Consider the following 144179-nt stretch of genomic DNA (forward strand, 5'->3'; position numbering starts at 1 on the left):
AGTATAGATATGATAATGAAAGCTTTGTGTATGAGCCAGGAGGTGTTAGCCATTGCCTGCAGGTGCCTGGGATGTCAAGTCTGTTTCACAAATGTCGAATGCACTGAGTCTGAGTATGACAAACCTGTATGCCTGCTTAACTCTTTCTCAATATTTTTTATACTATCTCTGATAGGTTAATTACTGTGACAACTGCCATTTAAAAAAAAAAAAAAAGTATTTTTCTGTTTCTATTGTAGAATGAAGTCTGTAGGATCTGTGCAGATTAAGGGGAAAATAACACCTGTGTGTATCCTAAAAAAAGCTCCTAGCATTAACATTCCTCATGGCATAAACTTTTTATAGCAAAGCCAGTGTTTTCATACATCTGCAAGTTGGAGAAAGCAGGAGAAAAGCTGAAAGCTTATTTTAATGGAGGTAAGCAACTAAAACTCTACCAGAAGAACCTGAGAGGGGATACAGGAAAGAAACAGGGTGACTGAATTTGACCTTGTGGTGTGCATTCACAGGATACAGGGAGAAAAGAGAAATCACTACACCTTGGGCTGGAAAAAGAGTCCAGCAGGGCTGTGATGGGAGGTCGTGCTCTGACTCCAGCAGTCACAGCAGGACAGTGCAGCTCTTTGAAATCGTGGGGGTGTGTGAGTCCTAAATGATAAACCTAATGAGCCAGCAAGGGCAGCAGGCCAGCTGAGGACTGGTGATGCTACTTAGAACCTTAATGATGCATCAGAAGGGGGATACTGATCCATTAGTGTAAATCCATATTGATAAGCAAATGTATTTTTTTCATCTTTACATCCTGGTTAATGGTAAAACATACTTTAATATACCCTGGAAGATCCCTTATTCCAGGACAGACTGACAAAATTCTGGAGTAATGGATTTCATTCTGTGACAGTTACCTAAGAGTCAATGCAATTTTATTAATTTATCCACAAACAGCAACTAAGAAAGCAAGTTTACTGCCAGCATACTTAAATTCTCTCCACAGGAGTCTACAGCTGTGCTAGAAAACATCCAGGGGCTTGCAGCAGAGTGCGAAAAACACAGCTGTTGAGGGTCGACAACCTCAGGTTGTAGGGTCCCCGGGAGTGTGGCCAGCAACCTGCCACAGACATCTCCATGGGAGCCTGACTCATGCAGGTAACACAGGTTGATATTCTCTGGAGCTACTTTGATCTTGGCAAGAATTATCTGGAGCTGTTTTAGAGAGGAGTGAAAATATGGAGTCTGTAAGGCAGATGTCACCATGAGCTCCTGTAAATTTCACCTTTCATAAAGAGTTTCCAATTAACAATATGATGTAGATAGTAAATAGCTATATTTTGTGGAATTTTCACCCAATACCATGCTCCTCCTGCACCCCTGTGGAGTAGACTTTTGCTGTCACTGTGAAGCTTTCTAGCAATACTTTTATGTAGTTCCACTCACCAGAGGACTATCTGCAAAAGACAGGTTAGTAAATGTGCAAACTATTATGATTTTGAACATTCCTTTTTTGAGAGGTATTGCTAATACTTGAAAAATGCTTACTGGTTTTTTTTTTCTTTCTTTTCTGAAACCATCACAAATATGATAGTGTAAGGGAGCAGTTCTCTGTGGGGGGAGACCACAGGGAGTTTCTTTCTTCCACTTCTAAATTCTAAGTCCTAAAACACCAGAATCTGATAAATGTATTTAACCACAGGTCAAAGTGTTAGGTGCCTTCCAGGGGAGTGGAGTACAGGCTATGATCTCTCCGAAACTGCTCTGAAATTATGCTGGGGCAGGCATGGATCTCAACACAGAGCACCAAAGGTATTTTAAAGGAAATGTAGTTCTCCATATTCACAGTCCCTTCTACTACAGGTGGAATACATGCTTCAGTGACAGCAACTAATAGAGCAGAATCCTGGCATTTTTTGTTATTAATCTATTTCTACTTTAAATAAACACTCTTTACCATGGATCACTAGTTTAACTGTTTAATTATACTCCTAGGATCACAAGACCATACTGTCCAAGTATTTCTCAAGTGGCATCCCCTCAGTAAGGAGACCATTCATTTCCAGCCCTGAAAAGCAGAGGAAGAAAGTAGAGGAGCAACATCACTGGGTGTGCACTGGTCTAGCTGAGATAATTAGTTAAGGTGGAGTGATCCTTGGAGGCAAGGTGAGGCTGAGCCAAGGCAACCATTGTTTCAGTGAGATTTAGTACCAATTAATTCTATGTAACACATAAACAGAGAAGGTGAAAGCAAGAGAAGGCAGCTAAGGTAGGATGAGAGAGAAAGTGATCGTAGTCTCAAATCGATCTACCTTCCCACTTTCAGAAAATCATTTGAAATACTGGTTGATGTGTGTGACATGTGGATGAGCTGTGGCAGGCAAACCTTTTGGCACAGAGGTGCTGAATTCAACACAATATTTGCTTTCTAGTCAAGGGCAGTTCTACTTTGTTGAAATAAGGGATGGATCTCTTACAATAGTAATGAACAAAGAGATCCATTTATGCTGCTGCAAAAGCCTTCTATTTGAGGTATTGCTTTTCTTTACATGTATATTTGGAAGACCAGACAGCAAAATAAAAGGTGATGTAACTTACACGACCAGTGTAAATATGAAGATGTTATATTTATATTGTCTTGTGTATCTTTTATTCAACTACAGAATTAGTAAAAAATGCTTTCAAGCAAAATTGTCCCTCTACTTCCATCACTGCTACCTTTTCATGCCTTGTGTATTCTGAATATACAGGCATATCTTTCATCATATGAGGAACAAGGCATTGAGATTGCACTCTTGAAATGAAATGTTGACATACTGGATGAGTAGATATGTAGCCCATTCCTATGGAATACGTATTGCAAGATTGTTGCATGATTCAATTAGGTACTGGAGATGTTTTGATTGAAATAAAATTTATATTGGCTAGCAATCCAATGTTCACATATATAACAACAAAGATTACCCTTGAGGTTGATAAAAATGTAACTTTCCAAGATCAAAAATAATATCCTGATCCCAGGAAGTAGGAAGAGTTTTTCAAAGGGAATAAGTATTAGATTTTTCTTCATCTATTTATTCTGGATCTTGTCCATTTTAAGCTTCTGCTGTCAGCAGCTCTGCTGGAGATGGAACACTAACTTTTATAGCCTCATCTGATCCAGTATATGAACACCTTTATGAAGCAGCAGTATCAAACCTAGTAAGGAAAGGGACCCCTTTTAGATGAATAGCAGAGCCTTAGGCATCAAGGTTACAGTTAAAATACAGAAGGAAAAGAAAAAAAAAGAGAAAAAAACCAGAAAAACAGGCAGGTTCGCTGTCTGTGATGCCCAAGCCCTGGAAATTTCTCTGTATTCCAAAGGTTTGAGAAGGAGCAGAGGCTCAAGACCTCCTATTGTGAGTCCCCTGATATGGTCTTCCCTCCTGTTAGTTACACCAGCATCCCTAATTGACAGCAAGAAAAGTCACTCTGGAGCTCATAGTCCTCAATGACATGTAGTGCACACACCACTTAAGATGCCTCATTGAATTCATGCCCAGTTACTGTAGTCCCCATTGGCTCTTATTATAGCTCAAGAAGTGCAGGGATAATGGTTTTCTTTTTCCCACATTCTTGTAAGGTTCGCCTGTGTTTCTGTTAACTTTCCAAGTCCTTCTCTACCTTCTCCTAACCCTGGTAAAAGCAATGTCCTCTGTCCAGCTCATATACAGCTATGTATTTCTTTAGAAGGTTAGATTTTGTCTGGAAGTGATAAAGGCTGTATATTCTGCAGGATAGCTAAGGGATGCTCATGCTTTCACTCCATTATTTAAAATCCCTGATGTGGACAGGCATCTGATCTAACTTCCATTTTAGTACATTGCTTCTTTCACCTAATATGGAAACACAAACTTCATATCCTGATACAGTCTGAAACTCTCTTCATGCTTTGGTAGGTATGGATCAAACAGCAATTACAAGAAGCATAGCCTATCCCAGCTTCACCAGTTACCTCAGAATTTCATACAGACATCCTCAAGACCTTGATAGTTATCCAGATCGCTAGACCATGTGGTGCTCCAGCTTGCCATGGTTGCTTTGTCGCTGCTTCCCAAGCTACAATCATAATCCTGGCTGCAGAGTAGACACAGGACCCCAGCAAAGGTTTCAGGAAAAAAATCAAAGAATGCTGCTGTCTATATTGTGGTTGTATATAAATATTAAAGGTTTCTTCCACAACAGAAGTGACATTAACTTAAATTAATTCAACTGATTGGCTGTAGAGGGTAGATAATTACTTCATCCCAGCATGAATATGCTTGTGCCTATGGAACCCCAACTTTGGCTCTGGCCCCTCTGAAAAGCAAGGCTTTGTGGGGTATCCAGTAAACTCCACAGCTAATCTGGCTACAAATCACCCAAAGAACCTGCCACTGAGCACGTATTTTCCAGACAAAGAACATACAGTCTGCTACTTTAAAGCAGGGAAGTGGCTTGGAGAAGCAGTTGCTTTCTAGAATTTTGTTGTCATTGTTGTTCATTCCCATTTTAGAAAGTAATCAAAGAAAATCTTATTTTTTGATGCATTATTCACTTGGCCTGCCATGTGGACAAAATTGCATTTCTATGGGTCTGGAATTTCCTCCTGGAAAAGATGTGCTCTGTTGATTTGACTATATTATTGGAATATTTTTAAAGGTTTTTTGTTTGCTTGTTTTTGTTTTATTTTGGGTTTTTTTTGTTGTTTGTTTGTTTGTTTTTAAATATATTGGTGAACAGTCAGCAAATGAAGGGGTTCTTGGCCCCACAACATGAAAATGGACGTAATAAGACCTTTGCACGAGAAGATAAGTAGACTTTGGACTGAGCTTTTTTCTTCAAGATTCATATTAATTTGAAGAAAATAACTTCTCAGCAATTATGCAAAGTTTTGAATCATCTGAGCAATGGAGAAGTGAATTTGAAGATTTACTGCTCATGAAGTTTCTTAAGGAGGAGTATATTTGGGCTGTTCAGGCAAGAATCTGGAATATGGTATGTAGAGAAGAAAAGCAGGTACTGTTCATATTCCAGAAAAGACAGCTGGAAATCATTTCAAATTTAGAACTACTGGCATGCACAGTGCATCCATTAGGTATTGCTATTAGTCAGCACATTCTGACAATCATCTCTATACAGCGAATTTGGAAAAATAAATGATCAAGACATACTGAAAGGGAAAAATAAGAGAGTACAATTGTCTGCATATATGTCTGATAGCTTGTGATTCCAATAGTGTCTTTTCAAATACCTGGGGAGGCTTAAGAAAACTAAGTTAGAAAATTGTTACTTTGTCGCTCCAAAAAAAAGGTGTTTTGGAATGGAAAAAAAAATCAACACATTTAAGTGTATAGCTCAGTCTGGTGTCAGTTCCAAGAAAGCTGGAAGGGAATAAAAAGAGGTAAGTGAAAACTAAAGTGGATTTATTTTTTTTATTTATTCTTTTAATCTGAGGAAATTAAGACAATGAATGATCAAAGCAATATAAGGCTCAAAAGGGGCTCCTGATTTCTGTGATTGTCCAGTGGTTCCTCTCCCTCAGTGAGGATTTTGGTGGCTTTCTTTCATGGGTCATTTTTTTACCATTTTTGTCCTCCTCTCCAAAACTAGTCTGAGCAGTGCAGGCTGGTGCAACCATGTTCATATACCTGTTTCTGCACAGTTTGGACAGCACTTCCACGGGACTAGATCACAGCCCTTCTCAGCAGGGGCAGGAGGGGCAGCAAAAGGGACATTGAACCTCTTCTTCCTCTCCCTAGGTCAGCCAGCACCATGTGTGCTCCTGTGCCAAATGCCCAGGGACACGCAGCACCTCCATTTCAGACAGAGCTTTGTCCTCTATTTCCGTGCTCTGAGATCCACAGTGTGACAAAATGCAGAGAAACTCTCAGTCTTTCTCTGCAAGTGCCAGTCTTCTGATGGGATAAGATGAGGGATGGGAACTGCTTTGGGGAGCAGTCGGACTGCTCTGCTGACTTCCAGGAGGTGAAGGCAGGTCTTTAGCTCCAGTGCAAGGTGCACAAGAGACTCTCCTGTCAGTTGCACCAAAGCATCTCTCAGAGAGAAAACTAAGAAACAATCAATGGAGATTTGTCTTTTGGTTGATTATTTAAGAAAATTAAAGGAAAAATTCAGGCAGGAGTTAAGTCTTGGCAACTCATCTAGTTTATGTTTTATAGTGTATTGGAAGACTCTTCAAATGCCTTTGCCTTTGATACTTGCATTCCTGCACTTCTACTATTGAGGAAGCCTCATGAATAACAAGTGGAAAAGGTGTTGCTGCCTGTGTAATGTTTCATCATGGTAATTAAAGTTCATGGCAGCAGAGGGAAGTGGGGAATTGTTCATGGGTGCCACAGCCAAAATATGCAAGAGCTCAGGGTAGCTGGGACTTCCATCGCTGCTTCATTTGCTCACCCTCCTACTAGTAGTTCATAAAAGCCAAAACACAGATCTTCACTGCTGCAGAAGAATGCTGCAGCAGAGCATTTGTAATTGTCACTTTGCACAGGTCCTCCGAGCAAAGGGCCGAGTGATTCTCACTCCCTCCCCAGTGACTGTGTGATGATTTTAGCCCTTACTCACCCCAATGGCCAAGGCAGCCCCTTCTCCTGGATACCTCTGACACAGTAAAATGTACAGTGACACAAAGCCAAAAGATCATTTAATGTGTCAAAGCCTAAGCAAGTCAGCCTGACCTTGAGATGGATCCAGAGCTCCAGTCACCCACAGCTAGTCAGTTGTCCATCACCATGGTTCCAGGATGGGACAGAGTTTCATAGCATATGATGCTGGAAAATGTAAGTAGCCATATCGGACTGAAGTGACTTGGTTACAGAATACTTGCTTCTGAAGACTGCATACCACAAGAATATACAGGTGATCAAAATATTAAAAGAGTAATTCTACATTGAATAGAACATATGATAGACTGAAAAAAATATTTAAGATATTTAGATGTCATAAACCGCAGCAAATTTCAAAATGCAGTGTTATGTCTGCATGAAATAGAATATTATTGATTTTTAAACAATCTAATTGATACATTTATAGTTTTCCTCATTTTTTATTTAAAACAGTCATTTGAAATTGAGTTAGGCATTTAAATGTTTCAGTTCAGCCAAATTTGCAATTTTTATTGGAAAAAAAAAGTCAGATACAATGTCTTGTTGATCTCAGCCTATGTCTGTCTCTTCACAAAATGTTGACTGAATGAATAATAAAGCATTCAGCTTAAATACATAGTGAGCCTTCACATCTGAGGCTTCAAAAATTCAGCTGGAAAGTTAGTTGGTATCATATTTGTAGGCTTTTTTTTTCTTATTTCTTTCTTGAAACGGGATAACCTGGAACAGATACATGCCTTTTTTTCCCTCTTTTTTTTTTTTTTCCTTTTAAAATTACCTCATCTTTTCAGACTTCAAACTGAGACTTTTAAGGATCTTTCTTGGAAGGCTTTGACCAGCTTTTATTTTTATTCAAACCAAACAAATAAAATTTTGAGAAATTTAATACAAATAAAGCCATCCTGGCATCGACTAAACAGAATTCATAACATTAATGGAATGTGGTAACAGTTTAAGAGATTTGAATCTCATGTGAACAGCCTCTAGCCATTCAGGTGTGTATACAGTATCCCCATTTTAATCACTTACACATAGAAAATATCTCACAGGAAAGGAACAGGTCATAGGTCAGACATAACTAGCAGTTAATTAAGATACAATCAAATGTTTGTGCCGTGGCCTGCTGCAGCCACCTGAGACTCTCGAATATCCATTTGCATCTATCTGTGCTAAGCTGTAACCACTCAAACACTGAAACCTCACAAGCATTTTCTCCTTCGAGCCTCTGGCAGAACACCTTGGTCTTATATTTTAATATCAGAGACTAGCAGCTTCTGAGAGTCACAGTCTAACTACTATTTTTAAAGTTTCTTAATTTACTTCAAAATTCAACACCCACTGAAGTCACTGAGAATCTTCCCATTACTCAGGTCCTTCCCGACAGGCAAATGAAACACACTCATGTCTACATTCAGTCTCACAAAAAAGGTATCCAAAGAGGGTATAGAGGCACCAGCAAACAAGATGTGTCATAGAATTAGCTGTGCTGGCCCATACATATTAATTAGCAGTAGCACCCTTGAACGAGAAATGAGATAGATCTGCTAGACCTGCACATGCACACACACCAAGGAGAGGTTTTGCAGCTCCTCAAATCCTGTTCATTTCTGGTATGTGAGCTCTGTTAGCCACAAGGCTCTCCCAGAAGGAAAGAGTCAAATTGTAATAATTCATCAAGTAAGGCCAGACTTGAAGAATAATTTAATACAAATAGGTCTATTAACTCTCTCCTTATGAAAATATACTGTATATTAGCTTATACACAATGGATTTTTTTTCCATAGTTTTTTTTTAATTAAGTAAAACAAAGCAAGTTTCCCACAAGTGATATGTACAAAAGTTGTTCCAAAATTTTAATTAAGAACAAATAAACAAAAACATCCAGTCAAACAAATCCAGCTCTACTTTTTAAGTAGAATATTTTGATCTATTCTGTTTCTGTTGAGTGCGAGACTGGGAGAGTGAGTAAACTACTGTATCCAAAAATCTTAATGATATTGTACAAAGATGGGAAATCACTTATTAGCAGAGGCATTAGCAATAGCAGAGATAGGAACCAGAGATTTGAATGTGAATGTTTCTGTACCTAACAGTAATATACTTAAGTCAATGAAAATATTTTATTTGCTTTATCACTTCCATCTCTAAGTACTGTACTTAGCCATAGCAGATCATTGCAGCAGATCAGAATTTCATTACCTAATCTAAATACAAATTGTCTTTAAAGCAATGCCGCAGTTCTTTCCTTAACCTTCCACACCTAAAAATTGCACAGGACATTTGCTACTAAAAAATCATGAACTCGTAATGAGAGTCTGTGGGTAGTAGCTGCATTTATTGTAAGGTTAACTGTGTTTATACTTCAGATAAGCTTCATGTATAGATGGTGTATTAGTGGGCAACAGAAAACTTCATGTATTTTCTGCAAAATGACAAGACATTCTGTGGACCTTTTTATTTCCATTGTGCTAGCCCTTACCAGACAGAATTATTGAAAGGCATTGGGTGGTATGGGCCATTCCACATCATATTTATTTTATTACTTTTACCTTACTTTGCTGCAGGTGAAGCAGTTTATAGGAAATCCACAATCACGTAATAGCCCACAAACCTTACCAAAGAAGTCCAGCCCCTCTCAACTACTGGCAGTAGTTGAGTAGTAGTACTACTTTTCTCCTAATATTTTAACAGATTACTAAAATGTTCCAGTAATAAAAGGAATACTTGATAACTTGCTATATTTGATTATTGACATTCGGAAACTTCCTTTTAATTATTTTTTGTGCAGTCTGTTGGCCTTGCTAGACATGATCCCCTGCTGCTGCTGGCTGGAATGGCAGCTTTGCTTCTCCAACACTTTTGGTTTCTTATGATTTTGCCATCAAAGCTCTGAACAGATTAAAAATACAAAGCTCTTACTTTGTGCCATCTGCAGTTTGCAAGTAGAGAAGAAAAACTGCATAACACGGAATCGTATTTCCTAAAGAACTTTCTTCTCAAGAGGAGTCAGAAACTCATTCTTGCAGATATCAGGAGATCTGCAGAAAAAGGCAGCTGAGGAGCTAAAAAAATCCTCACTGTGAATGCACAGGTGCTAACTGGAAGCTTCTTTGCATTTCTGCTACACATCTAAGTAGGCTGAGAGACATCCTATTTCCATACATCTACATGGAGAAAACAGCCTCCATTCAGCTGCTTCTTTAACTCCCTGCTGAGGATTCATTTGTCAACAGAAGAAAGGATCAAATTAGTGACGTTTCCATCTCCAAGGTGTTTAACACTGATATCACAGCACTTGTAAGAGGAAAAAACATACAGGTAATGAAGTCTGCCATTGCAGGAAGACTCCTCTGTCTCTACATCTTTTAAAACTTCAGTCTCTGTGATATTTCAGTGTTTGAAGAGTGGTAGGATTTCTTCCCTCCTCCTGCTCCCAGATACTTGACAAAGTAAAATTTAATTTGATGTCTTTTCAGCATTTGTCAGGAATCTAATTCCTAAAACCAGAAAACATACTTTCTTTAAATTGTCTTAAGCCAGGTACTAACTGTATAAAATTCTCAACTTATTGACTGCCAGTATCTCTCAGGTGTACCGATCCACTTAACCCATAGTGTTGGCCTCCCAAAGTGAGTTATCATCAGATGAAAGTCAAATTAGAATTACGCAGGGAGAACATTTTGATCAGCCCTGGTAATTTTTACATATTATTTCACATGTCTAGACAAATCCCGTAAAGCCTAGTAACCAAAATATAAAGTACTTCATAAATATCAAATATACATGAAACCTTGTGGCTAACTGAAAGCAATCACCTGTATCAACTACCACGAGTTAGACCTAGTTAGAATAGTTCTTAACATAAACCCATGAACTTTAACTGAATTTCTGCTGTAGAAGATAAAATGTGATCAACCACCTGCCCCAAACAACAGAGCAGTCTTTGGTGTTCTCAGGGAAATAGAGAGTGAAACTATGTAAAAAAAAAAAAAAATCTTCAAGGAGTACAGAAGTGTGGAGGATGTGTCTGGAACAAACTGATTGTGGATGCCAGCAATTGTGGGGACAGCAAATCAGGAAACAAAAGCTCAAGCTGATCAGACAAATCACCAATGGGGTATTTCTCTACCCAATTCTATAACTGAAGAAACCTAGGAATGAATACTGGGGTTTTCTCAGGAGTTCCTGATGATTTTGATGAGGGACCCACACCTCTGCACCCAGATCTAGGGCCACCTCTCCAGCCTTTGTGGGGGGCAGGGAGGAGAGAAAGAGCCCAGGAAACCCCATGTTCCTATGCTAGGATGAAGTACAGCATGGCAGGAGCCACCACATTGACCTGTCCACCCTCCCTCCAGGACTGTGTCATCTCACATGCAGAACAAGGAGCTTATGGAAGAAACTGCTGTATTAAACTGCTCAGTTTATCTCCCTCACTACACCATCTCCCCCCAAAATGAACCTTTATATACATAAAATGGTCTGTGTTCATTCTCTTAGCTAAGACTGGCTTAACTTTGACTCAGTTTAACCTGTGACTAAATGATTTAAAGTAAATCCAAATAAATATTGCCATTCTTCTGAAATAAGGAGTGAAAAAGGATGAAGCTTTCTGCATTGCTTTAATCCCACTATATAAATTTACACCTAAAGTTATATTGGTGTCATGTTCTCAAGCAGCAAAGCCTTTTGGGACTTCCTGTCTCTCTTGCTCTGCCTTCTGTTTTCTTATTCTTTTCAAGGTTAATGGTATGATTACTCAAACACAGTGATTTATTCAACCCTTATTATTCCAAGGAAGTTGTTAACAAGTCATGGATTGGGTGTTAGGTTATTTAAGGCTATTAACAAGACATGCAAATACTCAGGCATGTACTTGTGACTGACACAGAACTGTGCAAGTAAAACACATACATTTTAAAGCTTCCCCTGGCTCAAACTGTGTGGGTAGCATGGCTTAGAGTAGTTGTCCTTCATAGGCCTTCATAGCACATAAATACTGCTAACTCTTTCTGACTTTTTAATTGCTCTTCGAAGGGTCCTGGCAGCATGCTGGGCACACAAGGCAGACTCAGCATGAACCGGAGCAAGAGACCAGTTATCAAGCAAGTAACATTATTCCTCAGGAGAAATCTAATGTCCTGACTAAAGAGGTCATGAAGGGTGGTTGTTTTATTTGGAAACCAGTAAGCTTTTTGGCAAAAAGGAGAGAAGACTCCAAAATAAATTCCCTGAGTCAGAAGCTGTGGAATTAAGAAGGAGGTGGCAGCATTTGCACAGGAGAGCTAAGAACAGGAGTGTTTCAGAAATAGGTTTTTCTTCACTTTCCTTTTTGCTCTACGAAAGATAGAGCATAACAACAGAAAGCCATACTATGAAACTGATAGAGACAAGGAGAGGTCTAAATCTTCTTATCACAGTGACCAAAAAGCTTCATCTACCAAGGGGATCAAGGCTAGAAGAGAACCTGCCTGTCCCCTCCACGAGTGAAGAGACCTGAACACAGGAAGAAGACTTACAAAAGCTGTTGCAAAAAAATAAAACTTTCTTAAATTAGTCAGCTACACTGAGGTGTTTGCCTTGTGCTTCCCTTTTTGGGGGAAGAGACACCAGTCAACTAAATTTGGACTGACTATTTCAGAAGCCAGCGCCCAGGCAGAGGCATTAGATGAGACCAAAGGAAGAGAAGACAGTATTAATCTGGAGGAACAGTAGGGGATCCGTGCTACTGGAAGCAACTTGGGTAGTGCTTGCTTGGCTTGTAGCTCCTGCAGTAGCCAGGCAGAGCTCGTACCTGGTGCTGGCAGCCTGGTACCCAACAGCACTATCAATGTAGTGCCTAGGTGAGCATGGACACCAGGAGGCTTTCTCAGGAGATAGAGCAAAGTGTGTCTTTTTAATAACCTTCTCCTTTCAAATGTACCGGTTACTTCCAGGCAGTATTTCAGTGTAACCGTCACGCCTGAGTCACTAGCCGAGGGTCAGATCATGAAACTAAACATATTAAACATGTAAATTCGGTCTGTCCAGACCTTACTTTCAGATCCCAGCTGTACTACTTTCTTCTGCTTTTCCCCAGAAAGAAGCAAACAGTGATGCAAATGAAATACACAAGACCATTTAATTTAGCATAAGAATTTTCTTCAGCCTTAGCTGAACACTGAGTGCTAGTTTTAGGAGCAGCAGACAAAGGTTTGTTTGCAGTGAGTATGATAGAACGTGAATTGTGTAACTGCCTGTTGATTTGGTGTAAATCTCAAAATTAATAATCCTCAATTAATGAATTAAAAATGCATCATTCTGCTTCAATTTTGAACTCCTCCAACAAGGAAGAGGAATACCCTATGGCACGCCTTGCTAGAGCCAGGCCAGATGCCCCTAACAGAAATCAGCATAAGGCCACTGATGCCACTGCATAGGACTGTACCATTTGAGAACTGGGCCATAGGAACTGTCATAACACATTAATTTCTAAAATGGGAGCAGGGTGGAAGGCATCAAGAGATCATTTATTTTACCTAGTGGCCCCAAGCCAGTATGAGACATACCTAAATAGCTGACAGTTTTTTGTCTGAAACATCTGCTCTCTAGCTGGCATAAGGTATGCTGCAGACCTCTGGTCTCAAAGGAAGCTGAACATGAAAAAATGGATTTTCAAATGAAAGTCACTACTAACAGGTTAGATGTCTGTTAAAGGGGATAGCTATTGCATAGAAGAAATGTCCACAGAGTACCACAAATGCATGTAGATATATAACGTTGCATATATGTTCATTTTGTAATTTATGAGGGAATGCTATGAAACCCAGAGCTCTGATTCAACAACACTTTCTGCATTGTATTCTTCTGAAAAAAAAAAAAAAAAAAAAATTGCTGAACTTTCAGCTGATCTAATCCATTGTTAACTGTATCCCCTTTCCCTGTGAAAATAGCCTGCTCCGCATGAATAATTAGCACACTGGTCCGAGGCCAGGGAGCTGAGCAACCCCGCTCACCTCAGCAAGACTGCCCGTCCAGTGGCGGCTCTGACAGCTGTCACACGGGACGTCTGCTTCTTACATCACCGCGGCAGCAAGTGCACATTCAGCCATTCCATACATTACTGCAGATACGGGTCAACTGCTTTGCTGTGCCCTGCAAAGCAGTCTAATTCCTCTCCTCTGACTTCATAAGCTCTGTTTGGAAAGGTCCCGATAGAGGCAAACCCAAAGCAGCTATTAGACAAACGGCATAGCGAGACAAGTTATTTTTAAACACCAAGTATGACAAATATTTTGGAATACATTCAACCCTGTAAAACTCTTCAGATTTTGGCAATATCCCTTGAAACTTGCATCACAAATGCTCTTCACACAAGCATCTTGATTTTCACAAGGGCTACAAATGTCCATTCACGGCAACAACTTTTAGTCTCTGGCTCTTTATGACTTCTGTAAAGCACTTGCCTCCATATTTAAAACTGATCATGTACAGGAGTGCTTCTCAGACTTGGCCTTAAAGCTGACACTGCTGGATATGTGCCGCCCTTGAGGACTTGACTTTAATCTTGATGTTTTTTTCATGTGTAGCCTGAAGAGACAGTCCGAAGTCTGATCAATACACTATGAACATGTGAGAAAATAGATGTCAAGGATCTAGGGAAAGCAAAATAACATTTTCTTTATAAAAATATTGCAACACTGCATACTAATTTTACAGCCCACAACAACTCATTCTTGATCACAGCTGGAAGAATAACTGATTAAAGATGTCACATTCTCCTGAATTATTATTTTATCATTACCTGTCAGAATACTGATTCGCAAATTTCTGAATATATACTGGTGTTCAGAACATTCATTAATAGAAAGCTTTGCAAATAACCTGCCCAACTCTAAACTTGCAATAATGAAATATTTGAAGAGTGCTGCTTTTTCATTATTATTTTGAATATTTGTGAATTTTGAAATCTGGAGAAAAACAAAACCAGTTCAAAATCCCATACTAATTCTAATATTCCCTTTCAGTCACTTCCAGTAAATGGTCTAAGCGGCTCTACAAATAGACAATGTGCACATTTCATTTTATTCATTTTCCTAGTAACTAGGAAGAACATTTTCAAGCCTGATCTTTTTTTTTTTAATGGGATTCCTACTCAGATAGTTTTGCACAGTATGAAATTTACTCCTTGCCAAGTAGGAGAATCCACAAATGAGTTTTTCTACTGTATATGAAGACTGGCTTCTCACTCACCAAGAACATTTCTTCACCGAGGGCAAGAGCACAAACCAGGGCTCTGCAGTAGAGACATGACCACTGGAAGCACCAACACAATCAGCCACTGCAACTCAGCTAGAGCTTTTATTTGAGGGACAATAAAAAGCCAGTGTTTAAACTACCTTTCAAACGATGGTGTGCGTGCTCCTAATCCCTTTCAGGACAAAGCCACACAGTTGAGCTAAAGTTACCTTTGATATCAGTTTTAAGCTAAGCTGTCTGGCTTTGCTCAGGAAGAAGAAATTGCAGTGCTCAGTTGGACCAGTTATAGCTAAGCAGCAATTTAAAACTACTGCCCCTCATCTGCTTGCTAGCATATCTCATCTGCAAGACTCTATCGACAGCATCAGTGTAGAAGGACTAATACATCACATGAGAATGAAATTTTGCTAAGTCGGTAAATCACTGGGTCCATATTTTACAAGAATAGCGTGCTTCATGTGTTAACTGAGCAGGCCTGCCATTGCTAGACACGGAGAGGCCTTTCTGCCTGTACTAAACTACATCTTTCACATGGCCATGTTTTCACAAAGGTCTGTATCATGTTACCTACCATTTTTTTTTCCCATTGTGAGGCTTGTGATTTAATGAGGTCCTCCTGAGTCTGAGGTATGTAAACTGGTTGCATTCTAATATGCTGCACTCTGAATCAAAGGCATCGGAGCTTTTAAATTGCATTTGCTTTTGACTGTGACGCAAATCCTTTTCTAACAGCAAGTCACAAAGTAACATGGAGTGAACTTCTAGCACTGCTTAAGTCACAGGGATTTTGTTATTTTTGTTAATGAGGGCAGAATTTAGCCTACATATTGTGTAAATCACTAGCAGTCTCTATTCGCAGCTCTTGGAGTTCTAAACCATCCTGTGTTTCAATTAACAGTGATATATATAATACATCTGTAACTGTTTTTATTTCAAGTCGTATCTTGAAGGCAATAGTCTAAGCACACAGATAAGTTGTATTTCCCTCTAAACAAACCATCCACATCTGGAGAATGAAAGTTCAAAGCAAATGCCAGGTGGAGTCTGGTGGATTCCTCCCAGTCACCATGATGAAATGTTTTCAGTGTGAGCATTCTATGCCTTTTGAAAATAATCGAACAAACAGTACTCAAAATTTGAAGAGTTCCTGCTCTGCAAGCTTTTATCTCTCACTAATCCCCTCCATTGTTTACAGGTCTTGCCCAGTCTTTGCTGTGCCTTATAGACATGGCTAAAATCCAAAGCTGCAATTCTCAGCATGCTACCTACTACATCTTTGTCTTTTCATGTGTGCAAAGCAGGGGGAAAAGGGAAATTTTGAAAGTCTGATTTTCTGTCTTTCCTCAGAGTTACTTGCAGTCTGAATCTCAGGTAGACATATAGTCATTTTTTGTATAGGTTAATTTGCAGAAATTTAATGGTCAGACTTAGACAAAAAAACCACCAAAGCCAAAACCAACCAATCAAGCAAAACAAACAAAACAAAACCAAAACACAAACCCAATACCTCAAAATGTAGAGCAGCTACCTCTACTCCATAGCACAGTGGTCCTCTCCTTCAGGGAGGCTGATTACTCAGCTTTTGGTGCAGCTACTCATCTAAACCAGGGATGAGGCTCATTTTCCCCAGCCTCCGAGTCTGGGATCCCATGCATAAAATTCATGTGATAAGGTGTGGGTATTTATAATGTTGGTGTCTACATCTCAGAGTTAGTTGTCTAAATTTTCTTTACAATAACTAGAGAGAAATAAGCATGAGTCATCTCATCCTACTGCAGAATGTCTAAAATATGTCATAATAATCATGCCTTAGAAGTGCCTATTTCTCCTCAGTGATTATAAAGGAAATATTGAGAGGCTAGCTCAGATGTAGGCATCTGTATGGTTTAAACTTGCTGAGACAAATCTTTCCATTTCAGTTCATGACAAGGCATGCCTATGGTTGTGGAATGGGCAAAGTACCACACCAAAACCTGCAGGAAGCACATCTATCAGGAATCTTTGCTCCATTGGCCATGTTTGTTTCCAGATGCAGCATGGGGCCATGGCACCGAGATCCCGAAAAACAAAACAACAGCTGAGCAGCAGATTGTGGCTCAGGCTGGGAACCACATGCAACAAGCATAAGGGGAAAGGTGTTGATGCTTCATCATGAATGCAAAAGCTGCAGGCACAGTGCTGCGGAGTGGACATGGGAGTCAAAGGAAGCATTATTTTCATCAGTGCGTGAGACATGATTATCAGGGCACACGACATTGTTAGTTGTACAAGATGGAAAATATGGAGTTGGCAAGATAACTAACGGAGGGAAAGGCATAGACAGCAAACATAATTTTGTGAATCTCTACAGAGTCTGGGTTAGAGCAAAAGTTGCTATTATGAACAAGTAAACAAAAAGGGTCTTAAACTTTGGGAAGAATAAAAAAATTCTAAATTGGTAAGAAAATGTAGAAACTGTAGAATGACTAAGCAAACCAAACTATTTTGAGTGTAAGAAAAAGATGAACGAAGATTACTTCTCAGTGGAACTATGAAGATCAATGCTACCTGAAGAAGAGCAAACAAATGCTAAGTAAAAATCAGATTTGACAAGTATATAAGTGAGTGATGAAAGGGAGAATTTCACCACTGCTACTTCAAGCATTTTATTGAGGAATGATGAGAAGCTTGCCTATTAATGAGGAGACTAGGAAGATAGTAGTAATTTTTTTAGCACAGAGGTGGGAATATTAAAAAAAAATGGAGAAAAAATATGCTAAAGTGTTAAAAATGGGATTTAAAATAGGAAGATAATACTTTAGACAGTATGGGGACAAGAGGTATTTAACAAATTATAATAAAATGAGAACAACACTGAAGACAGAAACTGAAGTGAATCCCTTGAAGCCAAATATTGAGATCTTGTCTGGGAGAAGTATGCTGTGTTTGCAAGAAACACTATCACCTTCCCTCCAGCATTTTGATATTTCTGATGTCAGCAGGTGACAGACAAGTCAGATGAAAATCTCCAGTATGTTTCCTGTTGTTCTTGATATATGTCTCCCTATTTACTCCTTGAACTTGACTTGCAACTCTTCACTCCAACTGTTCAGCATATTCTAAGCACTTGTAGTAGAAAGTAAGAGGGAGGCTTTATGAAGTGTGACAATAAAGTGGAAATATTCAGAATGGTTTTTAACATAAAACAAATTATTTCAAATTAAAACACCAATTTCCTCAAAATGTCTTTTGAATTGGTTTGTTGTCTCTTGGCTCCTTGCCCTTGGAAATTTGCTTAGGAACAATTTCCTCCTTGTATTGTTTTCTATAAACATAAAGCACAAACATTTAAGTAGTAAATTTCTTTGCTATATACTGTACAAGGATAAAACAATAGGAGAGTTAGAATACACTATTTTGTGTGGGAGAAAGACTAGTCACTGCCATGAGATAAAATTAAATTAGTTCTTACATAAGTTCACCATAAACTTCACCTTTTAATCATTGAAGCTGATGACTCAGTATTTGTTTATGAAGAGTGTTCATTATCATATAGTATCTGGCAGTCACCAAAGATGTCTTATATCTACTTATTTCTACTTTTTATAGATCTCTAATAAGATTACTGTATTTCCTTCATGACCAGGTATATATGATGGTACCATCTGTGAATCTGTCTTTGAGCCATCACTCTTTACAGCTTGTGATGAGAAATTAATATTTTCTTCTAAATTCTTTAACAAATATCTCACAGTTTCTGAAGCAGAAATAAGGGGAATAATATGCAAACTGAGCTGTCTAACAAGAATGTAGATCTATATTTTTCTTCCAAGAATTAGAAATAATGGATCAGAAACACTTCTTTTCCATAGCTATGAGTCCATGTAAGAAGTCAAACAATTACATGTGAATTACTGAAGTTTTGATCAAGAATTCTAGTAGGAGATTAGTTTGATTTATTGTGGATAGATTGTTCCCAATAAATTAACACATTTGCCGTGTTACTTAGTCTCGAAGCGGTTTTATCATAAGGAAGTTACTTTGGAAGTCAGTAAATGCAGAGTTCAGCTCCCTCCTCCTGCTCAAAACGTAGAACTTTCTGAAGTGTGTTGGATGGTGCCTTGAGTTTCCACTTCCACAGAAACTCTGGCCAAATCATCAGTACTGCAAAAACTTAAAGGCTGACCCCAACTGAAACCTACAAAATTACTTCTCCAGAAAGAAAGACCAATGTCCAACTGAGGTGGGTTTTTTTTGGTTCCTTGGGTTTGTTTGTTTGTTTGTTTGTTTTGTTTTGTTTTTGTTTTGTTTTTGTTTGTTTGTTTGTTTTTATTCGTAGGGCTGTTCTCAGATTCTGCCTACCTCCTGGTGCACGACAATTCTTGCTAGCAAGCCACTGACACCTGCTTACTCTTACCTCCCACCCTCTACACTGAGCCTCTGAGGTCTCCATTTACACTTTGCTCCACTCCACTTTACACAGTGCTTTACTCTTCTTTAAGCTCCCAAATTCCTTGTTATTGCAAGAACCAACATGCACTACAGAAGACAGCCAGCCTGACAGCTGCGAGTGTTCACTTGAAGTACAGATTTTTGTCATGTTTTGTTATTTGACTGTTCACAGTGATCAAAAGAGAGAAAGCCCATGGAGTATAAAAGAAAAAGCACAATAAATGTCCAGTAAGAATACATTAAGAGACCTCCTGAGACTCTCCTCCTTAGACTGGTTGATCAGCATAACCGTAGCTGACTAACAAGTGAGGAGGAAAAAAGTATATAATGATTTTTTATTTTATTTTTTTTTCCCCAAAAATGGAATGTATCTACACATAGCTATTGAGGAGTAGTAACAGTCCTATATGTATGCCAGGACAGCTGCTCCATGTAGGTTGGGCCCCTTGTGTTTCTTCTTTTTTCTGGACTATGCAAAACTGTCACTATTTTCTGTAAGCACCATGGAAGGAAAAGTGTATTCGGGAGGAATGTGAGGATTGGTCCAAAGCCCACTAAAGTCAATGAAAGTATTTCCATTGACTTAAATGGGATTTGAATCAGATCCTAAATGAAGAAAGAAGGACCTTAAACTTCCGGACTAAGGAAATAATTCCATTGGGAGTGGCATGGAAAAACATGGGAAGGTGAGAGCACTTGAAGAAAACAAAAGGAGATGAAAACTTGGCTTTAGCAACTGCTTCAGTATTTTTGGAGGTCATGAAAAAGATGGGCTTTCTCTGATGCAAACTCAGCCCCCTCAAAGCAGGCTGATTTATTCTTGTGTCAGAAACATATTAAACACATATGAGATTAATGTCCTGGTTTTCTTCTTTCATTTGTCCTTCATTTCAGAACGGACTGTCACAATGGAAATGACACAATGTTGTCAACTCCTCCCAGAATGTCACCTAATTTATCATAGGCAATTTCAAAGAAATGGTTATCTAACTTTTCCATTTCTTTCAATTCCATAAGAAGTAAAATTTCCCCAGTTCCTCTAGTGTCCCCATATGGCCTCTTTGGACTGATCATTTTCCAAAACTGACTGTTTTATTAGCTGCTGAGTTTTCAGATCCCATAAGTGCCTCAGAAATGCAAGTGGTTCTTCTTCATAAGTGTGCATGAAAAACAGCTGCCAGGTGAACTGAAGAAATACATATTACAAAGAATCAACATTTTGGGGAAAGGTAGGTATTTAAAAAACAACCACTAATACAGTTTTGAAGTAGAAAATAAATCAAAAACATCCGTTGAACATAATTAAAGCAGAGGAAAAAAAACCCTTTTCACTGAGATTAATGCAGAACAGCTGCCTATTAAAAAACAAAACCAAAAACAAACGAAAAACAAACAAAAAAGTGCAGAAAAAAAATGAATCAAAAAGAATTCAAAATAAAAACAGACAAGGGCTGAATGCAGAGGTGCAAACTTAAGCCAGATCAAGAAAACTCATCAAATCAGAGGTGAAGCTTTTGAAAAATAGATGCAGTCATGTGCACTCTCCTCTTGGAGAGGTAAATACCAAGGAGCAGCCAATGTTATTGGCTCCTACAGGAACCCTGCAAAATCTTGCAACTGGTCTCTTAAGACAGTTTTACTTTTCCAATAACATTGCTGTAGCTCTATGCTGTGGAAGAGATTTGGATACAGGAGCATTCACTGGACTGCAAATTTTCTATGCTGGTATAGATTAAGTGTGCTGCAAAGACAGAGTAGGCATGCCAACCAGAACTCCTTTACAGTGTGCTTCATCTTTTAATTTAAGGAAGACTTGCTGCCTCAAAAGATTTAACTGTGAGGCAGGAGCAAGTGAAAAATTACTCCCTTCTGCCATCAGTACTGAGTAGTATGGAAACATTGCCTCTGCAGATTGGCTTTATTTTATTTTTGTATTTTGAAATATTCCAATTTAATATGTTAAATATTTTCAAAGGGAGGGGAGCAGAAGGAAAATATCTAAATTAGGTTGAAAAATGTATAGTTTTATCTTCTGTTAATAAAATGAGAGTAATATTCCTTGAAGTGCTTATCCAGAAAAACAGCACAGGTTGGGTGACTGTGCTATCCTTCCCATGATGTCTCTTTGACATGCAGTATCTTTGAATGTCATCATCTACACCAAAAATGCAAGGACCATCCTTGCTTGTTTGGGGACCAATCTGCCTCTTGCTGGGTATTCTGAAGGAAAGGTAATGCATGGTTTTACTTCCCCTATGCAATACAAACTGCATGCCTCCCTCAATGTAGAAAGGAGACTCACTGCCAAGCAGGAAAGTTTCTGCTGTCTCTTTCTGCCATGGACTGCCCTTGCTCTGCGCTAATCCCAGTCCAAAAACCATAAAAGTCAAAAAAGACTGAAAGGCTCAGTTCAGTGCTAGACCTTACATTTGTTCTCAACACAGCAGATGGGTTTCTATGCTAGTTTCAGGGTGTCTCTTTTATGGTGTCTCCCTTAAAAGCTGTATCACTTCGGAAAGCTCAAAAACTCACCTGAAAATCATTTCTGTTCCTTGACCATAGAATTTCGAGTTTCTAAAATTCTTCAGTTACCTGCCTCCATATGCAACTGAGAAAGAAAAATTAGCTTTTCAGCATCCATATATCCTGTCACACATGTTCCTTTAGATGTGGGAGCTAAACTGGAGTGAGGGACTCTCACTGTAACAGTACTAGTGAAAGGAGAGCATTACTGAACAGATAAATATCCTTGTGTGGTGAGTCCAGGCTTTAATCTTTCTCCCAGTTCAACTCCTCCTATTCCTTGCCCCAGTTGATCTTCCAGGGCATGGGAAGACTGGTTACTTGTGCACAGACAAAACCCTGTCTCTTGGATAGGTAAGCTGGGCTGCTCCCAGATGAATTCTCAATGGACATTTCGATGCTTCATTGGCTGCCCTGGAAAGAGATTTGCAATCATAATGACCAGTAAGTCTCCTGGGATAATTTATCTAAATGTAGAAGTCTTCAGAGTGAAGCCTCATTGTTTAGACTTCCTGGAGAAGAGATACTACCTCCTGGAGTACAATTACCTCTTCTTAAGGACATCACTGAGACAGATCTGAACAGTCATGTGTTACTTCTCTTTACTGCCTATAAAAGAAGCCTACATGGCTACACCAGAGATGCCTCAAGATGTGTGAGAAGAGTTCTGCCATAGATGTCTACTAGGATGAGAGTCATAGCTAGATCACTAGTCATTTAGGGCGTAATTTTGACCGTAATCCCTTGCTACTGTCTGCTGGATTTGTAAGTGCAGCACAAGGATGAAAGGCTGCAGGCTCTCTGAGGTGCCTTTAGTAATTTTTCTTCCTCACCTTCATATTTCTTATTGCATTTTACCATAATTAAATATAACAGTTCAATCTTTGTGTAGTATGACAAACATTTACAGCAAACTTTGGTTTAATAGATCATTAGAAATAACCATGTCCAAGAAGAAACTTTCATTTTTTACACAAAACAGGATTTCAAGCCTCTATGACTTAAATCTAGCTACATAGCAATTGACTGCCATCCTAGATGATGTGGGTGTGCGTGCATATTTGTTTATTTATTTATTAGTCAGAGCCAAGTATTGACATTCTAAGATCTTGGCTGGTGAGATAAAAATCTCCTTCTTTGTAAAGATTGGCCATTTCTCAAGCCGCAGGAACCTTAAACAGTTTCCTGGCAGATAGAGAGCAAGCAGGTTGAAATGAGCAGTGTGATGAAAGGGGAGACCAGCCCTTTAATCCTACAGGTTGCTGAAATCTACAGTAGTTTTTTTGTTTTTATAATTACTTGTTTGTTTATTTTATTTTGTTTTTCCAATATGGTTAAACACATTACAGAATCTGCAAAGAAAATGTCTCAAAAGCACTGTGTGCCATATATTAATTTTTACTTTTTTTTTTTTTTTTAGAGAAAGCATTGCATTTTCCTTATTCTGGAGGAATACAATGTCTGCATTCACACCTGCTCCATGGTTACACCAGCCTCCAAGTGAAAACTGGTTCAGCCAGTAGACTGTTACTGGACTTACATGGAGATCTGCCTGTATAATGTTTGCAGTCTTGGGCTCAGATCAGACCTGTAAAATCCTAGGCTTATGTGAAACTAGCCCTAAGGAGACATACATCTGTAGGGAAGAAAACAGAAAGCTACTTTGCACCTCTATAATGCAAGGGCACCTTGATGCTTGTGCCAGCAATAGCAGAAGCTGCTGAGAAGAGAGTTGGTGAGGACAGGGACAATGCATCCTTTCAAAGCAAGGCCCAGTGCTCTGGCCAGGCTCCTTCCTGCATCTGTAGGTGCTGGGTCTGCTTGCCTTCTTTCATGATATATTAAAAGGCACAGCATTAAGCTCCCGTCACCAAAAGGGCACATGCCTCAGAGAACCTGATGCACGATAGCATCTGTGAAATCTGGATGTGTCTTCTGAGTTTTACCCAGGCCATGAACAGGATTTGCCTATGGGTTTAGAAGGCTTCTTTTTTTTCCATATTGCTGAAGGGCCATGATGGCAGGGCTCGAGGTGCAGTGAGGCGGAGATGACCAAGAGGGAGGTGGACAAGAGGTTTGGCTACCCACCTCGAAATAGTGTTGTGCAGAGGACCCAGACTGGGTCAGAGCCCTGCAGAGCTGCAGTAGCAGAGCTGCCTCTAACCTAAATAATCCTGTTTTGCTGCATTTTTACTGGTAAAAATGAAAACTTGGAAAAAAATTCTGCTGAAGGTAACTAATTTCCTCCTCATTAATTTCTACTTAGACATAGGTTTTTCTAAAACAGGATCACTTTCCTGTTAGTCTCATCTGGCAAATCTGAGGACTCCAAATGCACAGAAGACAAGAAGGCTGTTGTTAGAGGATGTAGGGAGACAACTAGGAAAGCTAAGGCCTCCTTAGAGTTAAACCTGGCAAGAGGGGTCAAGGACAACAGAAAGAGTTTCTTCAAATACATGACAGATGAAACTAACACCAGACGGAATGTAGGCCCACTGACGAATGAGGTGGGTGCCCTGGTGACAGAAGATACAGAGAAGGCAGAGTTACTGAATGCCTTCTTTGTCTCTGTCTACTCTGCCAGAGGCTGTCCTGAGGAGCCCCGTAACTCTGAGGCCCCAGAGGAAGGCTGTACAATGGAGAAGTTTGCCTTAGTTGATGAGGACTGGGTTAGGGAGCAATTAAGCAATCTGGACATCCATAAATCCTTGGGTCCAGATGGGATGCACCCACGGGTGCTGAGGGAGCTGGCTGAAGTCATTGCTGGACCACTCTCCATCATCTTTGCCAAGTCTTGGGAAATGGGAGAAGTGCCTGAGGACTGGGAGAAGTGCCTGAGGACTGGAAGAAAGCAAATGTCACTCTGGTCTTCAAAAAGGGCAAGAAGGAGGACCCGGATAACTATAGATCGGTCAACCTCACCTCCATGCCTGGGAAAGTGATGGAACACCTTATCCTTGGTGCTGTCTTAGGGCATATCAAGGATAAGAGGGTCATCAGGGGCAGTCAACACGGCTTCACCAAGGGGAAGTCGTGCTTGACCAACCTCATAGCCTTTTATGAAGACGTAACAAGGTGGATTGATGATGGCGGAGCGGTGGATGTGGTCTACCTTGACTTCAGCAAAGCATTTGACACCGTCTCCCACAGCATCCTCACAGCTGAACTGAGGAAGTGTGGATTGGACGATCAGGTAGTGAGGTGGACCGCAAACTGGCTGAAGGAAGGAAGCCAGAGAGTCGTGGTCAATGGGGCGGAGTCTGGTTGGAGGCCTGTATCTAGTGGAGTGCCTCAAGGGTCAGTTGTGGGGCCAGTATTATTTAATATATTCATCAATGACTTGGATGAGGGAATTGAGTGTACTATCAGTAAGTTTGCTGATGACACCAAGCTGGGAGGAGTGGCTGACATGCCAGAAAGTTGTGCTGCCATCCAGCGAGACCTGGACAGGCTGGAGAGTTGGGCAGGGAGAAATTTAATGAAATATAACAAGGGGAAGTGCAGAGTCTTACATCTGGGCAGGAACAACCCCAGGTTCCAGTATAGGTTGGGGAATGACCTATTAGAGAGCAGTGTGGGGAAAGGGACCTGGGGGTCCTGGTGAGCAGCAGGATGACCATGAGCCAGCACTGTGCCCTTGTGGCCAAGAAGGCCAATGGCATCCTGGGGTGTATTAGAAGGGAGGTGGTTAGTAGGTCAAGAGAGGTTCTCCTTCCCCTCTACTCTGCCCTGGTGAGACCTCATCTGGAATATTGTGTCCAGTTCTGGGCCCCTCAGTTCAAGAAGGACAGGGAACTGCTGGAGAGAGTCCAGCGCAGGGCCACAAAGATGATGGAGTGGAGCATCTCCCTTGTGAGGAAAGGCTGAGGGAGCTGGGGCTCTTTAGTTTGGAGAAGAGGAGACTGAGGGGCGACGTCATTAATGTTCATAAATATGTAAAGGGTGAGTGTCACGAGGATGGAGCCAGGCTCTTCTCGGTGACAACCAACAGTAAGACAAGGGGTAATGGGTTCAAGCTGGAACACAAGAGGTTCCACTTAAATTTGAGAAGAAACTTCTTCTCAGTGAGGGTGACGGAACACTGGAACAGGCTGCCCAGGGAGTTTGTGGAGTCTCCTTCTCTGGAGACATTCAAAACCCGCCTGGACGCCTTCCTGTGTAACCTCATCTAGATGAACCTGTTCTGGCAGGGGGATTGGACTGGATGATCTTTTGAGGCCCCTTCCAATCCTTAACATTCTGTGATTCTGTGATTCTGTGATTCTGTGAACTGGGAGGAGGAGAAATCTGCAATTAATCAAAATTAATGGCCACTTTTTTCTTCTTCTTCTCCTGAATTGTGCTTTATTCACTTTTTGTTTGGCTTTCTTTTCCCTCCGGAATGTTGTTTTCTCTCTGTGATCAAGAACGCAATAGCAGGGTCACATCATCTATCAAAGAGGTCCCAGAACTGACTGTCACTAATTTTGTGATTATCAAAAGTATTGTCCTTAGGACAAAATCTCCCCTTGCTTGCTTCCTTTGAGAGCAGATCTGTTCAGATCCTGCAGGAGAGTTCCTTGCCCAAAGACACAATCCTCCGAATAGGCAATATATTGGAGGAAGCATAAGGACAGAAAAGCTTTGCCAGTCACAAATACCCTAAAGAACAAGAGTAACTCACTCTCGTGAATGATGTCTCAGGCTTCTGTTGTGCTGCCTGGTATTACTCTTCACTCTGGGAGAGGCTGTGGTGCACATTGGACTGGGTCCCCGGTGTTGTACATAATTCTGCAGCCCATGTCCCCCTAGAGCCGGAGAAACTCATTGTGACATGAGAGCTGTGGCTGTGCTGTGTGTGAACCACACTGATATCAAGCACCATAGGCCAGATGACACTATAAAAGGGATAGCAGTTTGTGTACAATGCCTAACGTACATACTTAATATATATTCCCACAGAAAGAGAGATTTGTGTTTTAATTGCCTGGGGATAAAGATACAGCCAGGTTCAGGTTCTTGTTAGCTGATGGGTTGCTAGCCAGCTTTTCATATTAAAATACATTTTGCTAGAAGCATACTAAAATTCTGATTAAAAGAAGAAAAAGCTGACTCCAATTGATGTACTCCAACACACTGAGAAGTGCGTTTTTGATCTGCTTGGACTTAAAAATGGCATTGAGGGTGAAAATTTACTTGTGGATTTAAATGTTAAATCATTATACTCAACACTAATTTTATTAAATTTATTAATCGCAGCCCTGTACTGCAAATAATGAGTACTTTTTCCCAGAAACATGCTCCACATGTACAAGGCTTGTGCAAAGCTTCTTCCATAGCAGCCAAATCCTTGACTTTTTTGTGGCTCAAAAAAGAGTTTCTGTTTCCATGTCTCTGTGCTATTCAGTCCCATGAAACATAAACAAACGTAATCTCAGACAAAGATAAATGGAAATGGAGAGTATTTCAGATACAGTAAATAGTGAGAGAATAAAGACTAATAAACAAGTACTGAGGTGCATGACTGCTCCGTCTGTGCTCAGTGAGGACTTGAGGTGAAAACTCGGCTATGATGAAATCATTGAGAATTTCGTCATTGAAAGAATGAAGTTTTCACCCAGTCTCCAATGCTGGTGCCCAGAGGATGAGGTGCAAACAGTTTTTGGCATTCCTGTGCTTCATCTGTTGTCACAGTGAAAATATTCTTCATGAACCTTCCTCCTGGAAACTGGTTTTGCTACAAAAGTAGTTGAGAACTGTTAAACCAGTAACTTGAGCAATGCAATTTCTCTATTTTTTTTTTTTATTATTATTGCATCATACTTATTCTTCATGCCATGCAGGTGCTTCACATACTCTCCAAAGTTCTCAGATCAATTTTAAAAATTCCTTTATATACACCAACAAAATTTCTCATATGACTGAAATTAGCAGAATGTTTATATAACCTGACAAAGATGGGTTAAAAGTCCACTTCAGTTATGACAATATCATGAACTCTAGTTACCCTGAATAATCTTGCCAATAAAGATACACCTAGAATATGTCAAAACTAGCTACCAGTAGGAAAATACTGGAAGGGATTTTTGTAGGTATACAAATGGCCCCTGTTTTCACATGACCCTTCAAAAGTCAACAGAAATTCATGCTTCTAAATCACTGAGATGCTTTAGAAAAATCCACCCTTAATGGCACTAACAGCTTAAGATGGGTAATGGTTTGAAGGATCTGCCATCATCAGACAAATTTCTCCCCAGCCAGATAAGTTTCTCCACAGCCAACCTGCAGAAATAAAAGACAGAGTAAATCAGTGCACATCATAACAGAGGAACAGGTAGTGGTGCTGACCTCAACGGTCCCACACAGGCAGGGAACAGGAGAGCTCTTAAGTGGATCCACAGTCTGCAGGGAATGCTTCACCACATTTCTGACTTGCAAAAATAAATGGAATAATTCCAGGGACCCTCTTTCTTAACAGAGCAAGATGTTTTTACAGTATTATATGGCTGACTATATTTTCCAAGCATAATTCCCTCTCTTCTTCACTTCACTGGCTCACAGATATACTGGAGTTGCTTATAAAAAAAGGAGATGCAGGGAATTATGCCTGAAATATTTGGGGTTATTAAATTAAATGGTTTGCTTCTGCCAGATACCAAAATTCAAAGGAAGAAGAGGGAAGTATTTTCAATGTATCCTAGAAAAAAAGGAAAATACTAGAGGTAAAAAGTAATTAGTGCTTAGAGATAGTATATCATTAAATGTGTCATCTCATAATTAGAACAAAAAATAAATCTTTTCAAATAAATAAACAACACTCAGCTCTCCTCAAGTCATATCTATAACAGCCTTGAGTCCAGCAGGTATACAGATATACAGAGTGATGGCAGCATATAACAGACTGATGATATATAGGTATATACATTCTGCTCATACATCTCTACAAACATTTATATTAACATCTAATTGCAGGTTTCTTGAAGAATTATATTAGAGATAACAAACTGGTGTAAATATCAATTTGGTGTTCTTTGAGATAAAATATATCTCAATGTTCTGACAATTCTTTTTCAAGATTTTCAGTGAAGCATTTTTATTTTTTAAAATTTTTGGATGCTTTTGTTTTGAGACATATTGCTGTTGTTCTTGAAAATTAAAATTTGTGATTGCCAGGCTAATATTACAACAAAATATTTCCTTTGACATTTTCTCCCTTATTTGCTCACAGAGATGTTTAAAAAAATTTGGTTATTTGATTTAATTCCAAATAGACCAGATTTCCAAAATCCACTTTTTCATGGAATTTCTGATCTGTATATGGATTCAGCATGCCTGTATGTATATAAAAGCAAATGCAAAGGCAAATCAATGAGTACACCATTAATCACCCTTTTCATAGAAATACAAATTTACTGAATATTGAATATTAATGTTACACTTGACTCTTCCTGCTATTCTACGCTGTTGTAGTAGTGCTCCTGTGAATTTTATTGCATGTCTGTTAGGCCTTTCAAACCAAGGAATAAATTCTCCATAACTGTCTCAAACTGTCTGACATTTTAAAGTGCTAACATATTTGAAATAGTTTCCTATATCCTGTGCCCCTCTGTGTTTTATTTCATGTCTATGTCTGCTGCTAATTAGGACCATCTTTTTTCTTGCATTTTTCATTTGCATTTGGAGATTTTACATTTCAACTTCACATACAGCTTTTCTCCAAGACCCTTTTGTTCTACAATTTTTGGTTTTATAGCTGTTCAAGTTAACTTGGCTATATATTTTTTTTTCCCCTCTAGCAGAAGTTTGGGGTTTTTCTGACTGAAACTATGAACGAAAGCTGGTTTAAATTTAGAGCAAGGTAACAGACATTCATTTTATTTGCTTGTCCCGAAAATGCTGCTTTAAGATTTATTTCAATTATAGTTTTCCTTTCAGAGCATGTATTTTATTAACAATGTGCACAGAATTTTGTTTAAGAAACAAATATCTTTCAAAGATTTTTTTATGACTGGCATTTTAAAAGTAAAATCCTTGATATATTATGCCAGTGCATCCCTGATGTAATATGCTAGTGAAAATTCATCTAAAAAGGTTCTTGTTGAAACAAGATACTAATAGTGAAAAATGAATAAAACAGCCTATGCAAATACATACAAATTCAAAGAAAAAGAAAATAAAAGAAAAGTTCTTAGGTTCAATGGCATGTTTTAATTCAGAAAAAAAAATTCTTCTTTTCTGGACTTGCAGATCTGTATGAATATTTATTTTGGTTCAGTTGCCTCTTTACACTCTCTGGTACAGATTGGCGCTCTCAGTGGCTATAGCTCTGCCCTTTACAACAGCTGCACTATTTAGCTGGAGCAGTGGAAAGATGCTTAAGAATATTTTTGGTTTGAAAGCATCATTGAGTCCTTCTCTCAGTCTGCTTATGTAACTTAAATATTTTTAGTGCCTGGGAGTTCAAAGCTGCTAATGTGTTGTGATCCTGAATGACAAATAGAACACACTAAAAACAGCATTACACTGTTTTTCTAAGAAGGTTTCAGGGAAATTCATGCAGCTCTAAGTGAAACTCTACCCCGCCTTTAGCCATCCAAGTATTTCCTTCCTTGTATAGACGACTGAATGATTCATTGTACCCAGGTTCTCTGTTCACTGGTAGGTATGAAGCTGACGTGACTACATAACGCAGCCAGAGAACAGAAGCTCTTCTCAGGCTGAGAATCTGAGACACCCTGCAGCAGCCACAGAAAGGAAACTTTCCTCCTCAGGATTTATTCATGATATAAGTTCTTGACAGCTGACAGAAACGATACCCGCTTTTCTTAGCACAGTGTCTGAATTGCATTGTTCCTATTTGTGGCAACAGCCAAGGAATTTTTCACAAGGAGATATGCAATGAAACTAGACCTGCAGACTGATTGAATGAGCAAATAATTTCATAAAACTGAAGTATTGAAATGACCTATTTTAAAAGAGATGTGTCTGCTGAAAATTAAGAGAAAAAATAGAAAAGATCATATTTTCTCGCTCGATAACTTTACTTAAGCCAATGAAAATCACATATTCAGCTAATTCCTCAGGCTGAATTAATCCAAGGGCACAAATAAAGAATTGACTGACACTTGTGAGTCATGACCCCACATCTCACTGAACTTAGACAACCCAATTACTAAGCCCCACCCTCCTAGACCCACTTCCAAGACCTCTTCCTTTGTGTGAGAAGGATCACCTTCTGGAGATGATTCTCTCTCTTCCATGACTATAGAGGAAGACTAGATGGCCAAGAAAGACGAACTTTTTAATTTTCAATGACCATAGTTACACGAAACGAATCCTTTTCTAGTGAGAGTTTGGAGGAAGAAAAAAAAAAAATATATAGCTAGGTAAGGAGGGGTGCAGAAATAGGGAGGTGTGCGTATAGAAATCAGAGTTGTGTCAAAATTAGGGAAATAGGAAGAACCATAAACTCAAGCAAAATAAATATAAAATCAGAATATGACATGTCAAAGAAATGTCTGAGGAAAAACTTGCAAAAGGCATAAGAATTCATAATACATCTTCCACAAACATATCAGGAATAGAAAGAGTGCAAAAGAAACTGTAGAGCCAAAAGAAGCGTTCACGGAATATAAGACTATAGCAGAAAAAACTGTTTTAATATAAGTTCATTGTACAGGAGCTGGAGAGGAGCTTAATGGAGGTCACATCGCAAGTCCTGCCTGAAATTGAAATTCCATCAGAAGAGGTTATAGAACTCAGAAAGTTAATAAAAGATGTCAACGTGCTTCTCTGATCATTGTTAATTGTAACATACCATCTGACTAGTCCAAAAAAAAATTTATCTATCTGTCTGAGATATATATGATCAAGTAACAAAACATAGGACATCTGTGTCAAAAGGGAAATTAACTTTGGATTTACTGGAAAAGAAAATGCAAGCAATTAGACTGCGGAAACAAAGCTGTTGTTTTGCATGATAGACTGGCCATAGGACCTAGTGCTCATATGGTGTCCATGCAATGTTTGTACACCAGAACACAAAAGGACATTCTTTGTGTTATGCCGCCAATTTACATGGCAAACAAATAAAGCCATCTGGTGACCATATACTTTCACTATATAATTGACTTTCACAATAGCTCTGAAGAATTTGGAGAGTATGGTATTCTCAACTGTTTGAGATCTATAATCATGATAAAGGATTCAATTCTTGAGTTTAAAACAACATCTGACTTACAATTTGTATCTCTGATTTTAAATTTTCATCCATTGCTAACTGCCTAAACAATTTTTTTAAAACGTTATTGAGTAATTAATGCTAAGTGCATTTACAGATGTTTTATAAGAAATTGCAATATGAGGCTTATTCTCCTAGTTATTGTCATAATATACCATGAACTTACACTACAGAAAAATATATTGAGCTGAAAGGTTGCAGTGCAAAATGAACAGAGACCTCGCTTTAGATTCAGTGGTATCTTTCCATCTTTTTATGAATTTATGAGAAAATAAAAAAATTAGAACCAAGTCTCTATGGATGAGGTGACCTGACTTTGTTGATAGATTCAGCTCTATTTTTTATGCATGTCTACACTGATAAAACTCATTTATAAATGTGTTGCACATAGGTACATATTTAAAAGTCATCCTCTTAGCATGGAAAAGGGGAATTTAATTGAAAGGTATCTACACTGATGACATTAAAGACAAAATTGTTCCATGAACAGCAGAACAGATAAAACTCGATTTCCTATATGTATTTCTTGACGTATGTGCTGTCATATACGACTACAGTAATCCACCACCCATCTGTATCTGGTTTCTCTACCCAACTCCTTAAAAAATCCCTCCACAAGGCATCACTTCTCTCTTGTATCTTCGACCAGAATATACCAGTTTCCTCTCCTGACTTCTAACTGTTTGGCTAAGCAAGAGCAATCTGTGTTTTCACTACTCATGTTGATGTTTTTCTTTAAAATCACAGCATCTGAATTTCTCTGAAACTTTTTTCCCTCACCTGATTTGAATGAAATTCGGTGATGCACCAGCAAAAAACTGATAAATGGATAGATTAACAGTGCATTCTCATCAGCTTCATTTTCTTAGGAGACTAATTAAAATTTTCTATGAGCTCCAAAATGTCATTTTTAAAGGGATGTGGACAGCTTAAAGAAAAGGGGAGAAAGATTTCTCACACCCAAGTTGCAGTCAGCTTAGAATTTGATACCAGGACCCTGGGAGGACAAGGGATAAGTGTCCATCAAAACCAGGTTGGTTTTTTTTTTTACACCTTTCATGGGAATTACTAAGCTTCCAGGAATCTAAAGCATCCATATGATTTTGGAATACAGGAACAGTGGAACTATGTGTGACACTGGATCTCTACCTCTCTCTCGAGTGAAAGCAAGCTTTACGGCTCAAAATACAGGAGCCATATCTCTTGAGTCTTATCTCTTCAAAGCTTACCATTTCCTAGAAGTTGTGCTGCATCTGGCCTTCAGAGACATTTACAGGAACTCAGGTCAGTGTCAGCTGAGGATACTACTCCCAGCTGGGAGAACACTTGCAGCCTGAACCCACACAGACACCAGATCTCCATACACATCCATTCATCCATGTGTACACACACATTCTGGAAAAAGGAAAAATGCCCGTAGCCTAACTGGATGCCTGACCAAAAAAAAAAAAAAAGACCAGAGACCAGCATCAAATACAATACAACTGAATTAGAAAAAGTACAGCCAAGGATAATTTAAGAGCTTAAAAGTTTTTAGCTGAATTCAGACTAGGAGTATTTCTGGCTTGCATAACAGCAAAAATGGGAAGAATAAGAGTCCATTAAAATATAGCAACAAGAAATTATCTTCATCTCTTTGAACAAGCACTACAAACTCTAGATGAAGTCTTCACTAACTTTGGCTGACAGAAGTCTAATATTAACAGCACACATTTGCTCTCACTCTTCTTTCCACTGTGAATAGTTCACAAGTGTTTCTATTGCTGCTCTCTTAGAAGTAAAAGGGCTTAAATATTGATGAGGAAATAAACCAAAATAAACAGTCCTTACAAAAACAAAAACAAACAAACAGAACAATCAAACAAAAAAATGAGCTGTAAACTATAGATTTTCTTGGGGTGAAATAATGTAAACTTCCAGAAGTTTTACTCACTGCCTGTGTGAGTTTCACAAGAAGTCACGGGGGGAAAAAAGCTATTTACATGTCCTACATCAGGCTAAAATTCTATGGGGCAGGTAAATTCAAGCTGCTTAATTTTCTGTGTTTGAAAAACAAAATGAATAAGTATCTGCCTGATTCACTGACACATGAACAAGACTGTTTCAGAAGATGCCCTTGGTTATATCTGAGCTGCGAGTATCAATGAAGAGTACTGCAAGTACTCACTGAAGAGGCTCAATTCTGATTTCAAGTGTTTATCTGGTGTTTTCTTAGAGCTTCGGTTCAAGCAAGATAATAATTTCTATATGTGAACACAAGGTTTTTAACACACTTCTTTTTGTTTAGAAGTTCTTTTGGCATAGCTAAACCAAAGTGAATATAAAGGGATAGTAAAGGGTATAGAGATATTAAAAAAAAATTTAAAAAAATTTTAAAAGATTTAAAAAGCACCACCTCCTCCCCCAGCAAACAAATAGGAAAGCCAAAAGGACCTGAGAATTCACTGCCACAATATTTCACCTTAAAATTAGAAGAAAGTGTCAAACAGGAAGAAAAGCAACAAACTAAAGAGAATAAAAACAATAGCCATGCAGTCATTTTTTTCAGACAGTTATTCAGGATTTCTGTTAGGCCCATGACAATATTACATATGTATGGCCATTTTGCTCTGCTCCTAGTTATGTGTAGTTCACTTCATATCAAATTTCCCAGCACATCAGGCTGCCCCTGCCTGAAGACCTACTGAAATTTTTGTTGGAAATGCAGAAAACCTAAAACTTATTATCTTGATAATCAAATAAGGGCCAAAGAAATAGAGGAGATTTGAAGAGAGTGTCTTAGTCAACTTCTGTGATACACAAATGAGATTGTGTATCAGTTGTGTGAAGGAATAGAAAAGCCTATTCTAGGCACTAGAGAGAAGGTTTTATGTGGTATTTGTTTTTTTGCTTTGCGCCAAAGGTTTCCAGATGTAACATTGCAGAGAGAGGTTACAGATATCTATTTTGTTTTGCTTCTAGATGGAATTACATATAATATCTCTTCTATTAAAAATAGGACAATCGTTTTACCAAATGTTAAGAAGCAACCTAATGTTTAAAAAGGCTGTTAACAGTTGCAAATAGGCATTTATTTTTGTCATCAAGTTACACATCTTGGGAAGATTCATATATTTTAGGGCCAAAATGGTCCTTCTGAATGTATTATATGACATATACAGGCCAATAGTGACTGAAGCAGTGCCTGTGTTTTGGGGTTCATCCTGTGTCTTACCATGACATCTGAGTCCATTTTTTCTCCCTCTGAAGGGAGAAATCTTTGCTACAGGTGTTTTTGCGGGGAGAGGAGGATGGTTCATTCTGCCATCTTCTTCTTCAGAATTTTCAGGTTTTCTCATGTCTTAGGACACATAGAGCTTCACCCACTTCAGTAGCATTTGGTAGTTTTGGACTGTTCTCAACATAATTTCCCATCATTTCCTGAATTCTCTTTCGATTTCTTTAGAAAGCCATCTTCCATTTTTTTATTTTACTTTTCCTTTTAATCCCCTCTTGTTCTGTTCTTATTTTTCCATTTGCTATAGAGTTTGTGGCATGCATAACACCTTGCAGCTGTTTGTCCACACTCATGTCCCTTAAGTTTTACCATTTGCAGTTTCTCTCTCCTGCTGGCTGCCCCGTTTATATATGTACCCTTTCTCTTCAAAATCTATATCACTTAAAATTTTCATTTGGAAAGCATTTTTCTTGAAAGTTTTAATCAGTTCTCTATGTCTTCTCTCTCATTTTTGAGCTGGAATGACCCTAACAGATCTTGGTAGTTTTTTGCTCAGATCCTGGCTGTCCATGGCGAGGTGCTGGCAGTGAGGGCTGCAGATCATCTTTGTGAGGAGAAGCTGGGGCTGCCCTATGCCGGACACAGTTCCAGTCAGCTCCATTCAGCCCACCACAGAGCACAGATGAGCCTCCCAGCCAAGGTGGTGGTGCCTCTGCGACAGCATGTGTAAGAAAGAGCAAAATGCTGCACAGCAGTGAGGAAAAGAAGTACAGGAAGCAACCCTGTGGACACCAAGGTCGGAGGAGAAGGAAGGGACAAGGTGCTCCAGGCTCTGGAGCAAAGATTCCCCTGCAGCCCATGGAGAGGACTCTGTGCTGGAGTAGGGGAAAAGCATGAGGAAGAAGTGGCAGAGAGGAGCTGTTATGGACTGACCACAATCCCCATTCCTCATCCCCTTGCATCCTTCAGGGCAGGAGTAAAGTGAGAAGTAAAGGACTGAAGTTGAACCTGGGGAAAGAGGAAGCAGGGAAAAAGTGTTTAAATTCTTGTCAGTTTTTCTCACATTAATTTCCCCTCAGTTAATTCTGTTTTGTCGGTGATGGTAACTGGTAAGTGATCATTATCCCTGTCCTTATCCTGACCCATGAGCTTTTTCATCTTATTTTCTCCCCCTGTCCTGTTGAGAAAGGGGAGTGAGAGAGCAGCTGGGTGGGCACCTGGCAGCCAGCCAGTGTAAACCCACGACAGTAAAACAGACAGACTTCCACACCACAGAGAGAAACTTAGGAAGGCTTATAAAATACTGCTAATTTGATCATAAAAAATTCCCAACCCTTCAGTGAAAGCTTCAGTTGGAGGGGGGGTGGGGTGGTGGAAATATGACATTGCCATTTGCCACAGGCAGGTGTGATTTCTTAATGCAACTTTTTAAAAGGAGAAAATAAATCAAAATACAACAAAGAGAGCATAAGAGGTTTCCTGTGAGAAATACTGCCAATTTTTCAGTTTGTTTTTCCCTAATTGAACTCTGTTTGAAGTATTTAGACATTTTTAGTGATGCAAAAATAGCATTATTTTGTAATATATACTTTCACTGGCAAGCTCTATCGAGACTACAAAAGTTACTAAGAGAAGCATTAATCAACATGGCTAGGTAAAGAAATTCCCTTTTGACAGAAAATGTAGGGTTTTTATCTTTCTTTGTATCTTATCTGCATGCAGTGAAAAATAACTTTTACTACCCTCCTTCCCTGGATAGTCTCTTAAGACCAAATATTTTTCCCTTATGAAATAAGTAATTCCTTGAAAAATCAAGCAACATTGATTCAAAATATTACAATACTGCAGAAATTATTATTATCGTTTTTAATAAGCTTACTTCATCCTACAAATTAAATGCATACTTGTGTATAGATTTTTAAGTTATAAATGCTTTTTAATTCACTTGAATTACAGGTTCAGCTAACATTTGAGGTGATATTTCCACTCGTATCATAAAGCCTGTGAAAGATATTTAGTTATAAGTGACAAATTGTCTAATCAAATGGAACATGTTGGAGTTTCTCACATTTCTGCTTATTGAAGTATGACTGATTAAAGGGCTGTCTGCATCTAAAATGGAGGCTGAAACTACAGAAAGTATACAAACTACTGCAGTGTGAAAGCAGAGACTCCTCTGAGGACTACTGTCTAATTAAAAATCAATTAAACCAGCATTAAAATCTGAGCTGTGAAGGAGTCTGAACCACTGTTTGGATTAGATTTGGGGTTTATATAAAGTACCTCTTACACGGCTTTGTAAAATGAACCTTCACTTGAAGCAAATCACATATTAGCAGGGAAAAAATACTATAAAAGCAGAACTATTATTTTAAAGCCCCACTTCTTTAGCAATATCAGCTGGGAGAATAACTCTGTTAAGTTCTTCTAGTGTGAGAGGGAACTATGACATATATCCAAAGCTAAATATTAGCCTTTTTAGATTTGAGGAATTCATTCATACCATTCAGTGTTGGCTGTTCTCAACAAGCTGGTGTATTCTTTGGGGCAACATAAGCAGATTGCTAAAAATAAGTTTTTTTCTTAAACACAACTAAAACTATTTTTGTTTTTTGTTTGTTTGTTTGTTTGCTGTTTTGTTTTTGTTGGGTTTTTTAAACGATATTGATATTAATCAAATAACTGGCTATCAGGTTACCAGCACACTACTGCTGTTTCACCAGGATGCAGAACTTAGCCAAAAGCAACAAAAATAATTGCCAAATTTAGGTTCAAACAAGGCCCAACTTCAAAGAGATTATTGACAAATTAACTAACTGGTCAGTCTGCAAATAGTTTATATGTTGCCCCAGTGGAAATTTCAGCTTTATATGTTAAGTGCAGGATAATCATAGGACAATTTCATTATCCTATGAGAAAGACATAATATTTGGGGATGAAAAATTCAAAATTCTTATAAAGAAACTTGAGGTTGATTCCCAAATATTACTCTGATTCTGACTAAATACAGTACAGAAAATAAGATCCTTCCAAATCCTAAACAATACCAGGATTAAGAACATAATGAGCAATGAGTACTGACAATGCACAAGAACAGGAACCAGCCCAGACACCCATTGCACTTTTGCTCATGCAAGGGCTGAGGAGAAGTTGTAAGCTTTTGTAATGAAAGACAGGTAACCATTTTCAAGTCTTCTGCTTACTTCTCTTTCCTTTCAGGTGGCCACTATGGATATACTTAACATAAGTATATGATGTAGTTATAGTGGGCAAGCATCTGTGCAATCTACAGGAGTAATTCACCAGGTTCCATGGTCAAATACATCAGGGCTGTTGAAGCTAAGACAATGGATTAGCTTCAGGTTTAGCAGAACATGTGCCAAGTTTTGTATCTTAGATGCAATTCTGGATCAGATCCCAGGATCATTACACTCCTATAGTGGATAGTTCCGTCTTCAGTTTCATTGGTTAAGAAATTGATTTTATATGGAAAGTTACACCCACACCTCTTATCTGTAAACAGATTTGGCTGCCAACAATAGCCAAACATTAGTTTCTACAGAAAGCTTCAGCTTTTCCAGATGTTTCTTCTTAACAAGACGTTTAGACATAGTCAGTAAACACAATCAATGGCTCTTCATCTATTCATAAAGAGACAGAAGGCAAAAGGAAACAAAGTCAACTTGATCCAAATTAGGCTGCTTTCAGAGCAAAGCTAATCTGCTGACTGAAAAATAAATATTGACCAAAAAGGAACTAAAAAGACTTAAAATACCCTAATGATGGAATGCCATATAATCCTGGAGCAATGTAAAGCTTTGTCATCCCTTCAAAGGCCATATTTTTTCTTAAATTGTACAACGTAGAAGAAAAATGTAATACATTTTTCCCATCGTTGAAGCAATACAACATTTTGCAGCATAGATTAAAATAAGACATTCATTATACTAGACCTTCATTCATTTTTAATTGTCCATTTTAGTGCTGAGACGGTTTTTGCTAATTCTTCCCCTTGGAGCTGGTAGTAGAGAACTTCATTGACAAGAAGTCGTGTTCATAACAATGTACTACTGGTTACAGAGAAGAAAGCTGGAGAAGTATTCTGAGTTTCCCCTGTTTTTCAAGTGCTTGACTCTCATGGGGTGGAAGGTTGTGTTCAGGTATAATTTCAGTATAAAGTTTACCTAAGGTACCCTCTCCTACTCATGCTGAGATGCGGTGCTGAGATATACCCAACTTCTGAGGTTACATTAAACCTTTCTCTTCTCTTACATGATATCCATGTGTACACACTAGGGTGCATGAACTATGTACCTCCTATCTCCATCGAACAGGCAGGAGTGACTGATTTATGGGATCAACAAGCTTCTGCTTTATGTTTGATGTTTCACGAAACTCCACAGACTTCCTGCAAAAGTACTGGGAAAAAAATGTTCTCCATTTACCCAGCCACAGCCCTAACATGGTGCTTCAAATTTGAGAATTCTTGTAAGTGAAATGTATTTCAGTAGTGATTCCTTTATCTGCACAAAACATAAAAGCCACTATAGCAGGTGAAGCTGCCTGTGATCCTACAAGCAGAGGGAGCAAGGGATGTAAATTAACTGTTGAACAGTCACATATTTCACATTTCGGAGGTGGTCAAAGGACTGGTTTGAGATTTATTTTGGCAGAAGCTGCTCGCCCATGTCCAATGTCTCACTCTTAGGCAGCATACAACAAGTTAGGAAGTCAAATTCTTTCAGCCTGCAGCAGAAATGAGCCTCATTTTGCTATGGAAAACCTGACAAAAGAGAATAACAGGTCTCTCACCAGCCCATCCTTCACCAAGCAACATTTTCCACCCATGGTGCAATCTAATTCCTACTATAGTTTTCATCATCTATGTTCAAAATGCTTGTCGGTTGACTGTAAGGGCAAATGAGTTGCTACAGTTATTGTGATGCCTGCTGAACACACTGATGAAGCAGATGTTTACCCATTTCCTTTCAAAGAAGGCATACTTCATTGAGAGCAGCCTGCTCTGACATTCAGTGACTACGTTATGGTTAACTTACTATAAAATAGTAGCTTTAGGAGACTTCTTGCCCAGAATTATAAATGTTTTTTGCTAATATTTACAACACATAAGAGTGTGAGCTGCTCCTTTTCTGATCTTTTAGTCGGCTCCAAGATCCTTCTCATATTTCTTTCAATGTAAATTTTCTTGACAAAAATGAATCCACGAATGTGTGGAGAGAAAATGGAATCTGAATGACTTTTCCTGGGGCTTTGTGTGGGTCTGAAGACATGAATCAGAGGGATTCCTATCATCACAATTTGTCATTGCACTTGGCTTACCATTTTCCATCTGAGCTTTTTTCTTTCATACCTCCAGGACACAGGCGCATCACATTGTGCTGCAATGAATTCCAGGGTCAAAGCACTGTAGCATGACTTGCAGCAAGCAAGACACTTTTTTACTTGCTCTTCCTGAATAATTACCTTTAAGCATCTGCTCTGCAGAATAATGTTAACTGAAGTGATCTGAAAATGAAAAAAAGATACCCAGATTTCCTTAAAGTTTACAGCCATATCTGAAAATTGCACACATGGGGTACAATCTCAAAACACATATAGGTCTCCATAAACATATGTATTAATAAGTAGTTCACAGGGCTGACATCTTTTTCTGAATGCAGAAAATTATTGTGATGCATGTGAGAAATGAAAGTAAGCTAAATAATACCAGCAAATCCTTTCAGTAGGAAATAAATGATTGAATGCAAGAGGAATTACTTCTATTTTGACTATGTCTGTACTGAATTACATGCAAAATGTAGTTCTTTCTACTTATGGATAAAGCTGACTCACAATTTGGGTTTGTACTGTTTGCCATGATCAATTTTGTTAATTTTATTTGCAATGTGAAAAGGTGAGAGGATCAATTAACAAAAGCGTAGTAAGTAACTTGCACAAATTTACTACACTTCCTGTGAAACTGCCATTCTTACTTTATTAACTGACACATTGTTATTACGCTGGTAGCATGCAGCCTCCAAATTAACTTGCTCAGCTCTGTTATCTACTATGAGGAATATTTTGGTTGGCACTAGGAATCACTGATGATTGTCTAAGGTAGGCAGCACTGATTTGCAGAGGTGACCTATTGTTAGGAACACCCACGAAACACCAGACAAAACAATGCACTTTGCTGCTCTGTTCTGTAAATCAACATAGATTGCAGCAGCGAAATATTCTTTAGTTCTTGGTGTTCCTAGGTGTCCTTGTCATTTTTAGAGTTCCAGCTGTCTGAAAGATGAGGTACATTTAGCATAGCATCAGCATCCTCATTTACTGGAGGAGTTGCTGCACAGCAGCTCGTGGTTCACAGCTACCGTCCCATTTCTGGACACATGCCTGCCACCTATGGGAAATATGGCTCCCACCTAAGACTCCTCAATAATTTTCTGGGAAATCCTAACAAAAGTTTTGAGTATGTGAGGTACAAAGATAGTGAGCTAGTGAGCAGTGCATCCAGTACATTCTAAACACAACCAACAAGTTATGTTTAAGTATCAGGCAACCTACCTGGAAATAGTGTTTCATACAAGACACTGCAGATGTGGTACAACTCTCTGCAAATAAACATATTTGTGGTTTTCATCACCGTCAGGTTGAAGAGAGCTATGGAAGTCTTCAACCTAGAAGAGTTAAAGCTACTCTGGATATTTTTTTCCCCCAGAATTCCCCTTCCTGACACCTTTCAGTGGCTTTATTCTTGGCTAGGGGAAAAGAACAATCTCTTAAAAAAAAACCTTAGAAATGACCCAGTGAAGTTCTGAACCTCCACATTAAACTATTTTGAGGGACAAAATGGGTACAAAATGCAATTCAGAAGGTTATAGAGAGTACGACAGAATTTGTTTATAACTGGTCCAAAGAGGAGAACGAGCGAGGAAAAATGATGGGTTAACTGGTTCATATTCTTCTCACACTTCTACTGTAGTTCAAAATGAACATGGTTCAGTCAGCAACTTGCATTGCAAGATTGTACGTACCAATCACAGAGGAATCGGACCAAGTATCTCTGCACTTCTAAATAGTTTTTTATTTTTCTCTTTTTCATAAAATAACTATTGTTCTTACTATAACTGACACAGCTGGAAGCATGGTGGCAATAGTATGCATTCATTAAATTCTATTTTGATTGGTTGTTCTATTACTACCAGAGGACTGATTTCATTAACTATATACCTTATCAATTCCCTCCATACTTCATGGAAAAGACACCACTACTGTTTTATCTTATAATATTTGCATTCAGAATATGTAAGTCCAGTGTTACTTAGTCTAAATTGAGTCCTTACTTTTCTACAGTGTCTACATGAACACTAAAGCAGTACAAGACCTTATATACCTGGGAACTTTTTAACAGATGCCTAACAATGGGGATGAGCACCTAGCATTGTTTTTCAGAGCTCTTTGATTTCAGGCCCCAGGCGCAAGGACGGGATGTGTTGTGTCTGGCTGGAGCTCTTGTAGGAATTGAGCAGTAACAGTTTTTAACCAGCCACAGGAATCAACCGGGTGGAGATGTTCAGATCTCTGCCAGCCAGAGCATCACATCATCTTGTTCTGGGATTGAACTCATGCCTGCCTTATGCTTATGGGGAACAATACCGGGAAGTTAATCAAGCCATTCAAAACATCTGGTTTGGCATTTCGATATTTTTATGATAAACTAGGTAGGGGTGGGGGGGAACAGAATTTGGCAAATATTAAATCTTTTCTGTTGTTACTTTCAGAGCAATTATCTCCTCTTGTTTTAATCAAACTATAACTCTGTATTTATAGAATATTCTCATGAGTGATTATCTTATAATGTCAAAGTAAAAATGCTAATTGTGTTTCTCACAAAAGCTAGAATTGTTATGTCTACATCAGATAAATATGATATTTTTTTCCATGTGCAAAACCACCAGAAATACTTCAAAGTTGAATTCTATTAGGACTGAACAATATAGTAAGTGCTGTTGTAAATTCTTCAGTTTCTTTGTTAACTATTTTAATCTATGAGTTTAGGAGGAAGATGTGGTGCTTTTTTTTTTTTTTTTTACATCTAGTAGCTTCGGATTCTCATTTGTTTTATTGTAGGTCTATCTCTGACTGGTTTTTTTTTACATAAAAGATAAAATGTGAATTCCAGGCATTAGGAAGCCTGCCATATCTAGCAACAAATGAAAGACTGCAGTGAAAAAACTGCAGAGCTTATTACATTGCAACTGATGTAGAATAGACTACAGTGACATTGTGGATTTAAGTATTCAACTGTCAAATTTAGCAATTAAAATAGTGTCTACCACTACTATTTTTTATTACTTTGAATGGGAAATTTTCTGCAAAAGATTTGCTACTTCCTGAATGTCACTGTTCACTCCACATGGAATTAATAAAACAGAGTTGGGAAATTAAACTCAATATTGAAAACAAAAGACAACATTGATGGTCTCAGTACAGTTCATAACATGAACATTTAAAAAGAAAAACATTCTTCATTCTTTTCCTTAGAGAAGGAAAAACTAATTCCCAGGTTTACATCCACATTTCCTCTAAGGAGATTTCATTTCAAGCCATAGGTGTAAATTCAACATAGGATTACACAATGGTGACAAGCATGCACCTTGCTGATGAAGCTGTACAAGGAATTTGTAAAACCTGCCAGCTGACAGCACTTGCAGCCAAGCCCCTTTGTTTTTTGAGGCTCTGGGAGAAAAGACATGATACCGATTCGGTAATAAACTTGCCTTCCAACAAAAAGGTGTTTACCCAAATTGGAACAAAATTCATAAATTTGAGCTTTTCCATGGAATGGAAATTTTCAGAATATTTTCTTTTGGGAGAAAGAAATGGAATATTTAAAAATTCCAATCCACAGAGCCAGCTGGCTAAATATCTTAGACAGAAATCACACCAGACCATAGATTCAGCTGCTCCTAGGAGTAGGAAGCCCCATAAACCAGCAGGGAGGCCCAGTTTGCCTGGCTGGCAGACTCGAGTCTGTCAGGGATTTCAACAAAATTAATGTGTTCCTGCAAAATGATTTAAGTTCTCTGAATTAGAATTTTCCAGGGAAAACCAATCCATCAGAACATTTGTCTAATTCTACTGTCCATGCTCTATGTAGGGATAAGTTATTGTTTGTCTTCCAATGGCTTCCATAGTCTTCTGCAGAATTTATGGCCATACTACAGTGGGTGCTTGCATTGCTATTAGGTAACACAACAGATAGAGCATCCACAGATCCTAAAATGCAATTCCTCTCATAGAAGTACCTCTAGAAAAGAGGAAGGAGGTAAATTCCATATGTCCCCTATCTCCTGAGGGTTATTCTTGCCTTGCCTGTGGCTGAGTATGAGAAAGGAACATGTACCTCTTTACAGAAGGAGGATGCCGAGTCCCATGTTTAGTGCAGGATAAAAAACATGTATTTGAGTTGAACAAAGAAAAATGAATGAAAAAATGGCTCTGCCAGTTCTATTACAGCTTTAGAAAATCTTCAGTGTACTTTCTTTTTCTCCCCCCTCCATAAAATTATATTTTTATCACGTTTTCTTGTAAGAAAAAAACCCCTGTCATTTGTAGTAATGCTGTTTAATTTATATAAAATACATACGGGCCTAAACATGAGCTCTGAGACTCAAAAAATCAGAAGGCAGAATAAGTTGCAGGAGGTACTATGGAAAGCTGGGAAAAAACATCAAGTATTGCATTAGTAATCAATGTTAGAAAGTCAAAGATGAGCAAGATACATTTTTGCAGATCCTCACTATCAGCAAGGTGTTAGAGATATCAAGTCGTGCTTTAAATGGCATCCTTAAAGCTTCCGTGAAAAAATTTCAAAGTCAAGCAATAAATGTTGTGGCAGAAGTCAAAAGGTGGAAAGGTGATTCCCTGATTTCAATAATTAAACTTCAGTTATATATTAAAAAGGCCTGGAAAAGTGAAATTTTGTTGCATGTTTTTGAAAAGCAGAACACTGATAAAAGTTATTTGATCAGGAAGGTTTGCAATCATTCCATATTATTTTGTTTGAAAAGATAGTAGCAATTGCAGTGATCTAGTGATATATTATTTTTTAAAAATCCTGTGCTGAAGAGTTTTGACACAGCAACCATTTTTTCTGCTGCACATATAGAAATGGAGTGGAAAATCTTTATCATTAAACCTATGCACTACTTTTTCTTGACCTTTTCTTTGAAAAGTGATAGGTGACAAACTAAATTCTTGGATATTGTACCATCTGGTGAATATGACAAACACATCAGTTTCTACAAAAATTTAAACTTTTCTTCTTCATTGGAAAAGATTCCAAAAAATTAACTTCAACTGTGGAATCCAAATGTGTGCCTTACCAATATGGAGGAGGTGGTCCTCTTTTCATCTTGAAGTTTAAAAAGTGGTATACACTGAACGTTTGTCAAAATGAGATAAACGTCTGAGAATGTGCATTAAGCTGATGGAGAAATAAATTTAAATGAGAAAACCTCCAGACTGTAGGTAGCTAAAATGCCAATTTGGGGAAGGAGATATATGTTAACAGAGCTTAGAACTTTTTAAAGAAACGTAGCTTATGTTTCAGTGACCATATCCTCCTTTGCCTTAAATATTCATATTGTTCTAATTGTATCACATACAGAGATCCCCAGATGTTAAGTCTGTCTTTCATTATGTATAGAGTTTGTGTAGCAGAAGCCATCACAAACAGCTAAATAGCTTGTAGGTACTATGGAGTACTCAAAGAGTCACTGTAAGAAATTAAATTTTGGACAAACTAGCACAAACTCCATTTTACATGGAGTGTACCCAAGATGGACAAAATACCACTGAAAAATCTATGAAGTCCTTAGAACATGCACTTCATATTAGCACTATTAATAGCAGGGTTTCAGTGCTAATGGTGTTTCAGACTTTCTCATGATTCAATAGTTTCAACAGATACCATGTACTATGATGCTCAGGAATGAAGGAAGACACAAAACAGATTATTCTATGTATTTTCCATGCTGCAAAACATAAAACAAACACTGACTATTCTGAGTGTTTCAGCAGGTTGTTTGTGGGCAAGATTTTGTGCTACCTTTGTGCCTTCCAAATGAAAGGTCTCTTCGAAATACTTAACAAAAGAAACAGAGAACTGGAAGGACTCTGCTTTTCACAGACAAAGTAGAACATTATTTTTATATATTTATATTTATATTTATATTTATATTTATATTTATATTTATATTTATATTTGTATTTGTATTTGTATTTGTATTTGTATTTAAAGTGCCTATCACCATCTTGATAAACATTATTTGGAATCACTCTGACGGTGGAGGTAAGATCAGGAGTCAGTCTGTTAGTACCTCAGCACTTGTTTCCAAACAATTTTAAAAAAATTTTTAAAAAGCCACAAGACTCTGCTGCCAGCCTGCCTGGCTGGTGTTTAATACTGCTATTCCATCAGGGTTGGAGGGAGACCTATCGTGAATGGCAACAGTTTGCACTGTTTGCAACACAGAAAACTGCAATTGTTCAGTGGTCTGAACCTTGTAAATAATTTCAAACAAACTGAAGAAAGTGAGATTTTTCAAGAAGGATGTATATTTTACCTGTGGGATTTTAATATCCTAAACCAAATAAAAATGAATTAGTATAGAATAGGATATTATAGTTAGATCCACAAAGTTTTATGTGTATCCATGAAAACTAGTCAGTGTTTGTACAAACTCAAGCTGCTGGAAATGGTGTATGTTGCAGTTTATGGTATATTGAGGGATATAGATTATCTCAACCTGTAAGACTGAAGTCAAATAGGTGTCTTTCTCTTTGCCAGTGTTTATATTTACATCAAATATTGTATTCTCAATATCTGACAAACCTCTTGTAAAACAACACCTTTGCAAAACGTACTGAATATATCACTCCAGAATTTGTTGAACTTCCTGAAAAGGTATTTAAAAATATCGGTTTTCCTTTTTAAAGTGTGAAGATTCCCAGGTACATCCTATCCAGTCATCTGTACAGTAATATTTTCATATAATACAATTTGTTAGCGAAAATTACTCTAAGCACATACTTGAGAAGAAGGGTGTAGGTGAAGATCTAGAGTTCAGTCAGGTTTTTGGTTAGTAGTTTGAACAGTGCAGGAAAATCCCAGTCTCTGTGGAGTCAAAAAGTCAAAGGACTTGCAGACTTAACAGCAGCTAGAATTTCACCCTAACAGCTTTAAAATCGCACTCCCTTTAACCCAAATTTATCTTGGATTTTGAAGTCCAGTCTTGGGATCAGTGAAGTGTATCTCTTGGGCCAGATGACGCTGATGTAGACAAGCCCACTGTGCACCCCATGGACCTGAGAGCAGCACCAAGGCAGACCTGCAGCCAACTGCTTGAGAACAACTTTGCTTACTTTTGTTCTAAACTTGCATCATCAGTGGAGCACCTTTTCACTGGTACTCATTTCAGCTGGGTTTAACTAAAATAAATGGTTGATAAGTCAAGAAACAGTACTGAGTCACCGCTGCCAAAGTGCAGCTGGAACCCAGTAACCCCAGAAAACCAGACTGCTCTTGGAGTGATGAGATCAAAGTGTAAAAAAATGGTGAAAAGTACAGACAGACTGGTTATGAAATATGCAGATAACACGTTGTTTGACCACAGAGCAGCTTTCAGAGAGAGGTGAAAATCAGTTCAGGACCAAACTCACTTTACAGGGTTCAGCTCCATTCTGTAAAAACCTGTCTCATCAGATATTTCTTCCAAGTAATATTTTGCTTAAAACCAAGAATCTGAATAAATTCCATCACTTTCTTCTCATCAAAGTCTTCTGACTTGTGCACAGTTTGTTAACCAACTACTGTTCCTTTATAGGAGATATATGTCACAATAGAAGCAGAGGCAGATGGAAAAAGCACCGTATCAATGTCAAAAGTAAAATACTTAATACTCAACATAATGCTGTCTCATTTTAAGTGGTCTATACTTCAAAGCTGACAATCAAGTATGATTTGACATTAAACTGTACAATAGTGTGTTTCCAGAAGCATTCATTTTTTTCACATTGAAATATCCCTTCATTGTCTCATACATTAAAAAGTATATTGAAGTATCCTGCAGATTTTAATTAATGTTTGGTTGTGGGTTTGTTTTTTTGTTTAAATACAGTATGTATTATATAGCATACTTCCATGCCATTCCTAGGCTCAGTGTCAACAAGTGGTACTCATAATTGTAATGACTAAGAATTACAGAAAGGTTTACCAGTAGGCCAAAACTCTAACCTTGTCTTGGGCAGCTTCAGAAGAATGAAACAGAGCCCAAAGCAGGGTTTAGAGATAGGAAACATGGGAAACCCTAGTGTATATTTCTCTTCACGTGGAAGTCAGAAAACTCATTGTGAGAAGAGAGTCTATATATGATGGAATCTCTATGAGTTCCCCACAGATTTCAAAATTTACAGCACATTTTATCTGAAGCACAAGGCAAGTTAGAGATTGAAGCAATACAAATATTTAGAGGTAAGGCTTGATTGAAGTAAAGCTCACCAGGCATTAATATATTTTTAACCTTCTATGAATTAGGGAAATAATATTTTTTATCACTCATATTATAAGGGTGCAGTCTAGAGACTGGTGAAACATATCTAGCAGTCTGGGGTCAGACATCTTTCCTTTCAATTCATTTCAAGTATCTGAACCACAAGAACAATGCTCACATAGTAACAAAGTGAGACAAGTGAAAGAAAATACCTGGAGAGGCTAGGAAACGGTATGGATTGTGAACAGTTTTGGTAAGTCATGGGGGAAGAAAAGTGAAGGAAAATAAAGAGACAGTTCATTTGGCCCATGGTCAACAGAACAAGACCTAATTATTTAAATTTACAAATTGTAAATTATTTTATGAAACCGAAGGTCCTCTGTACAATATGGTGCATTCTTTTGCAAGGGTCTGTCTTATTTCATAAAGATACATTGAGCATTTTTATCGATAGTCTTAGGACTATTGCTTCTAAGCAAAATCAGAAGCACACTTTTTTCATCCAGGAATCTGATCTAGAAGCCAAAGCCTATGGTCATATTAACAGTGATCATGGCTGGGACTTTGACCATGTGCTTTGTGCATGCTCAAAGAACAGAGAATATCTGGACTCCAGAAAACATGAACTTGTAAAGAGAATTGTACCTCCCACTCTGAAGATGATAGAAATCTAGTCATAATTCCAAGTGTGAGCAAGGAACATAGCATTCTGAAATGCATGAAGGCAGACTCTGACTTTTAATCAATGTAAACAAAAAGCATAAAACATGTTTTCCCATATTTGTGCAAAGGGACTTAGCTACAAATCATTGGCTGTAGCAAAAGTACACTCTCTTATGTACTTTGAAAAGTACATTTGTCTGTTTACCTGCTTCCTACAAAGATGATTATGAGTACATTCACTTAACTGCTCCCTCTTCCTCCAGTGTCTTCCTAAGCAGTAAATCATACTGCACCCATAGTCCTCTAAAGTGTAAGTCAGCTTCCGCATGATAAAATTCATGAGCAGTGTTGCTAAGAGCCAGGTGTGCCGACCTAAATGAAATGTCTCATGGAAGCTTGGACTTTGAACCATTAACCATGGCTAATTGGCATGGTTATTTTACATACAGAAATAGGTGTCCCTCTAGCACTGACTTCATTTTTTAGTGTGCAGGTACCGGGAATTACTTTAACTTTATACATCACTCTGAAGGCTGTCAGGCAACAAGAGTGGCAATATTTATTATTTCATCTTCTATTCCAATTTTATTCATTAATATTGCTACTTACTATAGTGGCTGAAGAAAAGAGAGAATATTCTTTTGTTGCAACAAGATAAATTTACAAGAGCTTCCCATACACATGTGCCAAGGAACTTTTTTTTTTTTCCCCAAAAAACAAAATGCAGCCTTTTTTAAGTGTTCTGGGGAAAGAAAATAAAGATGACAAATGCTAAGTGCTCATTACTTAGCAAACATGCTGAACAAATATCACAAACCTGTGAAGCCATTAGGTACAGGAACTCATTCCACTGAAGCCCAGAGCAGGAGGACAAATAATTAGCACTACATTCCTGATAGTACAGCTAAAGGCAACCAAGTTATACCTGAATTGAATGGGAAGACACATTTATTTTGGTGAACCTGTATTGTTACACATCGCTTTTATATTACACTGAAGTATTTCATTTTAGGAACATGAAAGGAGTCATGACAGTAATGGCACCAAATTATGAAAAGGAAAATGACATAACAAAATAAACCCTTATGTAAAACTTTCATCTGTTATTTTTACTTCCCTCTCTGCAGCGAAGGAATGGACCACGCATTCAAGTAGAGTTAATTAATTATCATTCGATTGTTTTACTAATATATAACATCTTTAATACTTGAACCATCAGACACTTTACAATGTTACACTGCAAGCTGACTAATGTGCACCATATACTTTACCATCGCTTACATTCAGTGTTACCGCATATGAAAGTAAAATAGAAGGTGAGAGAGTTGTCACAAAGATGTGTGGAAGGCTATAGGTAAGGAGAAGATGTGCGTGTCTGGCTCTCTGCCAAAGGCAAACTACGTAGAAAATAAGGAGCCTGTCAAGTTCATTGAAGCAACAGAGTCTGTCATAATAAAGAATTCAGGTAAAAGCCAAGGGCATCTGTCTGAAAGCAGAAACTATTTACTTTTCCATCAGCAAAACATTCTCAGTTTCTCAATAGAGAGGGATTTACCTAGAAGAGCATACCTCAGTTACAGGTATAGAAAATTTGTTGTAGCAGTTCCATCTGTGTATTACCTTGATAAAGAGAACTTACGTTTTTATAAAGTTGATCTATAGCTCTGTTATTAACCAACAGAAGATGATTTGCAAAAGATAAACTAGTTTACCTAGGCAATCCAAAATTTGAATCTAAGCGTAAAATCCTTTGGACACATACTTTATCAGTTCCTGAAATGTCATTTACTACATTTCAGAGAAAGTTCTATGAGATCTTAAGAGCTTGATAATGCAATATTCTGGCTCTCTATTTTTTTATGAAAGAAAAAAATGTTAATGAATTGTAGAAAAATCTTCAGGGAATGACTCAGGTGAAAAAAGTGCTTGTAAAACACTAACTCCTAATTTAAGTAAATTTTTGTTAGTGAAGGCAAAAAACTACATCTGGAATTGGGACAGAAGGTTTTCCTTCAGAATAAGGACCTGCCAGAGAATGTCCCTATGCAGAAAATAAAAGTAAATAAGAATAATAATATAGCATTCAAATCAGTTAAGGATATGATTTATTTGAGGAATGGGTATTGAGCTTCTCATATCTCAGAAGGACAAACGTGGATCATGACACAAGATTCCACATGTTTCTCCCACCTTAAGAAAGATGCAAGTGAAAGATGAGAATACCAAATCAGTGCAAAGCAGCTCTATCCATATTTAGAGATGGGAATTATAATAGAGTCTAAGAAAAATAGTCAGGAGATTATACCTGTGCTGTGAGAGACCACAATCTACATATGAGAATGCAAAGACATTCTCCAATAGATTTATGTGCTAAGAAATTTAAGAAGGGTAGAAATAAGACCAGAATTGTATAGGCTGGAGAGAGTAGCTGGGGCTGAACACGAGAAACATCAACGTTTGAGGAGGCTATGAGCACACTTCTAGAGAGTATCACCAGCAAGTTACTTGGACAATCTTCAGGGCTACAACCCAACCATATGGGTTTTTTGTGAAGCAGAGGCTCTAGGACAGTGACTTGTTGGTTGAAGGGGACTCAGAACCAGTGTGCAGTGACCTTCAGAGGAAATAATCAAGCAGATGCACAGGCAGCATTGCCTGCACAACGAGGTGCTTTTCACTGCCTATGGGACTCTGTCACTCTGTCCACAGTCAGAACCAGTGCACAGCCCATGGTCAGTGAGAACACACACTGTGTCCAGAAGCCCCACTGAGGGCAAGGTGGTGGTGAGCATTCGGATTGTCCTCTCTGATCTGTTTCTCCCTTTGGACCTCTCTTCAGAGACCTGCACACCAGTTGCCCATGGCCATGGAGCACTGTTTATCTGGAGGCTCTTGCACATCATTCTTCTCTCCACATGCATGGTATTGCACCAGAGGAAAGCCTCCTTGAGGGGTTGCTGCTTACTGCAATTAATTTTTTTTCTGTTTTAGCTGCCTTTGAGGGGCTTTGTTTAAATGTCTGAGTCCAGGCCAGAACAGTCTTTATTCTACATTTCCATAGGTGAAGAATCTAGCGGAAAACACCCAGTTCCTAATGCCTAGGTCACTATGACCTCTTTGCTCCCAGCATATCATAACCAAAGGACATTCTGGGTCACCTGGAGGTCTGCAAGTCAGAGCTAGAATTGTAGTGCAATGCTATCTAAACCGTGTCCCTCTTCTCTGACTGCTACTGCTGCCAGTGGGCCCAAATATAGTGCGAGATTAGGAGCCAGCAGCTAAAGCAGATTTTGGATCCTGCTTGTGAAAAAAAAAAAATACAAAAAAGGAGATGAAAAAATGAGTATTTCGTCTCTATAGCTCTCTGGCAGAGTTAAATACAAAACCGCCTGTTGTGGTCAGTGGTCAAGTAAGGCTCAGAAAATCAGCACAGATTCCTCCTGCAGAGATAAATGACAAGATATGGATATGCTCCCCTCACACCCACATGATTTTTGCCAAGAGTTCTGGAAAGTGGTGTACTCAAGCATTCAGATGAAGGCCAGTGTTTACTGGAATTTACTGCGAATTGCAAGAGGATACGTATATTATTAGGCCTCAGAACATTTGTTGGCTCCATCTAGGGAAATAGTTTCCATACTCCCAGTTCAGGCTGTAGACCCCGAAGGAAATGCTGCGAAGAAAACCATTGAAATGAATAGGAGCAACACTGAGCACAAAGCAAGCCAATAAAGTCACAAATTTGACAATAAAATTACAGAAAGCAGGCTGCTAACCCAGAGTAGTTCCAGAAAAGAGTTGCTGTCAGATAATTTCCTGAGGCAGATTTTGTCCCAAAGTCACTGTTAGAAGTGGTAGTAGATTTAACTTCTCCTCCCACCGCTTCACCCCCCCCCAAAAAAAGAAAAAAATAGAACAGGGTTGTAAATCCACATTCTTTCCTAGTGCTTTTGTTTCAGTCTGTATAATAAGTTCTTGTTCAAATAAGGTGGTAACACTGGCTGATGCACAGGTAGCCCCTTTCTGATCTTCAGCCGAATAAAGTTGTGAGTCAGGCAGGGGTTCTCAACAGCCTGTTCTGGTAAATGACACTGGAACATCTGACAACAACTGGTGGCCTGAACCTTGCCTGGAAAATTAGTTTTTTCCTCACTTCGATGTATCCTGTCATCATGTGATGAATTGTGGACTATTCTGACATTGAAAGTTTTCAGAATTAACTAGCCTTTATTCAATCTGAGAAACAGCAAACCTGTTCAGGCAAAGCTGTAAATAATAATAATAAAACTGTAGCATAAGTTTTCCAAAGTTTTCAAGTTTATGATAGATCTGAACCCACAGCCTCTGATAAACTTCCATTGCTTTTCAGAGCAAGTCCATTTGATGTTCAGTTCAGATATTAAGCATGTGAAAAAGATAAATGATATGGCCATGTGTGAATATGAGTATTTGCTATCAGTGAGCTTGGGTAGGACAAAAAGATTTTCAATATTTAAAGAAAAAGGGCAATACAGAGCCTTAACTAATTTCCTTTTCCAGTTATTTATATATCTGGACATCAAAATTTTTTCCTGTTATGGACAGAACCTATGCTTCCCCCTTCTCATTAAATATGAGAATTCAGATTTTTATACAGTATCCCTGATGTTACTGAGGAAAAAATATTTTTAATTCTGCATAAGTATCATTCTCTGTGTAACTCAAGTATCTTAAAAGCACATATACAACCAACATTAACAATTTGGAACTTGAATATGCAGGTGGTCTGCAAAGCTTATGTATTTGAGTGTAAAATGTTATAAAAAAATCAGCAAAAGCCTGATTGCAAAAACCTCAGGAGAAAGGTTGGGTCTTGCTTTTTTAAATTATATTTATTTTTCCTTTTAGTTTGTGTTAGTTATTAGACATTCTTAAATGAAGGAAGTTGCACACACACACAAAAATCACTTTGACATATTACATAACAAAAGACCAGACAGTGACAACATTTTTCTCTTATATATATATATAAAGCAATTTCTGCAGTTTTTTTGTTTTCTTTAACTTAGCACCCTTGGTGTACTTCTCATGCTTCTTGGATCTGAGTTCTTTCTTTTTCCCTAGTTCAGTGAAATCAAGACAAATATCCATTAGAAAGCTAGATTGCTCAGTTAACAAGGCCATTCAATTATAGGTTCCAAGTACAGGAGGAATTTGCCTGTGAATAATGCCTTACTGTTGAGTTAACATTAGGATGTTGAGGAAAAAGAGGCACCCCTATCGTTGTTTACACTGGAAAAGGCAGGTATATTAACATTTCTAGCAAGCCACAGTATAATACTGAGCCTATTTGAATATACAGAGAATAGAGAAGTAGCTAAGCACATTTTATGGAAAATAAGTGTCAACATGGGCATATCAGCCAAGAAATTCTTATATTCTTTCCTTCTGCTCCCTCCCTCTCTTCCCTCATCCTAAACTTTCTCTTGTCTTAGGAGTTTTTATTTGTTTATTTAATTTTGTTTCTTAGGACACAAATAAGTTTTCTAAATAAATCCAGCTGTTCCATAATTGTTGTTTATTCTCACACAAAAATGTATATGGGCTGTGTCCAGAGCTGATTCTCAGCATTAGCATAGGACATGGGATGAGAAAATGGACTAGAAAAAGAACAAGAAATTAGAAAGCCTGAGCTTTTCCAATCCATTACTTATTCCCCTCACTGAATACATTAGATAATGATTGGTAATGATATAATTTGGCCTGGGTTCTCATGTCATATGTATGTGCCAAATATCAGTGGCCTGATTTTCAGAAGAAACTCTCTCCAAGACAGACAGACAGATTCAATGAATATGTAACATTTTTAGCAACGGGCAAAAGTTGCAATGTGCAGATCTGCATTTAGACCCCACCAAAGCTAGAATTCAGTTTGGATCATACCCAAATTTTGGCAGCTAGTTGGAAATAAGCTCCGATCAGATAAGAAAATAACATGGTCAGAAAAAAAAACCAACAAACCAACAAAATAAAACCAAAACAAAAACAAACAAACAAACAAACCTCAAAACATCCCCCCTACACACAAAAAAAAAAAACACAAAAAAAACCACCCAGCCAACCAACCAACCAACCAACCAAAAAAACACAAATCAAACAAAAACAAAGCTAAATTAAACTAAACAAGCCACACCCTACTGTTAAAAACTTCATGTGTTTGCCCTGTCGAGACTCTCCCTGAGTCAAGCAGCTCTTCAACATCTTTAATGTGTAGAATGTTTTTTTACAGTTTATGAATTTCTGGAGGGGACTCTCTGAATCTCAGATTGCAAACTTTGAGGGTGGAGCTTGTCTTCTTTCTCTGTCATCTCAGCGGCAGGTGACAGGACAAACTCTTACAACTGTCAAGGAACAACCAGAAAAAGTTGAAAAAATGCTGATGAAATTAAAAATATCGTGCTGAAATATGAAGTAGTTAATATGTTAAATTTATCAGTGTGCCTATATCATGAAACACTCTTAATATTGACCTGTGTCAGTGGAAACCAATCTGCCCCAAATTCCCAATGACCCACTTCACAGTCACTTGTCAAGCTCCCTTAAGCAGAACAACTGCCTTTAACCAGGCCCAATTAGAGGAGGCTCACAGAAACGGAGAAAACCTCAGGTTATCTCTGTTTCAGACAAAAAGATTTCTCGTGACCCTTTACAAGCCTAGAAATCAGGCCTGGTCCTACCAATGAAAAATGCAGAAAGATAGTGGTCCAAGTATCTTTCAATTTATACAATATTTGAAAGAACTATATGTATCTGTATAAAACTCCTGTTTCCCCTTTCTACACGTTTATGTACATTATAGATATAGAAAGACAGCATGAGGTGCTCTCACAGAATAGCAATACTTTTTCAAACCATTGTTTAACTACATGGAATACACGACAATGGAGAATAAGGTTGACATTATTTGAATTACAACCTTTTTGAAGCAGAGGGTGTAATTTTCTCTATATTTAGATATGACACAAGATGGGCATGGTGCTATTGGAGCAAGCCCAGAGGAGGGCCACAAAGATGATTAGAGAGTTGGAGCACCTCTTCTATGAAGGCAGGCTGAGAGAGCTGGGCTCCAGGGAGACCTTATAGCAGCCACCCAGGATGTAAATGAGATGTGCAAAAAAGCTGGAGAGGGACTTTTTACAAGGGCATGTAGTGATAGGACTAGAGGTAATGGCTTTAAAGTGAAAAAAGTTTAGACTGAGAATAGATATAAGGAAGAAATTCTTCACCATGAGGGTGGTGAGGCACTGGAACAGGCTGCTGAGAGAAGCTATGGATGCCCCATCCCTGGAAGTGCTCAAGGCCAGGTTGAATGGGGCTTTGAGCAACTTCGACTAGTGGAACATGTCCCTGCCCATGGCAGGGGGGGTGGAACTAGGTGATCTTTAAGGTCTCTTCCAACTTAAACCATTCTATGACTCTATAATTCTGTGATACTTATTAGCAAAATAGGCACTGTTTTCTTTACCATTTCCAGGCATCATAATTACAGCTATAGTTATATGTATCATAATTACAAACCATTGTATTTTTTCATAGTATTTTTTACCCGAGTATTTCCAAGTCATTTTCAAAAGTATATTATTAAAATAATAATTTAAAAAATAATGTCTTGATATTTCTATTTGTTCATAATAAAGCTAAATGCATATTTGGAGAAATTTATCTATGACAGTATAGTAACTCCTCCACCCTCAGATTTATACAACTTAACAGTCAGGCCGCATATCATCTACTTTGCACAATTTAGTCATGTCCAGAAATGGTTGAGCAATATCCTGCATAAAAATATTCTTTATAGTGTATCTTGAAGTATTTTTTAATAGAATTAGAGGGTCTTTTCCATCAAACTGTTTGGTACAGAACTTGTTGGTCCATCCAGTCTGTATTAACAAGGGCAAGTATGAGGAAAAGGATATCTGGCAGTTGCACAGAGTTTTTCATAGGTTGTGAAAAAACTCTCTCTACATACGTGTTTTTAAGATTAACATGAGCTGAGGTCTGCATTGCCACAACTGTACAGTGATTATTCCCCAGACTAGAGAGTTTAAACTGCATAAACTCTGTAGCTGAACATTTGGCTGCAGTGCAAACATGTCCTTAGGGGCAAGTTCTCACCATATGGATGCACAAAAGTAAACAGAAATGTATCAGTAATGCTAAAATATGGATCAGATTTGACATAAAGATTTTGGCCTTAACAGAATGCAGAAAAAAGTACATTATAAGTCTAATTATTTCATGGTGTTTATATTTTGTTTTGAAAACACCAAATGTATGAGACCATATGGACTTAGTAAATATTCTTTCAATTTGGACTAAATTTTAGTTATTCAAGAGTGAGAAAGCATCTTAAACAATAAAATTGAATTCTGTATCTTGCACGTGAAGGCTATTCCAGCACCAGGAAGCTTTTCCATTAACAAATCCACTCCTGAGATTCCTTTTCTAATTCTAAGGTTTAGAAAGATTCTAATTTGCTATTATTATTTAGAAACACTCTGTTCAAGAGTTAATTTATATGACAAAGTACATACACATAAAAAATACACTTCATAATGGAAACACTGACTCAACCCTAACTGTAACATAGCCAGGGGCACCATTATAATCATGAAAACCTCACTCGAGATGTGCTGTCTATATACACACATTGATTTTTAAATACCAGTTCACAATCAACAAAATGACAGGTTCAAACAGCTTATACCACAAATTCCTAGCAACCTACAGAATTAATTCACTTAACAAGAAGAATTTAATCCTTCTTCCAGTGCTTATGAGTAATTGTAAAATCCATGATTTTTGAGATGAACTGTATAATTCCTGGTATAGCTTCTATACTAGAAAAATAAAACTGTAGGGTTGAACACAACATGGTTTGACTCATTCAGTTTAATCAAGCTATAAATCTCTGGGACTCTACAGAGCCAGCTGCAGCTCAGAGATCTTTGAGGACTTTTAGCTTAAAGACTCAAGGTAGAGGCCACATTTATTTCCAATCTAGATTGATTTCTTCTAACACTATATGCCTTCAAAATGGAAAAAATCCTACTTTGCCAAACTGAGAAATGTCTATGATTAACACTGCACTCTTTTACATGCTAGCTTTAGGAAAAGTTTACATGTTGCTCCGAGTCCTGCTCCTCTGTGTGTCGGTTCCTCTCTGGAACACACCTTAAGGCATTTCTGCAGGCTCAGGTTTTGTGAGATAAGAGAAAAATTAACTAAAGTCTTAGATCTCTGTGGGTAAAGGGGCAAAGAGGTTTGTTGTTGTTGTTTGGGTTTTTGTTTTGTTTTGTTTTGTTTTCTGCAATGGGAATGCAAAATGCAAAACATTCCAACTTTTGCTTAGATAAAAAATGCTCAGTATTTAAGCAAATGGTGGAAAAAAAAAGGCTGAATTCACTGTCTTCAGTAATATGGCTTTGGTTAGAGTGTGAAGAAATCTGGTGTAGAACTGAAATACCTGAAGAATGTATCCCTTCTTTTTTTCTAAAGTAGGACTATAACACCGACAAACAGACGCTGAAAAGTGATTGTTTATAGCATGTCTTTGAAAAACATACTTTCAGCAGCCAGATTTGCAAGAGGAGCAGGATGTGATCCTCCATTATCACAGTCTGCAGCAGTCAGTGTCGTGTAGCAGGGAGAAATCTGACCCACAACACACCGACCTCCACTGGATCGCGGCTGCAGCCACCCTCACTGGAGATCCTTTTCTTCTGGTCATTGTGAAAGGAAATCTTGTACTGTTTGGCTATAGCCTGCTCACTGCTGGCAAGGTAATCCTCCCATGGCAGACTGCATCTCCCCCGAAAAAACATGCTCAGGCTGTGTTTGCTATCAGCTGGACAAACCCTGCAGAGCTCGCACATACTGAACTTTGAACTCTGGTATTAAAAATGATCTGATGATTGTCTTCACTTGGGCTCTGGTGGAGCTGAGGTGATGCCAGTATCTTTTTATTATTATGCTCCTAACAATCTCCACAAACTCCAGAGCCCTTTTTTTAATTAAAAATTGAATGCAGAAAAAACAGATTTATACAATCCTCAAAACATCAAATGAGGAAATTATATTGCCACAATACCCTACATTCTGGTGGAAAAACCTAATCTTAAGGGCAGTCCGAGACAGTCCCTGGCTTGCCCACAAGTGCATGAGTTGAATAACATCACTTATAATGCTCTGCTTTCCCCCGCACAGTCTGGCTGTGGGCTTCTTCCATCACAGTGCAAAGCCCCCTCGGGGAAGCAGCAGGTTGTCAAGCTCCTTTCTAGTTGCACTAATCACTTCTGACTCACATCATATGAAAACAGAGGAGCCCTGCACAGACGTGCCGTGGCAATGCCGATGATGGAACAATGAGTAGATACTTAGGTTCCCTGAAAATGACAGATTAAAGGAGGATTGCAGGCAGAGGAATGTTGATTGGAAGAATAAATAAATTAATACAAATAAAAAAATAGATCAAGTAGCTGACAATATTTAGCACAATTATTTCCTACCAGCATCTTTGGCTCAAGTCTTTGTCAAATGTGGATTGCTTCTTGCTCCTATCAGACCATTTGAGTGAGGGGAAAAGTTTTGTCTTTTTGCTGAAGTTTGCCTTCTATTCAAAGACACTAAGATATTTGCAGGTCAGAATATAAAAAATTATTACTCTGAAAAGCAGTCAACCTGGGCAACAATAAGAACTGGTGCCTCATCATTATTCATTAAATCCAGATTTTGCCATGGGACTTTTTACCTCTAATAGGGAACCTGTCACTTTGAAGAAGGAAGGCTTGAGCATGCAGGGAAAAAAAAAAAAAAAAAATTGGTGGTTCTTTATCAGTAATTACGTTTTTCACAGGTCCGAAGTTTGAGCTGTCAGAGTAGGACATGAAATAGTCTACCTCTTATTCACTTGGGATGTCAGCTGTTTATTATGGCTCAGTATTTCCTCCAACAGGAAATCTAACATTTAATTGAGTGATTTAGTTGACAGTGAATGACAAGTCCTTGTCAGTGTCCCTATCATGTTCCCCAGGCAGGGTTAGCATTCACCTCCCATATTGATTTCTAAAAAGTAGGTGTGAATGAACCAGTAGAGTAGGTTGTTGATTTTTTCTTGTAGAACAGGGTGTTCATGTAAAAAAAAAAAAAAATCTTAAATTTACTGATCTAAACTACCTGCTAAGTTTGAGTTACATATAAAGAAATCTCTTCATGACAAACTTTAAGGCAGACATTTTCAATCTGAGAGTGTACTAATACACATACCATATACAATGTTCTTAAATGTGGTCAAATAAGCTTCAAAACACTCTTAAAAAAAAAAAAAAAAAAGAGAGCAACAACCTTGGCTAACACGGCACTTGATTTTCATATTTTTCCATAACTTTCCACTGTTTTAACTTAGAGACAGTAAATTTCCCTTTCTAACAATTGCACCTTGTCATGTTTGAGTATACATTATATCTCTCTGGGGAAAAGAGTTTCTTAGGTACAGGATTTGTAGGGGAGCAATAATAGCAGCTTACAAAACGCAGTGAACCACTGATGTAAAATCCTCTTATTCTGTAATAAATGGTGAAAAGACTTAGAAAACTACATTCACAGTCAGCTTTAGTGATTTGTCAGCTTTATTTATGGTTTTCTCACTGCACAGACTCAGACTAGGAATAATCTCCTGCCTGATGAATGTGAATGGTCTCGATTAAGGGTTCTGGGGCAGGAAGGACAAGAGGAAATAGTGAATTACTGGCATATGCAGAGGTTTGGGCTGCTACCAAGTGCTGTGCAGGTTTGGGGTTACAATACAGTTCCCTGTTTTTCAGCAAGCCCTTTTGCCCTTGGTTGTATTTGATCATGTTGTGCAGGTTAGCTCCCTCAGGGGGTCAGCTACATCCCTGGGCAAAACATTTCCCTTTCAGTTTTCAAACACGCTTTGGGAAATGGAGGCATTTTATATAAATCTTCTCCCATTGCTTAACAAAACAGTGGATTCCCAGACGTTTTCACAGCACCGGATGTTTTATATATGCTACCTATGTCACTAGGTCTTTGAAAGTGAAGTGTTCTGACATTTCCAGCATGTAAACCTAGATATTCTTAAGGCAATAGGTTTAGAGTTAATTAATTAGTGTCTTGGAGATACTTTTGTTAGCACTATATTTTATATCTCAGACTAGACATTACTTGAACAAGGGTTTTATATGTGTTTCATTCAATTTTATATTATTTTAACCATGATTAAAATTGTCAGTCTCGATCTTATATCAAAAAGTTTATGAATTTTAATTGAGAACACAATGTCTACTATTACATTGATCAAGGACAGATGTAAAAGAGATGTGGGAATTTCAAGAGTCTACCCCACATCAATGCAAGATGCATAAACACTTCTACTAGACAATCAAAAAAATCAATAATAAGAAAATAAATCAGCTAAACCGTTAAAGTTACTGCATAAATTTTGCCATCAATTTTATCATGCATCTTGCATAGTTCACATTATCCAAATATTTTATTTGTTGTCAAAAAAGTTATGAATACCTTCATTAGTGCAAAATTTTTAAAAGCATTTATTACATACCGAAGCATAGCTAGCATTTAGGTCAGCCAAACATGTAACATTCACATGCTAAACTTGATCACCATTTTGGATTTGCTCTTCCAGCAACACAAAGTGTACACTTAGCAGTAATCAAACCCACTGGCTGAACAGGCAAGAGCTTTTGAGGACTGAAAAGCATGTTATGACAATGCCCATCTTTCACACATTCAATACATTTTTTTTGAGAACAAGTTTTTCATAATGGATGCTGCAAGTCTGGCTCATGGATTCATGTATCTTTCATAAATCAGAAGGACCTGATCCAGTGTCTTACCCATGAATTAAACCACAGCACAAAACCTCAGTCATTGCAGACTTGGACCTCTCTATTGCAACAGCTCTGCCACTGTATCTGTACCTACTATTGCAAGCACAAAGTTGTACAAGCATTAATGCCTTAGTTCAAAACTCAGGTTGAAATCAAGCCTTTCTAGATATTAAAAACTCTTGGAGTAAAGATAATACTTTCAGGACCAGAAAAGTAATTTGAATCCCGTTTTCAAAAACTATTCAGATCCAGGTCTGAAATGGGGTCAGGTGTTGAAATGTTCAGGTTCACATTTGCAAAATGTAGCTAACTGTCAGCAATTACCTGTTCTGAAAGAGGCATGGAAATTCCCTGTACAGTGATTAAAGAGCTAACATCTAACAGCTATGAAAGAAATGCACAATACCCAGCACACTGGAGAGAGAAATACACAAACTACTATTGAAGAGAAGGGACTACTGAAAAGCAAATTCCCCATGACTTTTTTTTGAGGATTATTTCATTTGTTTGTAGCAAACCAGGAGTCTTTTTGACACTATTCTTGATGAACACCAGGTCACAGTACCCAGCTTTTTGAGCACAATGTACAGATATACACTGTGTAGTTTAAGTTCTGTAATGTTTTTATAAGAATTAAATTCCACAAACATTGCATTATTTGCAGAAAATATTATGAAGATGATATATGGGCAAATTGTATGTTGGCATTAACATGAATACACAAGGTAGAGAAAGAGATCTTGGAAAACAAAGGGATCACCCACATAAAACAATGAGGTTCAAAAAACAAAGCTTTCAGAAAATTATTTAAGCCCAAACTGCATATAAAATATAGATCTATCATGAGACAAATGGTTGATTTACCTAAATGATTAAATATGTGCCTGATTTCAAGCAAGTAACTTTCAAACGGTAGGGATGCCCTTAATTGTCTTACTGATCTTCCACAGTCAAGCAAGAACATTTGGGATGGAAGAAACACTGCTGTTTCCACTCTGAGACTTGGGGGAAAAGACTGATGAATGCCTTCATCAGCCAAGCTGACAAAACCAAAGAGTTTGTTGATTATCGTCACACTTAACTCAGTAGAGACCTGACATGAACTGATCAGCACCAAACACCGCTCATTTTCTGACTTACCAACAGTTTCTAGGGGTCATAATGGCACTTTAGAGAAATGATGTCTCTTTTCCCAGTTAGACATGACCTTAGAAAGTCCATTGAAACATGGAATGGAAATTCAAACACTTAAAACCAATTAGTTAAAGCAAATTAGTAATGTTCAGACAATCTCAGGAGCAGTTCCTCCTAAGGTGTGAATACCTTGGGCATGCAAAGTTAGTAGCTTTGGTCATGCCATGCTCAGGGGTCAGCCAGCTCATCCTTGTCTTTTTGTGGCTTCTCAAAGAACATTTAGACAAAATCACCAAATTCAAAACTTTCTTCTGCTTTTCCCTGCTGGTCACCCTCCCTTTCTCTCCTACCATGTAGGTTTTGTAGGAGGTACCATATGCCCTTCTTCAGTTTCCCTTGCTGGGGGCAATCACACTCATCAATGCACCATTGGACTTACGTGGCCTGTCACTTTGAAAGCTCTGCTTCACATTATGGCAGTTCTCTGTATACCAAGTCACATGTTTTTTTCTTTTGCACAAGTCAATTTTTTTGCTTTGCTTTATACACATCCTTATCTATAAAGACCTACCAACATGGCAATAAACTTCTAAACAGAGCAGACTCTCCATTGAACCAGATTTCATTAGGCAAGGTTTCATTTACCATGTGCTAAATACAGACTGGTCTGAATCTGCATTCTTTATGGTTGATGCTTCACTATTTTTGTTGCATTTTTCAACAGCTCATTGCATCAGGGATATTAACAAATTGTAAGGGCACCTCTAAATCTAAATTTGACTGCACAATCATGCTCACTATGCTCCTTGGAGATACGCACGATTGCCTTTTTGTTTGTGGTACCCTATAATAAGACTAACTTGGAGAAGTTAGAAAAATAGCCTAGGCAAGTACGTAGGTGTTTTTTGGAGTTTCCTCAGCCAGTATAAACAAATCTTTTCCTGTGTTGCTTGAGATATGGGAAACTTTTCCTGCACCATCACAACAGACACTTTCTTCTTTCGACTTACTTTTCTTTTTAATAAATATTATAATACTGTGAATTTCCATATTGTTAAAAGCATTCATATGTCTGATCCTCTGTTACATTTTTCAGTCCCAGACAGAACTTCTTATACACTGTATAATTACCCAGAACACATTAGAAGTCTGTACAGGATTTTAAAATCAGATTGGAATGTACATAATCTACTTCTATGTTTTGTTACATTCCAGTCCATCAAAGACATTAGAAAGCATGTCTGAGGCCACAGAAATTTACTCTGTGTTCATGTTTAACAAAATTTCGATTTTGGAGGGGGCAATATTTGTCAGACCTTTCCAATTCTGGCAACATGAATGCTGACTTTGACTTTCTGTAAAGATGTGAAACTCCAATTGTTTAATAACTAAGAGCAAGGTTTTGTAGAAGATATTCTGACACTCATTTCTGGATGCAGAAAACCTAGATTCAATTTTTAATTTAATGTTCAAAGAGGCCAGAATCAACACTGTCTTTGGAGACATCCATGGACAATTCAGCTTTTGCAGAAATTGTCATAATACTTTAGGACTGTAACTTTGTTCCACACAGGAGTGTTGAAAATCTGTGGGTTTGTTTTTGTTTTTTCTTTTTGTTGCTTGGTTGGTTGGTTGGTAGGGTTTTTTAATGTCTGCATCCTAAATCCGTTGGATCTTATTTGTGTAGCAAGATTCTCAGACTGTTCGGGAAGAGACATGTTTGCTTTGTTTGTTTGAAATCTCCTGACTTGAGAAGTGATCAAGTGATGGTCAGTCAGGGATGATCTGGGCATCCTGAGTTGATTTTTGGTGCAAAAGATAGGGCTGGATCACAAACCAGCAATGCTGCCAAAGCAACATCCAACATCCCCTTCCCAGATGAGCAGCTCCTGCCCAGACTCTGTAGAAGTCAGGAGATGCTGCCTCCCACAGGGACAAGATGCTGCTGACTTTAGCTGTCTGGATGGGAGAAGGAGACACCAGATTGTTCTCATCTTTGAATTTTTTGCCTCCCACAAATGCCTTCCAAACTGCCATGTGCTTAATACCTGTTCGTATGCCATTTTTGGCTCAAAACCATAGCTTATGTGATCTTTTGCGAACCTTTCTGCTCTACAGGCAGGTGATGCAACCATTTTATAATCGCTGTGATCTACCTGTCCTGTCTTGTTACCTAACTATACCAACATTTCTTCTAAATACTAGATATGAAGCTCAGAATTTACTATTGATTAGAGGCTGTTCAACAGCTCTGACTCTTTCAAAAACTAACTCAAAAATCTCTGGTCATGCCCTTTAGAAGAGTTGGTTTTGGTTTATGGGGGTTTTTTTGGTAGTTGTTGTTTGTTTTTATAAATTATTATTATTTTATTCTCCCCCAAATCTAAACATGTTACAAAGTCTTTCCCTCCTCTTTTTGCACTGAATATGTACTACACATTTGTGTGAGGCCCTTTCATTACCAAACACAAAAGCTAACTGGAGGAAGTAACATTTTCCATAATGAGTGTGAGATGAGAACACCTTTCAGAACCCTCCTGATGTTATACTCCACATGAAATATGAAAAATACTTGGAGTTAGCTAATCCACTCCCAGTTCATCTATTTTCTCAATGATTTATTTAATTCCTTCTGAGTGTACATAATTAAAGGATCCAGATTCTTCTTTTAGCAGGACTGGCAGAGGCATCCCTTATTTTATATGTACTAACTGTACACTATTTCCATTCCTACCTTCTCTTATTGAAATACCCTGTTTGTTTTCACAAAGAGCCAGAAGTGTCCTCAGGTGACAATGAAGCATCCCTTCCCATTGATTTCTGTGGGAGCTGTGAATAAACCAGACCACCCAGAATCAGAATTTTAAAGAAAAAGATCTCTTCACTTGAATAGAAGCTTATTACAGGCTCCCTTCCAAGTAGGAAGTGACCTTTAAAAGTATTCTTTAGCAAACCACTCACACATTGCTAACTTAAACAAACACTATAGATTTAGCTAAACCAGAGAGTATATTTCCTTCCTGCTGATGTGTTCTCAATTATGTGTTGTAACAGAGGGGAAGTGGAAGATCCTCAAAGGAAGTAAGCAACAGATGCAAGATATTTGGAAAGTTATTAAAGTTATTATAATTTGTATAAACATTATCCGAGAATAAACCAAGCATTAGCCAAATTAGGGGCATCAATCGTGTTCATAACCAACCTTTTTGTCCAGCAAAACTGATCCATGTCACAACATGGATGCTTTTTCAAAACAAAACATAGCATTCTATAAAATCCTGAAATCCCTTTGCTCCCACATGAGAAATGCCCTGAGAATTTTGCAATTTGGCATCCAGCAATGGCCTCTCCAAGCTGTTCGGAGTGAGAGATTCACACTTATAAACACACATTCATTTACACTGGAGACCACAGTTCTTTTTCTGTCCAGTAATATGTGATCTTTTTACAAACAATGGACAATTATAAGAACTAGGCAAAAATTATGAACCTTGTCCAAAGACTTAAAATTAGTTGGAAATTTGTGGAAGCAAATGGAAACATGCCGAAACATTACTCTTCGCTTTTGGTACCTAGGAAATATTTCTAAGGGATGCATGAAAAGTGACTAGGAAAGGCTTTTTGACAGCAGGCTGAAGTTCACTATGAGTTCTTCAGATCTCCCCTGGCATGTTTTTTTCCCCAGAGCTTTATGTCAAAAAGGGTGGAGCTGGTGCTCTAAGGGCACAGGTAAATCCATGCTGCACACAGAACAGCAGCTCAGTCTATTTCAAATGAACGAGCTTGTCTACTAAAAGTCACCTGTTTGTAACAGGTTGAACTAAGACTGCTTCATACTTGTGCATGAAGAAGGTAGCTCAGGATCTTGGCAGCACCCTGGAAGAGGGTTCAAGAGAAGCAGAAATCCTGGCATGTTCTGTCTCTACCTGCTTGTGTTTCATCCCATTTGCAGAGAGTCTCCCAGGAGCCTCCCCAGGGTGCTGGGAAGCCACCAGCCACATGCTGACCTCCAGCACATCAGATTGTTTGTGCTTTGAAACACAGGTTCTAGAAATGCCTGCAGCTACCCTTGTGGTCTGATAGTCTTCACAGTAGACAAGCCTGGTTTTGTGAGCTTTCCAGGGCATATAGAGTGCAGGTCTGATAATCAAGGCATGCAAATGTTACTCATAGGAAGACATTACTCTTTCCAGTAACACTGCAAATCCCTATGTAGTAAAATAGAACAAAACTAGCAATAACCTTGTTTTTCTTATAGTGTTACCTACCATGGATATTTCCACATTGACCCATGGATTTCTCCGAGGGTCTAGACAAGTAATAGAAAGCTGAAGATTGACCTGCTAGATTCTGATTACCTTTTTAGCAGCACTGCAACTAAGATTTTGTATTTACTACAGAGCTAAATCAGTCTTAACTCAAATACAAGCTCTACACCAAGCCACATCCATGCATGGAAAATTTTAATGCACGTGTTAAAAATAATATATAGCTATACTAATAAATCAAACAGGACTAGACCCATTTTCTAATCAACAGGCATAGAACAACCACATCAAAGCTATTAAATTCCCTTCCACTGCAAAAGCAGAATAAATGGAAAAGACCTGTAAGGTTGGCCCCAACAGCTGCTTGGGAAGATACTGGTAATGTGCCAGGAGGCATGGGCAGACCTCGCAGCTGAGCAGAGAACAATCACGTTACAGGGCCCAGGTGTATTCCCAGACACTGTTTGATTTATAAGGCTAAAGCTTATATATCTTTTCTATCTGCGTATCTATATTTATTTTTAATCCAAACTCCCTTTTGCTTAATGTCAGTTTTAAATCTTAAGTGTATCCATCAAACATTATGTAATTAATAAACATACAGGGCCTGTTTCTTTTGTTAGATACGGTGACAGAGTTTTGCTCTGAGTGTAGTACTGAACCAGGTTTCTTCCTTGTCATTCCCTATCTGTTTCTCATTTGATTGATTTGGTTGGGTTGGGTTTTTTAAAGATGATCAGGAGTTTGGGTTTTTTTTTGTCTCCTTTCCAAAATGGGTATAAACTGGAACACAGGAGGTTCCACTTAAAGTTGAGAAGAAACTTCTTCATGGTGAGGGTGATGGAACACTGGAACAGGCTGCCCAGGGAGGTTGTGGAGTCTCCTTCTCTGGAGACATTCAAAACCCACCTGGACGCCTTCCTGTGTAACCTCATCTGGGTGTTCCTGCTCTGGCAGGGGGATTGGACTGGATGATCTTTTGAGGTCCCTTCCAACCCCTAACATTCTGTGAAAAAAAAAAACAATCATAATCCGTGTGTGTGTGCCTGTATATGACAGAACACTCATATGTGTTTTACAAACATTAATTTCTTGCTAATGTAATAGAAACAGGCAGCTGGGGAAAACAAGGCAGTCCTGTGAGTCTACTTAGTTCTGCCTAATAAAAGGCTGCTTCAGGCACTTCTATTTTATTAGATGACAATTGATGCAAAAGGGGAATTTGCCCTTCTCATTCCCAGATGACTGGAAAGCCTGGAGCTCCAATAAAGAGAAAATCATAGGAAACTGTGAACTGTTAGTTTGAGTACTAGTGGGGTACTTGATTTGGCTATCAACTCATGTTTTACAGTTCTGCTGTAAGAGGTGTCCAATGGTGGTACCATGGCGTTGTATGTCTGTGTTGACCACTGCACATACGGACACTGCAATTTCTCACTGGACTGAAGATGTGTTTATCATGGTCCAAGAGACTGGTATCAATTCTCTATAAGTCACAGGCTTAAAAGATTGTGGATCATGTGTAACCAAACACCACAAATCCATAAAGTCATAACAACTTGCAGCTGCTGGGAGCACTTGCAAAATAGCAAAGAGGTCCCAGTCTGGCACGTTAGATTTTCACATCAAGACAACTGCCACCACTATTATCACCTTTGGGAAAATTGTTCATGAAACAAATGGTTGGAAACTTCACAACCTTTTCTAACTTGTCTAAGTTAGACAACACACAGAATGCAGAAAACACGGGAGAACTAAGGGAGAGTCAATGTAGCAAAAAAATTGAGTGTTGCTCTCCCTCTTGTTTACCACCTATTTAGGACTTCAAATTTTGGCATTCCGGGTCTGAAACTGCCCCCAAATGCAAATGATTATCTCCTTTGTTGAATAAAATCTTTAGAACTGAAATAAGGTCATAATTATACATTGTTTATTTCCTTTTAATCAGTCTGAAGAAGTTTGCATATGACATAGACATTTGTTCTCACCTCTAAATTAAAATCCCTGATGTGAAATGTACATATATTTTTTTTCTGAAGCTGTTGTTGTTGCTAATTCTCCTCTTGCTCAGGTGAGATGAATGACTTCCCTCTACAGCTATCCAAAACAGAGATAACCACAGGTCATTTGACAAAACTGGCTATAATGAAATTTCAAATTTCTATACATATAAAATAAATTAAAAAAAGAAAAAAAAAAAGAAAAATACCTTGAGAAATGGCCCTTTCCTTGATAAAAGGCCATGACTGACCTCTCCAAACCACTCAGCTGTTGCACCTGTACTAACCAAGCCAGCTGCTGAGTTTCTATGCAGGAGCTGAGCAACCCCATTAACAAACTGCCAACAACGGTAGTTTTCACTTGCCAGAATCCTGCTGCTTTTTTATTTGGCTCTGTCAGATCCACAGCTTATGAAACAGGATGAACCACCATCTGAAATCTCCCACAACTTTTGGCACAGCTGCCTCCCATCTTCAGCACTTCTTTATTGGAGATGCCTTGAACTGAATGGTTCTATGAAGTTCCATTTACTTATCCATGGTATTCAGTATATTTGCAAAAGTCTTGATTAAACTGTTAAGGTGACAGAAAATCCCTGCTTTTGGTTCTACAAACACATTGGAAGTGGCACAAGAAATATCCCGAAAACCTGACTTTTCTTTATTTAAAATGTAAGTATCACCAATGCTTTCCAGTTATTGTCACCCTGTGAAAGGCGTGTGGCTGTTGTGGTTATCCCTAGGAAACCCTGACACAAGGCGAGAAGAAATGGGAAGTCAATTGAAGACTTTTTATTCCCATACAATATCTGTTACTGTCAAGAGTAGCTCAAATCAGATAATTAAGAAGGTCCACAGCTTTAGGATATTCTTTAACTACCCATCATTACTAGATATCTATACACCAGCTACAGAAGTTCCTAATGGCTTCTAGATTACATCTTTTCTTATCCAATTCTTTCCTTCATTCAAGCAAATATGAACTTGTGATTTAAGTAACCTACATGTAAATTTTGCAAAGAGATCAGATATCCTGAAAGACCTTCAGCTGGTAATGGAAACAATAGCACATCTTGTTGACTATAATTGGAATGGAATTGTGAATAGACTTCTGCACAGGCTCTGCATTGTTTGTTTAGCATGGGTAAAAACCTGTGTGCCGACAAAGTGCTCTCTTTACTTTTTTACACACGTTAATATTTTTTTAATCCTATTTTATCCTTTTTTCAATTAGAACTTTTTTTTTCCTCTAGACATTTTAATAGGCTAATTCTTAAATAACAGAAAAAACAATCTAGATTATGCCATTCAATATATTTTAGGAGGCCGAAATATTGTTTCCATCAGCAATTTCTCTTAAGATATTTCTCTTCCTTTATCATTAGAAACCTATGGAATATTAGGACAGAAATTGTCCAGATATAGGAGAGATTTATTATGAGAACTAGATTGTGATTAAGGAACTCTTGATGTAATTACTTAATATAAAATGTACTTAGTATAAAAACCAGTGAAAATACGACAGACATTCTCACAATCAGAAGTTATTAATCTTGATTTGTTCTTCCTTCGTTGCTTCTATAAATAAATAAATAAATAACAATGTGGAAGTTTAGGAACAATTATTCTTATTTTAAATGCTTTAGTAACAGTTACTTTAGTAACAGTTATTCTTATTTTAAATACTTTTGCTTTTTCAAAATAGTGCAATATAAAATTGCACTATGTATATATTAAAATATAAATACTCATGACTTTTTAAAGTATTCTAGATCTCTGAAAAAATTAAAACTCAGTTTTATTTAGCCTAGTGTTAAAATATAGTAATGACATTTAAAGAGAGAAGTATAAGTTTCATCAGTATAAAACCATGTTTTTACTCAGTATTGTGTTATGGTATATCTTGCTAATACACAAATTTAGGCTGGATCTATAGTTTCTCTTATGGATTTATTTCTCCATTTGTATTGGGTCAGCTCTTTCCTTGCAAAAGAATGCTAACTTAGGAATCAAGTGAAACCTGAGGTTTCTTATCACTTCCACTTACTTGTTTTTTGGCTTAATTGGAGCATATTACTTGTTATCTAATATACAATTTTCATGTTTTCCAAATGGACAACTTTTCACAATGCCACCTGAATTGTGCAATCATAATTGTTAAATTTGGTCTCCCAAAGAGAAATGGAAAAATGAACTAAATATAAGTTTTGATTAACAAAGTACATTAAGTATAATGGGCAATGCTATTACATTTGCTAATTAATGGAAAGAAACACTATAAATATTTACAATCTGAGTCACTGTTTACCAAACACCTGCATATTCATTCAGTGTACATTTTACTAGACAATATGTGCAAAAAATGTTTGATTCAGGATGCTCTTGCATTGGTTAATTGATATCTGTCTTGGTTTATTTCTAATCAAAGTTTAATTAGGTTATTTGTTAGTATGCATAAAGACTTTGTTGAGGGAAAACAAATATGTGGTATTTACAGGACTAAACGTTCCCAAATAATTTACAATCATAAGCTAAGAGTCAAGTCTTAACTATACTTGCCATACCTTTTACTTCTAGAATTTGTGTTATACAGTCTTTTAAAAGAAGACAACCGTTGCCCTTGGTTGTACAAGATGAGAGACCAGTAGTGAAAAAGCTTCTGGTTTCGGGTTTTAAGTGGCTGATATTTTGATGAAATAGAAGGTACTTCACTTATTTAATGTAATGATAATATTGAAGAACTGCAAGAGGCAGATGAGAAATAAAGCTTCTGTCTGTAAGAAAAAGCATATATGAAAATGTCTGAAGCTGGAGAAGAGCAGTGGCATAGCTACCTCAGAGCCCTGTTTTAGCAGTGTTGACTTATATGATATTATGTTCATCTACAGACCTCAATTTCTAGAGATTAATCTGTTTCATTTTTACAGAGAGGTTCGGACCATTTCAAACTGAACTTGCTCACAGTATGGTAATGCATTAAAAATCCAACAACTTACAGGGGTATAATTCTACCTGACATTCAGTGTTGTCTTTGACAAACCAACGTATTACTGACACTGATGATGATTGTCAACCTATCCTGTGAAAAGTATGGAGGATATATGGGATGAAAGAAAAGGTTTGTACTGTTGTATATAGTCTCTAAAGCACTGCGGGAATTTTTCCTCTTCCTTTTCTTATTAAATTGTCTCTTGAAGATATATATATATATATACACACATATATAGATACAAAAGATATATATAAAATGTGAGAGGCTGGTAAAAGACTTCCTCAGTAAAAGTAGATAACTCCTTCATGTGATCTCTCAGCTCTATTTGGTTCTTCTTTAGAAGTTATTATTTCTTAGTTACTGAAATAAGGTGTCATTTGCCTTCTGACTATTGGCATGAATACATTCTGAGGAGCAATGATGGTTTGACCTATTTTAACTTGCTGCTGGGGAGACCTGAGAACAAAATAGCTGAAACAGCTTAATTGGCAAACTTAGTAACCCACTTGTACTCCAACATTTTGAGTCATGATTTGAATCCCACGGTGTGAGACCCTAGCTGACCTGGTCAGCTGATGTGAAGATGAGGAATTCACCACAAGAATGTATAAAAAAATACAATTGTTTTTCTTTGGAATGAGACAGTGTATGGCTCAAACCTGGGATCTAGCCCTGGGTGGCCTCAATATGAGGAGAAAAGGAGGAAAACTTTGGAGGAGAAGTTAGTGAAGTGTTTGGTGGGATGCAAGGCCTCTGAAAGAGTCTCCAGTGGAAGATCAGCAAATAAGAGGCGATGGGGACTTGTGATCCAGTAGAGCAGATGGATGGGGGAATAAGAAAGTGTTAGCGGTTCTACCAAGAAAAATCCAAGAGCTTCTTCATGCCTCTGTCTTCCTTATGCTGTGAATGACCTGAAACTCCCACTGTGAAGGTTGCTCTTGCTGTGGGAAATCCAGCATACGGTACTGGACCAACTGTGCACAAGGCAAAGGGACTTTTTGAGACTTAAACTGTTGAAAGAACGGAGAGGCCATATAATGGTCTTGCCTAAATCTTATCTTTTTCCCTTGAATGCAGGATTGGAGATAGGAAACAGATAAGGAAGAGGCTATAAAGGGACATATGGGACAAACTCATTCTTGTCAGAAACAGTCATCAAAGCCTCAGATAAGGCAAACTCTGTCACGTTTATCTCTTTCTCTCTCTTCTGTGATTGTTTAGCTTGCAGAAGACAGGAAAACTGCTAAATATTTAATCCGTTTGTGAGTCCACTGGAGCTTTTATGTAGAATACAAATCCCTACATGCAGCTCTTGCCTACTCTTAAGTCTGACAAAATACAGAGTATTCAGAAAAGGGAAGACAAAATGTGTGGGTTTGCTCCAGTCATACTCTCTGCAGTTTGTCATGTTTAAGACTGCGCTTTTACTCACAAATCCAGGATTCATGTACTTTCTAGGCAGCAGCCTGCACAAGTGCGAGTCAGCTCTGTCTCTCATCACTGGCCATCTGGTTGCTGCTGCTAAACCTAAATTCAATCTTTTCTCTGAATCTATCTTCCCAACACTCACAGGCTCCACCTAACATGATGAAGAGTGAAGGATACTCCAGAAAGCAACTCCTTCCCTACGGTTCAGACATGGGTTATTTTGGATGGGAGAAGCCATTCCATGGAGATGACTATTTCTCTGTGTTGGCTCCAGGAGGAAGCTGGGTGGCTACCTGAGACAAGATACCTCACTTCAAGGTAGCTGCCAAGAAGGATCCCAGACTGAGAAAATTTCAAGGACAAAAAGGTCAAATGCTTTTTACCAGCACATTCACCATTAATATCTACTTTACAGGTACTCTGCTGAAAAAGAATAGTCTGCATTTTTCAACTTTCTTGTATAGGTTTTAAAATATCATTTTGTCAGAGAGAGTACCCTGTTTTCCCGAAAATAAGACCTACCCTGAAAATAAGCCCTAGCATGATTTTTGAGGATGCTCAAAATATAAGCCCTGCTCCAGAAATAAACCCTAGTTACAGTTCATAAAATACAAAAGCCAATTTAAATCATGTCCAGGCAGCTATACATGTAAAAAAGTAATAAGTTTTGGAGCAAAAATTAATATAAGACCCTGTCTTATTTTTGGGGAAACAGGGTAGAAACTTTATCCTCCCAAATGCAATTTAATTTGTTTTTCCTTTTTTGATTTAATTAATCTCATCCTTGCGTATTTTTGTCATGATAGATTACATATTAAACATATTGCATATAGTTTTTGGAGAAGTATGAGGCCAACATTGTTAAAAGGTATGTACCATCAAACTAACTGCAATGTGTGCTTTATTAGTATTCAGAAAGCATACAACTACTCATGCAGAGAGAACAAAATTGAGAGCTGCTCCCTTTTTTCTCTCTGGTTCTTAGTGAAAATTTTAATCAATAAGTTTACTGAAATGCTACTGAATTACATCATCTCATTAGACCTTTAATAATTTCACTTGACCCTTATTTTTGCACTCTAATTGATAGTTTAAACTTCTTGCCTATAGTAAAGTTAATCAATTTCCTGTCTTAAAACAGGTTTTGTTCCAGCTTTCAACAGGGTGTTCCCCAGAAAGAAAACAAAAAATCTGATCCTTTTTCGTATTCTGCTTGAAGTAACATTTGTGACTTTGAAGCTTTCCCTTTATAGAACATTTCTTTATGTCTCACGGAATTTTGCTGTTCAGGTCCCCTTGCACTGGCTGATGTTCTCTGGCAAAGCTTTTACTTTCTCTGCACAGACTAAATTAATGAAACATCATTTACTTGTTATTGTGGTTTCTCTCTACTCCGTTAATTTACTCCATTCTTTTCAACCTCAAAAGGGGGACAGTATAACAGTGTGAAATATGTCATAGTCTTGAAGAATTAAAAGTATGAGATCGAAACCAGGAATGCTGTTGTTTACTGATCTGGCCTGAAATATTCATTTGTCCTGAGCAACCCTCTCTTAAGATCACTTTTCTGCATTCATTTTTCCATATGACAACTGAGGGTAATGTGTTTTGGCTCAATGAGGATTTGGATAATTAAGGCTTTTAATGCAATCCTTATGGAATAATTGGGCTTACTTTAATGAAAATGTTGTAAGGATATTTCTAGCAAATATTGAATCAATAACCTCAGGTTTCAAATATCCCAAGCAGTCCTTTTTTGAACTCTAGCAAAATAGCAACTTCATCAGACCAGTTGAACGAATTGATGAGCTAAAATAAAATGTTTTCAGTTAAATAAAATAATTTGATCTAGATTTTTTTTTTGCCTTTAACTTTCTCTTGCATAAAGATGCACTCAGATAAAATTGGAAATGCTACTTCGAAAATAAAAGCTAAACTGTTTTTGTGTAAGCTGAAAGTCAGCTGTCACTGTTCCCTTTTCATTTGGTATATAGTCTCTGACATTCTAAATCGTTTTAAACAAACCAAGTATTTAATAAAAAAATGTAACCCGTTGTGTTTGTCCAAAAGAGGATTAAGATTATATTAATTCCTGGAACAATAAAGGCTTGGGAAGGGTTTTCTGTTTGTCTAAGTCACTTTTTGAATTATTATTGTAATGCTGCTAGATTACAGCCATCATTGCATGATAGGGCAACTAATGGCTTTCTATTGTTTTAAGTCCAAATAAATATCATGTTAATAAGCAACATATACATGCTAATAAACAAAAACAACTGTGTCACACTTTACCAAGAACATCAAAATATTACCAGCCTGAACATTTTCTCTCCGCCCTTCAAATTTTAATAGAAAATGCCTTTTGAGTTCCTAAGTGAAATGTTGTCAAAACCTCCTTCAGATCCCCAGGACTAACTTTTATATAGCATTGTGACAGCAACACCCACAATCACATTTCAGTGAGGTTGGGAGAAGCAGTTTTGGGGACCTGCTGACATGGCTGGGGCAGTGGCCCATTGCCTTCACCCCATCGCCATAACCCCATTTCTACTGCCCCCAGCACAGCAACTCCTCTTGGGATGTCAAGGTGACTCTGCATTTCCCGGTAGTGTCTGCCTGTACTACACCTCACACCAAGGAGGTCACCATGCCTTGCAGACAACCTTGCATCCCTGCAGACAACCAGATCCAGGCTTGCAGGAAGGCAACTGCTGAAGAGATCCTATGTCAGCATGGCAGTGAATGAGCTCATCACTATTGGATCAAGCATATTTATTTTTGCCAGCATTTATATGATTCATGAATGGCTTACTTTTTCTACTGTAGGAAAAAAATATTCAATAAGTGAAGTCTGTCTCTGTCCCTTGACTCCAGCCCAGCACCTAGAATATTCCCATTTTAGAAACCCTCCTGTACTTCCCGAGATCAGGAGACAGAGCTTTTACTGGTGTGAGGAAGGCTGCAGAGAAGGCAAGAAAAAGGAGGAGGAAGATGTGTGACTCTCTGCAGGGTAATACTCTAATTTGCTGAAGTCTTCATGGAATTGAGATATGAATAGAGCTTTACTAGCAGACATTTCTTAATGAGAAGCCACAGCCCTGCTCAGTTTGCAATATGCAAAAATTTTTATTCTTTTAAGGTTTGGTTTATTCCTAAATTCATTGCTTTTTTCTAATTAGTTCAAAACAGGCTTTATTTCAAAATTTACTGATTTTCTTTTTCTATCCCTTGCCACTGATTTGTTGATGGCAAGGATCAGAGATAGCACAGGACCTGGACACCTAAACAGATAAGCAGAGGCAAATCAATAGCCCTGGAAAAGCCCCTGAACCTGCTATGTACTGCACAGAGAAAGTCAGTTCAGAAGGGGGCTTGGAAAAGTCTTTGTAAAGGATGTGGCTAAACCGGTCATGTCTGGGAATTGTGAGACAGCAGCATAACTTAATTCCCTTCCAAAACACCTTCCTAAGAGCTGCAGAAACGCAGACCCATGCATTAGGTACCTGAGCTGAGGGTGCCTTTCTTTCCTCCAGTGCCGCTTTGAAAAGCCTTGTGGGTACAACATTTTGACCCATTCTTCATGAGCTCTCAAGAAACTCATAGCCACAAGGTTGGTTCTGCAGTGACGGGGCGTTATTGCAAGCACAGGCACTGTCCCGCTGTCAGACCTGTCCTTCAGGCTCTGTGGTGAAGAAGATGGGCAGGGAAAGGGGAACCAGGCTCTGGGTACCACACTCAGGAGTCCTTAAGCAGTTCACATAACATAGAAATAGTATGCATTATACACAAAGATCTGACAGTAAGAACACAGGTCAGCTCTGCTGCTCTCCTGGTGAGCTGGCCACTCAGAACTCTGCCCTTTCCTTTGCTCGCTTGGTCATCAAACAAATTTTATATTCTCCCATGGACTTTTTCAACATGAAAGGCAGACACAAGTTTCTACCCGCGCTAGCCTACAGTCCAGCTCCCTAGTGGCGGAAGCTCTTTTTTTTGGGAAATGGAAAGATGAACTTCTTCCTGAAGAGGAAAGCAATGGAAACCTAGGTTTGTATATCAGGTGAGTTCTCTCCTCCTTTTCAACTTAAAAGGAAGCAGGCCCACTACTATGCTACAGTCTGCTTTTATTCTCTGGTGTTACTATTAGGCATTATCTTGGAGCCCAGATCTATGAAAAACAAGGTACTTCTCCACAGAACGAGCTTTCTGGCATCTCAGTATTTCTTTATCGCCAAACTTAGACTCCACAGGAATACAGAAATGGCCTGGTTTAGACATTTGCTGGTTTTCTCAGTATTGCATCTCTGGAGCTGTAGGTCCAGACTCCCCACATGCGTCATTCATGCTGTGATACCTGCCTCAGCAGCACTGGCACTGTGGGAATGCCGAGAAGCTGCTCGGCCAGCATCAGCAGAACATTCGCTGCTAAGCCACCGGGACGAGTGACCAGAGGTGTGAGGTTGTGCCCTGCTGAAGTACAAGCCTTGCAGCTGTGAGACTCAGGCTGCTGGTGTTGTGTGCTGCAGCTTGTGGATGCAGCAGCTGCCACTGGCACAGTGTTGGAGCATCTCTGTACCATGTTCCACTGTGCAATATAGAGGATGCCATCATTTCAGTAGTCTTATGTTGCTAATCATAGTATGTCCTGAGTTGGAAGGGACCCACAAGGATCATCGAGTCCAACTCCTGTCCCTGCACAGGACAACCCCACAGTTCACACCATGTGTCTGAGGGCTTGTCCAGTCTCTTCTTGAACACTGTCAGGCTTGGGGCTGTGACACCTCCCTGGGGAGCCTGTTCCAGTGCTCCACCACCTTCGGGTGAAGAAACTTTTCCTAACGTCCAACCTAAACCTCCCCTGGCACATCTTCCTGACATTCCCTCAGGTTCTGCCATTGGTCTGCAATGGAACTGCACATAGTACTCCAGGTGAGGCCGCACCAGTGCAGAGTAGAGCAGGACAATCACCTCCCTGCCCGGCTGGCATCTTACTTCTGAAACATTGTCCCCACTGAGCAGTCTCCCATTTTGAAATACAAGGCCAGAAAATGGCATTGGCCAGTATATCCCCCCCCCAGTAAAAAGCTAAATAGGTATCCAACCACCCTGATAAATGCCTAAGACTTCAATTTTATTAACACTTGTTAGCACACCCTGTGTGATTGCATCGACTAGTCCCAGCTGACTTCAGTAGGACTATTTACCATTGCAAGCACTGAACTTGCTTGATTTTTGCAGAAGCAGCAATGTAATTGACTGGAAGAAACTAAGAAAACTGCCAGGGAGGAATTGCAACACAGCACAATCTCATTCATTTATGGATTGATTGTGCCAAGGTGTAATTTAAAAGGCTAATTTCTGTCCCTATTCAAGCCAGTATGGTTATCTGTTGACAGTAAAGTTAGGTTCATAGTGACCTTTATAAAATTGTTGAGATTATCTGTCATTGTGCCCATGACAATAAGGAATTATTAAAGCTCTGATGCAAAAATATCCAAAAATATTTTAACCTAAGTCTCTTGCAATCCTCTTGGAAGAGATGGATGATCTGCACAAGTAGGAAGCCTCTTTATCTGCTTATCTTAATCAGGAAGCTATTTGGCCAGGTGACCTGTGCCAAGATTGAAAAGAGCAACTCTAATATTTCCCTGGGCTTGCTCCCCAGTCCTCGCACTTTTGTGAGGCTGCCAAATGTTTAGCAAGACCTCAGTACATAGTGGGTTTAACAGACGCACATTCACACTTTCATAGGAGTGCATAGCGTAACCAGCCTAAAAATACATACAGAACTGTACTGAGTTTTCTTGAACAAAAGCTTTAAAAAGTTGTCTCATCACAAGACAGCCCGCAAACACTAAAACAAATGTGCCCTCCGCAATGTCCTCATTTATTTTTTCTTTTTTTTTCTTTTTTTGTTTTTCTTTTTTTTCTAAGCAATTACAACGATGCACTCTCCCTGTATCTTCCCTCAGTAGTCTGATTAATTTCACGTACAGGTACCATCTGAAAAAATGAAATGAAATGGTTTTCATTGATCTATTGATCCTTCTTTTCTGTCTATCTCTTGTGATATCAAAACCCTAGGGAAAGACAGGTCAGAGCAATGAGCATAGGAAAGTGAGACATGGGGCATGATATGGAGTAAGCTATGAACAGAGGCAAAAGATGCAGGGCTCTAGATATCTATAGGGCTCTGGAGTCAGGCTTTTTTGTGAGGATTAATGAAGACTGAGAGATTAGCAGAGTGTATGGAGCAAACACATGGAGTTCAGAGGTCTGACAGAATTTTTCTCCTTATTCCAGAAAATGATCTGTCATAAATACCAGTAGTCAAAACTGGGATGATCAATTGCTCTGAAAAGACAGACAAAAGAAGGGGAAAGGAAGAACAGTGTGTTTAAAAGCAGTAAATATGAAAGCAGCAAAAAGCTCAGAGAAGTAAAGCACCTGAATGTCAGAGCAGGGAGATGCGGGCACATCAGAGCTACTGCGTTAGAAAATGAAATTTGCACATACGCATACAGTCACTGAGACAAGATACTGGAAAAAGGTCAACGGCTCTAGCATAAAGCAGATGATGATATGAGCAGCTTTTCTTCTGGAAAAAGAAAGCTTTGACTTGAAGAGAGCCATGAAGCAAGTAAAATAGAATAAATATGCCAATATATTTTTATAAAAATTGAAAGCATATGTGTGGTGTTAAAACATACATTTTAAACGGAACTTAACTTATAGGGATCTTTCCATTGAAGGAGAAAATTTGGGCCAGTTGGAGACTTAGCTGATAGCAAGGACTGGAAGAGATCTTCACAATGCCACTGGGGTCCGAATTGGGGAAGCCGCTTCTCTGCAACACCGAAAATCCATTGCAGCATTGTTCTGCTCTGCAAGGCTCACAGGAGACAGAGCTGTGGTCCTTCCACTAGCCCTTGAAGGAATCCAGAGGAAGAGAAAACTTTGGTACTTGTGGTTTTTAATTAGAAGTATTGCAGTTCTCCCCTGGCCCATATTGCACTGACGTGATATAGGTGTTCAGCTTTCTGGCTACATGGGCACCGTGACAGATGAAGCTCAGATCCAAACTCAGCAGTTGGCCACTGTTTGCTTACATATGGGATTGAAGCGAGCTGCATTGGGTGTAAGGAAATCCTTGTCGCAGGACCCCTCCTCTCATTCTCTATGAAGAGACCTGGAACACTGGGCTGAGTTCTGGCTACACCCAGGTCCTTCTTCTGCCCCGGAAGCAAAGTCACATCCCTGTTACCAGACAGAAAAAAACAGCTCTGGGTCCAACAGAGAACGGCCTTGGTGTTGTGGGCTATGAGACAGATGGGATCTGTAGCCCCTGGATATCAATGTGCCTCCAATAATATGTGAATATATGGAGTCAAATTACCCATAGCACTTTTGCAGCAAAATCTAGTTAAATTCAATGGCTTTCAGGAGTCAGCAGACACAGCAGTGCATCCCAAGACAACAGACTTTAATGCATTTTCCATAGGCTCATGAGAGAGGAGGGAGAAGGGGTTACTTTGTCTAAAAATCCTCAAGTCAGGTCATATGTTTAAAATGTGCCTGTTGACATAATCTGAGATTGCCACTAGCACTGCTGGGGGGCTGCAGGGAAGTAATTTGTACTGGGAAGTCCAGATCTAAATACACTCCTTTATGAGCAAATGAAACTTACTGAAAGTGCCAATTAAGAAATTTATAGCCTTATAAAAGCCTAGCCAACACCAAACTCAAATTCTGTGCAGACACAGTACATTGTATACATTAAAATACCAATATGCCACACTTCAGTTTCTTTCGCTCCTGGCTCCAATTAAATCTTCCTCTCCAATCTCAATGTGTCCTCACTCGGCCTAAGATAAAATTTTCTTCAGGCTCAGCATTGGCCCACATTATGTCTAGTTTTTAAGTTTCCACTGGTTTCAGACCCAAGGCATTATGTGTCTCCATCTCACTGTGACTTCAATATTTATGGCATCCAAAGCTGGATGTTTCAAAGTTGCTTAATGTTCAATTCAACTCCCATAAAAATTGGAGCCCCTCCTTTGGCAAACGGGACAGTTCATCCACTGCTCCTCCCACCTTTCCACTCAAATGGTGATCGCTGCTTTTCCGCTGAAGAAGTCAGTCATTTTAATGCTCAGTGAAACTTTCGATTCGGTGCAGCACAAGATGCTTGAAAACTTTTTATATTTCTTTACCATCTGAGAAAGAGCGCCAATGCGAAATGAGTTTTCCTCCCTGCTGACTCTCACTAATGTTGCCGAATTATCGCTTCACCCATTGACTTTAGGCTGATTGCTGGGTGCCATTGTCTGTCCCCTCAGAGGGGAGGCAGGAGGCTCCAGCGAGCTCAGCATTCAGAGGCAGGTTAATCACTTGCTTGGGAAAGTGTTTCTGCTTCATTCACTTTGCGGCTTTCCTTTTCATTTAGCAATCTGCTCGTCTATAGCACCAGCTCTCTGTCCTTATATCAGTTTCTATGCTGGATTCCTACGTAGAAAACTAACAGAGAGCCTTTCCAGAATGGGCTGCAGATATCACAGGCCTGATATGCATAATTCACATCCCCCTCCTATATGTTCTTCAAAGCATTTCAATAGCCACATTAACTGTCATTCATAGCTTTTTATTGCTCGAATTATCTCTCTTCCTTTTATAGGGAAAGTTGAGACGCTAACTAATATACATGCTACAGGAACTGCTATGTGTGAGAAATACCTTGCTGCTATGGTATACTAGCATCCAACTATTAATTGCTATTATAAAAATGATATGATATCCAGATTTGAATGTCACTTTTAAGTTCTTCAGTATGCTGCCCATTTTTCCCTAGTTTTTGTTGCTTGGGCAAAACTACTATCATAATAAAGGATTTATTAAAGAAGTAGTATAGAATTGTTTATTCACAATATATGTTGTCTTGGGATTTCTTCAGGCTGTGTTTCAAAGACATGAAAGTTTTTGTATCCCACCAGGCTATGAGGCTGTAGCAGTGTGGCAATCACTATTTCTCAAAACAGATCCTCTTCTCCAGACAGCTCTGAGCTCCAGAGCAAATCCAGGTGATGCCCAGAACAAAAGTCTCTTCTTCTGGAAGATACATACGAAATTTGGGGGAAGTGAAAATTATCAGGGGAATTAAGCACAAGGCTGTTCTTAAAAGCATAACTTGGAAAATTTGTGTTTTGAACTTGTAAGTCACAGAGGATAAGCTTCTTTGTAAAAGACTGACTGACTGAGAAATGAAAGAGCTGAAAATATATGATAGACCTAAGCAGGAAAGGCAAGAAAACAACTGGTTTACAAGCAAGGTTTACAGCCTGCTATTTAAAAGAAAATATTTAGTGTTACTGAATAAGAGTTAAGAGTCCATAATTACATGAGGAAAAAGGAAAGTGCTCTAAAGGTGTACTTATAGCAGATTAAAAAATGGTATCGCTTCCCTTACTGCTTATTGCCAGTCGCAAAGACTGAAATTTGGGATGTTTCCATGGGAACATTTTAGAGATTTTGGAAGAGTAACTTCTTTTGAGAAAACGAGCAGTGTCTAGACCCACAGAGAGCTTTGACACTGATGTCCGCGAGCACCAATGGGTGCAATCATGCCCTGCCACAGGCAGGGCCACATGTCACTTCCCATGGTCAGCTACTTCAGGCTGTTGTGCAAAAACCTCACCCTCTTCCTATCCTTGCTCTTTACTGTTATCAGAAGTAGAAAAAGATAGAAGACCAGATCTAGTCCCTTCTGTTCACCTTCTCATTTTCAGAAAAGTAGTAGCAATTTCACATCCATGAGTTAAAGCTCAAGGGTTTCTAACTTGGCAGCAAAAGTGAAGATAACTGCAGTAGCTCAATACCTCTACTGGGTACTAAAATTTGATATTGTCTCATCTGCAGCTGTGTTAGGAACACTGGGGGTCTCACTGATCCACTGGAGCAACAAACAGATCCCCCAGCATTCACCGGGAGTTTGCTTGCCTGAAACCTTGTCTCCAGTTCTTTTCCACAAACCCAACAGCATTGCTGACCAGACAGAGAGGTTTCATTATTTTTCTCCTCAGCCTTTTCTCTGGTTTCATGTAAATGATCTTTTCCACATCAGATATGGAAGGTTTAGATCATAAGTTCAAAACACTGTCCTTTTTGCCAAGGTGAAATGGCACAAAATTAGTGCACTGTTTGAAAAAGGCAAGAAGCCTATATTTCCACAATAGCAGCTTTACAAAGGAAATTCTGGGAAATTTACACAGCTGCTTTTTTCTTGGTATTTTAACTTTTGTGTTTCAAATTTCATCCAGGTACTGGGAGAAAAAAAAAGAAAAAAAAAAAAAGAGCAGAACTTTTGGAACACAAACTAAACAAAACTAGCAGCAGGCTCAGAAGCTCAAACTGAAGATTATAATAAATGCAAGAAATAAACAGATCATTCTTCTTGCACACTTTATTTTTCTTATTATGTGTTGTTTTTAGAGTGACTTTTTTAGTAGTATATACAGGTCTTCATATAAAAGGCACAGCGGGTGCTATGCACAGCACTCCCAGCATTTTTTGAGCACCAACCACAGCTTTTTTATTTTACAGATCATTACAAATTCAATAGAGTGATTATACAGAAACAAATGGTCATATCCTCCCATTTTTTAAAAATAATTTATTTTTCTTTCCTGGGCTGGCAGTAATAGATGTGATTCTTTTCGTAGGTTTAAATGTTATTTTTTTTAATATTATTTAACTGGCAATCAGTATCGATTTCCTTGTAAGTTAAAGAGCAGCTGTGTCTTTCCCCTGTTAGTACACGTTTAAAAAAATCTTAGTAAAATATTATAGTAATTACAGTCTTCCTGCTTTGCATTATTTTCGGTAGATTCTAGCTATGGCCCCTCTTTTTTTACTGGCAATTAATTTCACGTATTCTCTAATAGGGAACTAAGACTCAAAAGTGAATTAGGCATATTTAAAGCTGTGATATGAACACAGTGAAAGTTTTATAGGAACTGTTCTATGAACATGGAGCGTGGCTTGAAGAAATCAGGATACTGAAATCAAAATTCAACTATTTCTTACAATATCTCTCCTCAGTGCTCTGGTGCTTAGACTGAAGGGGAAAAAAAAAAGAAAAAAAAAGAAAAAATTAAAAAAAGTTTTCTTAGTTTCTCAAAGCTGCTATTATTGTCACAACTGTGAGAGGTCATGGCATTCTCTATACACAATATGCCTTTCAAAAATACAAGCATAAGAAAATGACAATCAGTTGCAAAATAGTCATGTAATTCTCCTTGTTATTGACACACTGGTTTAGAGTGAACAGAGAGGATTTTTATCAGATCATGCAGCTGGTATTTATCAGTGTTCTTAAGAAGGCAACAAAACACTCTATTTAAAAATAATAGCCAGAAAATAATTATTTATTACTTTAGCTTTTCTAGAGATTTGTAAACTGCAGCTAAAGGTACTGTCTACAACACCATTACTTTTCCTAGATGAAAATGTTTGGGTGTTATTGGAATGCACTGAGATTATCCTAATACAGAAGATACATGAAGATTACACCATGCACACTGGAGGGAAAGTGGGGGTGCATTTTGCTGCTGAAACAGTATCATAAAAATGGTGCCTTTCCGCATCATGTTATACAAACACAAACTCTTGAATTTAAAGCTGATGCTATTTGCTTCTTAAAGAACAGTGTATTTCAATGTCATTTATAGTTACATCAAAGGCGTATTAGGGCAGTAAAATCAACTCTTTGTGAAATGCGAGTCAAAGGCCACGGTATTTATTGCTTATATCAATAGCCATACATGCAGTGTGTGTTTTTTTATGTCTGATGGTTAGGGATAATTCCTTGTTTATATAATACATTGCCATCAGATACCCAGATGCAGTATTTGTCTCGATATAGGGAACCTGCAGACTAATTTTACAGCAACTAAACAATATTCCAGATCCTTAGCTATATTAAATCGGATGAGACACATCAGAAGCAGTGAAGACGTAGTGATTTGTGACAGATGAGAACTGAACTTTCCTCAAACTCTTTCGTTTAGAAAAAAAAAAAAAAAAGACCCAAACTAACCTCCAGTTGTGCATCACAGCAAATCCCACGGACCAGGTCGCCTCCAATTGTCCGACTGAGGCCAAGCTGGGAGCCTAATAAGGCTCCTGTCTGTCGCAGGGCTTTAATTTCTGAGGAAACCAGGACATTTGGGACTGGTGTGTACTAAAGTATCCCGCCAGCATGGAGTTAGGAGACAGCTAAGGTGTATACTCAAAAGCTCACTTGGGAGCCCAGACATAGTGACTTCTGGCAGCACAGAGGTTTAACACACTTATGTCATTATATGCTCTTCTCTCCTTCCTCTAGCAGCTTGACAGTATCTGGGATCTTGTGGATTGTTTCCACTGACAGGCAGGAAGCAGGATTTTCCTTGATGCAGCTCTGCTCATCAATGTAAATAGACACTAAACCCCACGTGCCAATGCAAACATTTGGAAGAGTGGCTATTCAAAGAAATGCATTTACTGCATTTTTTCCGTGAAAATGCATATGCTGTGAGACAATGAGGTGGCTGGCAGTTGTCACTACCCTCACTAAGGCCTCCTGTGGGTCAAATGGGGCATGATCTGCACTATGCTCTGCAGCTGGGCCAAGCTCCCAACATGTGCCCATGGGAGGGAGGCTGGATTTGTAATTCAGAAACCTGCAGCATGAGAGTTCTGAATGGGCACCTTGAATGAGCACCTTGAATGGGTAAAGGAGTAATGGACTGTCTACTTTTCATGAGCTTGTCCATAAAGAAAGCTTTCTCAGCTTGATGCTAATGTGTGGAAGGGAGCTTGCACCACAGACTTCTGGTAATAAGGCTGGCACCGGTATGCCTTTGAATAGGACTTCTAATAACACCACCGCTATATCATGACTGGAGATTGGGACAAGCACTCATAGTTTGTGGACCCAGATTTACTAATGTAGGAAGAAGAAAAAGAGGGAGTATAGCATCAAATAAAAGAATAACAGATAGAAGAATTCAAAAAAAGATATATATAACAACTTAATCTGAGTTTTATTTCTCTGTTGTGACTTTTGTATGTCATCATATATATGCCTAGAAACCTTATATATGCAGAAAAAAGGATTTAAAATATTTATCCACCCAGTGCAAGAATAATCTGCATTTTGTTCTTTCCATAACATTATAATAATTTTAGGTGAATGAATAAACAATTCATAAATTTCTTTTAAGAAAATAAATTAAATCTTCCTTTAAAAAGAACCTTAAAAAAGGTTCTTAAAAAAGAACCTCTTTTGACCTGCTCATATAATTCAGTCTTAATAGGATTAATTCTTCTATATTTTTGACTGCAATATGTCTATGGCATGCAAATCTTGTTGAATTCAGGAACTATAATTCAACAGTATGACTGACTTTTAATTAAATAGGAAATTTAACATATAAAAAAGTAATTATAAGTTTTCTTCAAAACTGCACTAGACAAACATTTAATTTACCACAAGACATTCTAACTGTAGACACTGGTACATTAGTATTTTTATTTTTTAATGAATGGTTTTGCAAAGAGTAAACTGCTGTTTATTTACTTAAAATAGGAGAATACATCTTTTGTGTATAGTGTGCCAAAGTAAAAAGGAAGGCAAGAGAATATTTTCTCAGATACTAATGAGCAAGTGTAGTATTTTCAAGATATTTATTACAGAAATATGACTAACCAACAGCAATATACCCAACATCCTAGAGGAGCATCCAAATTGTTTATTTTTATTCCAGGAGAAATGCCTGCAAACTACTATCCCCTCTGTTATTTTTGTTTGGTTATAATCTCAAAGGTTGGGAAAAAATGCAGTCCTTTTCAGTGAAAAATGTGCCACTCACAAAATCTGGTAAAGAGCACACGCAGAAGATGGCTCAGACCTCTAAAATGTTTTATTTTTACAATTGTTCACTTAAAAGTAGAAAGGGGCCTATATCAAAACCTTCCTTTCCAGTCTTCACCCAGTTTTGAGGATAAATAGCTTGAGGAAAACCTTGCTGCGAAATTGCAAGAGGGCAACAAACTCAAACAACCTCACAGAATCAAACTTGTTTTCTTACCCTCAGCTGGAGAAAACCTAGGTACAGATCAGGATTTGAGGTAGGGCATCACCTTCCTTTGAAACAAACAAACAAAACAAAAAAACCATCAACCAGCCAACAAATCACCCACAAACAAAACAACTAACAACAAGAAAATTCAAACCAAAACACAACAACAAACAAAACCAGCAACCCACCAGCTGATAAAATTCTCATTTATTTTTTCATTTGTTCCTGATGCAGGTAGTAGGAGTAGGATTAATTGTTCTAAGTATTGGTAAAATACATTACTATTAACACTTTTACATCTCCAAGCACACGATACCTCACATGGTACCTTCTGCTATAATGAAGCCTATAGAGAGAACTCACGTGTGCTAAAAACCCAGCCACTAGAAAGCCATGCAGATTACTTTCATGTGAAGATTTCACATTTCCTCTTGTTTTTCTTTGGTCTTTTCATTTACCTAAAAACAAACCCTGCTCATACATTTTGTTTTCTTCCTTTGCTAATGACAACAGTGAGTTATGAGCCTCTGTGACCAGACTGCTACCTCTTTAAAGACAGACTGGACTACAGAAGAGAACATACTGCATTTTATGACATTTCAGAAATTTCGTTGACAGACCTGGGGCTTCTTCCTTCGCTGGGGACACCTTGGGCTGTGGCTAGAGGTGCAGGTTGAGCTAGCAGTGCTCCCCAGAGCAGCCCTTGCCTCCCCTACCCACCAGCTCCTTCTGCTCTGCATTTGTGAGCCAAAGTGGCTGAAAATTAATGCTGGAGGCAGAAGGGGCTGTCGTTTCCCAACCCACTGAGTGTCCTGATCCTCCTCACTCCTCAGCCATGAAGGATCAAGCTGGCAAGAGATGAGGCAAAGGGTAGGAACAGGAGCAGGTGCTGGGGAGGAGATGAGTCCTTCCTCCCCAGGGCAGTAATGGCTTCTGTGTGTGCCGCTTTCTCTCCTGTGGTCCATCCTGCCGCCCCTCTTCTTGTGGTCGTGCTTGTACCACATTGGATTTTTTCTTCTCTCTGTTGAAAAACTGCTATTTTCTTACAGTCAGGGAAAAGAAAAACAAAATTATCTGAACGAATGTCTCTTGATCATGGGAAGACAAATACTATGCAATCTCCATCCTCTCAGCAAACTGAACCTCTTTTACAGTGCTGTCTCATCAACCACACCAATATTGTTAAAAGAGTACAATTTGGTGGTGCTATAGCTGGTATTATAACAGTATATTTCATTGCTTTACAGACAGAGATTTGCTTCATACTGATACAACTGTAACCATACCAGCATTATACTAATATACACACCATGGTAAATAGAAATTATAGCCCTCCATTAACAGGCCTGTCTATTCAAAATGAATTCTGTGAAGTTGTTATAAACACATTAGTGAGGGTTGCGGTTGGTAACACAGTAGTCACTCACATAATGGCTGTGGAGTCAGCTGGAAAGTGAGGATTTCAAATAAGAAATAAGCAGAAGAAAAAAACTGACGTTCTGAAACATGATCATGTTTCTACGCAGGCATCTCTTGTAAATAAAATGCAGAAATCATGTGGAGAAGGCCAAAGCCTTTCTAATCCTACATCTGTAAAACTGTTTGAAAACACAAAGAAGTTTTCCAGAGATATCCCTGAGGTGTCAACAGCTCTTTATACCTTTTTTTTTTTTAAAGAAAAAAGAAAAAAAGTTGTTAAAACTGGAAAGAAGTTTAGCTGAGTTTAACTGACATCACAGTGGGATCAGTTACCGGGACAAGGGAAGCAAAACTCAGCAGCTGCCAGTTTGGATGAGGAGATGAGCTTTCGCTGTCTCTGGAACCTGTGCTCCAGTGCCTTTAATCTTGGGAAGCTGATAGTGCATAACCCCCTCCCCATCTATCAGATGGCTCATCATTGCCCTGATTCTGTGCCCACTGTGGTCTGTACAAGATGTCCAGGTTTTTAAGAGGGAGTGGTATGCTAGCCTTCCTCCTCCCTCAATGCTTCAGCAGAAAGAGTTGTATCTTAATGGTCATTTTTCTTCATGGGTATAGAGCTATTGTCATCATCTTTGTCAAAAGAAACATTCTGGTACACTTTAAACTACTTAAAGCAGAAAACACGAATGTAAATAGCTTATTTAACTAAATTAAAAACTTCTTTTGAGCAGGGGGCTAGCGTTGTTCTGCATAGTGGCTAATCAGATAAGAGCCAGCTCTCATTGCAAATGTTAATATAAATTCAGTGTGCAATCATAATAAATGCTAATTAGATGTTATAATTGTCACTAATGTTTACACTACCCTGATCCCTTCCACTGTGGAATATTTATTTCTAACGAGTATATTGGTATGATTCATTTGCCCAGGAGGGATGGGTCCTGGGTACCCAACCCTTCGGAAGTACATTTTGGTTTAGACACTGTTAGTAGACACAAAGCACCATTCCATTGCTCTTCATAGCTGTGATTCATTGATCATCACTACCAGCCAGCTATCAGCTTTTGGCATGCCATTCTTGCTAGTGTGTCACAAAAAGACCTGAAAATATCCCTGAGCAAAGTTTTCTTCAGGCAGGCTGAAAGTTTTAACTTCCACAATATTTTAACTGAGATAAAATTATTTGTTTCAAAAAAGTTTGCTGCAGCTCAGAAGAGTTTCACACCAAGAGAAGCCTTGTAGATAACATATTTTCAAGTTTTATTTCTCTTCCTTTAGCAAAGTTCTCAATTATTTAGCTGCCAAAGTAGACATGCAATAAACCCAATACAAGGGGCTTAGTCATAGGCTAGCTAAGAGAAAAATAAATCACAAAAAGTAATGGAGGGCACTGAAAAAGACCCATGTGTATTGATCTTTCACTGCCTTAGAGTGCTATCAGTATTGAGTCATCAATTTAAGACCAGCAAAGGCAACCATATTAAGGGATTACCGGCAATAGATGTTGGTCTCTGCAAATCCTAAAATGAAAGCAAATAAAACTCCAAGGACCTGTCTAATCTACATTTGTTTCTATTTTCATTCTTCTATATTCCCCATAAGCCTTGTGGAAGAAAAAATAATTGGACGAAAACATAGAATATAGTAAGTACCTTCTCTTTTGGGCTGATTTAAATAATGTGGATCGAATTCTATCCATTCACCCATATGAAAGATTGGGGTTTGCTTTGAATCTCAAATGTTTGTAGCTAAACAAGGATCTGACCTTGTTTGTAGGTGTTTTTGTAATGTAGAATGGAAATAAATGAAGTAAGACAGATCCTACCAGCTCTTCATGGCCCGGTAACCCACTGGTGGGAGCTGTTGATGCCCCCCGGGGAGCCCACCTGTCCACAAGCAAGATCGTGGAGCTTCACAGCTTCACAGTGGCTTCCAGAAGAAGCAGGATTTAGGGAATCTATCTCAAAAACCTCTGCAGGTCAGGGGAGGCAGGAAGAAGTGTTAAGTATGCACAGTCTTCTCAGTATTCAACACTTACTCCTCCCTATTCTTTCCTTCCTTCCCCTCCACTCCTTTTATCTTCCAGGTAGATTTAATGACCCACACAGAAGTTTCTTCAAATCTCGGTAAATCAGCACTTAACACATTGGATTGTGCACACTGAATTCCATTTCTAAGAAACATCAAGCTGATTTCTTCCTCAAAACCCTCCAAATATTGTATCAGGTCACCAGTGGTGACTATGTAAGATTCTGTGGTGCTGTCCTGCTGCCAGCAGATGACCTTGTGGTTGCTTGCTGCAAACTGCATAATGCAGAGCTTTGGAATTTGCTCTCCCCTCTCTCAAACACATACATTTGTGCAACTTACCCCTAGTTTACTGGCATTTCATACATATTTCAAAGTTCAACTTATATGGAGCCAAGGGGAGATGAAAATTCTTGTGGATAAAGTACTATAAGAGACAGAAATGTAAGAAAAATCATATACTAGCTGGAGTTCGTTCTTGAATTTTTCATTTTATTTTGACATAGCATCTTTCAATGCTTGGCAAGAATTTCTAGCAGTTGTTTTCACTGCTTTTGTATATTATGCATGAGCCAAGAGTGGTGTTCTCTTGGAGACATTTTAATGCAATAGAATTGCCCTGCTGAATGCATCAACTGTGCTGACAAATTAAATATATTCTCCAAATATTTCTCACTTAAAATTATTCTATGAGGACAAAACCAAGTTTCAGTATGTTCAAATAAATGCCTCAGTGTCAAATCTCAGCTATACATGAATGATACAGGAGTGAGAATAGACATAAAAGTACCATTTTTTCTTCCATGTCCTTAGATGCTGGACTATATCATGACTCTGTATATGCAGGAGAAACTAGGAAGGCACTTTTGACTTTAAAAGAATGGTCTCAGCTTGAAATACCGTCATTAAATATTTGACTATAATATGTTACCAAGTTCGACTCCTGAATCCTAATTAGTATGCACCTATAATAGTAATAATTATTGTGGTTTTTAACACTGTAAGAGAGATTTCAAAAAGTGATAGCTCAATGGAAAAATTACAATCTTGTCAGAAATGCTGTAAAATGTACAAAGTGCAGAAGAAACCAAAGAGTCACTACAGTATTTCAGTGGCTGATGTCTCTCAATTGTACTCTGGTCACTTTTAATCTTTCTGTAAATTAGGAGCGAGCTGAAATTCTGAACTGTGAGATACAAGACAGAGACCTCTTCAGCATTGGGATGTACCGTTTCAGCATATTATGTCAAATGAACACACAGAAAACTCAGAAGCTGCAAAAGGCAACCTAACTCAACCAAACTGCCTTGGCAAAGACAGGAGTCAACCTGTGCCATTTCACTGTTACAACCATTTTTGCAAAGCTTACAATGAGTTGTATCATTTTTTCCTACAAGCCAAGACCTTGCTGAGAAAGACTTGCTGATTTTTCACAGCCCGGAACAGACACTGTAACATCAGGGGCTGTAGGCAAGGATTTGGCAACCTTGATCCCGGCGGTACAACCACGGACAGACTTCCATGGCCTTCTGCAGGCTAAGCCCCTTGACTGTTCTGAGAATAGGGCCATGCAGCAATGTTGTCTCCAAACTTTTTTCTCTGCTGCTGCTCCATCTGTGCTCCCAGTCCTGGCATAGGTTTCACAGAATCCAAGTGATACAGAGGACTTTACACTGGCTTTCTGCCCCAGGCAGATCATCCTCTTTCCTGCTGAGATAACCATGCAGTGTGAAAGCAACCAGAGCTCAGAATATGTCTGGAGGAGAAAAAAAACTTTCATCTCGTAGTTCTCATCCAGTCAAACTAGTACACCAAAATGGAAGAAAGCCCTTACCTAACATTTGTATTTGCATTTTTGGCCTCATGAATAACAAGAGTTTCTACTGTGGTATCCATTAAAATACAAAGCTGAATAATGTGACCATCCATTGGTTATGAACACACATGAAGAACTATCACAGGTCAGCTCATAGGCAGTAACTGGTAAAACCACTGTATTCCCTTAGCAACTTCACCTTTAATGAGCATGTTCTCCTCACCATGGAACCTATGCTTGACAGTGAGCAGATTCTGCTGTTCTGGGACAGCAATGCACCGATTAGTGCATGGTACCCTGAATTAACAAGGGCATTTCAGGACACAGGTGGGCAGAGGAGACAGGCTGCTGCTCTCCCAGAGTGCCTCTATAAAGCACTAAGTATAAGAACACAGCCTTTACATGAAGTCAGATGGAGACGTCATCAGGCATTTAAGTTACACTAAAATAAATAGGCGATAAAGGAAAATGGTGTTATTGATGACATGGAAGCATTTAATAATTAGCAAATCTAAGTATGCCACAGAGATCCAAAATTACCATTCTTTATGCCACAACTGAAGAAAACTATAAGATCCTTTCATCAGCGTTTTAAGAAGAAATGCACTTTTACATTTGAGGCTGGAGGGTTTTCTTCGCATTAGAAATGAAAAAGAAAGAGGGAAGTTAATGACTCAATGCCTATTAAAAATGGCTGACACAGGAAGAAAGATTTAATTAGTGTAGTGAGGTTTGAATTTTCAGAAAACAGCTTCACAACCTTTGAACCCATCAGGAGATTCAAAACACCTTTTGAGGTAAGCACAAGCACTTGAAATAAGTAAGAGCTTTATTCCATAGCAGGTAAATAATGAACACATTTCTAGTGACAGAAACAAAATCAGTGAAAGCCCAGGCTTGTGTACACTGCATTAGGCGACCTGAGAGTCTGGATTGCACAAACCCAAGCATCTGCCCACACTGCCTCACCTTATTTATGCTGGAGCCTGGATACTGGTGTGGTTCCTGATGATATACAGGTACTTCTGAAAGGTGTGGGTGAAACATGGCTCAGGTTTCCTGGCATCACACAGGACAACGTCTGCCCAGGAACCAGCATGCGGTACATAGTGGGAAAAAAACTTCTCCCCCCGAAGTCAGACATTACCACCTGGAGACTCCATTGGAAGAGTTTCTATGGACTGCAGACAATGTGTTCAGCCTCTCCAGGAGACACTCAAAGGCTTTCTGGAAACACAAAAGGCCACTGAACCCTGAGGATGATGCCAATGCATTCACAGTAGATGTGGCAGAAACCTTTCTCCATCGTCACTTCATCTATAAATCTGTGTTTGTCCATTTTGCCTTATTTGTTTCCAAAGAATTCTATTTTATAGGTGAACTTGCATTTTATTATATTTTAATAACATATTTTGATGTAAATGAAGCCATTCATTTCCCAACAAGAAAGGCTAGATACATAGCAACTACTGAGGGCTATAACAAGTCAGTAATGGTTTCAACTTGTTGCTAAGAATCTGCTGCTTACAATTAACTTCTCCCTCAGTAGAAACTGGAAAACAGCAAGGCTGAAGGAGAGAACAGTAGTCCTTGTCCCCCATCTCACAAAAAATGGTGGATTTTTCCATTCTATCACTAAATTTTTAGCAGATGCCTATGAAGTTTGCTGAGGATTTTTCTTCAAAATTTTACAGTTCCCCATCTGTTAAAGGCACTTCCCCTCATTAAGTCTATTTACATGCAAAGTTCTTGACTCCAGCTGCTTTTGTCATGACACGATCAAAATATTTGAAATTATTTGGGTTTTTTTTGGTTTGGTTTGGTTTGGTTTTTTTAATGAGGGAAAATGTATTTTCCATTTGTACTTGGCATTACATTATTGAGAATCTCTTCTGGTAAAAATCAAACTGAATTTGCTGTGGTGGCAGTAGTGTAGCCAACAAAGTTTGGCCTGGCATTGTACCCCTAATTAAGTTAATACATTTCAGAATCCTCTTATGAACTAAATAATGGCCATTCCTTTTACCTGACTAGGAAGGAGAGAAGAACCTGGCCTATTCATCTGCCTTCCTGGTCTTATGCTCCTTATTAAATCAATGTTCCCCCACCAAACTTATGAACCTTCAGGTTCATTTCTAAGGCTTATTCCCCACTTAACCAAGTTTCTGTCCTTTACAGTAAGGGCAGCCAATAACACAAGGAAAAGTTTGTAACTCAGTACTAATTGTTTTAAAAGGTTGACTATTCTATGCAGTTTATCTGTGGGTAACTTAGCAAACTGAATTACTGTGTGTGATGATAGCAGGCAGAGGTTTGCTCTGTTGATACAATAGATTATTTTGTACAAAAGAAAATTAATTCTCGCTGATAGCCAACTGATAAGATTGAGAAAGAGCAAGAGAGAGTGCATTTCACAGTAATATTTAGGAAGAAAAGTCAAATGTTAAAGATTAACTCCTTGATACTGCATTGGAATTGTGGTAGAGCTGGAAATATATTTAGATGTGTCTTCTCCACAGGAAGGAAAAGGTGCAGATTCTCCAGTCTGGACAAGGAGCAGTGGAAAAATGACCCAGGGAGAGAAAAGTGCAAGTGCTATGAAGTTCTTTGAAGCTCAGAGAGAGGTAAAGATGTGACAGTTAGGAAAGCCATGGATACATCAGGAACACATGGAAACCAACATTTTACCTCCATCATGCCAGGTGGTTATTTTGGGACCATAGTCCACAGAATATGAAGGGGGTCAGAGTTTAAACTACACCCGGTAAGAGCTAATAATGTTTTCCCTGCATCCCAACAGTGATGTAAAGATGGTTGCATCACTGTAGCATGCTAGACATGATGATAAATAAAGTTTTACACATCACATAGCTAGAAAGTGCGGTGAGAGAGATGAGCTTTCACCAACCCAGTCAACCCATGTTAATGAAGTAGTTCAAGAATTGATTCATTAATTAAATAATAGAGTCATAGAACCATGGAATTGTTTTAGTTGGAAAAGACCTTTAAGATCTTTGAGTCCAACCATTAGCCTAGCACTGCCAAGTCTACTTCTAAACCATGTCCCTAAGAATCTCATCTATGCATGTTTTAAACACTCCCAGGGATGGTGACTCAACCACAAATAAACAAATGTATTTTAACTTCACTGGATATCTACAAACTATATCCAAATTTGTATCACACTGGATATCCTAAAATCTATCTCACTCCAGCTGTGAAACTGCACAAAAATGCAGAAGTAGCAGTCAACAGAAGGAGAAATACAGGGCACTTTCCATGTTAACAAGGTCACGGTGTTACCGTATCCCGAGTTTTGTCACAATCTACAATGTAAATACAAAACTGCTTTCAAGGAACATTTATCTTGTTTAGGTTAAAAAAAATTGCATGAGTTGTGACAAGGCTCTTAGAAAGTATAATTAGAAACATGGGCAATTTACCAGTAAAATACTTCAAAATATGTCTGGTTTTGACAATGAACACAAACAGATATTGTATTTTTCTACTTAAAATGTGTACTCCAAAACCTGGAAAATGGATGTTAAACTGATGAATAGAGCAAGAGTGCTAGAACAGTGTGCCACAAATGACTAGAAAATTTAAATTGCAAGTTATATAGTTATAAACACCAGGGAGGCATTGTTAAGGGAATAGATATACACTCAAAATATGGCTCTTGAGGCTGTAGTCTACCTGGGTGATAGTGCAGACTCATTCTTTGACTGTCAGAGCAGGGGGATCACCACTGGTACTAATGGGTGGAACTGGCTCCATATAGATAACCTACTGAAACTTCCTTAAGGGTCACTTTCTGACCCTGTGCAGAACTTCGGCTTGCTCGTTTGAGTGACATTAATTTATTCTTATTATAATGTTTCTTTCTCTGATCTCTGACAACACCACCACAATGTCGTCCTCTCTACTGGCTTTGTCCGCTCCTTACCGGGCTTTAGGCTGGGATAGATGAGAGAAAGAACTCAAAGTACCAGCACAATCCCTCCTGGAATTAGTGCACTTGTAAATAGCTGCTACTACACCACTTGGTGTCTTTTGTCACAACGTTTACCTGCCTAGAAGAGGTGACAGATTGCAAACCAACAGACTCGTTCTGTCTCTTAATTTTGGACTTATCTTGGACAGCCTGAACAAATATATGCTCATCTTATTTAAAAACACAGATCCGCAAAGCAACCATATGCCTAAAATGAAAAAGTTATACCAACTTCCTTTTCTTTACAGAACACTTGTATAGCTCATCAACAGATTCAATTTTGGTAAGGAGTGCCAAGTCCTGACAGATAAAAATACCAGCACAAAAAGAAGCAATTTCAATTTCAAGCCAAATATAGGAAAAGTGGTGTCGGTGAGGAGGCAATAGCAGTTTGAGCTTAAAGGCAAATGACTTTGACTGCCAAGAGAGCACACAGCCAGAAGGCTCTGTTAAAGTTTATTATCAATGTTAATAGTGTTAGGAAATGTCTTTCTTCAGCCAAATCATATGTTTATCTCCAGACTGGACTACTGCAACAACTCTCTAGCAAATTCATGGAAAAGAGCCTGCAAAGGCTTTGGCTTTCCTTAAATAATAAAAGAAATGGAAGCAGAAGGAAGGAAGGGGAGATGCCATTTCAGCCTAGAATGGGATATGGTTTTGATCTGACCTCTGAATTCCTTGCTCTGCAAAGCTCTTAATGGCCTGGCAACTCACTATGAGTGAGCTCAGGGGTGGAGGGCTGCTCCCAGTAAAGTCAGCGAGGCCAACTTTTTTGCCTCAATTTTCCCAGTATGAGCCAGAAAATTAAAGTTTTGCCACTGATAAAACTCACCAGAATTGAATCACCTGAAATATTCTGACAGAAAATTTCAAATAGTCCCTCAAATGTAATCTTTCTCTAGGCACATTATGCAGTTGAATGCTGTTGATTTAAATAAAATAAAATTTTAAAAAAATCAGTTCGCCATTCCAAACCTCAGGTTTTCTTCTTGAAGATCCGTCTGACATAACCTATCTGAAACAGGTATTATCTGATCTAGGTTATAATGATCAGTACTTAGACAAGTCCAGAGAATATATTTCAATTGAAATGAACCTCTTAAACTTTCTATATAGACTACCTGTGAGAACTAAGTGGCTCAAACAGCACTCACAATTTATTGAGCATTTTGAGTTGTGTGAGAGAAATTCAAAGGTCATGTAGGTTTATATTTTCAAATGCAGGTTTCATAAGCACAAAAAGAAACTTCAAAATATTTTCATGAACAGAGGTGCGTATACCTGAAAAATCCCATACTTGGTCTGGCTATGGTTTTATCTTGGCATAATAATTAAAAATTAGGTAATGAAAGTTGAATTATTCCTGAGGGAGAGGAAGATGGGACAATTAGTATTTTCTAATTTGCTGTTATCCTGAAAATATGACAAAGGAAAAGATTTCTTAACCTTTCACCAGAGAAGTCCTGGTGAAGGCAAAGTGAAATGATGTCATAGAAATAAGATTTCTTGGGAAACTTTATTTATTTTAATCTTTGGGAAGTAGGTGCATGTGTTTTTTCAATAATCCATTGCCCTATACAATTTACTACCTCCTGTTTCACGACCAGTCTTCCGAGTGAGGGAAACACTTCTTAAAAATAAAATTAGAAGTTGCATCTATCTAAATGCTATGCTAAGCCTCAAGATATGAAAAGAATGGAGCCAGAGGACTTAAGCAGACATGTATGAACACGTAAAACCTGACCTCTCCGTGGAAGGTATGTGAGCTCCCCATCCAGCAGCTCAGTCAGCAAGGCACTAAGCTATCTGCAGCAGCCATTCAGGGGAGGAAAGGATATTTCCAGGGTCTGCAACTTTAGTAAGTAGTTTTGCAGGAGTTTTATAATTGTTTTAGTATGCATTGTTACAGTTTAATAGTCAGTCTATTAAACCTGAGAGTGACTCAGTGGAGAACTCAGAATAACCATTTTCTTCAGAAATGGGCCTAGATGTATCCTTTATGATTTTCAGTCTTTATATTTCTACCCTTTGTATTGCTTAGGACTCCTACAAGAAAACGTCATAGGTTTTAAGAGCTCATTTACTTGAGCAAACAATACTTTACCAGACGCGACCGAAACAGCTCATACTTCTGATGTGATACATAAACAGCTCATTATCCTCTGACATTACACTTAACAGCTGAAGAAATGAGTTACACGTGAAAACAAACTGATTCTAGAGTTCATTTAGGAGGAGAAAGTTAGTGGTTGTAAAAGCAACCTACTCCTGGGTTTAGAATAAAGAATAAGCAAAAATAATTATTGAAATAGAATATTCCCCATCTGCTCTAAGTGCATGCACAATTAATTTGGAACAGAATATCTATATTTTGGTTTCCCCTTTTTATCTTTTTGGTTTTATTTCTTTGGAAAGGACATATGGGTACACTTTGATGAAGTAACATAATTTTCAGCCCTCTGCTGCTGCTGTAAAAGGACCTTAAAGAGGCAATAGAATGAGCTCCCTGTGCAGCTCTGAACGACATGGTACAGAGGCAACTCAGAAGACCAGGGTATGGCATCAGCAGACAAGAATCAGTACCTCTGCTTACATATACTACAATGGAGACCTCAGTTCAAGGGGATCAGCATCTCTTGCTGCTTCTCCTCAGCTGCTCACCTGTGCCTTTTCTCCCTTCTCCAGCACAGAAGGGTGCTGTGTCCCAGTAGGGTCCAAAACGAACCTATTTTGTGGCTGCTCTGTAAGATGTTGGCAGCCCTCATCCTCTGCTGATTTTAAAGGGATTCAGAATTTTCAAGGGGTCTAATTCCTGTTTAGAAATTCTTATGCTGCAAAAGTCCTGGGTGTTAAGCAGGTAGCAGGGTAAAGCCTTTCTGTCCTACTGATTCGTCCAGGCACACACAGTCCTTCCCATCAGCAGCTAATGCACAGTGGTCATTAAGGGTCAAAGTGACTTGTACTTCCATAAGACCAGCACATTCAGAAGCCATTTGACACATGAGCAATGCCTACCCATCACCATCCTTTTCAGGGTAGTCACCAGTGTGACTAATTGCAGTATTTCAGAGCTCTGCCACACTGCAGTAGTGTGCTTAGGTCTGAAAGGGTAGGAACAGGGAATTAAAAAAAGGAATGTAAAGGCTTTTTACTCTCAATCTTCATTAAAAACTGGCCCAGATTATGAGTGAACATTTGTTATTGCATCAGACAGATGTTTTGTTGCCACAGAGAAACGAGCTGTAGTTCTCATTTCAGTGCTTAGCAAGCCGGTCTTCACATGCCAGCATCCATACTTATAGCAAGAACCAATTGCAGTGCTGTCTCGGGAGAAGGTAAAATCTGAACAGCCACGGTGAGAGGATGGAAATGCTGTGCTCCACTGACATAGAAAAGCACACACGCTTCTACAGGCTCTAGCTAACCAGTACTTGAAAGTCATAAATCTCATATCTTCAGTTTGAAGTATGAATAAATTGTTATTAAGGAAGTCTAAGGAATGACTGAATTTATATATGAACTGATGTGAATATGTATGGCTGAGTCTCAAACTTCCCTCACAATTTTTCGAAATGCCCCTTAGTTACAATGATATAGTAAGTTATTGCTTGGCCCAGAGAGCTGACATTTATAACTATACTAAAAGGTTTCCTCTTAGGAGCAAGAGGTAAAACCAGTCTGACTTTTCTTTCTCCACAGCTTTATCCCTCTAGACTGTAAGCAAAAACCTGTTTCCTTGGACCGAGGATGAGCAGACACCAGTCAAGCTTTTTTTCTTTCCAAGCCTCCATGCCAGCTGGTCTTGCTGCACCCCACAGAGTCCTTGGAGTTTCCTCCTGGGGCCACGCTTGGTGGTTTATCTATACCCCTGGTTTTATTTATCAACTCTACCTGCTGCAAGGTGGCACTGCAGCACCAGGACAGGGCACATCCCATGGCTGAGGCCATGACCACGCTGGCTCCAGCTGCCCTGACGGATTCCCCGGGTCTCCACAGCCTCACCCCACCCCAGGGCCGTGGTACCCTGGCCAGCTCGGGAATCACAGTGGAGAGCTCCTCCTGCTCCACTGAAACTTCTCTCTACATCCAGGTGGCACCCAGGCACACACAGGCATTGACCCATACAGTGGGGCCATATTGAGCCCTGAAAACATTGTTTAAATCCAGCTGCAGACTTTCCATAAGCTTCTATAACGCCCCAGCGTTGTAACCTTTTTTCATGGTAACAGAAAAAATCACACTAAAAGCATTACTCCTACATAGAAAGGCACCATTTTTCAGAAAAGGGTCCTTGCCCAACACGATTGACATTTCTTGGGAATCCACTATCAGCTATCTAATTGCATAAATGTTTCATAAGAAATTAAGATAGAACTAATGAAGATAAGAAAAGTGGTGGTGCAGAATGGGACTTTACTCCCTTAAACTATTTGAATAAAATGTGAACCTTAATCTTACAGTCATAGATTTTGTAAAAATTGTACCTTCTTTGGAATCAGAAAAAAAAAAGAAAAATGAGCAGATGCTCCTTTGGGATATCAGAAACTGCAGAAAAAAGAATGTACCGTGGATAAAAGTTTTCTATATAAAAACAGTTTGATTAGTAACACTGCCAATATGTTCACAGAAGTGTTATAAAAATTTTGTGGCAAAGATTATATACTATTAGTCAGAGTATGACTTCTTTACAGGAAGGTCCCCATCAATCTCCATACTGCTACACTTAGCCTTGCCCTCTGTTGCTGTAGTGTTTCCCTTTTTCTTCCCCTCTATTTTTTTTTGTAGCTTGTGTATCTTTATAGCAGAAAAAAATCCTAGTTGAGTTAATAATATTATAGATAAGGGTCATCTGATGCCCTGGAGAGGACACACAGAGATGTATGCAACCAGCTCTCTCTGAGGAACACAAAACATATGTGGAATTGGTTCAGTACACAATTTTCATATAGTTAGATCTAGTCTCTAATCTTAGAGAAGGTATCTCCAGAAGATCCTTGAGATTCTGTAATTTAAACTGTGCATCTATTACACCCTCTCAAAGCTGGGACACATTAAGCACGTTCTGTCTTATGGAACACTTGAAAAGTCTTTCAACTTTTCAAAAGCTTGGCAATGACAGAAACCTGGCTACATTAAAATAATTTGTTTATACTCCATGAAACCACAACAATGCATCTTCTTTGATGTATGATTTTACCTGTAGCTAGGATTTACTGCCAAAGCTCTTTTTCATGAGGGTCTTTTGTATCTTACGGTTGACAGGACATCATCTCTGGAAAACTCACCTAAGGTAAAATAACTTTGTGCTAAATTGTAACGATTCAAGTTCCCAACTTTTGAATTATAAAAAAGATAAGAAAAAAAATCATAAAAGTAAAAAGAAGGGGAAAAAAATGTAGCAATAAAGATGCTGCTTCTACCAGTATACAGAAAGCAGCTGGAGTGTGGTATGTTGTGTGGCTGGGTCACCAGCAAAGCAGAGTGTACAGCTGTGCATATCAGACAGCCAAATGTTGTGTTTAAAGCATGCTAATTAACCAGACCATTCCCAGAATAAGGAGGAGAAAGAAATCGCCCAACATGATTGCACAATATTTCATTCTTTTTCATCTATCCATTCAGCTAAGCAGTTCACATGCCAATAAACTTCAAGTGTTTTTAAAGAATGTGGATTACTTGTCCAATTGTTGAAAGATCTGAAGATATTTCTCAAGCATTTGTAGCTGTCTTAAGTATTTCTTTATCAACTTATGGCACTACCTTTTCTCATTTACAGTGGGTAGATACTAAATATTAAACTAATGCCATTTATTGACAACTGTACAGTAGACCAGATTCATTTACATTGGCAGAAATCCATTAAAGTTACTGATAAAAAGCGTTGTTTCCAAGGAATCTTTTCCAGGGCACCTAAAAAGCTTAGCTGTCCAAATTCTGCTAAATGATGAGGCAATCCGTTCTCTTCAAAGGTTTGTCAGTAGAACATGGTAAACCATAAAAATCATTTGCAGTTGGAAATTGCTTTGTGGTGAAATAGGATGGACAAACCTCAGAACATTTGGTTTAGATCCGTTAAAGCACTGAAAAGTGTTCACGCTTATTCCAGTGTTTCAGACTATAAAAAATGGGATGCACATGCAATATTAATCACACGTCATGCAAGACATCTTACAAAGCTGGAAATATGGCTAGAGAAAAGTCTCATGAGGTTTCAGTCCCTCTACTTTAAAATCATGTTTCCTCTGATGTTTTAATAAAAGTGTATGCTGCACATATGATATTTTTAACATCCACCAACTGCAGAAATACTTTGGTTATATAAGTGATTCATCCTTGACAATATTTGAGCAAACTTGTCCTAACCGGGAGCCAGAAGCTGCTCCTTTTCAAAATGATCTTAATTTAGGGAATGATTGTCTGGACCATTTCTCAAAAGCATGAACTGAGACTGTTCTACAGTTAATTCACTCCCCAGCTGTGGCCATCATCGACTGTCTGTCCATTTCAATAGCAGCCAGAATATATACATCTTCATTTAAAACCTTAAAATCAAAGTATAGACTATTCTGGAAAGCAATATCAGACACTGATAGTTTTTCAGGAGAAGTGTTTTATAACAGTATATCCAAAGCTAAATGTAATACAACTCTACCGTGGAAGTATGCAGCTACTCTTGCTCAGACGATCACAAAAGTCCTTTTCCAGCCAAATTATTTGCTTATTTGCCTATCCCAAAAGTTTGCATGGTTTTGGATAGGAAAACTAATCAAGAGACTTTGTTAAATTAGCTTTCGTTGGGGGAGGTGGAAAGATACATTGTCAGAGAAGAGTTGTTTTTGTCAATTATAATACTAACAGAAAGCATGTCTATACATTCAGCTTCTGTCTAATTGATTTAAATCAAATCAAACACAACATGAACTCCAAGTACAAAGGAATTGATCTTATTGTCAGGATTTTTCATAAATAGGAGCATTTGCAATTGCCTTAGCAACTAGCAACTGAAATTGTAAGAAGACCAGCTCCTAGTCAGTATAAATTACTGTAAGGCAGATAATTTAAATATGGCCATATCAATTTATACTAGCTGAGGACTTGATCTCAAATGGAATTGTAAACTGTGTAAGTCACTGTGAATAAAATGTGTAAGCAACCGTGGTCAGTAACATCCAACAGCAGGTAATACAATATTTGTCATGCCTTCAAACCAATGGCAATATATTATAAATCCTCAGTATGTCCTCTTCATTCACGTATATACAGTGTAAGCTGCTCACGAAATCTTAAGTATATCTTTTACCAAGGCCACACCATTGGTGTGCTTATCCATAACCATGAAGCCCACACAAGATCCTCCTGCATCATGTCTTCATGTATGTGCAGTGCATGGACTAGATAACATGCATGTCTGTATGCCAAAACCAAATCTCTTCAGTGTCGAAATAACCTGCTCACAAAGGCCTCACAAAGGCACAGGAATGGCCTCTGAAATTAGAGAAGTCTTATGACATGGTACAATCAAGGTAAGAGGAAAACTTTAAAGGAAGAAATCCAGGAGCCAAAGAGCCTTTCCCCTGGAGGTGCTACCCCTATGCAGAGATGCTGCTGTTGTGAAGGCTTCAGGTAATGGTGGCTTGGTGGTTGCTCACAGAAGGGTGGTTCTCATGGGGAGCAGGAAGCCATGCAAACAGTGCGGCTGAGAGAGAAGGGAGTTACTCGGAGTTCCTACATCCACAGTCTTTGCTTCTGCAAAGATGAAAATGCACACTTCAAAAAAATCACCCAGATGGACCAAGATTTTCCACTGAAAAACAAATGAGACTTTTTTCAGGTCTTTATCTGATATTTAAAGCAATCCAGGAACGCTGTTTCAAACACACCAGCTGAACATCACTTTGTAAGAACAAAGCCTAGAGTCTGCTTCTACAGGTCAGGCTCCAGGCAGGACTAATGTCTTTCATAGCTCAAAACAAAGTGGTACCCATGGTTTCTGCACGGATATGGCACTTAGCGCTAACACCAGGCATATTAGGGCACAGGAGCATTACTCAGGACTTTTGAAGTCTGGCCTCTGTGAGGTAACATGTAACTGTGAGAAAATGGAACTTAATTTTGAAAAGGAAAAAAAATAAAACATCTCTGATTACTTTAATAAGCTGAGAGAGAATGCTACAGCTTAAGCAATGTCAAAATGCCTCTGGGTTCACGTTTTTCTGGAGTTTTCATTACAATATTTTTTGTTCTGATTTGAGGAAAAAAGCAAATGTTAAAATCCACAAGTTTCCTGTGGGATAGAAATTCCAAAATTAGTTTGACTACAGTAGACATAAAAATAGAGTTGTCATAATGGAGAAAGATATGTGTTTTCCATGCGTATACATACTTCAGTACTCCTGTGTTCCCCTGATGTCTCCAAGAGGATTTACCTACCTGGCCTTTTGCTGTTAGCCTTTATGTAGATCTGTGTGCTTGATATTTGTGTCCCCCGGCTTCTCAAAGTCAAGGAAAAATATACATATATTTGTCCATCAGAGTAAATTAAAAGACATATAACTAGTAATACCAAGTTGTCAGGTAGTGAATTGTAATTTTCTGAGTGGGTCAAAAAAGGAGCTTTTAGCAAACTGATAAGGTACCTTGAGAGATGGATTCCAGCCTGTGCTTATCTGCCAGTTTCAAAGCCATTTGTATCTCTTCTTTCCAAGGACCTCTGGTCATTCTTTGGTGCTACCCTTGCTGCAGCCTTAAGAAGAGTTATTTCTAGTTTATCCCAGAAATTTTACACTTTAAGGCATCCATGGAAGTGTTGATAATTAAACTGGTGCCAACCATGCAGATACTTTCTCAGTTTAGGACCTTTACATCTCCAATATTAAAAAGAAGGACATGTACAAGAGAACTAAGGATAAAGAGAAAAGCTCCTGTGAAGATAACAGTAAAGTGTGAATTGTCATCTCCAAATTCAAAGTCCCAGCCAAAGGTACCTGGGCTTTTTGAGGATGCTTCAAACTCACCTCAGTGCAAACTCCTGGACCCTTCTTCTCATAGTCCCTTTCAAAATACAGGCCTCATACCCTGGAGTTCCCATCCCCTAAACTCCTTCTTCCTGAGCCTCCAATTTCTTGCTCCCCTATCTTAATCTCTCTCCTTTGTTGCTCTCCAGCTCAGACCTACCACGTTTACATCACCTTCTGTCCCCCACCATCTTGTCTTTACCATTACAGAGATGTCACTTTTCTTCTCAGTGACCTGTACCTCTAAGAACCCAAACCCACTCAGGAGCCTCTTTCTCTTCCATCTGCCACAATGTGCATTTTCATTTCAGCTCCCTACCTATCCCATGCCTCCAGCCATCACTAATGCCACTGATACTCAAGATCTCCCTTTTCTCCTCTCTGTCCTGGATGTCACAGATGGCAAAAACTGCCAGCCTTAGGACATGTCTGGTTTCTCCTTGTCTCTCCCCACAGGAGCAATGTAAGTAGCTCCTGGCAGTGGTTACCCACACGGTGTTTTAGGCTGCGGTTACCCAGAACTCTTTGTTGATCCAAAGGGAGAATGCCAGGGCATAAAGTAGCACTACCCAAAGCAGTTCCCTATTCCCAGTTAGAGACTTATTCTCTTCTGAATTGCATGAGTGTAAACGAGAACTAACTCTGTTCTGGTCACCTAATTTAAAGGAATATGAAATTCATACTAAAGAAAGGGGAAATCAAGCCTAATTTAATGATGAGAACATTATCCAGTACATTGCACCATACACTGTAATGGTTCTCATACCTTTGATATTTTTGCTTACTGCCAGCATGGCTGAAATAGAATGAGCTTGAAGTTATCAAACCGTGTTTCACCAAATCTGACTTTACAATCTGCTGATGAAATGCTAAATTTATCAGTTACAAAGTATTCTCATTCCACGCAGATACTTGGTAGCTATTTCAGTTGCAATGTTTTATTTCTAAAACCTTATTCCCTGACCGAGGAAACCACTTGCCCAAGAAGGTCTTGAGCAGAGAAAATCTCATGGGTATATGCTATAATTTCCCAAACAGAACATAAACCAGTAGAAACGTCGACACTCTTTTTTTTTTTTCAGTAGTAATATTCAGCAATTCACATAAACTGCATGAAATAAACCTCTATGTGGAGCCAGCCTTCAGCTTTAGGCATTTCCATTTCATAGTCAGTAAATACTGGCATCTTGCACAATCTACAAACACACGGCGTTTTAAACAGCAGTCTGTGATGCATGCTGTATGGCCTGCATAGGAACCACTCTTTCACCATTCCTTGCTGTTTTATTTTGGTTTTAAACCAGTTAAAACAACTAGAGCATTAGATTAAGTATATTATGCTATATTATGCTGCCGTCTGACCACCATCTGAGGCTGCATCAGGCCCCATAAAGGCGGATGCAAGGGAACAGTTTGCCGTGGTGCCAGGCAGTGATGGACAAAGCTATCTCCTCCTTTGCCAGAGCAGGAGTCCTCAGACTGTGGCAGCAGTCCCAGCTGGGACCAGCTCAGTAACCAGACACTCAGACACTCAGTCTTGCTCGTAAAGGCTATAGATAGTCTTTTTATTTCTTGTTGACATGCTTACTAGACACATGCGGAATAACTAAACATTCTCTACTGCTTACTGAATTACAGTTGCAAAGCCTGCTTTATCTGGCCATGCTCATCACATTAGCTGCAAATGAAACAAAATGCAGGTCTATTTCATATTAGGCTCCAGCATATTACATTATAACACTCATACTTTTCCTCAAATTAACATGTTTAGAAATTGGTTTTAATCAACTTTCATATACCAGTACCAATAAGCATGAACCATTTGTAATGGTTTTGTGCCTTTGCTGGTACAGTGTCATATATGTAGCATTATAAAATTTTAGCTGGCTCAGCTATTCTGATTGTTGTTTCTAATGCATATTTCAGGTAACTCTACACAAAGCCATTTTTAAGGCTAGCTAATTTGAGAGGACAGATAAGTTTAAAGCAAACCTTCCATTGCGTGGTATTAGCTCCACAATATTGAGAAAACGGTTAAGGATCACCTGCAGTAAAATCCCAGAAAGAAGACAAATTAACATCCTGCAGCAGAAAAAGCACTGGTGGAACCCGGTGTAATAACACCATGATTTACTGGGGATACCTACAACCAATGGTATGCTGCAAACTGCCAACTACTGTTTTACCAGCCACAAAAGCAAAATCCTCACAAATCAATTATATGGCATCTCTTCTATATGTCTGTGTAGATCTATAAATAAATATAATTATCCTATATTATTATAATATAATTTATCCTATGATGTACATTGTAACATTCTATAGATTTTATATTTTGTTCTCTTTAGCAGAAAAGCACGAAAATCAGTGACAGCTAAAATTAAATTAGTAGATCTGGTTTTGTCTGGATAATCTTCCTCACAGGTAGCTCAGATTAACCATGCCACTGATAACTTAAAACAGTCAGTAACATGAATCATGTGAACCAAAGAGTGATAAAATTCTTGTTCTCTTTGTGTGTTTTTTTGTTTGGTTGTTGTTTGTTGTTTGTTTGTTTTTAAAAAGGAATATTGGGCCAGCTGTACTACTCAAGATGAGTAGGTGTTACAATGATCCTAAAAACAAAGGCTGAGATTTGGAGCTTTGACATTTTTTATTGTCTCTGAACTAGTTAGCTCCTCCTTCATCTCAGTCTAATTTATGGACAGAAAAAGAGTACTGAGTTTGGAGAGTCAGGGCCATTTCTGTAATAAACAGCAAGCTAGAAGTAAAGACCCATTTCTGCCTGAGAGGGTGCTTGTGCGGGTTAAAGAAACACAAAACATAGTGAGAGCTGAAAATGAAGAACTCCAATAAGGAGCGCAGATCTCATTGTGAAACCAGAAAATTTGATATCACAGTATCATGATTCAGTTTATTCAGGTTCTTAAAGCTTGCTCAGTATTTCACTAGCAGTTACTATCATAATAAAGGCAGACAAGTGAAGCAATCATTTCAAAGTTAGTTTGCAAACTCCCTTGTTCACTTCTTACCCAAGTAATTGTTATCAACTCTATTGTTTCCATAGTAATAAGTTACAGTACAGTCAAGGACTGCCAGGTCTGACCCTAGACATGGGAAACTGAATGAAGAACATTAACAAGAAGAATGGATTTTTACTGTGAATTGAAATATGGTAAGTGGGAGCAAAGGGACATTCAGCATCAAATGAAACTTACAAAAACATTCTACATGACCCATTTGTTATTCATATCTCAGCCCAGTGCCAGCATCTCCCCTGAGCAGAATATATGTGTTCAGCAGTTGTTAAACCAAACAACTTCTCAGCCAATAACCAAGATTGATATCAAGCGAAAAGTAATTCTGCCTCAGTTTCTAACCATATGGCAGCATATGAAAAAAAGTAAGAGTCATCATCATGATATACCAAAGAACTATGGTTAAAGGACATTTTTTTGCAAAGCATGTGAAATTAAGGAATGCCAGAACTGAGGTTTGCCAAGTACTTTCCTAGGTCTGTGCATGATTGTATGATAATTAATTCCATGACCACACAAATGCACGTATGAATGTGTATACATTTATGTATACTTCTCATACAGAAGGACATACCAATTTGCAATGTATGTAAAGAACAAGTAACAGCAGAAAGGTGGAAACACTACTTCAGGCTTTCTAATTACATCTCTATATGAAGTCTTCAAACCATTTATTTTATTTGCTTCTGTATTCTGTCATGAATATTTGCACAGAAAGAAAACTTTACACTGAAAAAGCAATAAGAAATAATACGCTTCACCATATCCACATTTTTAAGACAATTAAGTTTTTTCTTCCTTCTCTCTATCTGAGATCACTTCCCTGCCCCCCCACCACCCCTTACAAATTATTTGTTTTCAAAGCCAAACAGGATGATATATTTAAGAACTTAAACATTCTTCTGACAGTTTGGCACACTGTTTAATGCAATTTCATTCTACATCCTTTTTCTTTCTGAAAATATCAAAGACACTTAAAAATTATTTGGGTAAAGTAAAACAATTTAAAACTCTATTTCTTTTCAATCTGTCAAAGCTGTTCAATGAATGGATGAAAGATTGCTGTAATATTATCATGCAGCATAGATAAGTGAATCATAAAATCCAAACACAGGTGGAGTTCAAAAAAGTACTGCAAACTTATAAGGATTTTTTTAACTCCTTAATGCTCTATATTGCATGGAAAAAAGGGTCGTAAGTACAGACTCTTGTAAGATTTCTAGCGGATGCACTAATTATCCTAGGTGAATATTTTATAAAAGCAATTTAGAAAGATAAAAAGAAGAACTACTTAGCACTCGCAGCATTTTCTTCTTTCTTAGATCTATTTTAAATTGCAGTTGATACCATATTACCAACACATCTATCATTCAAAGAAGTCTACAGAAGCTAACTTATGTACCGTACAACTTCACCACTTCAACTATAAATACTCATAATTATTTTACAAAAATAATTTTATTTCTTTATGTTCTTAAAATCTTGGGTCAGTAGCCCCTTACCTTCAAAAGGCTTTCATATTTTGTTTACAAGTTAATAATCATAGAATCATAGAATGGTTTGAATTGGAAGAGACTTTTAAAGATTAACTAGTCCAATCCCCCTGCCAAGGGCAGGGACAGTAGCCTTAAGCTTGTCCTGCATTTGGTCACAAAAGACTGTTCCTACTGTGGGGAAAAAGTGTCCCTTGAATAACACTTCTATTTATAGGAGGCGTACCTTCCTAAATCATTGTGCATTTTTCTAGACTTCAAGAATAACTTAATTGGTTCAAGGTATAAAAATGTGAAAATCATAGATGGAAAGAGCCCATGAGGTTGTCTAGTCTGCGCCCCTGCTAAAAAAAAGATTGAATTTTGTCTTGCTTGATAACTTGTGTCTGGTAAAATGCAATTCTTCGGCAGCAATGGCAGGTCTTTGGGTATAAATAAGGAATAGCCATTTACTTTCATTCCCCAAGGTATGATGTGTTTGTAGCCTTTCTTTCCTTTTATTTGACCCCTTTTAATAATCTCAAAAGAAAGCTTTCTAAGCAATCTTTAGAGCTTTCTTTAGTCATTTAGGCTACTTTCTAAATAGCTTCTTAGTGATGACTGACCAGATTTAACTTTTTTCCCTGAAAAGTATTAGTTTTTGAATTTATACTTGTAACGACTCTTTTCTAAACTTCATTGGGCACCCTCAACCAATGCCACTATATCTATTAAGTAAACACCAAAAACTAGCTACAAATCAATTTCTAACTGTTTATCTACTATTCTTCAATTACTTTCCAATCAACAGAACCAATTTTTTATGAGGAACACAATATTCGTTCTGAATAAAATAGAAAACTGGCTTAATCCAGAGAAATACTGAGTGTTATCTCTTTGTAGAATAAAATATTTTTATTAATTAAAAATTTTTTGTTTCACAATTACTGTTTAAACATTTCAGTTAGCTGTATGCTCACTACATTGTATTGCAATACATACGCTAGCTAGGTTTTGTGATGAAGGTTTCACCTCCACATACACCCATGAAGCAGCCCTGAAGCACAGCAGCAGGCAGTGGAAACCAAATAGCCCAGCCTGGGAAATGAAGTCTCTGTATCAGCTTCTCCCAGGGCTGTCCCCAGCCGCAGCCTCAGATCCAGGGACAACCAGCACCAGAAGTCAGGGAGACTCTGGACCACCCTGCAGACTGAGTGAGGTTTCTAACTACTAGCATTTGGGATTTATTGTGTGAGAGCTGGAACCAGTGTCAGAGTGAATGAAATAGAGTTTAAAGGACCTATGTGGGAATATCAGCCGAAGGAGTAAAGGAAATAAGAAATTAAAAGAGATGGTAGAGAACATAAAATATGAAATTACTTTTGGTAGATTTATTCATATTCGTGCCTGTTTAGTTGTTGCTCTTTGGCATAATACATCATCTTCTTCCACAAAAAAATATTTTCAAATGAAAACAAAACTCCTGTAGAAAAAGTGCATGCCTGTGATAACTAGTATTTCTGGTGGAAAAATATTAATTTTTCAGAAAAAAAATGAAATAATTTATTTTGGATGTGGGGAAATGCTATGAAAACCTGGTTTTAATCGAAAAAATTCAAAAGTGTGGGTTCAATCATCATGAGTGAAAATAATTTTCTACTATCTTCCCTTTTGACATGTCTTATTGCACATCTTCTTCTTGCAGAGATATCCTCTGCATGAATAGCATTCTCATAAGGATAGGTGCACCAATTGGTAAGACTGCTACCACATATTCCCCTGCCATTTATAATTTCACTTCTTTCATTCCTATTATTTATGTAACAACTCATATTTAAAAGTTATTACTGTTAATCTCTTCTATTTGTCAAGTTTTATAAATGGAATTTCCATATCAAGATTTAGGTGCAGTGAAGACTCTCCTGTCTCTCAACTAGCTCACAGAAAACTTGATAAATCCTGCCAAATGTTGGGTCACGGAGGCTCATAACTCCCATATTAACCTAGCCATCTGGCACTGTAGCATCATAGGTAATCAGAGCTTTCTTCTCCAAACAAAAATATTACCTCCCAGTACAATCCCTGTCTTCTCTTGTCTTTTTGCTTCCTCAATTGGCAGCAGAAGAATCCCCAAAAAGATCATCTCTGTATTTTGAGTTGATCTGTTTTCCATGTGTCTATTCCCTGAAGTGATGTTTTGTAATAAAAAAAACACAAACAAAAACCAAACAAACAAACCAACCCCCTCTGAGATTTGTTTCCATCTGTGTTAAAATCAGATGCATTGATTTGTAAAGTTAGACAGTTCTTTTAAATGATCATTCATTTCCCCATCCTACACAGTTTTAATTGAAATTTTTATAGTCTTCCTAACAGACTCCACTGATATTTCTGAGGTGTGTCTTCAGGAAGAGCGAATTACTTGTTTTTTCCTTTTTTTTTTTTTTTAATCACAGCTATCAAGAGGGTGTTCTCCTGAGTTCCCCCTTTAAGATTGACAAAGGGTTTGCTGTTTTATCCCAGGCAACAGAAAGCTTTCTAAACCTCTTTGGTCACTATTCTAATCTTTCTTCAGAGTCCCTTGGGAACCTATTTTATTTTTCTGCAATGGGATTTGGGAAAGGCTATCGCTTACAAGCCAGAGACACATTAATCTGTTCTTTTTTTCAGGGGTTGTCAAATGCAGTTCAGGCTGAAATGTACCAATCACAGACTTCCCAATGTTACTTTGATGTAACTGCATAGTTGAAAATGGTTGACATCGTTTCTACAGTGGCTGTTTTCCTACTTAGTAGCCATATAAATCTTAAAAGGTGAATTCAGTTGAAAAGAAAATAGAATGAAAGTAAGTCTGAAAAGACACTTCTCATCTCCAAATTCCTGCTGTCACTTTCCATCCTGTAAATTAAAAAAAAAAAAAAAAGCTGAATAAATGCTGAGATCTTACAAAAAATTGTTGCCAAAGCCCTTTAGAACACAGATTTTCAGATACAGCAAGACATGTTCAGATATGTATCTGGTCAGGCCGGGACACTTCTGCCCTGACTTCCAGCTCAGCACTGTATCTGTGGCACTATGATGTCACATTGTGTCTGTACGAGACCCACTGAATGCATTGCTAGCATTATGTGATAATAATTATCAATATTGAAATTGTTTAGGACTATCTTCAGCAAACTCAGCTTAAAAACCAAAAAAACCAGATTGAGTCAGCTAAAGAAAAACCAGCTGGCAAAGGCAGAAAATGTATGACAAAATGTGCTTTCATTTGTATAAGCATACTAACAACATAAACACATATGTAAGCAATTGCCTTTCATTATGGTTGTTTTCAACTCCATTTCCACTGGTTCCAGTTATACTTCTATTGTGATAATGTGTTTTGTTCTTGTGCACCCAGCATTAAAGATGAGATTCCTCTTACTAACATCAAAAATGAATTTAGCTATTCTTTTCACAAAATTGAAATCAGGGCCATGCTGTCCAGTCAGTCTCACACACAGCTTTAACAAACACACACAGAGGTTGCAATTTGGGGATTACTGAATGCCTTCTTGCCTAGGCAGACTTTCCTAATAATTTTAATTATAAGGCATTCCTTATGATGACCAGCAAAAATGAACAGAGGTTGCTTGAAATGGGGCTATCGAAAGTAAAGTGCTGGGTGTCTTTATTACCACTCAGTCTAAACTTCATGATAATGTGCAGGGAAAGAGATAAAAGTTACATTTGTTCAGGCTTGGTTCAGTTTGAAAAAAAAAATCATTCCCCTTCAGCAGGTGTGAATGGCTAATACAGAAATAAAATAAAACCTGACCCGCACACAGTGTCAACTAAGTATGGAAATACAGCAGTCTGCTCTCTGTAGGTTCTCCTTTCTACACTTTAACCTCTGTTCCCCACCAGTTTCCCATCTGATTTATGAAATGAATTACTTGGTTAGCTCAATGACAGCAATGAGCCACAAACCAAACATCCACTAAATCACTGTGAAAAGTTTTGTGTATGTTGCAGTTCTTTGTCTTTGGGAAAACAACCTTATACCCTGGTGTTAGGAAGTCTGGAACAGTATCTACAGTGTTCTTTTCATCAGTGTATATACAGTAAATAACCCACTGACCCAGCTTGGAAGGAGCAGGAATGCATATATAATACACATTTATTATCTTAACTTGTGGTATTGCCTTGAGAACTGCTCTTAGGCTTTTAACGCTGCCATTATGGTCAGACAAGTGATTATGTTCTCCTACTCAGAGGATTTGCTTTCTGTTTAGATTGAAGGTATAAGATACTTGCTTTAGTTGCTGGAGATTTTACTGTTGCTTTAATCCTGTTGATGTTGGGAGACAATATACTCTGGGATTATGAACAGGACCCTCAGTTCTCACACCCCTTTACAGGTGAGTTGTGTTAGTTCCAGTTACTGTCCATTTACTGATGGTGAGATGTGAGCCAGAAAGGCCAAAAACTCCCATTCAAAATCCTAGCTAAGACTGATTTTTGTCAGGCAAGAAAGTTTCATTATCACTTATATGTTAAGTCCAGACTATGATGAAGAAATTGAGACAAGCATGGAAGTTAATAACATCAGTAGTTGAATGTACAATATGCCCAGAAAAAAATCAGCACTTTAAAAAAAGGTGATGTCAAGAGCTTTTATGTCTCTTCTTGCTACCTTTGTAGAGGCTGCTCCCCTCCCGTGGCCATTTGGAGTGATGTAGGACTTGCCATCTAAGACAACAATAACTACTGCTGTCAAAATAAATCAGAAAAGTTGCATAGACACATCTGGTGGTCTCTCTTCTGTTTCCTTCCTTATCGAAGGGCAGAGCAGGGTTTCAGTCACCATGACACTGGAAGGTAAGCTACCCTTCAGTGAACTGAAACTGCAGAACCAATCTCAGCATCAACCGGGCAGCCTATTCTCCCTCCATGCATACCTGGCAACTCTGAAACACTTGTCCTGGAGGAAACAATCTTCCCACTGAACAAGTACACAGACCTATCCCTAAGCACAAGATCCAGAGAACAGAGAGAAAGCTCCCTCCCTTCCTTTACAAGTTTGTAAAGCTGCAGCAGTCTGCCAAGTAATGCCTCAGGTCACCAGGCACAGCTCATTACCTGCCCACAGTTATAGCAGAAACCACAGCAGAACCCACTGCATTCAAACAAAGAGGAGGGGATTCCTCAGAATGGAGTCCGTGAATAAACTGCAGACAAAGCTGCAGTAACATTTTTCCTAGACACATGCTTTGGCTGAGTAAGAAGAGTTTCAGTTCCTCACCTGAACCTGTCCTGGTTACAGGAACTGCTGCCCAGTATGAATTTCCTCCTTATTGCTGGACCAACAAGAACAAAATAACAAAGTGGGTGAGAGAAGAGCAAGGCAATGCACCTACTTCTTCCTGTGTAGATGAGTTTTATAGTACACAAGGAGAATGGCATACTGCAAGGTCGTCTTCCATCCCTGAAAGGCTTTGTATTACTCCAGGACCTTCACAGCATGACTGAGCATGATACAATCATCAATGGAATCTTTGCAGGCAATGCAGAATTTTCACAAGCATGTACCATGATTAGGAGACAAAAAAAAAAAAAAAAGAATTATAGGATCAGGCAGGGGGAAATGTCGTGAAATGCTGAGACACATGTACACCCATAAAACTAAAATGAAATCCAGGAGTCACTAAAGCAGAATTATCCAAAACAGAGCAAGAGGTTTATTTTTGTATTTTCAAGTGGAACAAATTCATTATAATGGTCATCCTTAAAAAGTATCAAGTGACTTTGGAAAACAAATACTGTGACTCCAGCAGGTATTTTATGTGAGAAAACCATATCTGTTTATCCACAGCAAAACTGGCAAGTTTTAAATAAAGTTTTGCCAAAAGCCTTTGTTAATTATAAAATATGACAGTATAAAAAATATATCCCATGCCTTCTGGGCATAATTTAATTTATAGCAACATAAATCAGCTGTTACTTCCGAAAAGCTGAAAAAAAGTTCTGTATGAAAGAAAATCAAAGCCAGAGTGCTCCAAGCTGATTGGGATACAGGTGTAAGGATATAACAGCTCTTTCCCAAACATACAATTTATTTAGGTGACATAAAGTTGTCAGGAGCCTGGCTATTCAATAAGGAAAAAAATATGACACAAAAGTGAATATGTAACATCCCATGAACATGGTCTCTTCATGTTAGGTTTTCTGTGTACCATACTAACTGGCCCATGTGTTTAGCAGGCTGTTTTTCTGCCATTGCTTCTAAGAATGGGACTCCAGAACTAACATGATACAGATACTAGCAACAAATGTTTGGCTTAGGACCCTTTCTCACTCTCTTTGTTTCCTCTATAGTTCAAATTACAACTGAGTTAAAAAGTACTTAATGCTGAATCACCCTCATCTTCGACCCCCAGTTTCTTTATGAATGACTGAATTTCTCCTGAAGCATGCAATGATAGGAAAAAGTAAAATCACGCTCATGACTTTCTACGCAGTCTTGAGAGAAGAGTTTAGCTAAAGCCTTGGCCAAGATGAACTAACTCAAATGCACTTGTGCATGCTAAACATAAAATAAAAATGAGAATGGTTAGTCCTTCCCCTTCATTGCCTCCTGTGAGCCCACCTTCCAGGATATCCCATTTTGCAGGTCAGGGCTTCAGTCAGATGGTTGTGTAGTATGAATTACATTGCCTTTCCTCAGCAACCAATGAAGGATAAAACTAAATGGAATGGGCTTTAAAATCTAGTTGACAGCATTAGGAGACTTCAGGAGACCCCAAAGGTAATCATACTGAGAACTATGGGAGGGTACATGGAAAACCGTGCAGAGCCCCACTTTCTTCTGATAACTAGGATAAGGAACTAGACATTTTTCTTTTTGTGGGAAATAAGGTTAACCTCTTTCTTTCTGGTCTTTTGAATCTCAGGCTACACATTAAATGATTCTGGGGAAAATAAGAGTCTGTTAAACCACAGTGTACAAAGACTTCAAAATTTTTGTTCCGTACAAAATCTGTTCAAGTGCTGTTTTTCCAAGAGACACTTCAATGTTAGCTATGGCCACGTATCTTCTCCCCATAATGAATGTCAGCTTGCACTGGGCGGTGGCCACCACTCCACAAGATCCCTCTTTGTGGATGTTAGTACTAGATCAGAAACATGATCATTTCAAGATGCAAAGTGCTGAGAGGTCCTATCAAAACGCAAATTCACAGGGGTGAATTCTATCAAAAACCATTCTGTAGCAATAACATTGTCCTGTCAGGCTTTGAACAAGATTAAGTATCTTCTGCCCTCCAACAATCTAATGCTAGCACAAAAGCTGTGTCACATGCACCAGCTAATTTGACAAATAGCTGATTCTTGTCTCAGACTGGCTCTAGACCAAACCTGCCCTGGTAGGTGAGACAGTGAGGCACAGTGCTACTGAATGTGGAATCTCAGCCTGCTATAGAAGTTCGGCTAAAATACGGTATCACTCAGACAGGGTGAAAACATTTTAACAGATGAGTTTTAGACCAGAAAATTCAATTCCTGTCAAGATAAAAACATCTCAAGGAAATGTGTTAATTTTAAAGGCATTTTTCTACAAGTGTCAAAATCTTTTCAACTCTTTTTTTTTTTTTTTTTTTTTTTTCATTTTGACAGCATCAAAATATTTTGTTTAGATACAGATAAAACTTTTTTTTGGTCAATTTCATCAGTTGATTTTATGACATTCATTTCAACATCACATAGTAAAATGAGTATTTACTGTAGCTGATATTTCATATTATGATATGTCAACATAATCATAAAATGTTGTCAAAACATTTTAACGTTTTCTAAGTCTTCATTCCTCAAAGACATTAAGACATTTGGTTTGCTTTAACTCAGGATTAAATAAATGAGGAAATAACATAATTTCTTACTGGATAAGAATTCTCTTTTGTGAACTGCTCAAGATACCGCACTGTAGTTTTATTATGCCACATTTCAAAGAGTGTATGTCACATGAAATTCATCCTCTAGGTGGAACTTATTGGAGAGGTTCCTTTGCGTTGTCAAAAATAAAGGAAAGCTGAACAAAAATAGAACTACTTATCAACATCGTTTTTCTCATATGCCTGAAAAGACCTTAAGTTTGAGGAAAAGAAGATGGTGGACTAGAAGAATTCAGAATATTAGAGATACTGATCAAGACCAGCTGAAGATGAAATTTGTCTCATTCTAATTATAGCCTAGCAATTGCTGTAACATCCCTAGCTCTGGACTCCGACTCCCTTGTGTCACTCTTCCCATCTGCTTCTGAGGTGGGCTCAGTTATGAAAGCTTAAGCAGTTAAAAGTGAAAGTTTGTAAAGGAAGAAAAAATATTGCAAAAGGATAAGAGAAGACATTTCTGATGACTAGTATTCAGATTTTTAAGTTTTAGTTAATATAAGCCTTAAATCTCTTTTTCTAGCTTCTATTTTAAAATAACGTGTATTAATATATGCATAAAAGCATTTATATTTAAGAGTGTAAAACCATTTCTAACCCAATGACCTCTGTTCTTACACTAAGATAGTGAAAATCTGGTCTTTTCCCCTAGACACAATTTCATAAGCCTTGAGAAGTTGGAAGCAAAGAAGCATAAGTTAGACTTTTGGTTACCAAAATAAGTACTACTAGGAGTAACTCTAGCAACCTTGAAACTTTTGAATGAAAAATGTGAACAGTGCAAGGATAGTTTGAAGAGATAAGGTTTAATTGCTCTTTAATTTAATTCAATTCTTCTTTCAATTTCCAGAAGTGAGGACAAGCATTTTAGGAGAAAGGCATTCTTAAGTCAGAATTGATGATCTGTTGTTCATCGTGCAGTGAGGAAAACAAATAAACAAACAAACAGAAAAAGTAACACATTCTTGAAAGATGATAGTAACCCTTGTGTTTATGTGTCGTAGTCCTAGAGTTAATATCTTACAAAACAGCAAGTAAACTGGTAAACACTGGTTAATACAAATGCAACAGATGCTTTGGGGTCTTTTTTTGTTTTGGTTGGTTGGTTCGTTGGTTTGGTTTTGTGTGGGTTTGTTTGATTGGTTGTTTTTTGGGGATTTTGCGGGTTTTGTTTGGTTAGTTTTTTGTTTTTGTTTTTCTGGAAATGAAAAACAGGCTGCAGAGGATTTCACACTTCAAGAAAGGTGTTCTATAGGATGTTACGTACTCATTAGATACATCATACACTTTCCCGTGTCCCTCACTTGAAACCAGGCTGATAACCTCAACCAGTTTGTCACTGAAGGGGTAAATGTCTCTTGTAGGTAATCTATCTTACAAATCTTCTTGTCAGTTTTCAGTATACAAGATAAAGAAAAAAGAAGGTTTTAGTTGCTTTTTCAGTCCCTGGGCCAGCATACTAACTGCTTGAGGAACATTTCACCATCCAGCAGAACCAGGACTAAACTGGACAAACTTTCCCACAGATTCTGCCAATGTGTTTCAATTCTGCCTATAACAACAGTCCTGCTATTCCCAGTACCAGGCATCTTGTGAGCAGACAATCTCAGCTCCATCCAAATTACATAAAGAAGAAAAATGTGTACTGAGATGTAAATTTTAACTTCATTTCCCTTTGTGGTTCTTTTTTTTTCAGATATCTACGCAAACACTGCTAACCTCTCCGTCAGCACAATAAAAGCAAATGTCTTTAAAACAAATGGGAGCTGCCTGCTACCAGGGAAAAGCAGGCTAATTAGCTACCAATATTTCAGTGTCATGTCACCATGGGAAGACTAGGCAGTGCTCACACTCTGTGTGAGCTGAGTAGAAGGCTGGTCTAAACGTGACTGAATCAAACATAAGAGAAAAAGATGGCTGAAACTGTTCCACCTGGAAGTGGATAAAGCACCTCATTTTTAATTTTCTGCTTTGGAAACGCAGGAACAACTATAGTGTTTATTGACTGCTCAGTTGTTACCTGCAGTTTACGGTGTTTCCTAGATGAGGCAAAGTGTTATAGACTTAAAGAAAATATTGAAAAATTTATAACATGTCTAAACTTTCTTGTTTACATTCAAAAGCTGGATTTTTTTGTTGTAGTGCAGATCTGAGTTTGCCAGGAATTCCATACTATGTGTCCTATCCATTTTATTTCAATCTGTATATCACAATGACCTTTTTCTACATAATTCATTATAAGAAAATATTTTTTCAAGGAAAGTCTACTAAGGAGAAAAAATAACATTGAAAGCAAGAGTGCAATGAGTGGTTCTATGTAGATGTGATATTGGAATGCCGATCTGAGTTGCTATAGTTTTAAATAGAAAATCTGCATTTCATCCTCCTACCTCCACCCTTCAGAAAAAGAAGGATAGACCTAAAATAGCAACTCGCTCAATTACATATGCTTGTTTTACTACTGGGAAATAAAGGAAAAAGTTACCCGTTGTTAACTAGAAGTTACTATTTCCTCTATGCTACACGGACACATGTTAATACAGTAAGTCATATCTGCACCTATGCAGTGGTCCTGTTGCCAAGTTCCTATTCCCACTGGGATCCAACTGGCAGATTCCCAGCCGAACTGGCCTTTTGACATTGCTGGCCCTTCCCTGAGAGCCGACAGAAGCCTGTCCCATAAACATCTGTTCCTCTGCCTGCAAAGAGCCTAGAGCTGCAGGTCTGAGCTGTGGTGGGCACCTCCATGTGGGAGGAAGGCATGGGGCTGAAGAACTCTTTCCCTTCCACTTGTACATGGCTGGCCTACAGCCAGCAGCTGCCTCCGGAGCTGGGGAAAAAGCACTTGAAACCCGAACCACTGTGCAAAACCAGGACACCCTGCTGCAAGCCCCTTTGCTGGAATGTCCTCTAGGCAGCAGCTCTTTTGGCACCATCACACAACATCGTTGACACACTGAGCAGGGCACCGGTTGGATGCTGTTACCTCTTGCTACATGAAGTAGTACAGCCAGGGGAAGGGTATATTGTGAGGACCTTCCTGCTCCCAGTACTTGTGGGCTGGGACAGGTTGCTGTAGCTGCAGGCAGTCAAACATAAACTGGAGGAGTCGGAAGGTTTCTCAAGCCGAACCTAGTGACCATCACCAGGCTGAGAGGCTGCCAAGCTGTTCTTCATTTGCACTTGGGCCCTGTTCCCAATGCACCTGGCATGGGCCCAGCATTCAGCGCCACTTAACCCATAACATCACATAGGAAACTTAATTACTTTAACTACATGCTGTGAGAAAAACAAACAGGATCAAGGATATACCCACTTGTAGCCAAAACGTGTTCCGTGTTCGTCAATACCTACGCACTTTGGGACAGGTGAAGAACATCGCCTGGTCAGTGACTCATCTTGTTCAAAGCCTTTCCAACATGTTAGAGTCTAATTTCTGTATTTCTTCTGCCCTGGTGGAGAGATTTTTCCCTGAGGTACATGCTAGAGGGGATGTTTTGGGATCCAGCCTTGGCCTTGCCAGAAGGTTCAAACAGATTCACAGTAGAGATTGGCATGGGTCTAGGAGAAGTTTACACAGTTCTTGTCTCTTAATGTCACTCTTTGTCTCCACAAAACACAGTGCAGTGCAGCGCCAAGTGGCAGATATAGATCTGCCTGTGTAGATAAACAGCCTTTTGGAGTGGGAAGAGGGTGGCAATAAAAACTTGCTCTTGGAGATGTCTCCCACAAAGGATTTTCTATTAACATTTGATTACATTTCACAGGATTTATTCCTGCAGTGCCCTACAGATAAGATATGCCAAAACACTGGCTGGGACTTTTCCTAAACGTAAATCCTACAGAGTGTAATCGAAGTGTCAGTAGCAGGAGCGATCTGTTCTGCATGTGTGTGCTGCAATGCAACTGTGAGTGAGTGTCATCAAACTGAACAAAATCTGCTGCTTTTGGGGCACTGAGGGCCTGGACTTGCTGCTCAGGATTTCTTCTAATTGCTTTGGAACTCTTTATTGTCTAATGAAATAAATATTGGGGGAGGGGGGTGGGAAGTGATGATGTCACTTAAATTTCCCATCTGTTTTCAAGTTATAGCTTTTATGCTGTAATCCTCTGAAAACACAAAACGTGGGAATGGAATAAAATGTTCCAACCAACTCAAGTGTCGTTGTGACTGATGCCTCACTGTGGTTTCTCAAACGGCTGAAGAGGAGTTATGGGGCAAAACTGAAGGACCACTTTATTCCCCACCACCACATTCAGCACTACTGCAGACATGAAAAATATTTTCCATTCTGTAGAAGAACTTGTGGCAAAACCTTTGCTTCTGCATCAGGAGTGCCTATCACTGCTTTCTAAACAGACAAGAAATATCATCAGTACCTGGTTCCAGATTCATACATGAGTGTATATATACGCATGAAAAGCAAGGAGAAAGAAAGCATTTTAAGTCTAGAAAGAGTAAAATGATTAAGACAAGACTAGAATTCTTCAAAGACTTTCAGGAGATTAAAAGGGGGATTTCCCAAATAAAGGGCTCACTTTTTACAGGCTGCTTCTGCAATTAATAAAACACATTCAAGAGCTTGATATGTAACCTGCTACTGTCTTTTAACATAATCTTAGATCAGGACCATTTAAACTTTGATTTTTCTCCAAACATAATCAAAATTTCTTGCATTTTCTGCAAGGAACAAAAAGACTGAAATCCAGCTTGTTTCTACATCTCCAGGTGCATTCACTCTGCCTTATGTGAAAAGAGAAACAGACTATGGTCTAACAAAAGATCAAATACTGGGATGATTTCTTTCCTTCACAAGATATGCTTGATGTGGAAAAACACAGAGACATCTTCAAAAATCCACTTATGGCTCCCTGCTCCCATATGGTTGCAGCCACAGCCCTGCAGCCATCCAAAGGGATCATGAGGAAAATTTTTGAGGCAGCAGATTCACCCTATTCAGGTCAGGTGATACAAAGGGAAGCCAAATAGTGCCAAGAACTTATCCCACGGGAGCTAACTGGGCTCAGCACTAGTACATGATCATCATTTTAAGACAAAAGACTCGGATAGTGGTCGTTATTAATGATACAGCAAACAGTTTAAATAAAACTTAATGATACTTAAAAGGATTTCTAAAGGATCTTTGGTATGATTTATTATATTTTTATGTTAATAGTGAAGAAAAATTATTTTCAATATGTAAGCTTTAGCCAGAAGAAAGTAATTTATCATTTAAACAACCACAGCCAAATTACAGCTCATAACTTATTAGATGGGAGCATCTAACTTCCTTGAAATGTAAGTATCTTGAGAGATTTTTGTTCATTTTTCTTGCCTACAATCAAAGATAGAAACAATCAGATACAAGTCACTTAGCAAGCTGTGGCTTTTCACAAAACCAATTCTTACTCTGATAAGAAAGGAACAAGGCCAAGTTCTGAAAGACTTCTGATTACTCAGACAAGAATGCTGTACATCAAATTAGCTAAGAATGGGTGAAATAAGATTAATTTTGAACTAAATCCCCCTAGAGTCATGCCATTGCTGTCCAGAATGCATATTTTCTTTCCTACAGTTAACAAGATTACAGATCAATGCCCGGATTTATTCACTGAATTTACTGCCCTTTAATTTTTCCTTCCCAATGAAGGCTGAGCATTATACTTGCATGCAATAAGTGCAAAATTGTTTGTATCTGTGACTAGAGCTATTTGTCCAAGCCATGACATCCACTCTAGTCACTGACATAACCAATGTAGTATTTTTGATGTTGTGTACTCCTCATCGTTTTTACTGAATAGGCACAGATATCTCTCTCTGTGAAAGTCAGGGCCAGGCCATTAGTGTGAAAAACTGTCCATAGTGTGTTAAAAATGAGAAGTGATCAACAGTACTGATATATGACATTAAAAACTTTGGAGAAAGAGACTCTTACAGCACTCGTGCCATGATACTGTACATCTTCACATTGCAGCTTTCTATTTCCAGAAGTCATTCTGAAGGCAGATGTTTAGCATCCTCCCAAATATTTGTTAATAACTCCAGAGGATCCAAAATCAAAGTTGTGATGCACAGTAATGCGAGAACAGCAAGAGGAGCCTGCATTGCACTGTCTCAAGGAAGGCAATGTGGCATCGAATATGAGAGGACATCGACTGCGCAGGTCAGCATCAACACAAAGAGAGTTAAGGCCTCCTCCAGGTTTTGTTGTCTTGTATTACTGATTAACAACTGCTATAGTAAACTTGCAGCAAAAAGTTACACTCCAGTCATTTTCCCCTTCCTCTACCTCTTTGTTTTCGAATGGTTACCACACATACCAACAATTATTTCATTAATTCTTCACATCATGGCCATTATCAATCAAATTCATCACACTCTTTGAAGTACGTGAATTATCTACTGCATTTCTCTTCTCTCTAGGTGCAATGTGGGGAAAAAAAGAACATCTCTAAAAATAACAGGAGAAACACAAACAAAAAATACTTTCCATTCCAGCAGAGAAAGATGGCTTCATTCTGTAAACCCTGTGCTTCAGACAATATCACTAATAAACTTAAAATGTGGCTTGCTTTTTCATTTTGATTAAAAAAGGAATGAGGAATCTCCTTCCGGAAGATCGAGAGGTCACTCCACCCTGCTCACAAGCACTGCACCTACTAACAAGCTGTTTGTTTACTGAATCCTGAGCTGTTTTCACCAAGTCTGTTTTCCCTTCGAGTCATGCCACCAATCACTCAAGAACTTATTTCATAAGTAGGCTTTAATTTTTACATTTTTTGTAAACTTCATAATTGTTAAAATGGAATTAAAATAAATATGGTTCTTTGATAAATAATTTTAGCATTCACTAGCTTTCAAATCTTTAGGAGTCTTTTGGAGAGCTTTTGCCACTGTCAGTTTTATAGTTCTCTGGCAGAAATCTTAAATCACTAGACATATTAATATGCCACTTATAACCACATTTTTGGTTTGGGGTTTTTTGGTTTGGTTTTTTTTTTTTGGTTTTTTGGGTTTTTTTGGTTGGTTTGTTTTAGTTGTTGGTGGGGGTTTTTTGGGTTTTTTTTCTTTTTTTTTTTCACAAATACCAAACAAAGATGATAGAGAAATCTATATCTCAGGTAAACTGCATGGACCAGCCATAAAACTGAATAGCTTCAGGTAGTCTTATTCTGCTCTCTCTTTAATGTTGACAAGATATTATTTTTATTTGATTAGTGGATATGGAAAATAAGAGGAATTTTATGTTCTTTTCCTTTTCGTTTTTTTGGGGTTTTTTTTTTAAACATTGAAAGACAGAGTCTTCCTATAATAATGGCCTATGGACCTAAAAGGTGACCCACTTTCTATATTTGAGCAACAAAGAAAGCGGACTTCCTTTATAAAACATTTTTGCAGACACTAGAAGTAATGCTTTGCTTCAAAACTAACGTCTGAAAATTGATCTGGCTTCCAAAGACTTATCAAGTACCTCTTCTCACCTCATTGTCTCATCAAGGGCTGGATTCACTTTTATGAATATCCAGTATCCAAAAGAAAGGCATTTGGGTAAGGTACTTATTACATGATTTAGCCCCTTTAAAAATGCAAGTCTACAATAAAATTAATTGCTCTCTGGAGATTCCTCATAGTTGTTTGACCATGGGGTGACCACAGACACCTGCATTTTAGACCACTAAAGGCAGAAAAATGCATCTGATCTTTACACAACACCTAACCACTAATTTCACTTTTCCAATAAGTCATTTATTTCCTCTTTAAGTTTAGGATTTTTTATTTATTTATTTTATTTTTTTTTACTTATGCCCTAGTAAGACATGGCAGGTAAAAATGTTTTGCAAAGACCGAAGACTTCCTCTTTACAAAGCCTTCTAGGTTTCTTGTCCCATGGAGCCTTATTTGGCTATTTAGCATATTGTTTTACCCACCTGGCACAGATCTTCTGAGTTACAGAACAGTTGTTTAAAATCATACGCTACATTTATAGCCCTTCTACTTTGCATGTATGAAGTTCAAATGCACTTTTGCCACTTAAAAATTATTTCTGCAGGGTCTCTAAGATTCTGGTAGAGATATTTGTACTGATTGCCTCATACAGCTAAACCAGAAGGATTTCGAATACTAAAACATAATGGCTTTCCCTGTATTTAGCACTTTTGATCAGTAGATCTGTAAGTGCTTTAACAATCACAAGTTTACACATGCAAAAGAACTGCAGTTCTGAGGTGTGCAGTGACATTTTCTATCACAACCTTGGCACTCTCACTTGTTCCCCCACTCATGTCTGCTATGTAAGTAAATGGAAAGAGTGGAAATCCAGCCAGTAGAAATATGTTAACTGGGTTTTAGTAGTTTCTTTCCAAATGTTTTGGAATGTCTAATGAACTCTCTGAAGCTAAGTTCATTGTCTTTCAGCTGCTTGACATATTTGTCAACTAATTCAGCATTAATAAACACACACAAAAGTGAATGTTTAATGTTATATTTGTATGTGAAATCCTGGCTGCACTGTAAGCTTGATTGGTTTAAGAAAACCAAATTCCAATTAGTAGAGAATAAAAGTATGAACAAAATCATGGCTTGCAAATAAAATTTTTAAAATTAAAAAAAACCCATGTAAACACCCATACAAACAGATAAATAAACAATGGTGTTGAACTTTCTGGTGGGAAAAATATATGTTTTTGTGAAGCTCTAACATCACTTCTGTGAAAAAATTTTTTTTGCAAATTGAGTAAATATTATTTAAACATTTTAAAATACTTATTACATTTGGAATTATCACACAGATGAGTAAGCAAAATCATAAAAGAAAAGTCTTCTTTGTGCAGAAGATAAGGGAGCAAGCACACTAGAATTCCTGATAAAAAACACAGAGGTTATTTAGTAGTTGTGTTGGAAGGGAGGAGACATTAATTTATGAGTAGATCATTTTTTATGCTACAAGTCCTGCTGTAGTTATTACTGGATTTCCAAAATAAGTACATTTTCAGAGAGACACCATTTGAAAGAATCTCTTAGTATGAATAGAAATGTATGACCTCATTTTCTTCTGTCTGACATGGTTCATGATTGTAGAGGGAGTATCATATAGGTGGAGAAAACTTGCCCTAAATGAGACATACACGGTTCATAGACTTCCTGGTCATCTGTTATATCTAGAAAGATATTTCAGTGCTTCCTAAGACAGCTTAAAGAGGATAACTTTGAGTTCCTAAGTAAGTTTTTTTAAAGTAGTGAGAAAAAGCATTCTAAACCAAGAAGAAATGTAAATATTTATGCCTATGTGGAAAGTACTAACCCATCAGTTTGTAATTCTATAGCAAGGTCTAGATCAGGGGTGTCGACCTCATTCCACTGGGATCACATTAGCCTCGTGGTTGCCTTCAAAGGGCCAAATGTAATTTTAAGACTGTATAAATGTAATTACTCCTACACGTGTGGATGTGGCCCCCAGTGAAAATGAGTTTGACTCCCCTGGTCTAGACAGTGAAAAGTGACTGGTGATCTTAAGAATCCCTGACTAGAAGTATCATAAGTGATCATAAGTATCTCCGAAAGAGAAGTTTTACCATGCAGTATGTTTATTCTACAACACAAGACAGAGACAGTATACAAAATCACCAGCAGTACAAATTACACATAAACAAGGAAAAATAAGGTATCTGCCACATCCCTCATGGGCAGCAACGTGCAAAGCAGCATGGTGTTTTGCTGGGTGTAACTGATGTCTTTTACATAATTTTCAGAAAGTATACCTTAAGAATAAATCTCTGACATTTCCTTTTGGAAACCTTTATGTCCTTTTTATCGACACACTTTTAGGTGAAGGTCTCTGAAACATGAAATAATATGTAGTATATTTAGCTTCTGTAATACGTCCTATAAAGGTCATATCATGTTTTTGTCCTCAGCACAGTGTGATACCAGTGAGATAGTGGGCTTTCTATAGTTGTAACAATGCAAGATGACAGTCCTATTACAAAAACATGTTAAGCACACCACACAACAAAGCTTGTGAAGGAGGCAGCACCAGCACAAAATGAATTCTGACTTACCCACCAAAGGGAATCACCTTATTCTTACCAAAAGAAGATGCTAACAAACAACCTGGACTGAAGTAGAAAGGCAACTAAATAAAACCCAGCTGACATCTAGACTTCTGCCCCTGGGCTGGAGTCACCCATCAGCATCTGTGCAAGTGCAGATGGGCTCAGCCTCAGCCAGGGGATGATCAGGCTGATCTGTCAGACCCCCAGAGGACCATAATTCTTTAGACCTCCTAGGAGGATGCATCATTCACCCAAACAACCCTGAAGTGCACGTAAAGTACTATTCTTCCAGCCAAGCGGCTGCTGAAAGCTCATGTACGGACCTTGTGGTTTTCTATCAGAGAGCTCCCTAACGTGCAATGCTTCAACTGAATTGAGAAGACCTTCTTCTTCCTGAGAGCCCTTACGTTTCAGATGCAAAGTCAGGCCTTTTCTTACTTACTCTGCTTCCAGGCATTTGACAGGTGTGTGATGCTCAGTTCACTCCAGGAGGTGGGATATGAACATTTCAGTCTCTTCAGCCTAAGGAGGTCAGAGAACCCAAATTCTTCCCTTTTAAGATGACTGCCTGACTATGGATGGTGCTATGTGCTACTCCTCCATATAACAGGAGAGCCCTGCTCAGTTAGGCATTTACCCTCAACAAGGAACTGTGGCATCTGATTTCCAAATCTACAGAAATTTCTAATGAGCTGCTGACCTCAAACACATATGCCCTGCGAGGTGTGATGTTTCAGCTGCTTCTGATGGCCAACCCCAGCTGCATTCTTGCTTGGCAGGAACAGCCCTCTGTGGGTAGCCCTCTGAAGCACTGCACTCCTCTTTCTGAAGTCAGAAACCAAGGAGTACCTCTTTACTATCTTCATGTACCCCTGCTAGGAAAAACAGTAAGATTTTTCAGTTTTCTGAAGTGGGAGGTGTCTTCAGTCTCAAGACCTCACCAGGACACTGAAGTTAAACTATAGGTATTTCTTTGATATTCACATTCTTCACTCACAAATAATTTAAATACCAACAAGAGAATATCAAAGCACCACTATAACTCAAGTTAGGCAAGTGTTTTTCTGCTGTTTCATCGTTGCAAACAGTGATAAAATAAATTTGAGAGAGAGCAAACTGACAGGATAGTAGCATAGTCCTTTAGCAAAAAAAACTTGAAAAGAGGGATTCTGACAGTCCAGTGTGCAAGGACTTGTGCAGTCTACTTGGACAATGGGAGAGCACCAATGTTATCGCTCCTAGAGCATGCACTGGAACAGTGACCCATCCATCCCAGGTGTCTCTCTGCTGGCAAGAAAGGCACCATCATGTCCCCAGTCCTCCTGACCAAGGAAGCAGGTTCAACATATGGTGTGGCTGAAAACAGGTTCACTTTATTGTCCTGCTCAAGGCTGTGATGAGCAAGAGGTACCCCCAGGCAGCCGTGATTACACCACTTGCATACCTTTGCATGCCTTTTACTGTTTCTTGACCTCACATTTCTCCACTCCTGACCTTTCTTTTGTCATCACCATTCTCTCACAACTAAAAAACAAGATTTACTTCTTCTGCCTTGCTGCCAGTTTTACCACAAATTGGTGGTTTTGATACCATTAGCTAGGTATTCTTGGCTTTATATGCTGTTTCTGGTATGATTACCTACATAGTGCTAGCATTGCATGACTGTATTCCCAAAAGGTCCCTCATATTCCCCTCCAATTATCTGTGAAATCCAACCATTTCTTAAGTAACTCTCCCTTAAACATCTGTGAAATCAAGCCCCCCTTCACAGTGCTATCTATGACCTTTGTCAGGTTCACGCATTGTTATCGATCACATCCAGCAATTCCAACTATGTTGCACCCACTGGTTTCTTACATTCCTTGTAGATATCTTCACCTGGGGACAGGACCCCATCACCTGCCTGCAGCCCTGACATAACTAAGATGTTCTGTGATCTGCATGCAGGTGTCAGGTGTATGTTGAATGGATCAGCCAAGCAAGAAAGAAGATCATCTAGCTGTACATGAGAGTTGGACTTCATGATCTTTTCCAGCCTAAATGATTCTATGATTCTATGAAGAATGGAGAAGTTTACATTTGGAGCATCTATCTAGTGTTTTGCCATGTGCAAGTCCACAGCCTAAGGGAGGAAAACTTAGCCTTTTCTTACAGATTTTGAGAGCAAGATGCATTTAATTTAACATGAGCTAACTAAAATTTGTCTCATAAAGGCATCTGCATTTTCTTCAGAACTCAACACAAAAAAATTAACAAAGGAAGTTAGAAAAAGTTTCTTCCTTGACTGATCAAGAATCTCTTTTTTCTCTGCAAGTTGCAAGTGTTCTCTGTAAAGCACTGTTGCCTCTTGTGCCAATTCCATCAGCTGGTTGTCTCACTCCTTCCTTTTTTTTTTTTTCCTCTTCTTACAGTCATGTGAAAGTGCTAGGTGAGCTTAAAAAGAGACAGATTTGGAACCAAAATCTGTGGCATTAGTCTGCAATCCTTACTTCCAGCACTGGAGATAAAGAGAATGGGGAAGGAAGTGGTGGTTGTTTACAAGCATTGATTGACATAGCTATTGCCTTTTTGCAGTTTTGTAGGTGAAGTCATTATGTTGAGTGTAATTTTTGGGACAGATGGTGGAATTGGGACAGACAACAAAGAACAGATGGCCAATGAGAAGTACCAGAATCAAAACATGTGGTTTGGAGCTGGACAGCCTATTCCTCCCACTTCAAATAGTGTGTTAATCTGTTTAATTGTAAATTTAAGTTTTCTCTTAATGTCTTATAACAGCTACGGTTAGCACCATTCAGACATTGAAGTTCACTATTTTGTCTTCTGAGGTAAAGATTCTAACTCACTAGGTGAAAAGTAAACTCATTTTCTCTCTTTTACATGTAAATACTAGTTGAAAGTGGGGAAAACACACTTTTAAGAGAGGTATTCTGTTTTTTCCAGGAATAGTAACAAAACTTTAAAATATTTTTTAAAATACTGTTCATTGGTTTTCACTCTTCCCACTTGTTCTGCTGTAGAAGGCTGGTACCATAGCTATAAAGTGAAGAGGTACTTGTACATTAAGATCATCTCCATTCATTTCTAAGATTGGGACAGCCAGTATTGAGGGACATATCCCAAATCCAGCCTTATTCCTTTCAAATTAGTGGTAGCACCATACAGAAAATACAGTCAGAATACAATAAAGTGGAATGACTGTGTCATTCAGATACAAATTTGGAAGGTAATCTCTGATGCATCTCAATGAGCTTGGCGCTAAAACACTATGGGATGGGAAAAGATGTGCATGGACCAGAATGAAAGCTCTTTTCCAAAGGAAGATTCTAAACAATTATTTCACTCTTAGACATAAAAATTTGGTGAAGTATTCAGTTTTCATCAGTTGAATTCATATACGCTTTTATACAATAGCGATTCCACAGCTATTCTGGTTACAAAAATTTGATGGAAGTAAGCACTGATTTTTTTTTTTTTTTTTACACTAGAGATCAATCTTTGAGGATCTATAGTGGAGTAACCTGCAGAAGAGCAATAATATGTCTTATAAAGGTCTCCATCTTCTGTATTCTTATAAAACAAACTTCATAAAACCCAGATTTGATCTTACTTACACTGCTACCAGCATACCTTTATCTATTCCCGTGGACTCACTGGTGCCTACATGAGCAGAGTCAGCAATGGTGTGTTTAAATGGTACAACAAACCTCTGATTACTCATTTTAATGAAACGAACAAGTGTTTTCATTCAAACCAGAATAAGTTGAAGAGCACTGGAGATTAAATTAAAAAAATAGTATAGCTAATAGCTCTGCAAATTGTCTTTTACCTTCAATTGTTTTTCAATCAAATGCCCGTTTTAAAATCTACTAATACGTTGTCTCTCTGATTCAATAGTACCATGTATTATGTAATGTAATTCCTACCTAGTTTATAAGGACACCAGTGAAACACAAGAATATTTGGAGCCCAAAACTTCCATGCTACGTAAGCCCAAACCTACATAATGAATTCAGTCTTCAGAAACTGGGAATACTTGCTCAAGATCAAGAACCAGCTCAGCAGATCTCTCCTCCAATGTTGCAGTAAGCAGACAAGTTCAAGACAGACTAAACGTTATGGTCCATAAATACATTATCCTTGGCTAAGAATTGGCAGAGAAGATCTGGCCTCTGCCAAAGTCCTCTCTTCTTGTAAGTATGCAGCCCTCTCTTTTGTGTCTTCCTCCTTCTACACAGGAGTTATAAAGTTTGCTCAATACTCTCCCAATACTGCAGTTAAAGCTAAACATCTGAAATCTCCTAGATGTCCACCCAGCGTAACTAAAATGGGTAAAGTAGGACAATGGACCAATTTCAGCTGTAGGAGGAGGCGCACTGGGTATGACAGAGATGGTTCCTATAAATCCACTGTCCCATATGATTCCATGGTAGAGAGATCAACATGAGGCAGTTAATATTGTTCATACAACCTGCCTATAAAACCACCCCTCTTTATTTATAATTTGTGGAAGTCACAGAATAACAGAATCACAGAATGGTTGGGGTTGGAAGGGACCTCTGGAGATCATCTAGTCCAACCCACCTGCTAAAACAGGTTCATCCAGAGCAAATCACACAAGAATGTGTCCAGGGAAGTTGGAATGCATCCAGGTGGGTTGAATATAAATATCAATGTCACATGAATACCTTGAAACTAGCCTGAGCATTTCCTGAATTAAAGGGTCAGTTTGGTAAATAGTGTAGTCTCTCCTTGCATTCTGAAAATCTTAATACCCCAGTCATCTTGTTAACATAAAATCTTCTGTCACTTTCTTCTGAGCTTGGCTGAAATAGACTTTTGGCATATGCATATTATAAATCCAGTGTTTTTAACTTTGCGATCAGTGTATTTTCCCTATTGCCTTTATCTAAAGTTAAGAACATACATATGTGTATGTGCATATGGGTGTCATACTACCATTTCATTTTTAAAATATGCAAATGAGATAATTACAGAGGTGGCTGTTATCAACCGTTTGCAAATTTCTCAACAATAAACATTTACACAACAGGTCTATTTATTCTGATAGCAAGAATAACTGTGATTAAACAAGTAGACCTGTGCACAGGTTGTGTTTTATTGAGGACTCTGTATGAATGCTAGTTACTCACAAGCTTTATTATTAAGTAGATAAATATTATAATTATTTTGCACATGGCAGAACTGAGAAGCTAAATTATTTCTTCAATACTTTTCTGAAAGGAAATAGGTTAGGTTAAAGCATTACTAAAATTCACTGTGGACTCAGCTGTTATACCATGCTGTTTAGATTGAGATAAATGTGATTATTTCTCCTAGAAAACTCTCCTGTAAATCAACATGAAGCCTTTAAGCATAATAAGAAAGGTTTGCTGTCTTCAGACAATCAGGCTACAAAGATGATTCAGCTGTTGAAAATTTAGCTTAAAAAGTAACTATTAGTTCTTGTCCTGACCTTAGAGCACATGCATGACAGTTTATTTTCTTTTCTAAACAACCTTTTAGATAGTGTTAACCCTGCTGACACTTCTATCATTCCTGCTGCCTCACCATGTGTCAATTTGAACCTAAAGCTTTCTCATGAGACTTAACCACTCAGCCAGCATTTGTGAAACAAACTTTATCTGTGTTCAACAGCCATTAGAAACATCATTCTATGTCTGAGGACATCTCAATAACATCACAGCAACGACCTCTTAATATCATTTAAGTTACTCTTCACCTTCAGGATGTATCCACTGACATCTGATTTGTATCTTTAGCTGGGATGACAGGGATGAATGCCTTCATCTCTCTCAGATCATCCTCAGATCCTCACTCAGAACTGTTACAGTTCATAAGAATCACCAATGCAAAGTGCAACCAAAGGAGCTGTTGGCCCTTGGCAACCATTATGCAATGTCTCATGTGGGGCTCTTCGATGACCATACTTTGTGTGGAATACTGGGACTGGTTGTCAGATGAATTATTCCGCTCAGGATGAGCAGCTAACCGTCTCCAACACCCTTGGCCCCTCTCTGACATACACTAGTCATAAACTTCCCAGCCTTTAAAGAACGTAATCCCACAGCCTCTGTCATCAGACCCAGCTCTCTACCGTGTGCGGTGAGGACAGTCTGATTTGTGACTGTAATGGGCTGCCAGCTGGGAAGGACAAATGCCTGCCTCCACACCAGCACTGTGTCTTCTACCTCTGTCATCTGGTACTATTTTCCTTCCTCATTTCTAAAGGCCTACATGTCAGTGAAACTGACAGGGGCTTTTCCCTGCATGCATTTTTTTAATGCAGATTTTCCACTTGCTTCTTGAATTCAGGAAAAGGGATCTGTCATATTGGCCTCTCAGGAGTTTTCACTGCCTGGGGCACATTTCCCGGACTTGACCAAAAACACCCAAGTTCAAGGTTGCCATCTGGGAACAAACCCAACACGTACCAGAAAAGGCAAAACTAACAGTGAGGTTGAGGGACTAACTTTGGGGGTTTTGTGGTTCTACCTTCCCTAATTCACACAAACTTTTACAAAATTCTCTTGCCTTAACTCCACCGCAGCACTGGCTTATTTGTCGTACTTCTCTAATGCACATTTCTCAGTAAGATGCTTCGTTTTAAGCCTCCTTTCAGTTAGGTTATCCTGCCCCCATGTTAATCAGAGTAGTGATCAAATGCCACCAACTAGGGCACCCAGTGCCTTCTCAAGCAGCAAATCTCTAGACTCACTCATGAGACAGTCCCCAGGCAAGCCACAAACTACCAGTGAACAAGGCAAACTCAACTCTAAGAAATTTTCTCTTTTTTTGAGTTTGTTTTTTTTGGGGTCCCTACAAACTTCTTCAGTCAGTTTCTTAATCCTGTGGAGAAACACGTCATCTTCATTTTGATCCATTTTCCCAAATAGAGTTAAGTGATATGTGCTCATACTGACCAAACATCTCAGTAAAATGTTAGTTAAAAAAGAGAGATGTGTGTAATTACTCAGCTTCACTCACTCACTATTAGATTACTTTCATGGATAAGAACATAAAAAATAAAGAGAGAGTGAGGAAGAGGTTTTGGTGTCTTGAGAGGAGTCATTGATAAAAGCTACAAAATGAGGACTGAGAAAAAAACGTTACCATATGTGCTGATAGAGCACAAGATAGATTTATTGGGAGCTAGCTACACAAACTGCATAAGAGGGCTTTTGTCTGGACTGACGACTAATTGACATGAATTAGATTACGAGATAGCTGCCTCAAAAACTCTACAACCAGAACTGCTAACAGAAATACCGTTAGAGGAAAGAGAGCAGACAATCAGAAAAAAAAAAAAAAAATATCGTGCTTTACTTTGTGTCCGACAGCTTTTAAAAAGCCAACATAGCTCTGTCTGAGTGAAATCCAGTCCAAAAATGCAGCGAACAAGTTTGTCATGGGAGAACATGAGAGTTATTTGCATCTGTTGTACAATCACGGCTGGCCAAATTCCTCTCTCCATGCAGTGAGCTGTGTTTACAGAAAGTAACACAGCTTTTTACCCTCCTAAAAACAGGGTCAGCTGGGGTCATGGTGATAATGCATGTGAGTGTGGGATGGCCCTGCTCTTCCCCACTGCAGCACACAGACTGCAGAGCACACAGTGGCCCCATGGAGAGGCAAAAGCCACCTTTGCTCCTCGTGTAATTCTGAAAGGGCGAAATCTTCACATCTGAAAACAAACACATAATTTAACATCCATACCTTTGCGTCATAATAGCAGAAATTAACTTAGAAGGAAGCCTTACCTGTGAGGGCATTCAATATTATACTTTATGTCAAAAATAGATGCTTTGCTTAAAACAAAGAGAACAGGTTTGGTGGCACAATTACTACTTGGTTTGGTATGTTTTACGTATTTCATAAAGCCTGACACGAGTTGCAAATGTCTTCAAATGCTTTAATAGTATTTTTTGATCTCAGTGGTCAACTGTGCTCTGCTTTCTAGTATTTCATGAGAAATGATTTTATGAGCTCAAAAGGAGTGTAAAATTCAGCTTCATTGGGATGATTGCAGTATGCAAGTTACTACAGTTCAGAAGCAGAAAGGTGCTCAAGCACTGGAGTAATGCTAGAGGTATGAATTTGCTTTATTGGGTATGTGCTAAAATATGGACGTGAAGAGTGTCTATAAGAGAAGCCATACTGTCATTCAATTCATCTCTCCCACACTCTTTTCTTCAGCATTTTCCGATGGCTTTCAGAAATGCTGTAGGCTTCCCCCATTTAAGAAACAAATTAACAATCAAAGTACTTTGAAACCACAGAAGACGATCTTTTTTCTTAAATCGACATCTGAAAAACTCTGAAGCAAATAAACCACATAGCACAAAAGCTGTCTTTCTCTTCATCCACCCTTCTGCCCTACTTCACACTATTCCCTCCAATGAGATTAGAAGAAAGATGCAGCTGGAACCTCAGTTCTGCAGTGTCAGTGGGATTTACCACTTACTTCAACAAGGCCAGAATATTTTTCAGACTGAAGGCTTTTGAGTCGTCTCCTCTCCAGAAAGATTAAATTACCCAAATGAGGAAAATTACTATGAAAAAAAAAAAATGAAGGAAAGGATTAATCAGAAAATGGTTTCCTGTAAATGAAACAAGATAAATCTATTTTCATTGTAACTTAAATTAGTAATAAATTCAAAAACAAAAAAGTTTTTTTAAAACATTCTGTCTTTGACAGTATTTTTTAATTGATTCCCTGCTTTGAACATGTTGCATTGGGACAACTGTGTTGATACAGGCTCTTATGAGTTTTTTGTTTAGTTTTGCTTTTGTAAACCAGAAATCAGTTAAAGAGATAGGATAATAGTACTAGCAGCAAATGAAATAAGTTTTTGCTGTGCTTTTTCATCAAAGTTGTTTTTGGCATGGTAATTTCAGCTAAAGTATGAATAAATACACTACGTCTATTTTTGGACTTCTGTTGTGCCAAGAGCCGATTTTAAATCACGGCTCAGCCTCAACTGTACAGATGAGAACTTAGAACACTCCTCTCTTATGATACAGGTTCCCCCATAACAGTCCATTCAGGGACAGGGATCTCACAGCAGAATAGTTGTTTCATGGAACCTCTCACTCCTTTATCATTTAAAGCTCAGTTGAAGCATCTCAGCAGTTCAGCCAGAAGAGCAGAAACTGGTTGGGAAGAAAACAAATGTGAAAAACAAGAATCTTCAGCTGTTTCCCATCATGATTTATCAACAAACCCCCATGTGCCATTGTTCAGCTTCACTTTGGGCAGACTGGTGGGTGCATAGACCAAGATGTTGTGTTATCAGGCCATTCTGCATCTTTGCATTTTCCCATCACTGCAGACAGGGCAGCCCTTTCCAGCCACCTTCGCTGCTCCCTCCCAGGTGGGCAGTGGTAACAGAGGTGATGGCTGCTGGATAAAAAGAGAACTGACAGCTGCAGACTGTAGGACTGCAAGGCTAAAATATTTCTTTCATGTTCTTTGCCATGATACAGTAGTTAAACAGTCATGACATAAGTAAAAAGCTACTAGAAGAAAAGCTATATTAAGAAGGGAGAGGGAAAGAGCCTTCACATAAGGTGAAATGAGGGTACAACAGAACAATAACCAAGGAAATTATTGGGAAATGTCCAGTGTATGGACCTACAAAGAAATAAGAAACTGAGGTGGGCATACAGCTATTCTCTGGAATGTTTAAAGAACCAGCCCCAGAGAATATATGCAATGATGTAGAAGTTGTTTTTTTTCTTTAAAAGATAGCACTAGGTATTTAATTCAGCCTAGCACAAGTGTGTACATATTTCTAGCCCTATGGCCTATATACCAACTCCACACAGGGCTAAGAGTTTCTGGATTGGACAAGTAAGGACCAGGATGGTCCATAGACAGGGAATGAGAATGGGTCTCGGAAGAGTCTCACGTCTCAAGGGCAGGTTGGTGCTGGGCTGAGGGAATAGCCTCTGTGAAGCAGTCCAAGCAATGCCAGACCAACAGCCTAGTTGTTCCTATGAGCACACTTCATCGCACAGCTAGGGTTTCAGAGTGCTCGTATTACCTGCATTAGCATGGTCCTCCTACCAGTGGTGTTGTATAGCCCCAGCATGGGAGTTGCACCTGGACAGCCACAAAGGTTCAAGATTCACAGGTCAGACAAGTCTATGTGGCGTCTATATTCAGAGAAAAGACAGATCTGAGGTTAAGCTGGTAGTCTGGGACAGGCAAAATCCAAATTCTCCCACAGCCTTCTCATTTGAACTTGAGCCATTCACTTCATCAGTCTGTCCTCTAGTTCCCCAATATACACTGAAAGAAGAATTTATTATTTTTTCCTACCTGGCTACCTTGTATTTTCAGAGTGCAGTGTTTTTAGGATCTTCTTCAGAAGTTCTCACACTGCAGGTATGAGGTGTGCTCATATAGAAGAGAGCGACTGAGGCTTTCACGCACTACTGTGTCATAAATATGTGATAGCTGCTGAAACCTAAAAGATCACATTGAAAGCAGAACAAAGATGACACAAGCTGAAGGTCAAGAGCTTTTTCCAGGAAAGTAAATATCCCAGAAGATATATAAGTTGCTTTTTGTTAAACTAAATATTATCTCTTTCTAGTTTTTGAGAGGATTAAATGTGGGTTCTTAAAATTCAAAATATTTACAGACAGACTGCTTGAGATAGAAGTGAATTACATGTATATAGAAGTTCTTCAAACATTATCCTTCATTAATATCTCTACTAAGTTAGCATCTGGAAATAGCAATCAAAATCAGGGCTTGGCTTTGTGTACAAAGACCTTATAACAAGGACAATGCTTGTATGTCAAAAAGGAAGTATTGCTGTCTCTGTGCTGTTTATCAAGGCCGTTCAGAACTTGTGATAAATCTAACAGAATGTAGCTCTTCTTATCTCCAGATGCAAAGACTTTTTTATTGAAGATTCAGCAGTATGGGGCCAGGACTAAAAGCTGAGCACTCTCCTTCTATTCACCAGAAAGCAATGGGGAGAGACACATAATCATGTTCAAGGGAGTTAGTGTTAAAAATAGGAAAGAAATTCCCTGAACATACCACGATTTTCATTGGGTGTAAATATTTCCACTGCTCTGCAAGTGTGTAACTGTGAAGTACATAAAGTATTTTGACGCCTTTCATGTATTTAATCTCCTGCTGGTTTTTTGTTCGTTCTTTTGTTGGTTGTTTTGGCGGATTTTTTGTGTGTTTTGTTTTGTTTTGTTTTTCCTTTATCACTATGAAGCTCTTAGATAATTTTCTCTGAAAATTACTCTTTTCTGAATGCCAGTGTTAGCCTAAATATCAATAGTCAAGCTCTTTATTACAGACTTCTTCAGTCTCACAGTAGCACACAGGAGCATCTAGATACTGCTGCAGAGCTGGATGTAGTGTCTCAGGCACCTGGAATTATACTTGCCTCAAATTACGTTTGTCTTTGTATTTAACCATTTGAAGTCATCCATAGACATACAGCTGTAGAAATCAGACGATTCACTTTTAAATGCCTATGTCTGCTTTAGTGCTGACAGAGAATTCTACGTATTCCACACACCAAGCTTTCAGCATTTGCCCACCTACTTTGTGGAAATTATGTTGCTCTTCAAAGCCCTGGACCAAATCCCCTGAATTTGCAAATCTAGGCACAACTCACTCAGCTGAAAATGCTCCTGCTTAGAGGAGGACAAATGGGGAGCTCCTTACTTAAAAGTCAACAGTCCTGGTTTCACTTTCAGATTCCTGTTCCTCTCCAGTTGGAAACAAGTGAAGGAAGAAAAGACAGCACTGCGAGAGCTGAGGAAAGGTACAACTCCGTCATTGCAAATCCAGCCCACTTCTGTGCTGACAATATTGAACTGAGTCAATAATAGTGAATTAGTTAAATAATGAGTCCAATCTTGTCCAAGAAAACTTGAGAATCAAGGACCCAGAGTTTGATACTTGACTTATTTTTCTTTGCAGAAGTAGTTAGTTTATGTAAATCTGCATACTGTCCTTTAAATAAGTCTGCACACGTAATGCAGAGGAAAGAATCTTTGTGACCTCTTTTTTCACCATCTCAATACATTCAATAAAAAACAGGCACACCAAGGGACAAGAAGGTTCTATTGAGCTCTCCAGGGACTGCAAATGCTTCATTTAAGGATGTATCTTTTCAAGAAAACAGTATTCACTCTTCCTTCAGAGCTGACCTGGTCAGGAACAGGTGATAGGAAATCATTAGGCAAAGGATATGTAGGGGTCATAGGTTGTAATTTTGAATTATTCTATTGAAATACTTTGAACTATTTTGAAAACATTTTGAAAAACCAAAGTACCATTGTGTACAAGTCTCTGTAGATAGATAGACAGCTGCCTGATCTCTCCCTTCCACATTTGGGCAGTGACAACAGTCTCTTTAGATCATTACTCAGTATAGTGCGTTGTATACGTGAGCAACAAGAGCTTCCTCTTATCTACCATTTTCACTCTGTAGAACATCCTGTTCCATATCTACCAATACAGGGTGACTGAGTGCAAAACCTCCCTAACACTGCTGTGAACTGGTTTATCCTATTACAGAAAATAGTTAATAAATTACAGTCATTTTAATAAGCTTGTTTGTTGTCAAACTGTTTTTTTTCATAACAATCATCAAATTGTTCTTTGTCAGTACATCTTGTAACACAATTCTTCCATTCAGGAATAGTGTATAGACCTATGTGATTTTGTCAGGATATTGATCGAATAATTATACTAAGCAAATAATAATTATAACATGCAAATATAATCTATAGGATATCATGCAAAATTTACTTCTCCATTTATTGCTGCTGTCTCTAACTAGCAGCCTCTATCATGTGACTTTTTTTCTTTCATTCAATTTAGATGGTGGAGACTTTTAAAACAAGGGAAATGTACATACAAAAAATTGCAAAGAATAGTGATTTTTCTAGATGTAGAACTCTTCCAATAACTATGTCTCTTTGTAGGTGTCTGCATGAACAAGTGTATACTTGCATTAATGTTGTAGACAGAAGCAAGAGGAGACGTGGATGTGGTAGAACTACTGCAGATGACTACAATAGGCCTGAATGTTTGTAGAAAGTTTTCAGTCATACTGGCCCTGCTTTCCTTTGAAGTTGTATCTGTTTCACAAGTAAAGGAAGACTCCATTTCTTAGTCAAGCTTCCAATATACACTTTCAGATGCATGTACCATAGTCCCCTTGGATCTAAAGAGTTAAATCTCTGCTACTTGGTAGAGATCAGAGACACCAAACAAGTGTACATTGGGAATTGTTCCATAAACTTCAGCGATAGTCATAATAAAACAGTTGGATAGGAACCAGCCTCTTTTGAGGGATTAAGAGCTGCCATAGCTTTACAGTGGTGGAGAACAGCCATGGATTTAAAATTCTGAACTTCATAAATTCCAATCCGGAAATAACAAGGATGAACAAATGAGGAATCGCAAGAGAGTATTTCCATAAGTACTTTGCAGAGTAGAACAAGACAAACTACTTTAATGTGAATAACACCCATGGTAGGTCCCTGAAATTCTCCTTCTTCAGGAATTCATCCTGTGCTACAGTGCAAGTGCAATTTGTGGCTGGGATCCTCTGTTCTTTGTTGTTGTACAGATATGGATATTTGCAGCAAATGAGGCACTCACTGAACACGTAAATGAACATAAGAATATGCATGAGCTGTTACAAAATAGGAATATGTTTAAAATGCATGGCAGTCTCAGTGAGCAGACTGTGCAATTACTTGAGCAGTGTCTCCATGCCTGCTTTTAGAATATGCATTACATTTGTTGCTGCGTCCAAATGTGAGGAATATCATCAGTCCATAACCTGCTTTCCAAGTGTGGCAGAAAGAAATTCAAAGCTGTCCCACATCTTCCTTTCTGACAGTCACCCAGCTGCAAAGAGGCTCTGGGGTAGATCTGCAATACCCCTCAAACAGTATATTTTTGTCGTCTTGATAGAAATATCAGTACAAAGAGTACCAAAATGTACGAATTGCCCCTGGGCAACATGAGAGCAGGAGAGTGATAAATAAAATACCACCAAATCCCATGACTTATTTTCCCTGAAGCAGGGGAAAAAAAGGCCGAGGTACCCCTTACAGAAAGCTTAGTCTGTACTTCAGGACTACCACATCTCTTCCAGAAATAAATTTAGATATCTACCCTACAAGCCTGCAGAAGTGTTTGCCCTCATAGACGAGAAATTCCCTGTCCTCCTGTGCCTGCATGGCTTGTGAAAGGGGCACAGTCTGGGTAGAACTTGGCCATTCCCATATCACAAAGTGAACAGACTTCCATACATGCATGTTTATACACTTCCAATCCTTCAAAACTATTTATAGTTAATTTCAAAGTCTCTTTAAAAGTAACAGTTTTACATTAGCTTTTCATGAGTGAAAATAAAAACCAAATTAAGTTATTTCTGTCACTATACCTTTTTATAACATATATACAGTATATGAGCAATGTGTCTGGTTGCACTGTCAGAGATTTACACTAACGTATCTTTTACATTCTTCAAGTGAGATGCAAAAATGATATGAAAGTTTTAAAAGCTCACATTGAATTATGGGATTTATGTTCTTCCACACACATTAATTTTTAGTACCATGCAAATATTTGTCCTGGCACAGTATCCCTTGCTTGGGAGAATATTACTGCATTGACAAATTGTTACAATATCCCTCTGTTAATTTAATCCTTCCACAGTATATATTAACATATGAGTATCTAGTAAGAAAAGATGAAGACAAATTTAACCTGGAAATTAGATAAAGGTTTCTAATCATTACAGAATTGAAAATCCTAAAACCAAACCAAAACAAAACAAACCAAACCAAAACAAAACAAAACCTTCTGATAGGTTTTTAGTCTGTTTACTCATAGCTACTCCTATACCTTGATCAGATTTTATGGAGAGGATTATCGATATATATTGACATTGGCTGCAATAGCAGATGTCTGGACACAATGACCCAAAGAGATCCCTTTAACATCTATGTTCCAATAAAAATGCTGTCAAATTAAGAATAACAGCAAAACAGTAAGGTT

This window comes from Caloenas nicobarica, chromosome 3 (assembly GCF_036013445.1).
Source record: "Caloenas nicobarica isolate bCalNic1 chromosome 3, bCalNic1.hap1, whole genome shotgun sequence".
Taxonomy (NCBI): Eukaryota; Metazoa; Chordata; class Aves; order Columbiformes; family Columbidae; genus Caloenas; species Caloenas nicobarica.